This window comes from Nilaparvata lugens, chromosome 3 (genome assembly GCF_014356525.2).
Source record: "Nilaparvata lugens isolate BPH chromosome 3, ASM1435652v1, whole genome shotgun sequence".
In the NCBI taxonomy this organism is placed as follows: domain Eukaryota; kingdom Metazoa; phylum Arthropoda; class Insecta; order Hemiptera; family Delphacidae; genus Nilaparvata; species Nilaparvata lugens.
Genome location: NC_052506.1, coordinates 27,605,117 through 27,708,425, shown reverse-complemented (window position 1 = coordinate 27,708,425; position 103,309 = coordinate 27,605,117). Strand labels below are relative to the sequence as shown.

Below are 103,309 nucleotides of genomic sequence, written 5' to 3'. Positions count from 1 at the left end.
TTGAATGAATTATGAGATTAAATTGAAGGGGGTTAGTCAATTTTTAAATGTCGAATACAGAGTAGTAAAGTGAAAATCATAAACGTAAAGGAACATTTATGAAAAATGATATTATAAATGGATAAAAATTATATGATTGGAGAATGAGAAAGTAAAGAAAATAATTATTTGCCTTTTGGTTTAAAAATACAATGATTTTACTGTAAACTTGCAAGTGCCTTGAGCTCACAACTGCGGTTCGCCTCTTGGGGACGGCGAAGATTTTAACCGCCGATTAAATCTGCTGCACCCGACGCCTTCATACGAATTACAGTGGTTATAGCTCATTACGAGAACTCTATTATTGAGAGTTGATATAAGAACTTCGAATTAAAGCGTGTTTCGGAAGTCGTAGGCACTGTATTAGGTTTATCCTTGTATGAACGAAGAACGGAATTTGAAATAATCACAAGGATTATAAAAATTACATTATTTATTTGGTAACTTTTATAATATAAGATATTCGTTTGTACATAATAATGAATATATTATTTGTAGATTTAAATGGTCCAGTTTATTATTCATTAAATTGTTAATGAATACAATAAATTCAATAATATCCTAGATAAGCTTACACCATCTTCATTTCTACAAAAAATGCTGCTTGTTATTCAGCCAATTATATTTTTGTAACTTTATACTATAAGAACATCATATTATAATCGAAACAAAAATCAACAGGAGAGCCATAGTTCAATGGCCTGCAATGAGATATTGAGATATACCTATATTTTTTTCTACACGGTATATTATTTTAAATGAGTGAAATAATAACTGGAGAAGCCTACGCCGATGGTTCCTTGCCTTGACGTGTAAAGCAATAAGGAATAACAATATTCTCTCGCGCTTTATCTACAACATCTTCGAAAACTGAACAACATTTAACATAAAAGTCTTCATAAAATGAGTATGCGTTTGAAACATACTTCAGAAACTTATATCTTCATGATCGAATTACCCTGTATTATTAGAACTTTTGTTAAGCAGTAATTAGAATAAAATATTGAATACACATTCAAATTTTAAGTGAAGATACCAAAATACGATGGGATTCCTGACAGTCATAGGATTAATTTATGGAAAATTCCTATTTACAATAAAAGATTAGTGTGATAAGTGAACAATATATTTACTTCATCCTCATATCAGCTCTTGAGAATTTGAAATGATGAAGGATTATACTCTCCGCCTCAACATAACATGTACGGTAGCTCCAACAATAAAACAGTGAAATTGAATGTATGTGATTGGACAGATAATGTATGTGATTGGACTATTCTTACAAGCTCACAAATCATACAGAACATAGAATGAATAGATTCTGATATAATTCTCATTGTTTGATTTTAAAAACTCAAATAATTTATGCAGGAGATGAGGATGAACAGCTATAAGTTATTCAACTACTCTGTAAAAATTCTCAACACACAATTCAACAACATTTGGAATTGTGATAATTTTATGTTGGGTTACTTTAGTTTATGAAACTTTTGAGTATTACGAAGCTATTATCCATTGAAAATTAATTAACCACGGAACTTGAAGTTTTATAAGTTTATGATTTTGCATAACAATTAAGGCAAACATGATCTTAAGCATATATATTAGAGAATCAATCCACTGTAAATACATCATTCGCTCATACACTATCAACATCAATAATATGCATAGTTTATTTCTAAACTTTCAGTGACAAAAACAGAATTCTACACTTGAAATTGATTTGATAAAATTGGGAATAGAAAAATATTCCATGAGCTTGAATCCACACTGATTAGCAGTTTACAAAGCATAACCAACTGTACATGCTGGCTAATTGGATGATATATTTGAATAGTATGACAATTGCTTACAAATGAATGCAGAATTGATGTAGAAGAGAACATTGCATACAATTAATGTGATGAAATTGTGGGGGGGTGATATTCAGTGGTCTATTTGTTGGCAGCTCTGTGAGGGATATTTGGTGTTCCAAAACCTCCCAGTTCACTATAGGTAGAAGGTCCATCATTGTAAACTGCACTCGGGCCCTCCATGCTGCAGATTGAGTCTTCAGGAGTCCGAGAAACCTCCCCCTCGCCTCCCTCCTGACCATCCGGACCGTGGGGTCGGCTTGAACACCTTTGTTGTCGGAGAGCCTAAATGAAATATTCTCATTAGAAACAAACTGAATTGTTTCAGTAATATAATATGATAGATAATACAGCATGCCAGTTCATCAAATTTAATAATTATTGAACTAAAGGTTTTACGAGTCTATCTCTCTCAGTTTTTATTAGTCAACTCAACATATTATATTCAGAGTAGTGATCATCAGAGTGCAAAACTTTGTATTTAATTCAAATTGCATCACACTAGAATAAAAGTAAATAATCACGAATAACGAATATAGTAATCATTAAAATTTGTGCTTTCGGGATATGCATAGAAAATACTTAATGAATGATTCTGCCTTCAATTGAAATTTGATTAACAATAAATTGAATTTACTTTTTGTGTAGTTGAGAAGTTGATATTGTGGTAATCATTCATATTAATAAGAAGACTGAGAAACAGACTTTTATTGAAAGTTAGAAAGACCGGTTTCGGTTGTTACACCTTTGTCAATCTCTGATAAACTCAAAACCGAAATTGGTTTCTCCAACTTTCAATAAATCTGTGGTTTTGACAATTTCTTGGTCTTCTTATTTAAAATTGGATTCACATTCATTGAGATATTTCACAGTAAAGACTACAAAATACGTGTTTCAAAAATAGGGCCACAATGTAATGAAAGAATATAACACATTCTCTTGAGAGCTAATTGAAGAGTAAACTAACCGTGATACAATAAAAAAATTATGATTCACTTCAACTAGGGCTTCAATATTATTTTGTTAACTTATGTGATTTAACTAAACTTTTTGACTGGATTTTGCCAGATAAGAGATCTTTTCTTTTACATAACATAGTGAAAATTTAAAAAGAAATGAAATAAAAATAGACTTGCATTGACAAGAGTGAGCATTCTCATAGGGCTAGTGAATATAATCAGTATATTGACATGGATAGAATTTATTACTCGATCTACATTTATATAGATTCTACAGTAGGATAGAAATAATATATTTTAGGAAATATTTGAGAAGAAATATACGTTAATCAATTTATTTACTTTACTGTAATAAGAAGGATATTTGGTGAGAAGCAATTAGCAATTAAATGTGTAGCAAGATGAGCATGCTCATATAAGTTGATATTGATATTGAGAATTTGTGTGATAAGAGTTGAAAAATCACAGAGACTAACCAGAGATGCATCAAAAGACAGTATTAAACATAATGGCTTGGAATCAGAGAGTATAACTGACAATTCAAAGTTATTGGCATTACTTTTTGCAAGTTCATGCACACGAAGAAATTACTTGAATAGAATGCTATAAACATTTAATATGAGGGGATGGGAACATGTGATAAGAATGAGCTGGAACAGACAAATTCAACAGGAATTGATAAATTCAGACGAGAAATGTGAAGAAAATACGAAGATTGCTCAAAAAATTCAATTAAGTGTATCAAACTTTCCAATAATAACATTTTTTCATATATCATTACCTATTTTTTGCTGAACTGTTTATTCCAAAAAATATTATGTAAGTAAGACAGCTTTTAGATTACCTTTTCTCGACTCCCTTTTTTCTGCATGGAAAGAATAAAATAACAAGTTCATTAGACCTAATATACAGCTCACCAACTAATTATTACTCCGAATATGATTATCATATCACTATTTCAAGAACTTTCTAGTTTTGAAAAGTGATTCCAATGAAATATGAATGATACAGTGAGCATACTGTGCATTCATTGATGAAAACTCATGTCTATGCTATTCTACATTATTATTAGTTTATTCAAAAGATAATTCGGGCAAACGAATTCTCGACATATATTGATATTAACAGTGTTTTTAGGACTAAAATGATACAGTTATGAGAGTCTCTTAATGTTTCTATCCTTTGAGAGATTATATTCATACTCTATTGAGTATGTATATCGGTGTATTTACATTGTATTAATTGGTGTGATTATCATAATATAGATATACTATATTATATTAAGTTATATTGGAATATAGAATATCAAATACAGCATATTATAAATTCAATCGTACAAACATACAATAAATTCATAAAAACAGTCCATTATTGAGTTTATTTGTAGTCTGTCAAACATCTTCTTTTTGTTTGACAAAAACTGATCTTTGACAAAAACATCATCTTTCAAAAACTGATAGAATGCTATCAATATACCGTGTGTCATGATTATTATTATTATGTGAAATATATTCAAAGCTCTCATATTCATTTACCCATTCATAGATACAATATACCAGTAATTCTTAATTAATAAAGAATGATTGGGAAAGGAACAACAAGCTTACGATGATTGCTTGTAGATGGTTCAGAAAATTTACCTGTAATGAGAATCTCCTGTGAGCTACTTTACGGCCTCCTCTTCTCTTAGATATGTGAGGGTTATTCTGGCGAATAGTCTTGTTCTTCAGAACCTCCAATTGAGTGTACAGCCGTTTCAACTCAGCCTAGAAGCAACAAAATTATTTTCAGTGTGAGGGATATATACTTCGTCTTCTACTTCTACCTTGCAAACTACTAAGATACCGTAGATACCAGTACTATATAGCTTATAGAAATAATCTTGGAATCAATTATGAAAATTATATTTCATTACAGTGTGAATAACCTGTGATCATATTGACTCCCATTTTTAGCCTATATAGAGAGGAAAATGCATGATAGGATGGAAAATTTGGGTATACCAACATTGAAGCGGTGGGTCATGTAGATAAGAGTGATAATAATGAGATGAAACTTCAAGTACCGTACTTCGAAAAGTAACTTTTAATCATAGCAGATTTTTATGGATATAGGAGAAACATCTTGCTTACACAAAATAATACAGATAGTTCATCCAAGATACCTGTAAAGTTCCAATTATATCACACACGATCTGTTGCCTTAGCTGATGAATTAACTTTACAAATTCAGAGGCAATTGTATATCATTCTGTCTATAATAAAACGTGAACTCACCAACAAAGAAATTCCACTTTTTCCTCTATAACACTTTTCTCCATGTACTTTTTCCTCTTGTGACTTGGAATGAAATGATTCTCATTATCATGTAGGTAGACTGTAGCACTGAATAATAGATCTAAAGAGTTTTTACAATCATACAACCCACTACACGAAACTTGGCCAATTTTAAAACTTTAATGATATGGAATTACAATGTTTTACACCTTCATAACGAAGCTTTTCTGATAATTGTTGTGTCTTCTCTCTTATTTTATTCCAAATATTTTCCCACAAATAACAAAATAGTCCAATCTATAGTTTACTACACAGAAGTATACCGGATTAACTTACTGGCACAGTATTGCTTTGATTATTTTCAGTTTAATTTTGAAATGCGAGACTACTACGTCCCTAAATTTTTCTGCAGGAACTTGATTATTCATTTGAATTGATCGAGTACCTTCTCATTCAACGTATCGTAATAATATAAATATAGATCGTTATGGTAAAATATGAGTTTCATTCATCTCTTACCCTGATATCATCAGGATTCATTTCAGCTAGATTGACCTCTGAAATTTCCATATCGGCGTAGGGCAGGCCATCTTGTGCTTTGTAGGCATCCGATGGCTCATGTGTCAGTTGATGCCTTGAATCTCTAACTTGCTTGTGTTGATACCACAGCTGGAAAAATAAATTCAAATTGATGAAAGTAGAATATCACAAGACCTAGATCATATTCGGAACAAATTGAACAACTTAGGTACATAATGAAGAGGCTACACATGAAGAATTATTTGATTAGTAGGTAGGATACAAACACTAGTGTAGCCTACGTCTGGGGTAGAAGAGGTTACTCGTTTTTTTTCGCTTCAAAGACATTATCTACAAAGCTAAAACTCCATTTAAATTATTTGTATGTAAATTATTACTCTTTTAGGGCGGAATTATTTTTCATAATTCAAATAATATCGTACATCCGTTAGGAGTTATGTGTATTTAAATGTTCTGTCAATTTGAGAATGTAGATTGATTGATTTCATTATATTATTTGCTCAACAGACCTATTGCACAAAAACAGCATTACAAAATACATATTCAGATAAATGATAAATGACATATTAGTAGTATATAGTATAGAGAGATATGTGGTTATTCTAGAGTAAGAAACCTAATTATCTCATCCTTCAGCCACGGAATAAACAATCTATAATTTTATAGATTATTATTTTCATATATTATTCTATATTTTATAGATGTTTTTATAAAATATAGAAGTTTTCTCCATTAAGAAAATGTAGTGTGACAAAATGAAGTGATGGTTAGGCAATTGAAAATCCTTGGCTTATCGTAGGTTTGTAGAGCATTGAATTCTCTTTGAAATGATGTATTATTTCACTATTCCAAGTTTCCCTTCCATTGTTATAGCAGCTTCAAGTGACGGGTAGGTAGGAACTTGAAAAATTGGATGATGATGATGATGATGAGGTAGAGAAGAATTGACTAGGTTGAGGAATGAAAAGATATAAAGAAGAAAAAATTCGTGATATTTCTAGACAACATTCCAGTGTTTCAATAGAAAGCGAACGGTCAATGCCGTTATGGCTCTACACTGTAATTACAGGAAATGGAAGAAGGAATAGGAGAAATTAATTCAATATTCACCTTTGGTGTGAATATGAGCATGAGAACCAGTGTGCTGGTGAGTTGACTGCGTACAAATGTGGCCAGAAACGTGTGGTCCGGGTGGAGGGTTTCCCAGTAGAGAGCTCGTATCGTGTAGAAGCCGCAGCTGACAACCGCCTCAAGTGCCACTGTGCAGCACAGGAATCGCCTCTCCTCGAATTGCACAGTTGCATTGCGCGCAGCCAAGCCCAAGTGGAGACCAAATAACAGGATAACCAGTTCCCCTGTCAATGAAGCACGCTAAGTATAGGTATCATTCCAATAAGCGAAGGATAATAATTAACACTAAATTTTAATAATTATAGAAAGATATAGTATCTCAAAAATAACAGCAATTAATGCATCGATGAGGGAAAAGGGTTTGACGCAGACTGCGTTATTGAAATTCTGCGGGCGGGCGGGGGGGGGGGTTCTCAAAAAAATTTGCGTGATGTTTTAAAAAACATCAGCAGTATTTTAAAAATGACGACTGACGACCTCTTTTTGCGGGGTTACCAATTTCCAATGTATGGGAGGCTGATTCAACTATGGAACAGGACGTCCACGTTCTGGAAAACTCACTAACTACAAAATTGCTCATTTTCAGTTATGTATTTCAATAGGCTTGAGAAATGCAGCTCTTTGAGTAGGCAGAACTCACCAAGTCATATCTTTCATAATTATTTCTCTTTTCGATTTTATTAGATCTCACCAAGTTGTTAGACACATTTTTCTTGTCTGGAAAAATTCTCGAAGTCTTTTAGTTTTCAAGGAATCGAATTATGGCCTAGCAAATTCACTAACCATCTTTAATGAGTTTTTGATCATCATAAACACAGCGCTTCATCAAGCATAATTCACTAATCATCTTTCGTGAGTTTTGCTCCCCAAAAACATAAATATATTATTAATGGACAGTAATAAAATTATATAGGAAATGGTGAGCAACATTTGCTGTTTGGTAGTCAGGCAAAACCAAGTGTGACATTATGATTTTGAATTACATTTTTTAATATTGTAATTTTTGAGTTATTAATTTTAAATGAATATCAGGCAAAAATGTGATTAAGAAATTTGATCATTACATGTTGTAAGTGTTGATCTTTGTAGCATGGTAGTAATCTCCGAAAATCGTTTTTATGCTTATAACTCAAAACTGTAGTTTTTGACTTGATGAGTTTTGTCAGTACGGGTACGAGGAGCTGAATTCTTTCTAAATATTATGAATGGGAGGTGGTCACCAAGGCTTATTCTAATATAAGCCTTCAATTCATTTCAGATTAGTATAGGCCTATAACACAATAAAATTATAATAATCATTGAAGAGTATATATCCCAATTATAATAGTAGAGAAGGCAGGGGTGCACAATGGGGGGGGGGGAGTGAATTTAACTCAATTATATAATATATTACTACGGTAACTGTTGCTATTCCCTAAATCATCCACAATAATCAGAGAATGATTCTGTGTCGAAGTATGTGTAAAATAAATGAATAAACAAATATACTACATTAGAAGAGAAGTGGAATACAATTTTTTTAAATAAAAAATTAGAACAATTTATTCATCGCATCTACTGTATATCCATTGAGCAATGAAATAATGTACCTACCTAATCATCAATTTTTTTTATCCATGACAAATATATGTATGTCAACAATACATGTATATGGTGGCAGAAACAATTGAACCATGTTTGTAAAACTAATGGTAGTCACTCTAATTGTTTATTCATTCGGTATCAAATTATATGCGGTTTGTAGAAAAAACGTTAGTAGCCATAGTAAGAATTGTAAGCACTGTCATGAATAACTCTATCCATTGATCAAATAATGCTGACAGTTCGAAGTGAAGTGAATTTCACTCCAGCTTCAACTGAAATTATAATTATTGTTGTTCTCACATAAAAAGGTTGGAAGATTTGATCCCACAACAGATTCTTATTCTCATTACTTTATAATTTCAGAACAGATTTCTTTGGAAGCGCTCAGTTCAAATTGAATGGTAGCTTGATGTCTAAACTATGCAATAGACCTATTTCATTTTCAAAGGAGCATTCTTAGCCAGCAAAAGTAATTTTGAGTATAAATGGAGATAAATTCAATATTGCACAGTTGACATTCAGAATGTACAATAATCAGTGAACTTTCTGTACCTTCGAAAATATCAGAGATGATCTTGAAGGTGTTTGGATTCCAACAGAGCGTTTTTCTATTTAATTGAAAAACACGATATTTACACTTCCAGTTTGAATTTTGTTCGCTCATTACCTGCTTCTGTTATGTAGTCCCACCAGAGTGTTTTGCAAGCTTGGAAATGCAGGCCAGACTCTGTTTCACCAACCCTGAGAATGGTGAATCCTTCGCTGAGGAAATTCAGAGTGACCGCAGTCCAAGCACTTAGGTAGACGACCATGATGAACACCATTCCTAGCAGGTACTTCAACAGATCTTTGTCTCTCACAACCCAACGATGAGCCTTACGAGTACGAAACTCCATTAATATTCTGAAAATTAGAACAATAATAATCGAATAATTAACTTAATCGAGTATTGTATCATCACGCGCATGAATTGATCATTTATTATACGAAATGTGAATGCTGTCTAATTCATATTAATTTCATTCATTCGATTGCCATAATAACACGATATAATTTAGACGGGATGCACACCGGAAAAACGCATTTCGTGAAGCCCTCTTTCATGAAACTTGTTTCATGCAATCCGTTTCACTCGCGCATGCATACAAAAGAAACGTTCCCTGCTTAATCTTATCAGTCGATTGCGAGCAGCTTTCGTTTCACGTTTCCTGAAACTTTTTTCACGAAACGCGTTTCTCCGGTGTGCATCCCGCCTTAGTCTCCCTGTATTCGGGATCATACCTAGAAACTAATAATAATAATAGTACAGAGTAGTGCAGGAAAACGATACATTTCAAATGTTTCAGATTGTAGTTTTGTGGAGTAGACAGGTGTTTGAAATTATGCACAATTATTGATACAATACATTTCACTTCTTACTTACTTTCATTGGTGCTACAGTCCGATATGGACCTTGGCCTCCTGCACAATTCGCCTCCAATCGTCTCTCTTCTCCGCCACATTCTCCCATCCTCTGATGCCCAAAACACGCAAATCGGCACTCACATCCTCCAGCCATCTCCTCCTGGGCCTTCCTCTTCTACGCGTACCAATCATTTTACTTTTTAACAACTTATGCGGTAGTCTGCAGTGCTCCATTCTCTGGAAATGCCCCAACCATCTCAACCGTTGCGCCTTTGTAACTCGTACAATATCTTCTGGTCCCATGAAACTGGCAATCTCTTCATTATTTCTGATACGCCACCCATATTCTGTCCTGACTGGTCCCATGATACACCTTACAATTTTTCTCTCAAAAACACGCAATGCTTGCTCTTCTCTACTAGTCAGCGTCCACGTCTCAGCACCATAGGTGGCCACTGGTCTGATCAGTGTTTTGTATAGCCGCAGCTTAGACATGCGTGATAAGAGTTTTGACTTCATTAGTTTCATGTGGACAAAGTACGCCTTGTTTGCAGCTAAAATCCTGCTTTCCACGTCCGCTCGTACCTTGTTCTCACTATTGAGAAGCAAACCCAAGTACTTGAACTGCCTCACATTTTGAAGCCAAACTCCTCCCCCACATTCCAGATCACCAACATGTCTTCTTCTCTCGTTTGCTGACATCATAAGATACTTAGATTTTTCTATATTAATCTCAAGACCCAACTTCTTACCTTCATTTTTTAGAGTTTGGAGCATGTCAACCACACCAGCTTTGCTTCTTGATATAAGCACCACATCATCTGCGTACGCATATGCTTGCTTGGACTTAGTTACATTACTGCCGCTTGTCTGCAATGCTTTAAGAATAACATCAAGTGCCAAGTTGAAGATAACTGCCGAGAGTGCATCACCCTGCCTTACGCCTCTATTCACTATATATTCTTCACTTAACTTCTTATCTATTCTGACACAAGCTCTTGCACCTTCCATTGTGAGTAAGGCCATTTTTACCAACTTTCTTGGTAAACTACACCTGGTAAGTACTGTAGGTAACTGCTTCCTGTCTACACTGTCGAACGCCTGCCGGAAGTCAAAAAATACAATGTGCAAGTCTACATTAAACTCATAGCACTACTCCATTGTCTGCCTCATTACAAATATTTGGTCCGTTGTCCCTCTGTTTTTTCCTAACCCACACTGAACTTCACTGAGTTCTTCCTCTGCATATAACGTCACTCGCTTAAAAATAATTGTGGAGAAGATTTTATAGGCTATGTTGAGCAGTGTTATTCCCCTATAATTACTGTACATGAGTTTGTCCCCTTTCTTAAAAATAGGACAAATTATTTTTCTTTTCCATTCATCCGGCATTTCCTCACTTACCCATATTCCAGTTATCAGTTCATGACATAGTTAGTTTTTGTCCCCCACACTTATATTCCTCAGCAGGTATATAATCACTTCCAGGTGCTTTATTACTCTTCAGCTTGTCGATAGCCTCCTGCACTTCCCGCATGGACGGCGGCTCCACTAGAGGCTCAGCAGTCATTATTTCTTCGGCAAACTCTTCATTATCTCTCTCTATACTCAGCTGCTCCTTGAAATATTCCTCCCACGTTTCTAATTCTTTATTCTCTTCTCCAATTATTTGTCCCTCTTGGTCTTTACATAACTTTAATCTGGGTTGATACCCTCTCTTTATTGTATCGACCCTCTGATAGAATCCTCCTACATAATTCCGCAGGTACGCCGTCTCAATGTCTTCTAACGTTTCTTTTGCCACTCTCTCTTTTTCTTCCTGCATATCTTGCTTGCAGCTCCTCTGAGTTCCTTGTATCTCTCTCTTTTAAGCCGCGTTTCCCTACCCATCATATCTCTCCACGCTTCATTCTCTCTTTGCAGTGCCCTACTACATTCTTCATCGAACCATTCTCCATTTCTTTCAATTCTTTTTTCTCCCACAGTGTTTTTAATCACCTCTGTCATGGCGTGCTTCATATCATTCCATGCTCTGTTGCTATTAAATTCTTCAGGGGTTTCCGATAGCTTATTTGGGAGTCGTCTTTCCATTTCTTCCTCAAACCTTGTCCGACACTCCCCCTGCCTCAGTTTTTCCACGTCCCACTTTATCCTTCTCTCTCCCTTAGTAGCTTGTGCAAGCGCCAATCTTTGTCTGAGAACTGCTCGCACCAAATAATGGTCGGAGTCACTCACAGTTTGGGCCTCTTAATGATCTCACATCTGTGATAGATGAAGCATGTCTTGCCGATATTAGCACATGATCTATCTGGTTCACATTTTGTGTTCCAGGTATTCTCCATGTACCTTTATGAATATTTTTATGAGGGAAGCATGTGCTCTTGATTATTAAGTTCTTCTCTACCGCAAATTGAACTACATTTCACTATGCACAGTGAATACATTGCCATATTTTAGTAATCATAGACCATAGGAATGTTATGGAACTTGCAATTGCCGAGAGAGTATGATTCAAAAAATGTTCTTTTGAGCATATTTTCATGGCAAGTGTGGTAAATTTGATTTTGTGAACGTATTTCTGTAAGGATATAAAATATCAGGCAAGGTGCCTCCTACATGTCCTACAACAATGCATGAACTATAGAAAAACATTTTTTTAAATCACTGTCATTCCAGATTTTCCATAACTGACACAATAGGTTGCAAACGCCAATAAACATTCCATTCTTATGTCATCTTAAGAAGTAGAGAGATAATTTTGGACATTCTAAAAGTGTATGATGAATACATGTTATTTCATTAGTAACCTACCAGTTTAATGAATGTATTGGTGAAAATGTCATTATTTCACAATCTCCAGTTTCTTTGTTTCACCCACAACAGTCTGTGAACGTCAAATGTGGACACATCATTCCGATGTCATCTTCAAAAAAACCAGAGGTATCACGCGTAAGCGTACGCATACTTTTGGACCTTCTGATAGTAGAAACATAAATGACATGCTTACTACATGCCGCCATTCCATAAGTATTCTACTATAATTTTTTTTTTGAGAATGAAACTATTTCAAAAGAGTCCTAGTTTCCTGAGCCACTCTGTATTAGTCCGAATGAGTGAAACGTCTTTTCAAATTCATAGGAGAGATTCATCAGAAATCAATTTCCTATTAGAGGTTGGAAAAGTGGGATATCAATTCCAAGGAATGCGCCCAGAAACCAGAAATACGAGGCAAACGTTACGCCTCTCTACATATTCTCATTACAAAAATGTTCTTAATAGTATCAGTGACCTTTAGATGCGTTTCTCTTGGTCCTAGAAATTCTATGAAATGAATATCAGTCTTGTAATAAATGATTCCATTTCTATCATCGTATTACATTCGCTGGGAAAATATATTGATTCAAATACTTACCTGTACAATTTAAGTATAATAGCTCCGTAACAAATAATGAAGCCTAGTTCTCTACACCAAGGCTCCAATAAACATCTTTCAATAGACGGTTTGAAAAAATGAACAACAACCTGCAAACAATGATACATTAGAAATTATACATATATACTGTATATCAGACTCGTAAGTATTGGTTAAGTAGCCTACTTGAATTCAGATCGACGTATATACATCGGTTTTTTTGAAATTTCGCATTTTAAGGATAATACAAATGGAAAAGGAGTCTCCTTCGAAAGCCATTATTACCGTAAAAATCAGACTTTAGAATTATTCATCATAAATCAGCTGTCGAGTGGAGTGCAATGACGCATGCAATTAATATCTCAATGTAGCCTAACTTGGTAAAAAATCAGCTGTCGAGTGGAGTGCAATGACGCATTCAATTAATATCTCAATGTAGCCTAACTTGGTAAAAAATCAGCTGTCGTGTGGACTATTAATTGCTAGCGATGAGGCATGCAATTGATAACTCGAAGTAGCATATTATTTTCTCCCGACTTTTCTCTGCTTTCAACTCGGTAAGCTTTTCATGATAGTAGCATAGTTGTTTACAACAAATTTACTGTCAATACAACAACCCAAACAGCCATTAGTTGTTTACACACCCATATGCCGTCAAGCAGTGCCTCTAATAATTTGGAGATTATTCAAAATAAGTTATTGAGTTATCTTTATTTCAAAAAGTATAATACATTTTGTCCAATAGCTTTTTCCACTGAAACTTCGAGGTCAAATTGTTTTCAAAGTCCAAGAATTGAAAACCAGAAGATCCATTAGGGCATTAATGTTATTATATGAAATTCTAAATAATAATATATTCATGCCGGATTTCATCAATTTGTAAAATTTCCATGTTCCATGCAGTAGACCAAGACTTCTTGGTGAAAAAATCTTGTGAAAAATTATGCTGCTCAATTGATGATTAAATTATTATTTTTGAGCTCTCTACCAACTCTTTCAATTGTTTCTTCATTCTTTGTATAAACATATTCTTCATAGCCCTTCACTCACTTTCCTGAATCTAACTCAAATAACGTTCTCTTCTAATCTTATTAGTTATACTGAATCGTTGTGAGTATTTAATGAAGAGCGATATTATTTTCTTTTGTTTTCCTTTTCAATTGTAAAGCTATATCTAACTTTAAACCGACACCGACACGTCAGGACAGGACATAATTCACTCTGATGATCAGTATTAGAGGAGGCTGTGGTTTTTAACTGCGCGAGGTCTACTGTTCACAGAACTACTAGTCATATTCATTGAACTCCTCCACTGAATATGTACTAAATAGACAGCAGCTCCATTTCTTCCTGATAATTATTTTGAGTGGGATAGCAACAGGTTGCACATTCGAATACCTGAGCTTCATACATACTCCTGTGCGCATCCTCTTGTCAACCTACTCCTGTACCTGGTCGAATATCAGTCTATCAAATACTTCACCTGTGTACAATTCTTGTATAATTATGTTTTTTTATGAAGCAGATTATTTCGAAAATATATTGAGAGTGGATCTAACATCTATGAGAATAATGATAACTTTGAAGATCGAAGTTGAGATCAAATCAATGATTAGTGGTAATACAATTATTACGATAAACGGTTCATATACGGTAATACAAAATAGGAGAAGTAAACTATACAGAGTGTTCCACGAGAGGTGTAACAGCCGAACATCATAGAATCTACATGGAAAATTTGCGATAGAAAATGTATAGTAACATTTTCTTATATCGACCTTAGTTTTCAAGATATATCAATTCTTCGATATCTTTTAAAAACTTCAATAACTATATTAGTCAAAGTCTAATTCTAAAGACATGGTTGGAAAGGGGAAGAAATTTTGAATACAATTCATTACATTTCTTCCTTTGTTTGACGTTTTTGAACTTTTTATGAGCGCTCAAAAGTGAAAAAGTTCATTTGTCGAGTCCAAAGGTAAATTTCAAACAGTTTAAACGCTCATAAAAAGTTCAAAAACGTCAAACAAAGAAAAAATTGTATGAACCTTATTATCAATTTCTTTCTTCTATCAACCATATCCTTGAAATTGGATTTTGACCAATATTTTTCCAATTATTGAAGTTTTGAAAAAAATCGATTTACAGTATCTTGAAAACTGAGGTCGACTCAAGAAAATATGATACTGAACATTTTTGTTGCAAATTTTATGTTGAGTCTTCGGCTGTTACATCTTTCGTTGGACATTCTGTATATAGGTTCATTTGATGTTCCTGTATCACATTTGTGTCTTCTGAATCCAACAATTTTTATGGAATACTTCAAAAGAATTGAATAATAATAAAGTACTATTTATTAGGAACTGCAGTATAATTATCTAACATGATATATTGAATGATTCGAACCGATTGAAATCAGAATATTTCAAGTAACCCAAAATTTGGATTATACATACATGATAATTAGTCAACCAAATGAAGCTTGAAAAACAAAATTAAGACCAGATACGAGTGAAGAAGTGTTCTACATCATTCTTGCAATCCTCTTATGATACACGAGAATCGTAGAATATACTCACAGACAAATAGAGAAGAAGAATTCCTAAAATTATAGTCTCTAATATCGTCCACATTCCAGCTGCAATAGTCTGAAAAATAATAAAAGTGAATTTTCATCGATAATAATTTCTCTTTAATTCCATTCCATGAGAATGTTACTTTGAGTTTTATACTTATAGTGAGATTCAGAAAATAATTTAATAATTTGATGAGTTATTTTCCATAATAAATTTTTAGTTTAGTCATTAGTTTTAAAGTGGAAATTGGACTTTTTGAAGTGAAAGTGAAATCTTAACCTTATTCTTTTTTGAAACTTTTATTTGTAAAAATTTGGGAGAAGACAACAGGCATAGCCCAAAACTGTCTTCTCCCAATCATATTATAATTATGATCTGTAATTGCCAATGAAATAAATAAATAAATACTCATCATCACAATCACACACACAATTCCAATCCTATTCATTTTACTCTCTATAATTCCATTTAAATTCCGAAAGCTCAATATACGAACCTAAAAAAAACTAATCGTTCTTAACAATAATTCTTCATCTTAATTTTTGTTCGGAAATCAAGGCATATATTAGTTATCCGAAGCAAGTTATACTCAAGTCATTAAACAAGGTTTGTACATAAGAAATTCGTCAACCAGTCTGAAATGATAGGTCACTTCTGTGAAGGTAGACTTTCACAAAAATTGTGGTCTGATAGAAAACCATTAAAGTGTGATTTATCATTGAAGCTCACAGTCCCCCTACCCACTCACCACCATTCAAATTGAGCGATTTCCAAAGTTCCGAAAAAGTAACAACAACAGAAGATAAAAAATGTGAATATCCTGTATTTCATATTATAGCCTCATATTCAGATATTAAAGATTTAGAATAGAAAATAAAATGAATAGATGGAGCTTGCTTCTTTCTGACTTTTGGGTGAATTACTCTCTTTTTTAACTAGATGTTAAACTGGATAATGTAATGGCCATTAATACCCAGCTATAACTGGTGTTAATTTTAAAAATGTGAATTATGCTACACTAAAGCCCTGCACACACGCATCGATTTTTGTTCGTACGATATTTCACCATCCTTATAAATTCTATCAGATTAAACGGAACTTGGCAAACATCATCTGCTTGAAATAATTTGTTGAACTCAATAGAATTTATAAGTACCGCAAAATGCCATATGAACAAAAATCGATGTGTGTGTAGCTAGCGTAACTGATTTTTAGGATCGGAAAAAGTAACAACACAGAATCCATTATCTCACTTACCTTACATTTTCGTTTACGGAACACAATCACTCCTAAAACCACAGTTGTTGCAATGCAAAAGAGTTGAGCACCCAAGATAACAGTTCTGACAAAAACATCTGGTGTTGCTGTACATAGTCTACCAGGGCCGCAGCTTGGCACACATCTTCGAAAAGATCAAACAACAAATCATAATATTCATCATATTCAATGATAATATCTTTGTCATTCTCCAGCAAATCGAAGAAATCAACCATGAAAATTAATTGACCTACACATTCTTCTAGATGCAGAATTAGTTGTGAATTGAGAAATACTTTGATGTTCCTTATACGATTTTATTGTAATGATATGCGCAAAATTGTAATAGATTCAAAGAGACCATCAATAAAATTATATTTCTCCCGCAAGTGATTCCACTTACCAAGGGTCCAATATCCATACAAGTAGGTACTGATTGTAACAGAAGCTAAAAACAAGTGTTCCAGTGCTGATTTGTTTTGAACTTGATTTTGATTCTGAACAATTTATTGATTTGAATACATAAGTAATCAAAATCTCATACAGAATGTTTAGAATTATTGTTGAGAGTCATCTTCCTTCCTTGCAAATAACAATGCAAAAGACAATGGATCTATGTTCATATTGTCTATGGTTATATAACCACTGAATTATGATGTTCTTGATTTGATGTTTTGTCGATCTATCAATTACTGACACGGTTATATTATATACTAGCTACAGATATTCGATATTATATATTGGACTTATAGTTCATTCATCTTACTTGTAAATAGTGTTTTCGTAGCTTGGGAAGAACTCATTCTGCAAAGTGAAGTTTTCAGGTGGGGGAGCAATGTATCCTGGAAGACAAGCACATCGGTAGCCTCCACTCTTCGTGCCGTATCCACTCATTGGTACACACTGCAAACAACAACAACATCATCACTATTAATATTCACAATTTATGCATTATTCAACAGGTTTACTTTGAGAATAGATTAGCTTCTTGGTGATTTCAATTTTCATAGAGTACCTTGAAGGCATCACGTGAATTACATTATTAAAGTTCACAATGTAAAGTTCTGATTCCCTCATGGGTCCACATCTTTTTTTTTACCTGCAATAGGCAGGCAGGATTATTGACCGAGCGAAGTGAGGTATAAGATTCAAGTCGACGGTTTGGCATTTCTCTTGATGTTTGAATGTTTAAATGTTTTTATGTTGCGCATTTACGGCGAAACGCGGTAATAGATTTTCATTAAATTTGACAGGTATGTTCCTTTTTTAATTGCGCGTCGACGTATATACAAGGTTTTTAGAAACTTTGCATTACAAGGATAATATAAAAAGAAAAAGGAGCCTCCTTCATACGCCAATATAAGAGTAAAAATCAGACTATATAGAATAAATTATTCATCATAAATCAGCTGAAAAGTGATTACACAGATGTGTGGAGAAGCCAGTCTATTGCTGTATTTCCATGAGGTCTATAGTTTCAATTAGGTACTTGTGGATGAGAATACTGCGTGAGGTCTACTGTTCACAGAACTACTAGTATAAATTAATGATCTTACGAAGGAAGTATCAAATTATATTCAAGCTCAAGAACTTTTCATTTCAATCTTACGTATAGAGTATAGCTATTGGAGAGCATTCTGAATAAGCCACGTCACTGAAATTTGCACCAATTCATTCCAGAAGCCCAGTCAATAAAGGTTTTTTCGATCCGAAAATTAAATAAAAGCTGAATCTTCTACCATCGATAGAACCCTCCCAGAGGGTCATTCTCCCAAAAGTCCCCTTGGAGCTTTCCCCCCTAGCACCCCTCAAAGTTGAAAAATGCAGGTAATCACGGAAAATCAATTACCTCTGTACCCATTGATCGGAAACAGCTTTATTATATGCCATTCGATTTTTTACATTATGGACTACAATATTAGTTATATTAATTTTTTCAATAAAATTAACAGTTTACTTGATAAAATAATATATATGTAAAAGTTTAGGGGGTTTGCGATTTGATTTTTTTGTTTTCTTCGATTAACTTCGAAGCAAGTAGTTTTAAAGAGAAATGAGTCGAATAATTAATGTAGCCACTCTTATTGCAAATCCATTGATGTATATTGTTATGTATTTGAGATTCGATTTGACGCCGTGGAAGGGGAAACAGTCGACGCGGAATGGCGCGGCTGACTCTCTTAGCCATAGTAAACAGCAAAGTGGAAATCAATTATCTCTGTAACAATTAATCGGAAAAAAATCTATCATATGTCATTCGATTCGTTAAATTAAGGACTACAATTTTAGTCGAATTCATTTCTTCAATAAATCGAACAGTTTCCTTAATAAAATAATATAATGTAAAAATTTAGGGGTTTTTCGATTTGATTTTTTTGTTTTCTCTGATTAACTTCGAAGCAAGTAGTTTTAAAGAACAATGTGACGAATAATTATTGTAGCCACATTCATTGCGAATCCATTGATGTATATTTGTTATGTATTTGCTATTCAATTTGACGCTGCGGAAGGGGAAACTGCCGACGCGGCTGACTCCCTTCATCATAGTAAACAGAATAATACTGCTGTCTACATTGCATCTCATCTCTATACTTATAAAAGGCTAAGCCCCGACAGACTGAAATCACACCACAGCCCAAACTACTGAGCCTAAAAACTTGAAATTTTGCACGATTGTTTATGGTAGCCTGAAAACATCCACTAAGAAAGGATTTTCAGAAATTTGCCCCCCTGAGGGAGCTAGGGCCCCCCCAAAAATTTTGTACTTTTTAACCGCTCATTGCACAGCAAAGTCATGAGGAACTTTTTTGTTCAGCTACGAAAAAAAATTAGATCTATGCAGAAAAATTTCGATCAGGAGCTCGGGGGGGTCCAGGAGAGGATATTTTTCGAAAATTTTGATGTAAAATCACACTACAGCTCAAACTAATTGTCCTACAGACTTGAAACTTTGCACAAATATTCTTCAAACATGCTAGACGCGCACTAAGAACGGATTTTGAGATATATTGCCTCTAAGGGTTTTAAAGGATGAAAAAGGATCCTATTAAGTAAGGTTATGAACATGGTAAGGTGAGTGCCATATGGAAATGGAATAATTTATTCATTGACATGTGATATTCTAACATATGTTGTAATCATTGGAAATAACAAAATAATATGATAGAAATTCAAAAAAGAACATCTGTTCTGTTATTGCTTTCTACGTGATTCCACTCAACCTCAATAATAATATTGTTCTGATAATTGATAAATATGTTTAATATTATTATTAATATAATAAAAGTATTGTTTTGATAATCAATATTTTTTCCACAAACTCTGTATAATAATATGGCGAATGTGAAACAGCTGCACCAAAGAAATTATGTCAACAACATATGTTTAGGAAAACCATAGTTTTGAACTTCATTTTCCTGATGCAATGTATAGGCCCAATGTATGGATTATTAATTTTTTAGCTAGAACAGTTTTTTGAGACTGCTAAATAAACGTCTACAGTTTTATCAATGCTGTATCGGCAATACAAAAACGCATGCAGTTAATATGTCTTTAAATAAAGGTGTTGACATTCACATGAATTAATTATTCTCTACCATTTTTATTTTATTACAATTTCAAAATTATTCGAGCCATGATAGAATTATTGACTCACTGTAGAGTCAGTCAAAAATTTTAATATTGAAATGAGGGGTATTTTGGCAAGCTGAACAAAAAATAAGATCCTATGCACCTTTTCGATATTTCCTCAAATGAAAAATGAGTTTTTGTGGGTTGTCAAAACTCCCCCCTGAAAGGGAAACTATTCAACTTATCCTATAGTTTAGTAAATTAACAATGATTTCTGCATGGAATAACATGTTTCTTGCCAACAAGAATCGAACTCTCTAAATGGAGGTAGAATGATAAGGTTGACAACTTTCAGTTCTGTTGTTTTAACATTTTTTTTTAAATCACTTTCAAAAAGTTCATGTAGTACCTACTATTGTATTCGAGAAACTTCTGGGGCTATCATAGTTTCACAACTATTCTGTTCCACACTCCTTTCTCTTGCAGTCGTTAACCATATCTATAATAAAATAAAGAGTTGGCTTATACATGTACGGGATAGGAAAATTATGTTTGACGCATTATCACGTCTGAACTACTGGACTAATCAACTTGGAATTTTGCATATAGGCTAGATTCTTAATTAACCAAGGATGGTTATATGCCTTTTTTCAATTCTTCAATTTCATTACGTCAAGTTTTCAGGTTATCAATTTTGAAAATAGATCCTTGCGAAGCACGGGTTCCTGCTAGTTTACAGTATAGCGCTCGAAACAATCAATTTTGTCTATTGTTTTGACATGCGCTGTATATAGATTTTCACTTTTCAATACTCTTAAAAAATATTACAATTTTCTTGATTTAACCATGCTCATGATAAAAATAAGGATTTCGTTGTTTTCTCACACAATTTATTATATTAATTTGAAGTGTGCCTTCTCCATACGAGTCAGAGGTAACACAATTTGATAACTCTAGTTTCAAATATTGATTTTTTCCAACGAAGTTTCATGATATATTATGTGTCCGACTCCTTCATCTTATCCTTATTTTGTGAAAAATGAAGATTCAAAATTTATTTTCGTAGCTTTTCTTGTGTTTTAACTTGTTTCATCACTCTTTATAATTTAAACACTTGATAATGGAATGAATATCATCAGATCACATGAACAAAAAAATTTTCAAGCTGAAAGTAGATTAATTTGTTGCACATTCGGTTCAAATATTAACAAATGTTACCAAATATTATCACATATAGTGAGAACCAATTATTCTGAAGCTTACTATTCTCACTGAACATGAAGAGGCAATACCAAGCCAGAATCGCAGTTCCGTTCAAATCATTATTATCAGAGCTTTCAAATTGATGCTATGTAACTATGGATGTTATCCCCATCTCACAATTTCCCTATTTATCCTTATCCTGATTCAGAATAAAGTAGTTGATCTCTTTAATCACAAAAATCAATGTACAGTACCTATAATAAATAGTAAAAATAACAAAATTTCTAGTAATAATGCAACTTTTTCTAGGTATGAATTTCAAGGCTCATAAAATGACTTTTTCTCAATCACAGGCAGAAATTCCAATGATCATCATAATAGTAATTTAATGAAAATTGTTTATATTGTACATTGTTCGACGTAAGATAAGCTACATCTTTAAGGTAACCAACGTATTTAGGATTATCATGTTTATGAATGAAAGCGAGACTGTGATAGAAGATTGGTCAAACTGGAATATAAACATTATAGACAATCCATATTCCTGATCAACTATAATTATAAATGATAGTATCAAGCCATAATGAATTGAGCAACTGAATTTCAAAGTTACTATCCACTGTTCAAATCGCACTGTGATTTCCTTTTACTTCCAAATGGATTGAATTGCCTCACTCTTCAACGTAACAATTATTGAAAAAACCAGTGGAATGCGAACGTCATCCAAATAGCATTTGAATTTCAATTTTCAGATCATGAAATTCATAAAAAACAGATTCTTGAGAGAATAATGATGAATTGCAAACAGTGCAAGTAACATTGATACGAAAGTCAACATCGATTAATTTAATATTGGACTTATCAAATTTATATTATTTATAAAGCTTATAAAATGTAAAACCAACATTTTATATTTTCTCTACTGGAGCAGAACATCGATAGAAGATAAAGAAGAGCCCAACATAAGCACAATATACTTGTGTATTTCAATTTCAATTTCAATTTATTTTCCTTTACACACATACATAAAATACAAGTAATATTAAATTACAACAAGAATAAACAACTAGCAAAATTAGTACAAAAAAAACAAAAATGTCCGTACAAGATGCTAATTCAGAATTTGGTGTAAAAAAAAAAAAAAAGTACCAGAATTCACTTGAACTAACTCATCACTTCAACCCTTCAATGATCACAATGAACTAGAATGGTATAAAAACCATGGAATTGATAATCAGGTACATTTTTCAAATAGCTTCACCCAACTAAATCTGTGAATGCTAAGTCATAAGAAATCATGTTCAATAGATTCAATTTGAATGCTCCAAATAGAAAATGATCTATTCTTTTGGTGCCCTAATCAAAATCAATTTCAATCAACATTAATCGACATAAAGAAAAGCTTCTGCCAACCTTGTATAGTGAATGACAAGATGCGAGTGGAGGTGAAAAATCGAAATGTTAACAAAAATAATAGAAGATGATGAATCGTCTTTCAATTAATCTTATACGGTAGGGTACTTTGTGGTAAATGTGAAACACTTTCATGATTTTCCTACCTTTTATGCATGCTTACTCTTCCTTAATTTGTATGTTTGCATGGCTTTCATCTTTAGAATCTACTGAATTTTCATATTGGACTGTCTAAATAATCTAGATTCAACTAGTAAGAACGGAAGATAAGCTAGCTACTTTACAGAGAGAATCATAGAAAGTTTCGACTCAACAAGCCCAATGTATATATTTTTTTTTATGCCTCAGCCGTCATATATATTTGGCTCAACTGAAGGTATATTATCAACCTGGCTTGAAGAATATTAACTGTAGAAAACAGCAAACACTGCACGCTATGATTTTTCAGGAGATTGCCACTGTTAACACTATTGTAATCTATGATTTATCTCAGTTTTTGACATAACTTATGATAAATTTTAGCATAGAATTATGATCATACACACATATTTCAAATATGTAATAGTATGAATATTTTATCGGTTGCAAACAATATCTTTGTCTGTCATAGAATGCTTGATTTAGCACATCTATAACAACAAAATGATTTTAGAGAATTAAAATGTGAAAAATTGGTTTCATCGCATGTCAAAACAATAGACAAAATTGATTGTTTCGAGCGCCATAGTGTGTGAATAAGATGCAACTTAGAAAGCAGTAGGCCTACTACTGTATTTCACTGTTTACTATGGTGAAGAGAGTCAGCCACACCATACCGCGCCGACTGTTTCCCCTTGCACAGCGTCAAATCGAATCGCAAATGAATAACAATATACATCAATGGATTCGCAATGAATGTGGCTACATTAATTATTTGTCTAATTTTCTTTAGATTATTTGCTTCGAAGTTAATCGGAGAAAACAAAAATCAAATCGAAAAACCCCTAAATTTTTACGTATATATTTTTTTATCAAGGAAACTGTTTGATTTATTGAGGAAATGAATACGACTAATATTTTAGTCAATAATGTAACGAATCGAATGACATATGATAGATTTTTTTCCGATTAATGGTTACAGAGATAATTGATTTCCAGTTTGCTGTTTACTATGGCTGAGAGAGTCAGCCGCGCCGTTCCGCGTTGACTGTTTCCCCTTCCACAGCGTCAAATTGAATCGCAAATACATAACAATATACATCAATGGATTTGCAATGAGATTGGCTACATTAATTATTTGGCTCATTTCTCTTTAAAACTACTTGTTTCGAGGTTAATCGGAGAAAACAAAAAAATCAAATCACAAACCCCCTCAATTTTTACATATATATTATTTTATCAAGAAAACTGTTAATTTTATTGAAAAAATGAATATAACTAATATTGTAGTCCATAATGTAACGAATCGAATGGCATATAATAGAACTGTTTCCGATCAATGATTACAGAGATAATTGATTTCCCGTGTTTACCTGCATTTTTCATGTTTTAGGTGGTTGGGGCGGAAAGCTCCAAGGGGATTTTTTGGGACTTTTGGGAGAATGACCCTCTGGGAGGGTTCTATCGATGGTGGGAAATTCAGCTTTTATTTAATTTTCGGATCGAAACTGCTTTTTTGGACCTTCATTGACTGGGCTATACTCTGTGTGAAAGTTAGCTGACCTTAGTGGTGAGTAGATCACATCTATGGCTCTCGCCGAACAGAGGACTGAGTACTTCATCACATTGGTCCAAATCAGCCCTGTCCAGCGAGTAGAAGAGACCAGCAACACTCCTGTATGAATCATAAATTATTCTTATAATAACTGTCTGTTTTAATAACGCATGGATTCACTTATCTTCTATCTATACTTATAAAATTCTTATCTCACTGACTCACTCACTCACTCACTGATCACGATTTCTGGAAAACTACTGGATGGATTGCAACAAAACTTGGAATATAGCTTCCTTATTAATACGTCTTAGGTGCTCACTAAGAAATCTTTTGGCGATATTTCAACTCTAAAGGTGGTTTTTAAGGGCTTAAAGTTCGTCTTCCAGCATGTATATTCTTCTTCTCCCAATCTCTCAATTATAATTGAAATGACCATATCATATGTTACTATAGAACTATAATCTAGAGAGAGTACCTCTTCGAAACAGTTGCTAACTGGCGACTAAATTAATAATTTTGTCAGGTTGGTATTAAGTTGAGATGACTTCATTAGGTTGGCACCAAGTTGAAGAGCTAATTGGAATGCATTTATCGAGAACAAATTGATTGGGCACTGCTGCTTCAATCGGAGCTATAACCTATTCCTCGAGTATAGATAATTTTTATTTTCCATAAAACAAATTTTTATGACTGGAGTTGCTTCAATCAATTCATCCTATTCTATTTAGACTAATTCTGTTTGTATATCCGACATCACGAAAACTGCTTGAACAGTTTCGATTAAATTTTAATAATTCAGTATGATATATGGAGGGTATTTTTAAAACTTCAGAAGTGTCCGTTGTGGAATCTATTTGTAAAGAATGAGGAAATTCGGCCAAAATATATCTTGGGCGAAAGAAAGGGGTTATTTATTAAAACGGCCAAATAGTTGTTGTTGCTTGTCTTAATGTAAAAATATCTTTCATAGAAGTAAGGCGCTTTTCCCATGAATCAATAATTCCCAAACATCGATTGCTTTACCAAAGAAAATAGAAGGTAGCTTTCGATAAAAATATTGGAGAATATGCATAACAGTTCGTTGACTGTCAGTATTCCTCATTAATAGCATCAATGCTCCCCATTCAAACAATGCTGACACATTGATGTGAATCTCACTATAATTTGGTTACTTTAGATCAGATGAAGATAATAATGTTGATGATCGCTACTGTTTCAATTTCAATCATGTTTGACATTTTTGCTTTTGATGCCAGCTGTTATTATTAAGTGAATTAAGCTCTCATTGAATGAAATCATAATCATTGAAGACAATTATACTAAAAAAAACACAATTTCTGTTTGCATAATTATGTGTGTTTGTGGATATGTATGTATGTCGGACGGATCTCGAAAACGGCTCTAACGATTTTGATTGAATCAGGAATATTGTGAGTTTGCGACAAAAAACATTATTTTGGAACAGGTCTCAACTCTGGAAAAATTCGCTGAAGTTCTTTGAGAAAGGATTATTGGTCCCTCAAGTAGCAGCTGATCAGAAAAAAGTTTTCCATAGTCTGTTGAAAACGTGAGAGAGTGTGAGCAAATGAAAAAGATTACAATAGCTGTAGTTGAGTTGACAAATTTGGTGACCTTAATTTAAAACATTGCAGTATTCATGGAACATCTGGAAGAATGGGTTCAGAAAGTGACCGGATTATAGCAAAATAAATGTAAAATCGATCTCTTCAAACATATGGTAGTTGAATGAAATGTTCATTGTGAGGTGATAAAAATGCGACTAATCTCTTCAGCTTCTGTTGTATTGGTTCCCCTGTTGCTTTATGTTTGTACGCAGCCATGGCCTTGAGAGAGCCAGTTGCACTGTCTGTTAATTCATAATCTGGACTAAATACCACGAGAACCAATGAGAGAAGCCTCCTATTGAAAAAAAACCCTGCTCTGATTAATTCTCATGAAATTTAATCCTGATTGAAATTGAACAGGCTTTTGTGCTTCTGGGCCTGATATTTTCATGTTTCAATAACAGTTAATAACTGAATAGAAAAAACATAATTTTCCATCAGCTGCTCCTAATATTCCTCTCATGATGTCATTACATTACACAAGACCTATTGATATTGATAAATCACAAGTTAATACTTAAGTTGTCAATCCTATTATATAAGGTGAGCAGTTTCTGTATATGGTTACATGGTTATGTATGTCCAACGGATCTTGAAAACGGCTCTAACGATTTTCACGAAATTGGAACATAGTAGGTTTATGATATAAAAATTCGATTGCACTAGGTCTCATTCCTGGGAAAACTCGCTGAAGGACATGAAAAGGATAATAATTATTCATCCTTGGAAAAACAGATTATAATTTCGTCATCTGTGTGGGAGAGAGATAGAATTATGTCCAGCTGTTGAATCTATAAATTTTAATCGACTTGATCAAAATAATCTGATTTTTTGACATGACATGGTATATCATTCTAAATTAGAGTATATCATGATTCTTAAAGTTAATCATTATTTTACAGTTTTAAGTTATCCAATTTGGTATGTGTACAATGTAAATTAGAACTTTTCTGCTTTCAAATGTTTGAATTGAAAACTGGAACTGAATTCAAGTGTATGGAGCACAACCTACTTTTTGGACTATTTATAGTGTATAAAACGAAATTCGGGGAAGAAACAGTTTTGGGCTGTGCCTGTTACTCCTTCCCCAATCGTTTGAAAGAATTGTGTTCTGTTTATCAATAAATAATAATAACGAGCGAAGCTCGGTGCCCCGATATTTTAGATGGAAATTAAATTGAGTTATATGTTAATTTACATCCAAATTTTCATCCCTAAGCTTTTCGTTTCGAGCTAAGATCAAAGAAAGAAATCATATAATGGTAGTCAATAATCAAATTGATTGAATAAACTCTATTCAGATTTATGCAATCTCACATTAAAATCATCCCACTTCAATATTCATGATAGTAAAGTTTAGGACATGAGAAATCAGCCACAATAAATATTATGCTCATGAGCATAACTCTCATGTCTCTGATTTCTCATGTCCTAGACTTTACTATCATAAATATTAAAGAGGGATGATTTTAATGTGAACTCACACTTTTGGATGAGTGAAATGAAAAGTAAGCGACAGGCTATGCCAAAAATTCCAGACTAAGCAAGAGATCCATGGATACCAGAGTCATCAAATTCTGAATCAACTTAATTTGGAATTTATTCTTCAATTGCATCAAGCAAAAACAAAAATAACATGATCACTGCTAATTTTATAACTGTCAACAGGAAATATTAATTGTCAATGAATAAAGTCAAGGTTGACTCTTAAGCCCACCCAATGTTCTACAAAATTCGCTGCAATTAGACTACTATTCTACAGAACAGTTCCAACACATCAATCAATTATTCGAATGATTTGACTCAATAATTTTCATGCCAAGTTGTGGTCTAATCTCAAAAATAATTATAACAATTTTGGTAGTATTTAAATTAAAAATGTTTCACAAAAACAATCATATCTTTTAATTCCCGTAGCGGAGCGGTGTCCCGCTAATTGAGTTTATAAAAAAACTAATGGAACATGTGGTATCATAATTGATTTGAAAGCTTTGGTTACGTTCACATGGTTGATAACTGTTGCTGGTATGTAACAATGAGTTACTTTCTTCTGGAAGCTGACCCTTTCTCAATTTTCAATAGTAGAAAATATTACAACTTGCAACTTGTTTGCAAAGGAAGATGTGAAACAGAAGTAAACCGTGTACTCGGGGCCTCATACTACTCGTCTGAATTCCCTCACTGAATACTCTAACACTAAGAAATAGAAAGAATCTCTTATTACACAAAACCAACATTGGTAATAAATTTCATTTAATGTAATTTTATGTAATATTATGAGGGTTTTCTCTAATGAATTGCTTATAGAAATTCTAGAATTCCTGACTGTCCTCCTGACACATTAGTAGATATGAGGTATTATTATTTTTTTATTAAATATAGTTTTGATCAATAGAATCCATCCAAGCTTTAAAATAGTTATTTGTGCAACTAGTGCGCAAAGTGACAGTTTGCTGCACCGAAAGAAACGTTTACTTCATTAAACAAATGGCTTCTTGAGTGCAGCAGAGGAACTTTGCGCACGTATTTCACATTTAATTCTTCCTACAGTTACCATTGAATATGAGAAGTGGTTGATTGAATGATTATGGGTAAAATGATAGCTGAAATCCATCAAATGTTTGTGTGTGTGTGTGATGCTGTTATTAATAGCAACTTTAATTCATTTAAAAATCAATAATCCAATTGAAGTTGAAAATTCTCAGCCAAAATTCTCATTTTTATTCATCCAAGAATCAGAAAAAATACAGATGGAACAAAAACTACACATTCAAAATACACGCCAACAGCTTGTTGGCTGAACCGAGATGCAAGATGGCTGAACACAACAAGATGGCTGAACCGATAAGCGCGCGACCTAGCGGGAAGAATTGTACCTAAGTTTGTTTCATCCAGCTAAAATGTACTGAAACACGATTCAGAAATTTAGACTTTTGCTCAAATTAACGAGAAAAATGCTCAAAGTAAACTGAAAAATATTTATATAAATAACATAGACTTCACTATCAATTCACTTCACTTCACTTCCACACAATTCACAGACTTCAATTCACTTCCAGTAACAACAAGGAAAATAACATCACGTCAGTTATTTAGAAAAGAAATCAAGAAATTCATTTTACAACTAGACAACCCGAATGATTTTTTTACTAAATTAATATAGGTCTAAATTTAGTATAATTTACACATTACACGACATGAACACTGCAACAATCAAAGATCATTGAACTCACAAATCCCGTCCGGTATGCGTAAACAGTAAGACAGTATCAAATTTCAATCACTGTATCTTTCTTCAAAACGCATTCATTTATGGTATAATTACATCAGCACTTTGAAAAAAAAACGAAACGTTAACTATGAATAAAATTGAACTAAATATGAAAAAAAACAGCAACCACTCCGTACATAGTTTTAAGTTTTGTGTAAGTGTGTGTGTGTGTGTGTGTGTGTGTGTGTGTGTGTGTGTGTGTGTGTGTGTGTGTGTGTGTGTGTGTGTGTGTGTGTGTGTGTGTGTGTGTGTGTGTGTGTGTGTGTGTGTGTGTGTGTTTGTGTGTGTGTGTGTGTGTTTGTGCGCATGTGTGTGCGTATGAATGTGTGCGCATATGTGAATGTGTGTGCGTATGAATGTGTGCAAGAATGATTATAAATATTGACATATTGATTTATTTCAATATAATACCATATTCAATTATTATGTTCTTCATGATATAATATTTAAATTTGTATATAAATATTTTATTATATATATTCAAGTGTCCCCACACAGGGTAGCCTATAGGGAACACATATTAGAAATTAGGAAACAATATTGTATTTGATTTTTGGAATGCATTTGATTGTATAATTATTTTTTTTTTTTGAAAGAATAAAGACAACAGAGAATATTTATTGTAGTATTGTTATGCTTTTTATTATTTTCATTTCTATGAATATCGAACGGTAATCATTTAACCTCAAAATTCGAATTTTATAATGTATATTTGCTACTTTTCTCATTTCTTGGAGTTGAAATAATAATTATCAATAGAAAAGAACTATTATTTATTATTTAATGATGAGAATTCGTGAATGATGATTATTTAATTAAGATTTAGATGAACATTATTCTTGTTTTGGATTTCTAGATTGGGATTTTATCATAAATGTAGGGTAGCCATTGAAATGATTCTTTTCTAAATCTAACCACAGTCATTTTTACCAACCTAATTTTTGTTTTCGTGCACTAATCCTCCATATAACCCACCAACTATTTTGTGTTGCCATGTTGCAAATCTGGAGTGCAGAAAAAATTTTTCCCGCACTAGAGCGGAAAAGTGAATCTTTGCGTTCTGTAATCAGTGCAGGAATCGTCACTTTTCAAAGTAACTGTAGGAAAAGGTTTGTTTATTGCAAATATAGAGTTTTTCGAATGTATAGTAATGTTTTTAGTTTTGTAAGTTGCACGTGTATTCGAATCTACATGGATGAATGAAGGCTTTATTTAAGGACACAAGTTTCTAGCATGTGTACAGCCTTAATAACGTCTATTAATTGATAGATTTGAGAGACTGAGTGGAAAACAAATTAAAATGGAGAAATAAGAGTAGAGCAGAGATAAGACCTTACATGGATAAGCTTTATAGATACTGTACAGAATAAAGGGTTTTCATTCAAAATAATGCATGGTCCCTATTTAGGTCACAATCCAGTAGCCTACCTGGTCCTAGAGTAGCATGTAATTATTCAATTAAGCTGGGTGCCCAAAGGGGGCCATCGTTTGGCGCTTGATGATAATGAGAGATGATGAATGGATATCCTAAGATGATTTCCGAATCACGGAGCTCATAATACATTACCATATAGTGAAGATACCTAGCTTATTCGTCTCTGACTATATGATGATGTAATTTGTTGATGTATAATATGATGATAAATATATTCAGTGGTGTTGGCAACTCATCTGATGGGAGTACTTTTCCTAACACTATATACGATACGTATCGCGCTCCAATACGGAGCTGAGCATTCTCCAATTACTTGAATGCAGTTAGTATTCCAACTGTGAGTATCGTTATTCCTCATTTGGAAATATTTATTGTCTCCCATTGACAAAAGTGACTGACTGTTGATAAATAGTCTATGAGACTTGAAAGCGTTCAAATTGTGAATGACGGAACCTCTAATCAAAGCAATGATTAAGTCAGTATGAAAAGAGAAAATAATAAGAATTCGTGGAATCTCTGGCTACTTATCAATTATGAATATAAAGGTATACCATAGAATAGCATACACAAGTAGATTTTTCATGAGATAGCAGTAAGGGCATGTCATGCTCATGCCATTCACGGAATCCCTAGTTACTTATAAATTATGAATGTGAAGGTATACATTAGAAAAAAAATCACTAGTAGATTTCTCATGAGATAGCATATAGGGCATGCCATGACGCTTTTAATTATCATTACAAGCCATTCGTCCACGTAGGTAATCGTGTTACCATTCAGGTAATCTACATACTATAAGGGAATAATGCATAAGAGTCTCGTCGTTCAAACACACATGGACTTTCAAGCGCCAATTCCAGAAGCTCCTCAGAGGTTCAAAAAGAAAACGCTGCCAACGGCTCAAAATTAATTCTATCCTCACTCTTCTTACTACATGGCTTCAAAATTTCTACTCCCATGATAATTATATTTTCATATCCACAATATTAGTTCAATGAATCAGCAATTACAGTATGTGCAACATATCTATCACCTATCTACCAGATACCCACCTGAATCCAGTTGTGGTTGGTATTGGAGCAGAGAAGCCGAACACCCATTTGTTGAGCAGGCAGTCCCAGAAAGGTGGTGACCAGAAGCCGGGAGCCGAGTGGTTGAGAGCCGGCTGCAGCGACTTCCAGTAGGCCGGCGACGTCGTGTTGCTGCCTGTAGCCGACGCACTACCCATGTCGCGCTGGTAGTTGACGAGCACTCCGCCAGGGGTCAGCACTGCCGTCGCCACCACATCCGGCGTCGTGTCAAGCAGCTCATGCGACCACTCCTCCGTACAGCAGCTGGCACTGCTCAGTTTCGATGTACTCGCCAGTAGAGCTACTGGTACCTGCAGTAAACACAGCTATATTAATAAAAATCATAATCCTCAATGATTCAATAAACTAGTCTATATATATATATATTTTCCTGAGGATGATGTCCAAATGAGTTGTGGGCTTTTGCGTGGGTAATGAGGCGGATGATAATGCGAGATAAATGGGCCTACAGTTTTAGGTGGGTTCCGATCCACAGATAAGCGATTTTACAACTCATGAATCATATTATGAAGAAGATTTGGCTCAAGCGGTCACCCTTCCAACGGCAGTAGTAGGCGCATGATTGTTATTTTTTCTGATAGCTAATCAGCGCGACCATTGATAAGGAATTGAAAGCAATTGATTTGGATTCTCGTTCAGCAGTATTCAATAAATAAAATCTTGCATTGAAACATAGAGAGAAGTGAACCAAAAATTCAATAGTATTAATAATTATTGGAACTCTGATGAATGTGATATTCTGATCCGGCCAATCACCAATCAGCGCCCAAGATTACAATACATCTGAATGTAACATTTCCAAGGCATGCAGCTTGGAAGTTTCTTACGTAGATGTATAAATATTATGGGACTGCACTTGGAATAATCGGAAATAGTCCAACAGTCGACATCCACACCAAGCCACTCCTATTTGAAATATTTTATTGGTAGGGTTTTTCCTATAACGTGTAATAGGGTATAAAAGTAGTATATGAATATAGGTAGACCTATGGTATATTTAGGTACAGCACAATATGTTATGTAACCGTGTATTTTGTGAAAATATTAATTTGTCTTGTCTCGAAGTAATGAAGTAAGGAATTAGGCTACAGCATTCACTTTCAGAGGTACTCTGTGAGCTGAGCTTTTTTATAGTATGGGAACATTTGTGGGAATCTAAGTGAAAAATTACGCTAGAAGACTGTATGATAATTTTTGGGCAGCATTCAATACCATTATAATTGCCAGGAAAAAAGATTATTAGAGGAAAAAATATTGCTGAGAGGTGTAAACCTTGTCGGGTGAGATGTGCACCCGGTTGAGAGTGGCCTCCATGCAGTTGCCGCCGCCCCCGCTGTCATTACGGCCGGCCACCGCTGCCCCCACTCCCGCCCCCGCCCCCAGCAGCAGCAGCAGCAGCAGCGGCAGCGTCGGCACCCGTCCTGTCATGACGTCATCACACACCGCCTCTCCTAGCCGTCACCGCTCCACACACTACTGCACCTCCACACGCTATCGGCATGGGCCACCTCACCGCCGCTACTTCTCACCACCAACACCTGCAAAAAACGAGATCAGCTTTAGAATACTCAACTATTATATTTTCGACTCAAAATTGACAGAAATTACCAAGTGATAAGCATAACCTACTTTTTGGACTATTCCTATCAAAATTTGGCAGAGGAACAGTTTTGGGCGAGAAGCCTGTTGTTCCATTCTCAATCATTCATAATCGTTTGAGAATGATATTGCATATATGAATGTATAATTAAATAAAACTGTAGTTCTCAAGTTATGCATAGGTTCAGTATAGGATTCAACAATATAGTTTAAAAGGAACTCCCCACCAATAAAAGCCTTACGAATATTATAATTATTGGCGGTAGCCTACAGTAATTGTCTGAACGCACACGTTACTATCGAAGATAAGTACAAATTTAGTCAAACTAAGGTCATATATTAAGTGTAGCCTACATGATAATACTAAACATTACATAGACATAACATGTTCAGTCTTATATAATTTAGTAGGACTCAAAAAAATCGTATGTTCAATAATTATAAGTGTAAATAGAAGAAAAAATACACTATAATGTAATGTGTAATTCTGGTTCCATTCTCTCACCATGTATTGCATGCAATAGCATATACTGTATAATATGATGATGACATATTACATATCATTATTATTTTAATGTTGTTATTTGTATTCATGATGCAAGGCAAGCTGCACGTGGAAACAGTAAGGAGGTTGCGATGCGATGACAATAGCCATAAAGCGTGCCACTGCCTCCTCTGGCTTGGAGAGATAAGAGACCGGTGTATGGACTTGAGGCGAGTGTCAAGGCATAGATTATGCCGGAAAGCAGACGAGAACAGCAATCTGTTTGATGGACGCTGCAAATGATGTTAGCTCGGACGATGTCATGTGGGTGTGTGTATAGTAGCAAAAGGACGGTGAGGTATCTGTTAAATGCTATATATTATGAGCAGTGGGGTGAATGCTAGTGAGTCTGCAGCCGTTCTGAGTTCTCCCACGCTGGAAAAACGCTCAAACAGGAACGTTTGTGGCTGGGTCAATGTATAACTTGACGGAGCTGCCACCACTTTCACCCACTTCTCAAGTAGGAAAAAGGAGGGCGACAGGAAGAGAACTCCACACACGCACAAGTTCGTGCAATAGAGCGTGGTTTGAAAGCAAGCAAAGGAAATTCTGCTGCTACTCCCCAGTTACGCACCGTTTCCCTCCAACATACGTTCATACAAGTTTGAGGCTGATTTTCAAATGGCTACTATACCCCACATGCCCACACCCACCCTTCCGCCCCACCCCCTCTATGTAACTCGACAACTGCTTGCACCGATACGATAAGCTCTAACTATCTTGCTTATTCAACCTGTATTCACTACTCAGCATTCCTTTGATCATGTGTAAATATGTGTCTGCATGAAAGCTTTTAACAATAGCCTGTTTATATAGATATTCCAGGCTTGAGAAATAGTTTTCTCTCAATGGAGAGGCTGATAGAATTATAAAAGTTCAATCTACAGGCAGCTAGTTCTCTAGAATCTACCCTTCAAGCTCAGCTGAAGAGTGAGAAATGAGAGGGAGAGCAGGTGAGATTCCTTCTTCGTAACATAAACATAATTTTGCATGGAATGACCTGAGAAGAGGTTATGGATAATAGATTTGAATCGAAATGAACAATATTCTATCAGTAAGTTTGTTGTAATGATGTTGAAAATATCAGATGGTTATTACAGGAAGTGGGGTAGCTGCTGGCATCATTCACCAACAATGTTTAATCAGCATAACCGTTGGTTAATTTGATCAATATTTCTGTTGAGGCTGCAGGATCAATGCTCACAAGACCACGCCTGGAGCAAATTAGTGCACTTTGGTTATAGATCGGGTGACAGTTTGAATAATAAGCCAGGATCTACGCTTCCACTAATTAGACAATGTTGGCTATTGGCACATCTGAACGTAAAGGATCTGCAGCCAACTACTGGCAGTAACGTCGTCATTAATTTCCGGATTGACGCTGTACTGTGGAGCGACGTGTTTTGCCGCAGACCGCTAAGTTTGGACGCAATATTTCACTTGCAAAGTTTGGGGTGCGCTAGTCTTGATGCGCTTCAGATTGATCGATACACCATACGGAGAGAATACACTGCACACGGTGAAGACCATCTTCCAGATATCTGAATAAGTTTAAAGCATTATTGAGTTCTTCCAGATTCTTATATTTTTTATATTTCTGACTTAATTTCCATCTACTGTCTTCGAATAGTATGAGAATTTTTTTCAGCAAATATGCTAGAAAGTCTGTCATCTCAGATTTTTCTTGGAAGAATCTCATATTCCAAGGAATGTTCGTGGAATTGTGTCAAGGAAAATACCGTAGTAAGTACAGCTGAATAAGTTTTAGGCTTCACCACTTGTACAGGGTACAGTGATGAAGCACAATAATACGGAGTTCTGTTAAGCTGATTATTTGTTTGCTTTTTGTGGATCAATATCAAACACATACAGTGCTTTCTCATTTCGACTCTGCGTTTGGCTCGGGTCATGTTAATTCCCACGCCGGTCATCAATCATTTTATAAGCTTCCGCATCTTTTGCTTCTCTCCTCTCAGACTCTCGTCTCCTCTATTCGACAATCCATCTTCCATTTTGTCCTGACTGAGACTGCGATCAGTCAACTCACCGACCAACGCTCACATACTCAAAACTATTGCTTAGTATCAGCAAGCTCAACTTAGGATGAAGAATTGGATATGTAATATAGACCTAAGCTCCACTGTAACTACATGAAGAAAATAGAAATAATAATCTTTCCTCTCCTCGACGGGAATCTTTGCCAAAAGTTGGCTGGGAAACTGGACCAATGATATTCGTAATAACTAAAGACGTCTAAAGTGTTACTTATTTTTTCAATTTCCATTTTTACAACACAAATTACAATAGATTTACAATGCTTTACAATATATCTAAGAATTGTTCATGGATGCGGACTAAACAACATGAATAATAGCTACGGCTCTCAAAAAATGTTTCAAAAGTATTCTATGAATTTGAATGAGTTTAGAATATGGCATAATTTTTTTTGTATAAGTATTTAATTGACACAAAATAATCTCAAAAGTCGTATTCATTCAGTATGATTTGAATATTACCACTAAGATAAAAGGAATTGAAATAATTCTCTCCATTTCTTCAAAACGATGTAGAATAATGGAAAGTCTTCAAATTCATTCCAGTTTGTATTATTTTTTCTAACCATTAACATTACAAAAGAACGTTCTTTGTGTTAAGGACCGAGAGACTCTAATCCAATTTCTAGAAGAAAATGGAGAAATAAATTTTTCCGCCTCTCAGAGAATCCTGTCAAAAGTAATAGATGGCTGGCTGGCTTTACGTTGCTGGTCGTTTTCTGCTCTGACAAGAAGTGAACTCAACAAGTGTGAGATTCAATGAGATTCTAGATTTACATGCACAGAGTTCGTGTCACAGCACTAGTGTGGAACACATATCACAGAGAACAATGAAACAGTTCTCTCTTCACATCTCACGAAGTTCATATTATCAAAATTTGATGGAGACTGAATTTATGATGTCAGAGAGTCTTGGATTGAAAGACAGTACTTTTTAGTTAAGTGAAGGGTGGGGTAGTATTTTGGAGAATAAGCCTTCTTGATGAATCTAATAACACACTACTGTTATAGGAAGACTAGCATTTAATTAGATTAGAATTGGATTAAATTTGACAAAAAATGTCAATTTGTTCAGTGTTAACGTTGCATAATGCTGTACTTCCAGCATTAAAAGATTCATCACCACAAAATATTTCATCTAAAATTGAATGATTCTTGTTCGATGAGAACAAAACAGAGACTAGGGGAGAGACTGAGATATAGTAGCAAATGACATTTTCCATATATTATAACTTATTTCGTTATAATTATAATTCTTAATATTTTGGAGAGTAAAAGAAATTTGATGGTAATAAATTGGGAATCGTTCAATCATCAATGAGAGAGTCGGTTAGATTGTTCAGGGTGAGTTGGCTCGGGAGACTCTCAAGTTATACTAGATAGAACATAACGACTGGCCTCTGATTGCGGTGCGTGTTGCGTTGCGGGGAAGTGGGGTGACTCAGTTCTGTACACACTCACCTCCATCACTCCTCTGTGCCATTGGAATTGGTAGCAACTGAGTAAAATCACCGAGAGACTGTTTTTGTGGCCGTCTAAGTGCTTGCACTTGTTGATACCTACTTCGATGCTCGACCCCCATACCACACTGGTCGTAATTCAGTGCTGGACACACGACACACGACGCGGTCAGTCACCCATTCTATTTCCAAACGCCTTCAATATTCTTTGCACGCTCCACCAGCACTCGTTAAAACGTTTTCTTTTATTGACGACCTTATGAATACTTCACTTTCTGTTCTGAGATCAACTTTTGTTCCTTGCACTGATTTTATTCTAGTATGTGGTTGGGAAAAGGTCAATTTTCAGTTTGGATTGAGTTCCAACTATCAAGTGTTCAAATCTTTGGAATCAGAGAGAACTTAGGACATTTTTATAAGACCAATGTGTGTGACATGGACCATTATCCTGATTATCATTTCTAGAATTTCTAAGACAAAACCTCATAATGGTCACTGTGAACATTATACTACGTAATACGACTCGACCGAAAATCGTAATACAAAACATGAAAACGCCCTTCAAATGAAGGCGCCTGGGGTGCTTGATTCGGCCCTGCAATGCCTTGTGAAATAATCAGTGGATGAGAACTGGAGATTTTCTTGAAAATGCATAAATAAAAAATTATAAATTCTTCAACAATAAGAAATCACGTTACATTGAAAGTCTGATCTTTCTTGATAATAATATTCGTATGGCTTTTATTGGTGGGGAGTTCCCGACGTAAATTCCACCTCACCTGAGTATATAATTTGAGCCGTCAATGGGCCTTACAAATATTATACTTCAGTCAGGACCGACAATTTAACGTGCCCTTCCGATAACACGGGAGTGACCTGATCAAGAACTTATGGCTCTGAGAGGGTTTGAGCCGGGATCTCTAGGTTGCTAGGCAAGCACTCTATCCACTAGACCACGGATCACTCCACGGATGTTTCTTGATTAGCTTCGGGAACCCCGATCGATTTCGCAACTAGGACAAAGGCAGAGTGGAAGCAAAAATTTATTACAATTACAATCCTCTTCACCCGTACTTCTTTCTCCTTCTCAAATGGAATTGAACTCCAAACAAATTAGTAGTCGTCAGTAGTTCTCTAGCTAATCAAGCTTTAATTGCTCTCTTTCAGGATCCACCGTTCTTTTGTGTGCCAATCGTGAGCATGAAATTTCAATTTGCAGTAGATACTTCAGCTCTTATATTATAACACATTCTCCCGCATTATCCTTCAATAATAGTTTTAGAATATATTGCTTGTAATATGGGGAATATTGAGAGGTTTGAATAGTAGTTTTTTGTGCCTTTCATTCAGGTTGTTGAACTGATCAAAATTGAACTAAATTTTCCCAATATGAACTCTAGTGAACCTTGTTTTGATTTTAAAGAATTTATTCATGCACAAAGTAAGCACCTAAATTTTGTGTTGCCATAAAAGATTTGCAAACTTGCTTCTTATCCATCCATATTATTGCAGTATTCTAGCATTTCCATAGTACTGGCTTGAATTTCGTAATGAAATTGATGCAAACCTATTTAGAAATGTATTTGAACCGTGTGACCCCACGACGTGTCAACCTGAAATTAGGCCGGGTGCTCCACGTGTTTTCTCGAAAATTGGAAAATTTGAGTGGAAGAGCGGCAGTTCTAATCGAGTAGTCACCGCGAGAAGATGTAGTCATAGAACTTGTCTCGGCCTCTAAACTAGGCTTCGGCCTTTTTAGAAGGAGAATATTAATTTTTTTATTTTGTATAATTTGAAAGCATGTAGTTTGAAAAATAGTATCGTAGTTAAAATGTAAACGTGAGTGATTGTGAGTGCCGATTTATTTGTTAAATTTTCGATTGCATGGTGAGAGCCAAAACTATTTTATTAAGCTCAAATAGATTGACCACATAAATTGACCGAGGCCCTAAATTTATTGTAGAGTGAGTTAGCAAATTCTTGTCTAAATATCAAATTCTTACCTAAATTTTCATAATTATTGAATTGTTTGAATGCAACTAATAAATTAATGTCAGTGGCATTTATACAAAATCTTTTATTTCACGTTCCTGGCTCGTGATAAGTTACTTAGTTGCTAAAACATGTGTTGTTAATAGTGAAGATCTTGGCATTTGCATGAACGAATCCATCCAAAGCTCTTAACCGTGGATTCAAATAATTAAAACAGGTTTAATAGTTGAGTAGAGATCTTAAAAGGAGTTATTATATTTTTCCTTGTTACAAAATAGGGGGCTAACAAAGTACCCCTGCCTCTCACCGTTATAAATGATGTCAAGTGTGGGGTAGTGTTATTAATTCCTCCACCCGTTACAATCATGTCAGGTTTAGGGTAAGTGTTCTAGATACCTCCTCCCGTTACAATGGTTTCAGGTGTGGCGTAGTGTTAGATATCACCACCTACCCATTACATGCTCATGTAAAGAATATTAATATGAACTACTTGTGGATGAATGAATCGATTCAAGTTCATGTACGGTAGAACTTGAATTATCCGAATAAATTGGTACCCGACCAAATTTGATTTATCAAACAATATCGGGGACCGAACTTCGCTCTGGAGTACAAAAGCATAAAAAATTTATCACGAAATAGGAAGTTATAATAACATACATACAGAAATGTTCTATCTAATCACAGTAAATTGAGATTAATTCCCAGAGAAATGCAAAAATTTCCCTCACAAAGGCCCAGTTGCACAAAAGCAGATTAAATTTTAATCCTTATTAACTTCACGTGAACCAAATCAGAGAAGACCATTTCAAAAAGATGGATCTACTGGAATTAATCAGGATTGAAAATAACCCGGCTTTTTTGCAACCGGCACTATGTACCTGAATGAATGATTACAAAAGTTAAACAGCTGAGTCATAATTTTGACACAGTCCCACACACATGAACTCGCTCACTCACTTCCATCACCAACAGACGACGAAATAATATTATTATCAGCTGTTTTTCCAAGGATGAATAATAATATTATCCTTTTAATGTCCTTCAGCGAGTTTTCCCAGGTATGAGACCTAGTGCAATCGAATCTTTATATTATAAACCTACTATGTTCTGAATTTCGTGAGAATCGTTAGAGCCGTTTTCGAGATCCTGTGAAATACAAACATATAAACATCTAAACATCCAAACATCCAAACATCTGAACACATGAATATATAAACAGGAGTTGCTCGTTTAATAGTATAGGATACGTATAAAAATTTATCAAATACGTATAATTGGAAACACAGAAAAGGGAATTTTAGAAAATTCCTCTATCGAATGTATTATTACTTTTAATATTTTCGCTTTTCACTATTACTTTCAGTTTATTTTGATCACAACAGGTTAGAGTACTTTACTATATGATTTAATTTTGCGGAACGAGTGTTGATGCTTTCTGAATAATATCTGAAATACTAAGCTCTACTGTGATCACTGCTTTCATTTTTGACGGCTTTTGATCGTGATCAAAAATCCCATTTCCATGGACATGAGGGAGAGTATAATTATTGGAAATATTATTCCGGAAGACTACAAAAAGCATCAATGTAACACGATGTTGTATGTCTCAGAACTCGTCCTTCTTCTCTAGCCAACGAAAAATATCAAGCAGTGTGTATGATGAGGAAATGAAACGTATCAATTGTGAGAGGAAAAGTGACGTCCATCGTGGAAAAATGTTTTTGTTCCTTTTTCTTGGTTTCTTGTGGGAAAATAAAGCTGCAACAAAACCTGACGGTTGTGAAAAGATGTTTTCGATAGAGTGGTTGAGGGATGCGATGAAAAACGAAGCACTCATCGCACGCTACGTAAATGGTAGATCCCTGTTCTGAACACTGGACTGTAGTGCAGGTGATTACAATTTGCAAGATCACATTAATCTTTTAGATGAAACCTCTTAGCAAATGTTGCGGATTCAAACTCATAGACAGTGAATTTGTTTCTGTCATCAATTTCCAACACCAATGAATACTTTAGGGAAGTCAATGATAGTTGAAGTTTTGCTTATAAATGATTCATGTTAGCATATTAGCGGTCCTGATGACCATCCAAATGGTAACGTTTTCTACAACACCATGTATTTTATGTCAATAAAGGGTTATTGATTGATTGATTGATTGATTATAAATAAATAAATCTCAATGACCTGAGTCTTAAGGTCTTAATAATTTTGTTTAGTGACAGATCAATCCAATAAGTGAGAATACTATTTCAATTTCCAGCAGATCCGTTGCAAAGCACGGATACTTCTATCTGTACTAGATACAGTATCTACCACTCTAGTACCTACATGTCTAGATACTATATAGTAGGCCTACATGTTGCCAGCGCATGTGGCAGTTTGAAGATGATGTGATTCTTGTTCTTTCACTGGGAAGGATAAATTGAATTGTGACTACCTCATAATGACGATCTTAAAATAGGTTACACTTGAATTCCTTTGAGTTTAACTTGGTTTCCCTGTGGGGATAGCTCTTGATCATTTTATTCTGCTGTTAGATGAGAATCCAATGATGACAATGAGTAATGGCAAGATAGCCTGATGATAGCCTTGGACATATCCTGAGTGTGAGGAATTGCGGTTCGGAGGAGGATGACGACAAAGTGATAAAGGAAAAATTAGTGGGAGCAACAGAGGAGAGTAAGATGAATTGATTGGCAGTGGGTTGAAAGCGTCTCAAGCACCCGTCAAGTAGAAGAAAAGTGGCATGTAACTTCGGCAATTACAAGGCAACAGCAACTTTGGAGGGAATCTCGATTAGAGAGAGCGAGAGGTTTGAAAAGAAAAGAGTTTAACATGTGAGAGGCTATCTGAAGAGGCACAGTGGATCGGATCGATAAGCCTTCTCACATAGAAAACCTGCAGTGCCTTACAATCCTGAGCCTGAGCCAAGCACGTAGCCTAAGGAAACGTAGATATAACCAGGATCACTACGTGTCCTGGATGGGAACGACCCAACTCCTAAATCGAGTCATTAGGTTTGTTGTTTTTGCAGCAAAGTTGCCTTCAAATGACATAATGATGCAATATTTGTGTAGTTCACCAAAGTACAGCGTAAAATTGTCGAAATCTTGATTGTCTTATCCCATGTCTACAGTATACGAGCAACGCACTTACATAGATGAATATTCAATAATCTCGTTGAGTACACCATCGAATTAATATAAATTCATCTACTTTAAAATTCCATGTCAACTATACAGTTAAGTGGAAATGAAGTTCTATACACATATTTGATCATTGACAAGTTGATCAGTAAAATTTGTTCAAATGATATGCAATTATGGCTCTCTCTTCTTGATTTGTTGGATTGGAGCTGCGCCACCGGATCAATTCCATGAATGATAATATAATTCGAAGGAAGAGAAGCCGCAACTTGGTGATTAGAATATATTTTTTTAAGAAACCTATTACATTCTGGAAATCTATATAAGTTGTCATCCATCGAATCTAAGTTTCAGAGCATACGGTACCGTTTATGTAGACTATTTCTTTTCTAATAGCCTCTTCAAAATTATTTTATTGATTCCATTTATGATTTATTCATCATGAGAAGCCAAACTTATTTCTACCATGTAGAGAACTTCACGTGATGTGAACTTCACAAAATTAACAGTTATGAAGGTTTCTAGTTGAATAGATATATTAGACCCAGGCATATATTTTTTGCTGTATTGGCACTCATACAATCCATAATTATTATGATCAAGTCATAATTAGTCCACTAACTAATCACCTTCACATAACAGATACTTGTTATAACTCAAAAAGCAATAGCTTATAACTCTGGTTGTTTAAAAATAATAAATACATGGTCAAGCAGGCTAGATTAGCCGAGTGGACACAGGTACTGCACCCTTCAGTCTGTTAGCGCTGCCTGGTCGTGCGTTTGTGTCCCGCCGGTACATAGGCTTGGACGTTTGCGTCCGACATATTACTCGAGGCTCATGTACCTCGAATTACTACAATACTCTATTAGTGAAAGTAAATAATGAATATTCGATAATGTCGATGCTTCTTTGAACAAGTTTTGGAACCAGGTGTATTCTACATGTCAGGAATAATTTTTGAACCTCTTTAGCCCCAAGAAGCAAAAAGATAATTTTGACCACTTACTTTTCATAAATGTAGAGGAAAAATATTGATAGAAATTAAAGGCTTCTATAATAGAGATGAAATAATGGTGTACTTGAGCTGACAAAGAATAATGAATTGGAAGAGCAACACGACAGTTTGGAAAGAAGGAGGTCGGAAGAACATGTTGTAGTGGAAAAGGTGACTGAACAAGAGAAGAGAATGATCGAGGATTGCTTGCACTTGTTCGCTCTTGTACGCTATCAATCAGAAGAGCAGTGCAAATGGGAAGCAAGCTTGTACTGGAGGTTGATGATGTTGAATCAACTCTCACACTTTTTCCAACAACTGCTTTTCTTGGTAGTTCATTAGAGTCGAGAAAATTGGTTTGCTCGAAAAATTTCCACCTGGTTTGTGAGTGGCACGATATGAAGCTCTCGTGAATATTTAGCCTACTTCATTCACACCATTTAGCTAGCCTTTTAAAACGACTTTTTTGATAGATACGAGGGACAGTGTGAACAGCACACATCCATCCATCCATCATTGGACTCTTTTCATGCGGCGACATTTCCATAGTGAATGTCACACAGCAACAGAATCGCCGCCGCCTCTCTGGCTCCGGCTTTCCTATACAGAATTCCATTAAAAACTCGCTGATATCTGCTGCAGTCGACCGCTTTCTGATTTCGGCTGGATTTGTCAGTTCTCGTTTTTAATTTCACTCTTCGCTGTGATTCGCTTGCAATTTGTGTTCAGGCCGGTGGTTAGCCGTTCTCAAATGACGAATGCTTCTTGCTCGAACATAATATCTTAATAATTCCAAAAAAATCAAAATTAATTTGGAAATTGAATTTGGATTCTAGGGCGTTTTAAAAGGATCCTCAACACATAAATATCAATATCATTAATTTTCATAATATATGAATTGCTCAAAATATTAATCTTGTTTAGAAGAAAAAATCATCAATCATTGATGATTTAATCAGTAATAATTTACTCGATTACCAAGTTAAGCCTTTAATTGACTTTTACATGTTATCAGGTCCTTCAACATTCTGTTGGGCCCATGTGTGAGGGGAAAATATTATTATTTTAGTTATTCTATAGAGCAGGATTATATCGGTAGGGTGATATTTTCCAAACCAATGATGGTTTGTAATATTGAGGGAAGTGAATTGAGATTTCTCTGAATCTCAGTTTACTTCATTTTATTTACTTCCTGATTGTTGGAGTACATTGGATTAGCGCATTTTTACGCCCAATATTATTAGGTTTTTGTTATGATGAATTGAAAACTGATTAGAACTATTCCACCACATTTCTTAGACCACATTTGAGGAGGCTGGCCCTGGGTCGAAAAGCGATGATGGTCTAGTTATTAAGGCGATTTCTCGGGGATTTCAGTTTGTGCTGCGATGTGGTATTTCAAAACTTATCAAATTTCATGAGAGAACGTCCAATGAGTTATATTGACATTATAGAAGATGGAAATTTTCACTTTGATGTAAAACTTGAAATAATTTTTCTGAACCCTTAATCACAGAATACAAATACAGCAACTTTGTAATCTGTGCTTTAATCTAATTAGTAAAATTTATTCCTTCACCTCGATTTTGGCGGGATAACCTGATCAACCCTACTGAGTCTGTACACTAATATTATACCTTTATTTTGGAGGTTTAACAATACAGTATTTGACAATAGTTATATTAACCCTTTCTATCCCAATTTATGAAAAAACAAGATGAAAAAATTATTCTGGTGTTTTTATGTTTCAGAACACTCTTAAAAATGAAAAAATAATTTTCCCCAAATTTTTCTCACCCTCCAGGGGCCCCTAGGGGTTTGTTGTTTTAAAACAACATTGGGACATTTGGGTCATTTCAAATATGTATAGTAAAAAATTTTGGTTTTGCATTAGAAAAATCAATGGTACTTTCATCATGCTTTATTCAAGGAAAGGTGAATGATTTCATTATGGAACCATTCCTAATCAATATTTTTTTCTTGATTTCAACATTATAACAATGAAAGTCATATAATAAAATTCTCAAGAGTAGTAAAATGGATTCTCAAAAATGTGATACACAGAACCAGATTTTGGTGACTAACTTATTTATTATATTCATAACTGATACATATTTACATAATATAGAAATGTGAAATTGAAACTGAAAATAAGGTTCTAAATATCATAAATTTCCTACTTTTTTAAAACTATATTTTGGTTACTAACTTATTTATTATGTTCATATCTAACTGATACATACTCACATAATATGAAACAAACTAAAAACTGGAAATTGGGGTTTATCATATTATAAATTTACTACTTTACTACATCTACTACTTTATCATATTTACTATTTTTGTAGAACAAGTTGTTCCTTGTAGCCTATTGGATTTTTTTATTTTATCTATGTTAATCATTGGAACACATTCTGTTCGGGACTGAGCAAAGACGTACTCCACATCTTGTGCAATACACCTTGGTGTACCCAGTCTTACACAGCTTGCAACGTCCTAGTTTTGCAAAATACCCATGTTCGTGCCCAATATTTCTTCCAGTGTCTGGAGAAAAAGGGAATTATGAAGCTAGGTCACACTATGTAGCAGAGCTACATGTAGCTCAGCTATAAAGCTTTGCTACAAGTTCAAAGAGTGACTTTGGAGATATGCTATATAGCAGTTGAGCCTATTTTCTCAGCTATATAGCAGAAAATGAGCTATCCAAAATTTACAAAATTATCCAATATCTTCTCTCTCTTCTCTGTGCTGAAAGCATCACAGTAGCTTCGCCAAAAGCAGTGGCTGCTGCAAGAACTACATTCTTCTTTGGCATCTGGTTGGGATAACTAAGCAGTGAATAGTGGTTTATTCCAAACTATATGTAGCTCTGCTACATGAAATTTGCATAGATCTCCTTATAGCAGAGCTATATGTAGCTCAAATTTCATATAGCTACCCAGCTACATATAGTGTACACTACTATAATGTAATGTATAATGTACTATAGTGTACAACTACATATAGTGTAAATGTAGCTTTAGGCTATTTGCTTTCATACCAATGAGTCCTGTAATACAGGACTGCTGACTCAGGTAATGATTTAGATTGCACAGGTAAAACAGACTTTTGAAAATAAATTGGAGAGAATCTTACCTGTACATTCTCTTGTAGAGGATCAGCAATAATATTACTGTCCGGTATCTTGATTTCTAAAAAACTATTCAACTCATCTTCAGGAAGATTCATGAGTTTGTCTAAATCTTCATTATCCAAGATTTTGTACATTATAACGAAAAACAATCATCCACAATAATTCAATAAACAATAACTCCACGAACGCGTTTGAAAACTGAGAGAAACACAATAACATAACCTCAAAGTCTCCTCACATGTGACTCCTCTAACGGCCCAATGTTGTTCTAAAACAACAGACATAAAATTTTGAATATAAATGATATTTTTGTTCAAGTTTCTATTCCTATGACTGATATTTCATCATGAAATAATAAACAATTATATGGATATTTTTTATTCTTATTTTCAGTTCTTTAGAATTTTATAAAAAATTATAAAAACCGAAGAAAATTGTCACATTGAAGTGTTTGGTACAATTGGATATGACAGCTGCTTTTTCAGAAATTAGACTGCATTTGAGTGCTCTCTAGTGGTATAATACTAAACTAGACTAATGTAGCTTTCAAACAAGGCCAGTAGATGGCAGATTCATTAAATCACTGATCCAATAGACATCATAGAAAGTCATGTTGTTCAGGAACAACAGTGGGATAGAAAGGGTTAATACTAGGTTTGCTAGAAAAAATGAATAAGGTAGATTATTCTTCCATTCCAATGGTAGAAAACTTACATAAAAATATTTCTGAGTTCCGTTTACAAGTGTGAGTTCAGTACCGGAAACTCATCTTGAATAAAAAATGATAGCATGATGGGTGCGTGAATTCAAATGAACATGTTCATTATCCTCTAAGCTGGGTCATTTATCTGCTGAAACGGCGAAATTCATATCAAGAGAAAATATGAAGTGATCTGTTGAATATTATCTGTTTTTCACTAATTCAAATATCTCAAGAACAGAAAACTGCTAATATTTTATTACAAGTTTATAATTTTATTTAGCGTGAGTCAATGAGAGGCGTTTTAATAAAACGTCGTTGACCCTAAAATGCAAGAATTGAAACAAAAAGCTGCACGCTATCGCATCGATTCTTTTAACTGGAAAATTCATGAGTCCTAATCTTCCGCGTTCTACCAGATCGATAGGAGCTATTGTCCATGCTTAATTGAAACTATAGCCCAATTTGAACTCACTTTTTTCGTGTTTAAAAATATCTGGCAGCCGATTGAATAATGATTTTCAGTCTCTTCTTTATTTGAGTTTCTATCTTGTAGAGCTTCATAAAAACGTTTGGAGTCATCAATATAGATATAATAGATATCATAGTTAAATATAGATATAGAAGGTCAATAGCGAGCTTTAATCTACACATTGACCTGACCGTTATGTTCGTACCCTTAGGCACAACTCACACTGATTTATTCATTTATTGATTAATTTTGAGGTATATATGAGAGAGCACAAGGATTATATCCTATAATTTCTCTCTCAACACATAATACAATCAAACTATTGAAAATGTAATATTTTATATACATATTTGAAGAAATAAAAGGTCTTTACGGAAAGTCTCTCTAAAAATATCCAGTACAGAAAATTATAAATATAATCTGTTTATTCGACAGAGGCTGGCTCAAACAGCACTCTGGTTTGTGGACTGTATAAATTACATCGAGAACTTTTTAGGGGTTGTCTGGCGTCGGGTAGCAAGTTGAACAATTTAAATGGTTAAGTGCACAATAACATAGGCCTACCTTCATGCCCAAATCCTCCTTGCTTCTAGGATCCTGGGTCCAGATCACGATACGAGACGAGACGACACTTGTAATAAATCACAATAAATCAATAGATCCCTTTGCAAAAATCGACATTACGAGAAGTGAGCTGTTCGATTGGCTCGCAAACGGCCACTGGCGGCGATTATGCTATGCGCATCACCCTTCAATTGCCCCCTCTACCACACAACGCCAGACAACGAAGCAACATTGATATAACGTCCGAACATTCCGCCCACCTTGAAAGAACTTCCAATAACAAAAAAAAAAAAAAAAAAAACTACCAATAACGAACCCTACTAGGGAAACTAGGAAAAAAAGGAAAATATCTTCACTCCTCAGGGGCCATTGAGGAGACTTATAAAAAAAGGAGTAGGAGGCCCACGGAAAGGAGAGGATGGGTCGAGAAACAATGACTATATGCAACCACTATAGATAAAAACAAGAAACAAAGTAACTTGGGAACCTTTCCCACATGTAAAACGAGAAACAAAAAAAAAAACTAACCACTAAACTTATTGAAGTGCCCTTCAATAAGGCCTAATCTTCATCAATAGGGAGGAGACATACCCTATTGACAGTCCTAGTGAAACTTCCTTTTGCAGTCTGTACCTCCACCACTCTCACAATTCCATCCTTTCCAGGGAATATCTTCGTTATTCGACCAAGCCTCCAGTGAAGAGGGAGTAGGTTACTTTCCTTTAAGAGAGCCATACGTCCAATGTTAACATTACTATGTTTTCTGTACAATTTTGTTCGGGTTTGCAAACTAGATACATACTCCAATTGCCAACGTTTCCAGAATGAGGATACAATTCTTTTGAGTAAACTCCATTGATTTCTCAAGTTCACCGATTGAATTGATTCCTCTGAGTCTTTACTCTGTGTTGCTAGAGTAATTTTTCTTGCTTCCAATTCAATCTGTTTGGAATTTTCATCATCATTACCGTGGGTTTGGTGTGGCCAGTACTCCAGTGGTTTGCCTGATAAATCAGAACCATTCCACCACGGAGAATTACCAATTAATTCATTGAGCAATAGTCCTCGACTAGCACAATCAGCTGGATTACATTCGGTTGACACATATCTGAATTGCTCTGTAGACAGGTGTTCCTGTACTTGACTTACACGATTTGCCACAAACCTAGCCCAACGATGAGGTGAAGACCGAATCCAACTCACTGCCACAGTTGAATAAGTCCAAGCTGCAATATAATCTATGTTTATAATTTTTGAAAGCACTTCTTGAACTTCATGTAATAATCTAGCTACTGGGACAACCACACAAAGCTCCCATCTCTTCACTACCTCCACGGATGCTATATCATCCCAGTCACATCCCGATTGCCATAGACATTGAATTATACTCTTGAAGGTAAGCATGAAAGGTGTCAAATATCCTAATGGATCAAAAATTTGTGCTAAAGTTGATGAAACATTTCGTTTTGTAGCTAGACTGGATGGAACCTTCACTCTGTAGAAGAGGTAGTAACCAATTGGATTCGATTGGTAGCCAAGAATTTTAATGGTTTTATCAGACTCCAAAGTGAAATCTTTTGCATCAATAGCGCAATGCTCTGGAGGGAGATTTGATAGAATGTTAGAATGATTGCTAGTCCAATTTAGCAATTCAAATTTCCCTTTGCTTAACACTTCAGTAAGCTCAGACTGCAGTTGCTTGGCTGCTTCCATTGATGAGACTGATGTAACTATATCATCCATGTAAGTAGAAAACCTTAAGGCTTCAGAAGCCGCAGTGAACATTTTTTCTTCATCTTCAATAAACTGATGCGTAGTACAAATGGCAAGAAATGGCGATGATGATACACCATACGACATAGGTGTTAGAGTATACTCTTCCATTTCTTCTCCTTTTTCGGATTTTGTCCATTTTATTTCAACATTATCCTGTCTATCATCATCTAACTCTTCCAAATTTCGTTTCTCCCTTTCAAAAATATCTTCTCCAATTTCCTTTTTCGGTATGGGTCTTCCCATTGGTTTGATTTCATGTGGACTATGAATCACTTTCAACTCTTTCCCTCAATTACCGTTGATCGGTAAATAACTGTTGAAGGCTATACCTTGTTTACCTGGAACTTCTTTTAACTTATCTCCCAATTCTTCTTCTCGAATCATGGAAACTTTTTCTCCGACATTAGTTTTACCTTCAAGATATCCAGATATCTCACTCGTATTTGTTTCCTTGGATGGTAATTCTACAATGTATCTACCAGTATTCAAACGACAAACAGTTGATTTGTATATCTCTTCACAAGCCATTCCACTTTCCAATAATTTTTTTGTCCTAGGTGGCTCTTCTACGACCAAAATCGCTTCACCAACTCTTCTAAATTAGCATTGGAATACATGCACAGATTATTTGAGATAGAAGAACTCTCCTCTGATACCTTGCCCATCAGGCAGTTGCCACATACAGTTTCTAGGGCAGATGGTGTACCCGCTGGACCAATCACCTTTCTTCCAGTCAGAATGAAGGGGAAGTATTCAACACCCAATAAAATATCAACCTCCTCTGGAAGGAAAAATTCAGAATCTGCTAGCTCCAGTCCTTCAATATGTGCCCAGTACGCATTTTTTTATCTGATTTGTAGCTGCTATTTTGTTGACTCCCAACGCGGAAATTTTTAATGAAGGGGAGTTCGGTGTTTCAAAGTCACAGTTAGTAATTTCATCTATCACTTCCAGTTCAGTATAAGATAATCCATAGATTGGCAAACTGTGTGTTTACTGTACCACTAAACCCAGTTTTTTCATGCATCGCCTTGTAATAAATGACTCGGTGCTTGCACTATCTAATAATACTTTGACCGTATGATAATTGCCTTGATTACCTCAAACTCCCAATTTAACAGTTGGTAACAGTACTAAGGAGCTATTTACATTCGAAAATACTTTCTTAGCTAAGTCAGTAACAAATGTTTGATGGCTTTGATCATCGACGTCGTGCACGTCTACGCTGCTCATTTGTTTATTACCGGCCAATGTGTTGGTGTTTTCAACTGGCGGCTGTCTCGGCTCTAAATGGAGGAACGAATGATGACGCGAATTACAGTGACTGCACGGCTTCCTTCTTCTACAATCTCTAATAAAGTGCCCTGCCAATAAACAGCATACACATAGTTCCCACTCTTTTACACGTTTTAATCTATCAGACGGTTTGAGATTCAAGAACACTTAACAACTTTCCAGTTCATGAGAGTTATTACATTCAATACATTTCAGCTCGTCCGATTTCGATTTAACAATCATAGCTGAAACTTTGTAATTTCCCATAGTGGGTTTCAATTTCCCAAACTGCTTACATGAGGAGGCTTCTGACGATGTAGATGACCCCAATAAATCAGTGGATTTGGTAGCCTCTAAAATAACAGCTTCATCATTCAAAAATATTTGGAAGTTTTTCAAATCGGATACTGTTCTATTTCTTAGCAGTCTCTGCCATTTCTCTCTCAATTTTTCAGTCAGTTTTTTACGTAAGACAAATAATAATGGAATCAACCAGTCAATAACTGAATGACCAATTGGTTTTAGTGCTGCAATATACTCAGCTAAATGAGTGATGAATTTTCATAGTGAGTCTGGTTGCTTATTAACTGCTGGTATATCAAAAATTGCTTGCAAGTATGCGTCAGTCAGCTTGTAAGGCCAGTTTCACACGGCAGAGACCTCGCTCCTGGAATATCATATTACAGAAGATCATATTTCATATTTTGCAGCTCTCCTGTACTTTCACATGGGGATCTTACGAATAAGCCGACAGATCTAACAACTATGCCGACGTTTGCTCAAACCTATGACTCATCACTTTTCCTCAAAGTCTAACTTCCTTAAAAATATAAATAGAAGATTTCTGATTTCGGATTTGGATTCAGCGACCCCAAATTCTTTAAAGCGTAAGTCCCATTTTCAAAATACCCGAAAACAAGGGAGTTATAGCTGTTTTTAATATAGCTTTCCATTATCATATGATTATATAGTACATACTAAGATAATAATACTCCTGCCTCACAAAGGGACAGGCAAAGGTTTTAAGAAGTTTTTGAACACCTGAGAAGTTATACATAAACATTTTTAATTTTTAAAAGTTCTAGTTTTCCAAAAAAATATTGAACTATGAAAAGATGAATCCAAATATGAAATCATAAATCATCTCCACTCATCACCCAATAAAATAGGAGGAAAAGGAATGTTGTACAGTAAAATTCACTGAATTTCAATTGTCATTCAACAATCCAATTTATCAGGTTCAAATCGTTGAATATCACTTTAAATTCTCAGCAATTATTGACTATTTCTTTTTACAATCAGAAAAATCTATTATGAACATACAGTATAAACATTGTGCTGATCTGAATCGATCTATGGTAATAATAGGAATTGAAAGAATAGAAAATGTCATGGCATTCCAAGTAGTGATGTCTGTGTATTAGAACTGCTGAGTTGATAATGCATACTACTGAAAAAAAGTCATGAATAGCTCAGACCAGCCTGGCGACTTTGATGCTTTTGAAACCGGAATCTTGTTTTATTTTTATTAAAGAATGATACAGAATGAAAACCATGTATCATAGTACAAAGCTTTGTATCATGAGTAAGATTGACAATCATGGCTTGTCGATTTTAGTTGCTGACCTAAATCCTCATCCCTCAGTCGTAGAACTATGGACCAAGCGCGAGCATTTGCCTTTTATGTCATATACCGTCGACACAAACTTATGAAATTTATGAAAAGCTTGATAGCTTGAATAGTGATCTGATATTTGTTACACGTTTTTATTCTAAGACATAATATGTCTTGTAGACTAATTTTTAATGTTTCTTCAATCAGCAGGAGAACTTTGGTTTTTCAAAGTTATCTTACTCCCTTATTTTGGGGTATTTCCAGAAATCAAGATAAATAACCTACCAAATTTCCTACACGAATACAGTGTAAGTTGTATTATAATAGCTAGAGTACTTACGTACTGTATAGTACAGTACCTGTTCGTTTTTACCGTATAATTATATGATAATAGAAAGCTTTATTAAAAACAGCCATAACTTCCTTGTTTTCGGATATTTTCGAAAACGGGACTTACGCTTCAAAGAATTTGGGGTGGCTGAATCCAAATCCGAAATCAGAAATCTTCTATCTATATTTTTAAGGAAGTTAGACTTTGAGAAAAAAGTGATGAGTCATACTTTGTGGAAACGGCGGCGTAGTTGTTAGATCTTGCCTCTGCTTGCCTCGAGGGGAAAAGACGTGACAAAACGAGGTTCCTGGATAGGAGTCACCATGTGAAAGACACGATTTGACTCAATGTACTTCGACAAAAAAACGAGAACACTGTTCAGTGTTCAAGTTGCACGTCTCCTATCGTGTGAAAGAGGCCTAAGAGTCATTGTAGCGATTCAATAATATTTTCCATGCCTCAGCATAATGATCACTTGTCAATGTGACTACAGAAATGACTGACAGTGCATCGCCTCTCAGTACAGACCGAAGATACTTATGTTTTTGTATGTCAGCAATTTGACCATTATTATGAACCGTGGCTTCAAGTAAATGTTTAAATTGACTCCAAATTTTCAAATCGCCGTCAAAAGTATTAAAGGAATCTTAGGTAGGGCAACTGACGAGATATTTCCAGTTTTAGGTGAAGAAGCTACATTGGAATAACTAATATTCAAATTTGTTTGAGTGGATGGTAAGGTCTCGAGAATAGCCTTGACATTGAAATAAAACTCATCAAATTGGCTCATCAGATTTTCAAGCTCAGTTGTTTCCAATAGAGGATTTTGATTGTTATAGTAGCTCTGCATCTTATCTATTATATCATTGAACTCCACCTGGTGGTGATCGATATGCTCACCCATAACTTTCAACAAATTCTTCATTTTTTTATTTTTCAGATCCTTTTCGACAGCTTCGGCAATTTCATTAATCCGTTTCATTTTACGAATAAATGCATCTCTCCTTGAAAAACGTCAAGTCTTCGATAACACCCATAGTGTGGCGATAACAGTGAGCGCTCGTCGAGAGAGAGAGTGTTACAAAGAGCCATACAAGAATAAGAGGGAAAACACAAGAGCAGGCGACACAATGAAGTAGTGTAATGAACAATGGCTAGCTTATCTAATCATACAAGCCAAGCCAGCATTTCAACTTATGCTCGGTAGAGAATGATCGGTTACGAGGCTAATAATACTGTATCGATACTCATTGGAACAAACAATATCTAACGATAATAACAACATAATAACGAAGTAACGACAATGATCAATGCAAATAACTGCAAGTATCCTTTGAAGAAAGTAACAGTTCCAGTTACTGTTACAGCTAGATGACGTATAAGTCTTTCTCTACTTATCGACACGAACTTGCCAGTCCAGCCTTGTGGCGCCAATGCAACAATCTTATGCAATAATACTACGACACAATTATTTACAAAAATATTACTTGTTCTACTCAATTTCCAACTTTAATTGATCCCAAATTTCTTAAGAATACCACAAATAAAGCATATATTCATCTACAACGACAAAAACAAGCCATATACACAGAAAAACCAAGAATAAAATAGGCATAAAAAATGACAAACCTATTAGACGATATTTCAAACTTATGTCCTATTCAAATTCGATTAACAAATCAATCCGGACGGTTGGACCATGTTTATTCGACAGAGGCTGGCTCAAACAGCACTCTGGTTTGTGGACTGTATAAATTACATCGAGAACTTTTTGGGGTTGTCTAGCGTCAGGTAGCAAGTTGAACAATTTAAATGGCTAAGTGCACAATAAGATAGGCCTACCTTCATGTCCAAATCCTCCTTGCTTCTAGGATCCGGGTCCAGATCATGATATGAGATGGGACGACACTTGTAATAAATCACAATAGATCACTTTGCAAAAATCGACATTACGAGAAGTGAGCTGTTCGATTGGCTCACAAACGGCCACTGGCGGCGATTATGCTATGCGCATCACCCTTCAATTGCCCCCTCTACCACACAATGCCAGACAACAAAGCAACATTGATATAACGTCCGAACATAATCAAACTCCAACCATCAACGACATCATTGACACCTCTTTCACTCTGATCCAGCAAGCTGAATAATAAAACTCAATTTGTTCATTAATCAATTTCTGCACTCTTATGAATGGATGAGAAAAAACGGTGCATTGTTCTGCACCTTGGAGCTGCAAAGAAGTCAGCATTCCGCCAACTCACGCGATTCAAGTCGAGAAGAGACTGAAATTCCAGTCCCTTCGCGACGCAATATGTGTTTTCAAATTGTGACACTCAGACCAGTCGATTCTAGCTCCTGCAATCTCATAACTGTGAGAATGGGTCGAGCGGCGACTCGACATGCTGGTTGAGAAGCGACATGAGTTGCACAGTAACAGTGTTTTAGAATTTTCAGGTTGAAGCTCAGAGTAGGAACATCTTCTTTGTGGATTCTTCTTTGTTTCATCATTTTCAATAAGACAATAAAAATAATTAGATAAGACATTTATATTCATTTAACAATTATTCAACAATTACAGAGACAAAAATCATTTTATCCTTTTCAATTCTTTTTTTTGTTTAAAGATATCAAATATGATACTTACCTGTCCATTCAAATTGTTGTTGATTACCAATGAAAGAGAAAATTTTATTCAATTTGAATTACTTGAGAATATTCTCCAGTACATGAGAATGTGTAGTTGGCTATATCTGGGACTTTGGATCTTAGGATAGTAAACTTCTTTTCTCCTTTATCTCTTTTCTGTATAGGGCTACTTGTAATATAAATATGAAGAAAAATAAAAATCTCAGTACCCTTTTTAAAATATTCTATCACAATGGGCATAAATGTCCGAAACATGTTGTGATAAAATATTTCGAAAAGGGTACTGAGATTTTTATTTTTCTTTATATTCTTTTCTCCTTCCTGAAATTCACTTCATATTCATTTATAATGTATTTTCTGCTTAGAAGCTAGCGTTCAATGAGATTTTCTGGATGCTGTAATAATGGAAAATGTACATTGCTCATAGTATTATTCATTTAGAATTATACATAGGCCTACTAGTGAAATATATCTGAGATGCTCCGTTTCTCTTACCCGTCCAAGACCATCAGGGTAATCAGATTTGATTAGAACTTCAGTACATCTGTCCTTTATCAACATCTATCAATTATTTCAAATTGATGAAACATCCAGGGAACCCTATAGTCAAAGTAGGCTAAAAACCCTTTCAAAATCAGGTTTATACGAAAGGCAAGAAACCACGTAGGTATCTTTCCAATTTTGAGAAATCAGAGGAAACATCAAGCTAGTACGTCATGGAATGACTTCTTCCGAATAAAAATACAGTATAGAAGAGATAGCAAGAAGTAGAGGCGAGGAAAGCGATGAGAGAATTGATCTGAGGTGTACGTGTGTGTGGGAATCAGACCACCTCCGGTGTGACCTAAGAAAGAATTCAATCTTGTAGAAAGCAAACTGGAGCAAAGGAGTACAATATTACAATCTATGAACATTCCGTACCAAAAGCGCGCTACTCCTCAATAATAATGTATTTCGTTCAATATTTCGCCCCCACGCTCACCGAATTGACGAATATAGAGTAAAGAATATTTGTTACCTAGATGCCACTGCTCAGATACATAGAATCATACTTCAACAATGATGACAATATTCCTAAGATGATAATTGAAGATTGTTTTCTTTGCAGGCTTGAATATCCGATAATGGAATAGAATAAGTCTGTTGAGAAAGAAGTAGAAAGTACAAGATTCAATACACAGCGGTGTCTGTGTATTGCCACTTTTTCCTATGTGCTAAAAATCCGCAAAATATCAAAAAGTAAAGTTTCAAAATAAACGTGCGTCTTCCTTGAAAAACAAAGTACCTAAAAGCTAACCAAATCCACCAGATAATTTTCTCCTCCAAGATCCTCATATTTATTCATCTTTTGAAGTTCAACTATGAACTCGAATAACCTTGCGCTTGATATCATTATCCTTATAATGATGTCACAAAAATAAATTTGCGGTTATGAAAGGTGAGTTTAAGTGATATGTTAGGTTACGAATCATGTCACTGCTGATCCTGTTGGACGGGTGATCACTTCTAGAGCCGACTCAGCTATAAATTATATATAATTATTCATTAGGGCCAAGCCACATGTGGCGAGTCGGCAGACATTTTCAATCTTAGACGAGTCGGCAGGGCAGTAAGCTCTCCGATTGGGTTGGCATTTGGGAATCAGCTGACAGTCAGCCAATCGGAGATCATCCTGACCTGCAAACTATTCTGGAAACGCCTGAGAAAACGCTTTATGTGGCTTGGCTGTTAGTTTAAATATTGCTTCTTGGTTGTTCGGAGCTGCCCCAAAGCCGTAGGCTCACTCATCTTCTACAATAATCATGATCATCATTCTTCCCATCACCCTCGCATTAGCCTAGAGTTTATGTGAGCAACACCCCGAGCTAAAACACTAGCACAATCACGCAAACAAAATAATGATGTACTATTCTCCTAACGTATGAAAAGGAATAGTTGTTGTAAGTTTGGGGAAGGAGTATATTGCTATCCATTCCTTCGAAATGTGGATAGAATCAAGATGGTGAGTCCATTACTTTTCTAACATCACTATAATTCCAATCAAATTAAAAATTATAGTTTCGGAAGCTTGTAATTTGCAAGCAGCCCTTAAACAGATTCATAGATGATAATAAAGCGATAATAACTGTACAATTTGGATCGGATATGAAATAAATTATAATTCATTCTCCAAAAACTACGTTGATAAATCAAAGTCAGTTGATCAGTTCGATTTCTTCTTACAGTATTTCTGTTTCTCATTTAAATTCAATAGAATTATTATAAACTACGAGACTCGTACAATCGAATCTAGTAAACTCTTTGGAACTCACTTGAGATTAGTAATGGAATAACATCCAGAACTAGTGAATCATTATATTGATGAATATCCATGGAGTCCAAATTTAAAGCAGCTTTTGAAATTACCCTCACTAATTTCATTAGCATAAATATCTCTCAAAAATGTCCTTTTCCGGATGCTAATCATTCATGAATCTTCTCCTACAAATCGACTTCTAACAGTGATCAACGTGTTGACATCACGAGACTGAGGATGCTATCAGAGTGCCGTGAAAGCCGTGATTTTGACAGATTACTCCATCTTAGAAGCTTAAAAGCTCAATCAGCCGTATTATTAAGGTTCTAGTAGCCGAAATTTGACGTTGTCAAAAGGCAGAGAGTTATCGCTGTCTCAAGTCTCAGCTGTGCTCATTTCTCATAATCGTTCATTTTCTTCAAGCATAAAACCTTTCCAACAAGTAACAAATATATTTCACTATCAGGTAACTCGTGCTTCGCAAGGGTCTTTTCGAACTGAAAGCTTGACGAATTAAATACTTGACGAACCGGAAAGATATCTATAACCGTCCTCGGTAAACTAAGGGCCGGTTTCCGTGCTCGGGATTTATAGTCCAGTCACTATATACATTGGTGATTCCAAATATTTATATTGTACTTCTGATTTTCTGATAAAGAATCTAGAGAAAAGTCCAGGACCAATTTTTTTATGATGAATTTCCTTGTGCTAGATACAGAGTAGCCCAAAACCCTCGTATTTTCGGTTCATTTTCTAGTTTACTGCTATTTCTGCCAAATCCAGTAATCGGACAGAAAATTTTGCTGTTGCCTTTTTCCATATTATAAAATTCCAAATAAATTGAGATGATTTGGAACTCTATATCTATAATGAGTACTGAGTTATGATTTTTCAAAAATAAGTGAAATTTTAAGAAAAAACTTTGATGAATTTTAGTTTTTGATCAACAATATCCTCGATTCTTACAATTTAGATGTATAATTCAAAATCCCTCTGGGCGGAATTTTATGCTCTTCAATCTGAGATCAGGTGGAGCGCTCTATCTCATACAGATTTCCAGGTACACCTGACAACAATGCTCTCAGTATTGTGAAAAACACCTAATTTTCAGCGTTAACCATTATCACCAACTACATTGCCCTCACATTGATATTTCGCACAATGATATAAGTTCATGAGATTATGCTCTATGAGAATCACCCGTCAGAAGCATTTCATTTCAGTATTTCCTATATAGTGGAGACCGCCTTGACGAGTCCAGAAGAATGAAGTGTAGTACGATAAAATTTGAGGTCAAAAGTTATAAGTGATTTTGATCATTGAGGTGTCCTTATGCGTGCCTCTAAATTAGGAAATCAAAAGAAAAAAGAGAATAAAAAGGTTGTATAAAAAATATATACATAATTTTGATTAACATGATATTTCTTTCAATCCGGTATCAGGGCATGTCCCTTGAAAGGTCCAAGGTATAGGTCGTTCCTTAAAAAGTTCAATTCAACAAAATACTCATAATTTATTCAAAGACGTAACAGACCTTACTCAACCCCTAGGTTATGTCACTGACACTAACTATAACATCAGTAAAGTTGATCAAGCTATGTCGTAATAATGAGGATGAACGAAGTTTGATATGTACTCAAGCTTTTCAGCTTCTTATTATGTATACCCTATTTCCTTAATTTTAACTTCAATAGCTGATGAGACGATGAAAGCTAATAATTGTGAATTAGACGAGATGAGTACAGAATTGGCATTTGTGATGCAATTTGAGGCAGACTGTCGATTAGTGAAGATATAATTGCGGGGTATGGTCACTAATTAATGTTAGTCACAGGTCTTATGAAGAAGCAGCAGGAGTCGTCTTTGAGAGACGTCGAGTCGTGACTGGACGGAACGGCACGACTAATGTCCACAGAGGAGAGCAGAGGTAGTTTGTGGGTTGGGGGGAGGTGGGTGAATCCCCCTCCTGTGCTGCAAGTTGGCCGTTCACCGGATCGATCTGCCCCCGACCACAGCACTCGAACATCTGCCGCCCCTTGCCGCCCCTAGCCGCCCCTGGCCGCCCCTTTTCGTTCGCCGCCCTTAGCGTGAATCACTCCTGTTTGTGCTCGCTCGGACAATGCACTCTGAATAATCGCCACTTTACGGCATTCAGTCTTGCCGATCCACAGGGAGAAAGGCACAGCCAATGATATGACGTGCGTTCTGTCACCACTATTAACTGGCCGACTATCCTATTTACAGCGATAACATTGGAATTGTGCTCAACACCAAACACCGTGACCGGATCCAGGAAGCCACCACACTATTATGTTGTCCACCTTTCACCAACTGTTTGCATCTGACTCTTTTCAGAAAAGATCTTCAAGCTTTTCCTCAAAAGTAGATACCAAATTACACACGATTGAAAAGCTCTTTCAGCTCCATTAATGGACTCGAGTCCTTCCCGTCATGGAAACAAGAAGTCACAGAGGCTATTCTTGAAATTCATGAGACGTAAACCACGTGAACTCTCAATTGCTCTACTCTTGTTGTTATCAAGTCATTGTACTCCCACCATATTTCGTTTAATGTAATTTTATTGCGAATGATGTCCACATGACCTCTCAAATTGTGTTTGGGTAATAGCCCAGAAAAAAGGAAAAAGCTGTGTTCTTTCTTCAGTGTGAAAATACTTTTTTCAATGAATATACAGATACTGTTGTATTCTCTCCTCAGTGGTAATAGGATGAGATGGTCAAATGCATTCGTTTTTCCAATACCATCCATCATTTCACACAAACACAAGGCTAATAGATAGAACTATTTGTCTTCAATTGTTAAATGCAGCTCTATTGTTAAGCTATTTTATTAAACTATAGTTATCATTGATTTTATCTTGATCATCTTTCATGAAGGTTAATTTCTGGTTCTCTCACCATCTCAGGCTAACACTACCTGATAGCCATGGATAATATGAGATATAGATTTTATGCAAATGCTAATTAATTTCGATGTATATATCTGGATTTGATAAAATCGTGTATAATTTAAGGAAGCTATTTCAATAAAATATAAAAATTATTCACTATAGGAGTCACTCGTTCTGACACTAGTTCTTATTACGCGAAAATTTCGCATGAGTACAACCTCATCAAAAATTGATATTGCCACTCACGTTATAACGTCTTTCTGATAACATTGATTCGAGCAGTTTTTTCACTTTTTCTCTCTCTCCCCCTCTCCTTCTCAGAGGTACTGGTGCGAACCGTTATAAACTAGTGACCCCCTGGCTTGGAGAACTCGCTCATGAACTGTTGTATCAATCTCTGAAATCCGCTACTTGTAATTATACAGAGTTGGTGAGAATTATTATCGTAACAGTTAAACTATTCCTCATAAAAGTATGAGTTAGAAAAAACATAATTTTACACTTAATATGTTAAATACTAATGAAATGTAGTAAGTTGTGGAGCCACTGACATGCCTCTTCTCTAGCATCATGAACTTGTGTCAGCCCTCCATGATAGGAGTGTTGTGTACACTCACATATCAGGTGATTCATTCATTGAATTTGTCCACATTGGCACAGAGCATCAGAAGTGTATCCTCATGCTGTCATCAGCTCAGCACACCTTCCCACCTGCGTCTTTAACCGGTTAAGGCCACACCACTCTCTACTTCTCAGCTGGGTGCCAGGGACAATGCTATTAGGGTCATCCACAAGGCCTTTGTTCCTGACCTCTCCCTGCTACCATCTCAGTCTCCATAACTCCCTCGCATTTCTTATTTCCTCCTGCTCATCAAGTCTCAAGTATCTTCTTGACTTGAGGCGCCTTGGTGGAGGGTTAGCCAAGTCTCTAGAGACTGGGAGATCCTCATGAATGTGTTGCAACTGGGAAATGAACTTGTTCTTCTTCTCCAACCTTCTGAGATCTGGAGGCATGATGTTACTAAGCACAGGCAACCACTCAGTCTCTGTTTGTCTCAATGTCCCACTAATCTTCCTCATAGTTTCATTGAAAACTGTATCAATTTTCTCAACATGTCTGCTGCGAGCCCAGACAGAAGAGCAGTACTCCCCTGTGCTGTACAGAAGTGCAAGACTTGATGTTCAAAGGGCATTCATGTCACAACCCCAAGTTGTTCCCGCAAGTTTGCTGATGATATTTAGCCTTGTCTTCAGTTTATCTCTCAATCACTGCATATGTTGTCGATATGTGAGGGATCTATCAAGTCTGCCTCCTAGGTAACGGGGAGCTTCCTGATGATATATTCTTTTACCACATAACCTGAGATCAATTGTCTTTCTTGCATGCTGGTTACTGAGATGGAATATTGTTGAGACAGTTTTGGACGGGTTTGGCTTCAAGAACCACTGCTGGAAGTATTCTGCCATTATCTCTAAATCCTCATTCAACACAATTTTGAGCTGTTCAACATTTCGTCCTTGAGGAACAAGCCCAATGTCATCAGCATAGATAAACTTGCATGATTGAGTAACAGGCAGGTCGGCAGTGTAAACATTGAACAAAATTGGTGGAAGAACCGATCCTTGAGGTAAACCATTCTGTAATCTTCCTTCAGTGCTAAGTTAACCATAACGAGACACTCTGCATGTACGGTCTCTCAATATAGCTCCAAAGAGATTGACGGTTGCCTTGCATTTCAGGATCCTTGCTAACTTCAGAAGGAGACCAGATCTCCACACTGTGTCATATGCTGCACTAAGGTCCAGAAATACGGCTCCTGATTTGAGGTTTCTCTCAAACCCATGCTCAATGTAAGTTGTGAGCCCCAATACTTGTTCCCCACAACTCCTACCCTCCCTGAAACCAGCCTGCACCTCTGGCAAACATTCATCCATTTTGCTCCCGACTCTTGTCAGCAGGACTCGTTGAAAACGTTTGTACACAACTGACAACAGGGCTATTGGTCTATAGCTTTTTGGGTCTCTTTGATCTTTTCCTGGCTTCAATACTGCTACGACCTTTGTTTGTTTCCAGGATTTGGGGAGCTCGGCTCTAATCATTACTTCAGGAAAATACTTTGAGAGCCACGTTATAGCTTTTGGTCCCAAATTCTTGATAAACTGAGGCAGAACTCCATCAACTCCTGGTGCTCTATTGCCTTTTATCTTTCTAATGGCAGCTATAATCTCTTCAGAACTTACCAACTCAGCCAAAAAGGATTGTTGCATGCAGTTTTTCAGCTCCTTCTGTAGTTTCCACTTCATTTGAGCTTTCAGCTTTGGGAGCACATCTATATTACCATTTTCCCGGAAGATGTCAGCAAAATTGATCAGGATTCAGTATGATATTTGATAGTAGGATACTATCTATGGTGAATCCTATTGCAATTGGAGAAAATACTTTCTGTCACTTCAAAACTTTTGTCTGCCATCTTGGATCCGTCACATGGATCCAACTTCATTTCGAATCCAGCTTCATTTTGAATCCAACTTCACTTTTTCAAATGGGAAGGTGGTCATGTGATACATGATTTCGATCCAGAGTTTCAAAAGAGAATTAATAACGAAACCCGCACATAGATATCTCAAACCGTTTCAATGATTTCAACATTCAAAGATACTAGTAAATTGTACTAAAATAAAGTAAATGAGTACCTACATTGAATAATTAATTGTTAGTGAACACTAATAGTAGCTTCTACTCACAAATTTAACATTTTGAACAAAAAAAATTATGTGATGGCAAATTTGTCAACGTCATAGCAACTGCTATCACAAGAGGTATTATCAATTACGTGTATGTTACAGACAGACAGATGTTAACAGAATCGAGTTAATATAAAACTCATAAATTTAATATGTTGTGTATTTTTATATTATTCAGCTGAATTCGCGTGTCGGCGCATAGAGGACAGTCTGTGTGATCCCAAATAGCTTCAACTTTATTTAATTTTTTTTTTTTTTTTTTTTTTTTTTTAAGATTACGTCCTAAAGACTCCAGTCATGGAGTATAAGACAAGTCATGTTATTACATAATAATTCTAACACTAAGTAGTTCAACCTAGTTTAGGTTTGAAAGGAATTCTTGTACACTATAAAAAGCTCTATCAACTAAATATTTTTTAATTTGTTTTTTGAAAATCTTCAAATCATCATTACTTTTCAAGATTTGAGGTAGCTTGTTATAAATTTCCTACCAATATAATCTGGTTTTTGTTCAAATAACCTACTATTGTGACCCATTATATGATAATCTGCTCTGTTTCGCGTATTATACTCATGAACATCTGAATTCTGGATCACACCACTCGTTTTCACATGCATTACAACTTCATATACATACAAAGATGGCACAGTTAATAGACCAAGCTTTTTAAATAAAGGCCTACAAGAGTCTAACCTATTCACTTTCTCTATACATCTGAGTGCCTTCTTTTGAATCTTAAACACCCTGTCCATATTTTGTTGAGATGAATTACCCCATACTAAAATAGCATACCTAATATGAGATAGTATAAGTCCATGGTAAGCAGTTAACAGTAGTTTTTTATCATTCAGCCTAGCAAGCTGCCGCAGGACAAATACCCCAGATGATATCTTATTACATATCCTCTCAATGTAAGGATGCCATGTTAATTTCCTGTCCAATAAAATTCCCAAGAATGCTACTTTCTCTTCTTGGTCTAATTCATTTTCCTCTACAAACACATTTATTTCTCTATCCTCTACTGAATTATATTTACTTTTGAATTGTAGGAATTGACATTTCTTACTATTTATTGTTAATTGCCTTTGCTTCAAGAATTGGACAATTGACTGTACTCCAGTAAAAGCATTTATTTCTAGACTATCTAATAAATAATTGTTAAAGATAAGCGATGTGTCATCAGCAAACAACAGAGCTCTGTGATCTTTTAACTCTTTTGGTAATTGGTTCACATACAACAGAAACAGTAAGGGACCCAGAATTGAGCCTTGAGGTACTCCAGCCTGGACCTCCAGTTTTTGAGATTTAATTTTTACTATTTCATTCCCATGAAATGAAAAAATTCATAATGAATGAAAAAATTACAGAAATAGCATGCTGGTCTGGCCAGAGAATTCAAATTGTAGCGCTAGAATGCCAGACTGCAGTTCTGCCAATAGCAGGCTTGTGTTTGTGCCAGCGCAGACCGTCCTGCTGCTTTGGCCTTCTCAATGTCCTTGTCTAGTCTGTCTTGTTTCGTCAGCCCGTCTTGTTGCAAGACCAAAATTGTGTTTGTCATGTAATTTCGATCGAAAATTTCTTGTAAATAATTGTTTGAGTGTTGTGTGTGTGAATTATGAATATAACAGCGTAAATAGTATTGAATTGAATTAATTTGAATCGGATTTGAATTTATAAAGAATTCAGTTTGAGCTTTGTTCAAAACACAGTGCATAGCCTGCAAGTTTAACGTGAAAAGGCAGCCCGGAAGCCAGAACCTGTCTTTTCCCAGATTTCGTCCCACCCTGAATCTGACCAAAACACCTAATAAAGGCTTAGAAGGGCAAGTAGTCAAGATTGGAATAAATTTGGTGAGTTTTTGCTCTTTTTTATTGTTCATTAATGCAGAGTTTAACTGTACAAATAACCTGGCTCAAATTGAAGATTAAATTTTGCCCTTTGTTTGTATTTGATTATTTAAATAGTAAATTCCTCAATGTTTCTTGTCAATTTGTATTTATCTGAGATTAAATTTATTTCAGTTAAAATTGTAATTTCCTAAAACTAGGCTCATTGTGCTCTTTTTCAGGAATTTGTTTGTTTGTTGGAATTTTGTATTGTCCATTTTTTTATACATGTTAGTGAAGGTTAATCACCAGCATGATTTTGTTAGTTCAATTCAACAAGTTATCGTTCGTTTGTGAGTTGTTGGAAGAACATTATCTAATCATATAGTTTTGTTCTCAGCAATAACTTATCTTGTGAATTGATAATCAAAGTTTAACTTTGATAACTTACTAGTTGTGATTCTTCCTTTCATCTAGTTTTAAACTCATTCTTGTTTTATTGTCTGTTGTTTGTATTGTCAGGGCTGAATTGTTTTGTGTATGAGTTCAAGATGGAGGAAAAATTACAGAAACAAATCAGCGTGCATCGCGCTAAACTGGAACAATTGTATGCCAGATTGCAAAGAATTTATGACCTGTCTAAAAATGTCTCTGATCCAAAAGTTGCTGAGCAATTTTCAATCTTGTATCCTCGGGTGTCTCAGACCATTTTGGATTATGGAAAGACAGAATTAGTGGTTAATGAGTTGGAACTTGAGTTGAATAAAGATCATGTTGTAGCATTCAACGACTCACACCTAGATCTGTTTCAGTATATTGAAGTAGCGGCTAACACTCTCAAACAGAAAGAGGCGACTGTCGCTATTGCTCAATCTTCAGCAGCTACAGCAGCTAGTGCACAGCCGGTCATGTCCAAGTCAGTACTGCCTAAAATCGACCTTCCGAAATTTGATGGGAACCAGACTCAATGGTTGGTGTTTTATGAACTATTTAAGGCATTGGTTCATGACAACAAGAATTTGAATGATCAGCAGAAGGTCCAATATCTTGTAAGTAGACTTACTGGACAAGCAGCAAATATTTGTCGTCATTTGCCACCATTGGCTAACAATTATCATATAATTTGGCAGGCATTATTGACCCGCTATAACAATCCACAGGTGCAAGTCGATGCCTATTTCAAACAAATTTTTAAATTTTGTCCAATAAAATCAGAATCAAAGGCAGGTTGTATTGCGATTTTGGATGGGTTTTGCAGTTCAATCAATGCATTGAAGAGATTGCGACTTATTGATTTGTCAGACTCGATATTCCTCTATCATGGCTTGAGATTGCTGGATCCAAGTTCTCATGGAAATTTTGAATCGGCCGTCCATGACAAGGCTATGCCAACTGATACCAATTATGTCAAGTTCATTGAAAAGCAAATTAAGACTCTTCCTTCTGATGAGAAACAGACTGAATCGTTTAATATGAAGCACAAAAAGGATAATAAATCAAAGGTGTTTGTGGTTCAATCTAATGATTCATCTAACAATGCATCTAGTAAAAAGCCCAATTGTCTGAAGTGCTCAAAACCGGGTCATCGGTTAGTAGATTGTGCAAGTTTCTTGAAAATGACTCCTTGGGATCGCTATTGTTTGATTAAAGGAAAGTTTTGTTGTTTTCGTTGTCTTGATGTGGATCATTTGAGTAGAAATTGTCGTAGTAAAACTCAGTGTGCTCAATGTCGAGAATCTCATCATTCTTTATTGCACTTTTCCAGATCAAGTTCCAATGAAGGTGTTGCATCCTCGTCGAACTCTAAGGCAGGTGGCACATCACCTATTAGTTGTTGTTCTACATCCAACAATGTAGAAAATTCGACCATTGTTTTGTTGACTGTCACTGCACATGTTCGAGATTGTAATGATCAGCTTTGTGATGTTCGTTTCTTGGTTGACACCGGGAGTCAGTGTCATTTTGTTACAGCCAAATTGTGTCGGCGTTTGAGACTACCATTCCAGCCCATGAAAACCGTTGTTTGTGGACTCGGTGGTGGTACTAGTGAAGTTCGAGGTCGTACTTGTGTATCAATTCAGTCGAAGTTGGATCCTACCGTCAAGTTTTCGATGGATGCCACAGTGGTAGATAAAATCATCGACAAGTTGCCTTCTTGTGAAATCGACAGATCCAAACTTCATCATCTTGAAAATCTCACACTGGCTGACGACAAATTCTACCTTCCTAGTAGAATAAGATGGCATCATTGGTGCGGAGTTAGTTTCTCACTTGCTATGTGGGAGTCCTAGTACAGGTGAATCACACGAATTGATGACTGTTAATAGTGTCTTTGGTCACATTCTGATGGGGAGAGCGCCGATTCTCACTTCAACAACAAATGTGTCGAATTGTTTTACAGCCATCTGTAGTTCATTCGTTAGTAGTCCATTGTTGGATAGTTTTGTGGAACGTTTTTGGGAGTTGGAATCGTGCCCTGCACCAAGCTGTCAACTGAAACCGGAAGAGTTGGAGTGTGAGGTAAATTTTCGGAAGTCTGTACATCGTGTGAATTCTGGTCGTTTTGTTGTTGCCTTGTCATTTGCGGAGCCGCCCAGCAGCTTGGGAGATTCGTATGCTGTCGCCGAACGCAGACTGCTGACTTTGGAGAGACGACTAGAGCTTGACAGCAATACTCGTATTTCATATCATGAAATATTGATCGATTACCTACGTCAGGGTCACATGTCGTTTGTAGCAGATCAGACAGACCGAGGTGGTTACTACATACCGCATCACGCCATCGTGAAAGCAAGCAGCACTACCACGCCCATCCGAATTGTATTTGATGCTGGTTCCAGAACATCATCTGGTTTGTCATTGAACCAGGTTCTTCATGCTGGTCCCAAATTGCAGACTGACATTTTTGTTTTGTTAGTTAATTTTCGTTTGTTCCCAATCGCACTAACTGCCGACATTAAACAAATGTATCGACAGATATTAGTGGAGGATTCCTGCCGTCGTTATCAGCGTGTATTGTGGAGATTTTCGCCGGAGGATCCAATCGAAATTTATCAGCTCAATTGTGTTGTTTTTGGTGTTTCAAGCTCTCCATATTTGGCGCTTCGCACCGTCCACCAGCTTGTAGAGGAGGATGGAAATCGTTATCCAGCAGCCAAGGCGAGAATACCAAGAGACATGTTCATGGACGACTTAGTCACATTTGTCGCCACAGAGTCAGAGGCCGTGGAGCTGTATTGTCAGTCCAAGCAGCTGTTTGAGGGAGGAGGTTTCTCGCTCACAAAGTGGACTTCAAATTCACCATCAATGTTGGAGAAATTCTCGGAGGAAGAGAAATCGTTTTCGTACAAGGCTTTCGAAGCAGACAACTCCTTGGCTATCTTGGGATTGAATTGGCAACCTAGTACTGATCTGTTTCAGTTTTCAGTCAAGAGTGGTGAGGTCGTCACTACTAAGCGTTCTATTCTGTCAGTGATGGCTCGTATCTATGATCCACTTGGTCTCTTGTCAACGTTTACATTATTTCTAGAGTGTCTTGTCCAGAAACTGTGGAAATTAGGAGTGGATTGGGACGAGAAGCCGCCTGAGTCTATCTGCACTCTTAGGGAGAATTGTCAAAAAGAGTTGCCTCTATTGTTGAAATTTGCTGTTCCACGTCACGTTGGTTTGTTTCAGGATTCTCACATCAGTTTGATTGGTTTTTGTGACGCATCATTGTCTGGTTATGGTGCAGTTATCTATGTGAAGTCACAGAAGGAGAGCGAGGAGCCAAGAGTTGTATTATTGTGTTCAAAGTCGAAGGTAGCACCATCTAAAGGTGTTTCAATACCTTGTTTGGAGTTGTGTGCGGCACTCTTGTTGGCAGAACTCATGAATTCAGTAGTCACTATTATTAGTGAACGTTGTCATGTGTCTCGTATTGTCGCACTCTCTGATTCTACAGTCACCTTGTGTTGGGTTAATGCTCCATCCGCGAAATGGCAAACTTTTGTTGGTAATCGCATCACAAAGATACAGGATTCTTTTATACAGGAGTGGATGCATGTTGCCGGAATTGAAAATCCTGCTGACTGTTTGTCTAGAGAATTATCACCAGTTGAGCTTGTGAACTTTCCGTTGTGGCTCCCAGGTCCATCATGGATAGCAGAGGACGAATGCGATTGGCCCGTCCAAACTCAAATGGAAGAGATTGTGGATCCACCGGAGGCGAAAAAACCGTCAGTGTTGACAGTCACAAAATCTCCTGATTGTAACAGCAATGTAATATATTCATTGATTGGTCCTTGTTCGGATTATGGTCGTCTTTTGAGAATTGTAATTCTTCTTCTCAAATTCTTACATATCTTACCCCAATCAGAAGAATCAGATTTCGATATTGCTGAGAGGTATCTATGTAAAGTGGTACAGAAGATACATTTTTCATCTGAATTTGTGCAATTAGAGAAGGGAGAAGATTGTTCTATGCGCCTATGTCGCCTGTCTCCATTCATTGATAGAGGTGTGATTCGCGTCGGCGGTCGTTTGTCTCATGCTGGACTTGAATTTGAGACTTGTCATCAGATGATCTTACCAAAATCCGACGCTTTTGTATTGATGTTAATTGATTATCATCACAAAAAGAATTGTCATGCTGGACCTTCATTATTGTTGTCCTTGATCAGACAGAAATTCTGGATACTGTCTGCTCGCTCTATTATTCATATTTGTGTCTTTAAGTGTAACCGTTGTTTCCGTGTTCGACCTAGTAATAATGCAATTATTCCGAAAATGGGTGACCTGCTTGTCGAGTGTCAAAATGCAAACCATTTGAAAATTGTGGTGTGGATTACGCAGGTCCTCTGCGTATTACTATGACGAGACGTCGTAATCCTTGTGGTTTGAAAGCCTACATTTGTCTGTTTATGTGTATGGCAACAAAGGCGGTACATATTGAGTTGGTATCAGATCTATCAACGCCCATGTTTTGAGCTGCGTTTCGTTGTTTTTTGTCACTTTGTGGTCCCTGTTGTGTGATGTATTCCGATTGTGGTACTAATTTTGTAGGTGCCAAGGAACAGTTGCTAAAAATATCTCAACTTTTGAACTCGTCCAAGTTTCAAACCACATTGACTAGTCAACTTGCCAAACACAAAATTGATTGGAAATTCATTCCCCCTGGTTCGCCGCATTTTGGAGGTCTGTGGGAGGCAAATGTCAAATCTGTAAAGTTGCATCTGTTCCGAGTGATTGGCAATCAACTTCTCACCTATGAGGAACTGAACACTGTATTGGTGCAGATTGAAGGTGTCCTGAATTCCCGCCCGCTGTGTGTACTGAGTGAGGATCTGCGTGAACCGCTGGCTCTAACACCAGTGCACTTTTTGACTCTAACACCGTTTCCCATGCGGGACGTGGACAGTGTCCCTGTGAATCGTCTCACCAGGTATGAATTGATCAGTCAACTTATTCAATCGTTCTGGAACCGATGGAGAAGAGAGTACCTGCACGAACTTCAAAGTCATAAAAAATGGTTGAAATCACCCACTTCTATCAGTGTGGGAACGGTTGCGGTAGACCAACCAAACACACCTCCATTGCAGTGGCCACTGGGTGTCATTGAACAAGTGTTTCCGGGAAGTGATGGTGAGGTTCGAGTGGCGAGTGTTTGCCTTAGAACTGGTATTTATAAAAGACCAGTAACAAAATTATATCCACTCCCAACTCAATAGTTGTTGTGATTGTTGCATTTTTTTTCTTTTGTGTTGTTTTTTTGGTGTTGGTGTTTTGTTCTTTCTTGACATGTCTGGATTTTTCCTTTCCTTGGTTTTTTTTTTTCAGTTTTGTAATAGTTTTTTTTAGAGGCGGGGGTATGGTCTGGCCAGAGAATTTGAATTGTAGCACCAGAATGCCAGACTGCAGTTCTGCCAATAGCAGGCTTGTGTTTGTGCCAGCGCAGACCGTCCTGCTGCTTTGGCCTTCTCGATGTCCTTGTCTAGTCTGTCTTGTTTCGTCAGCCCGTCTTGTTGCAAGACCAAAATTGTGTTTGTCATGTAATTTCGATTGGAAATTTCTTGTAAATAATTGTTTGAGTGTCGTGTGTGTGAATTATGAATATAACTAGTATAATAGTATTGAATTGAATTAATTTGAATCGGATTTGAATTTATAAAGAATCCAGTTTGAGCTTTGTTCAAAACACAGTGCATAGCCTGCAAGTTGAACGCGAAAAGGCAGCCCGGAAGCCAGAACCTGTCTTTTCCCAGATTTCGTCCCACCCTGAATCTGACCAAAACACCTAATAAAGGCTTAGAAGGGCAAGTAGTCAAGATTGGAATAAATTTGGTGAGTTTTTGCTCTTTTTTATTGTTCATTAATGCAGAGTTTAACTGTACAAATAACCTGGCTCAAATTGAAGATTAAATTTTGCCCCTTGTTTGTATTTGATTATTTAAATAGTAAATTACAGTCCTCTGGTAGCTCTAGCCTGAGCTTTGTTCAGAACACATGCAATTAACAATAGCTGACTATATATATGATAAATCTCAACAATTTTTTTCTTAAGAACTTTCAATGTTATTTTTCATCCTGAAAAAGGACAAAGGACTGAGTTAATTCTATTGTCCAACGAACTTAACCTGTGAAAAGGTTTGAAGAATACGTGTTCAAAATTTGAAACTGATTGATCAATTCTTTTCAAAGTTATTTTAGAACATACAAACAAACGGACGACTTTGGCCTTGAGTGAGTCAAAAGTAAGAACTCACTAACGCTCGTTCAACTAAACTCTGCATACAGAGTTTTGTGACTAATAGAGTTAATTTGAACAGTTTTATATTCCATTCGACTCCTCTGAACAGAATGTTTAGAACAATAAGTGTCGAATAGAGATGATAGCGAATTTATTATAGGCCTACCCATAATAATATTGTGAACTATAAGATGAATTCCTTCTTTGATTTAAGTTTCACAGTCATATATTCAACATTGTAGAGATGCAATTAGTGATCACCTTCAAGTCAATACAGTTCATTTTTATAATACCATGTAATTTATATGATATGGTTTTGCGAATATGATGCAACCGTTGTATGTGATGAAGGAAAGTTGTAAACTTGTTTGTTGAATGGAACAAGCAATAGACTGCGTAAACAACGATTGTTGGTCCAGTTGCCTAGTCATTTTTTTGGCAACGACTAGAGCGGATGAACATCTCAATACGTTTATTTACGGATGAAAATATCAACACTACATCTCTTCAAAGTTTCTCGACCGTTAGTCAGTAAACGTGAAACCTGCAGTGAATTCACTAACATTCATCTAAAACGTTCAAAAATAGGACTATGAGTGAGGAATAACAGAAAAGATTAGAGCAGTACATTCTGGAACTTCTTGCTGGAACAGGAGGAGTCACAGCAACTATTTTGAGAATTCATAACGCTTGACGTTTATTGCTGGGCGCAGAAAGCTATCAAGATTTTATGGATTTTTGACTGCTCTCAAGAACTGTGCAAGATATTTCCCCTGAGAGGGCAGCTTTATTTCCTTGTAATTGGTTCCGCCTTCCTTGGAAAGAAAGATTATTCTGCAGAAATGTTCCAAAGGGAAGCAAAGTGGAAAATATGGTATACTTACAGAAAGGTTTTGAAAAAATAGGGTTTACCGAAGACTAATATGAATAATACACACTCTCATAGTGAGAACACAAAGTAAGACTGATGCATACACAATGTAAATAATCACTTCTGTAGTATCAATCATTTCCAGGTGATTCAACATAATCCTTATAATCAATCATTGATGGACTCTCAGACTGATTTATCAAAATATTATTGCACTTATCAGTGATTGAAAGCAAAATAATTACCTAATAGATCAAGGAAATTATGGTTTGAATGTTGGAGAATGTGAAATGAGAACTCAGAAATTGAAAAAGTAGAATAGTTGAAGAAAGTCTGTTACTGAAATAGGAAGTAGGGTTGAAGAAAATTTTACATGCTAAGAGAATTCTGTGTGATAAGAAGATTGATTCATTTTCCATGCTCAGACGTCTCTCAAAGCCGAGAGTCTCCACCCAGATTGGTGGTGGTTTCTTATTTGCATTGAACTGTATAATTTATTATATTATTTGCTTTTTAATCTGATCTTACTTTACTATATTATATAATTAATTCACTTTATTACTGTTTGCTTCACTCTTTAATTTTAATCTTTCAAGGTTGTTCGGTACACTTTTTTTATTAAAATTGGATAATCTTTTCCAATATAATTGTTTAAATCATTAGAATGAGAAAAAGTGGCAACTAAAATTTTAAGAGGTCCAATAAGCGAGTTATGGGATGTTGAGAGTGCTAATTTTTCAGATTTCCTTTTCTTTCCAGATCATAAACAGTTTCAACTATATTAACAGAACTTCTCTTAAAAATTCAAAAAATGTATCTTTCCAACATTTTATTCCCCATATCGTTCATAAATAAAAAAGTGATTTTTTGTAAATTCTATAACTTGTTTATTCTGGCTGTGATGTTACAAATTTTCTCCATGAAAAAAATCGAATCTCCGATTCGATATTCAAAATCGATAAAATTCGATAATCAATATCAATGTTTGTATAATCGAGAAGTGTATATGATACTTTTTCATCAGCTGTTCAATGATCTTGGAATACTTGGTTAATTTATTTTTTTTAATTGACAATTAATTATAATCAAGATAAAGGTTAAATAAAATTCGAAGCAGATTAAAAGTAAAGTTTATTGAAAATACTAAAAATATAACTTGATGTTTTAAAGTTTTAATGTTGGTATGGATGATGTCATAGGGCGTTAGCCAGCTTTTTCTTTATGATTTTCTCTTGGCTTTTGAGATGGTGTCGGATAGGTCTTGTGAAATCTAGCTTCGCTTGTTTAGAGATAATGAGTGTTGAATTGTTATAGTTTTTGTGAGATTGAACATTTTATTGAGATGAAAGAAGCCTGTAACCAAGGAATTCGAATTCAAAACATAATATGTACTTACACCTATACTTTTTGTAATACAACTATATTATACAGATGAATACTTTGTTCGTAAGAAAATCATGTTTTGTGTTATGGTTCTATTGAGTGTTTTGCGTTTTCAATGCTTTATAAGAGCATCATAACAGCTTTATAAAACTATAATTTGATATGCTCTTAACTGGAGTATTCAGAAACAGTAAACCCATTCATAATTTCAGTCAAGATATTGATGAAGGGAACCGATAGCTTTTCTTGAGGTAATAGGTGAAAACTATCAAACCATTTTCGAGAAATTTGGTAGGAATGCATGGCATAAATCGCGAAAGACGCATATTGGAACAAAGCCAATGATATACTGAATGTAAAAAAAAACTGCAATGGAAAATTCGAAACCATTTATGATCTGGAAAGAAAACGGAGTTAACACTTTCAACAACCCATGCCATAACTCGCTTATTAGACCACTTAAAAATTTCATTAGCCAATTTTTTTCACTCTTATAGTGATCTTAAGAGTTATATTGAAAAAGATTATCCAATTTAAAAAAAATGTGTACCGAACGGCCTTCATGCGAAACATTAATTGATTTCCTGTTTCTTTGTTCTATTTCAAATACTCAAATATCAAATTTCAAATTTATTTCTCAAGAAATATACACAATTTTTATAATATTATAACATCTAAAAATAATACAAGAAAAGTGCTATTGAATATATAAAATGATTCCAAAACTGCAGTATACTTCTTATACTCTTATACTACTTGTAATACACTTTTGTATGACTCGTCAAGATTGTCATGAGTGCTATTTGGGCTTTTCCTGATGCACTCACCCGAGTAACCTTGAATAAATGAATGGATAGATACGTAAATAGAATAACAACTTTTATTCATGAAGAGTAGAACTATTATCTTAAAGAATATCATTTTATCACAAACTAAGAAATAACACTTTGAAAAGCAATAATAATTTTAATAAATATCAAGTGAATATTTTGAATTTCATATACACAATGACTCTTCCTCTCTATTAAAGAGTCATGATTAACAATAGTTTGTGAAATTCAAAAATTTTTGTTCTAATAAATCAGTTTCATGTATATTCATTCGCTCCAATAACTAAACACTCCACTACAACTGAAGCGAGAAAATGACATCATCACACAGAGTAAGATTCATGTCGATAAGATGTCGATAGTTTATTGGCTGATGAGAAATAAATTAATTGGAAGCTGAAATCAGATTAAATCTACAAGAATGCAGAGTTCAATTAGTTGGACGATACAGCATGATAGCGCGGGCTGCGATTCGATCGGGATTATTTGAGTATCAATTCAACCGGTGAATCGTAATTAATCTCGGAGGCGCAACCAGAAATGGGAAGGAACAGATTATTCGCGTACTTGGGCTCTGGAGCTCCATCTCTCCAATTCACAACTCAACAGTCAGATTTTCGCCTCCATTCGTCTATCATTGAATGGAATACTGGAATATTTCAAAGATGAAATGCGAATCCTCATAGTTAGATTTGCAGAAGTGGAAAGAAAGTGTGCTCTTTAGAGAGGATTTGGAATTATTCAGAGGCCAGATTTATACGGGAATACCAAGACTATTGTTGTGAGTGCATCTGAGATTTCCTGGGAAAATAATAACAGTGCTCAAATTATCGATTCCCTTTCAAAACGTATCCTTGATATCAATACATATCACAATAATGTTGTAGATGAGACAATATTTATTATTGCTGGAAAGCACTGGTATAATACATACATGGCTTTGTTCCAATATGCGTTTTTCGCGATTTATGCCATGCATTGCTACCAAATTTCTCGAAAATGGTTTTAAAAATAATTTCATTGAGCTGATCAGTCAGGTAGAGCATTATAGTAAGTCCTTCACCATACACCTGTACAGTACTCTAAACTAAAGTACAATACAGTAATTGTACACCGAACTTATCCCGACATATTATAAACAGTAGCTATAGTAGCCTACCAATAATAGACTACATAGTAAGTACACTTACAATAATAATATTAATGATATTCATAATATGAAATCACTTCAAAATTCGCCTCACTGCAGACACGATAGCAAGATTCATTGTGTCATGATTATCAGGAGACAATCATCTACAGCAGTTCATGCTCGATTGTCGACTGACTTCTTCAAAGCTGGAGAGTTATTGAGTTTATGAGTAAGGTTTACCTCGTACAAAGATGAATTATTGACTATAGTTGATCGATAAGACGAAAATTGCTTGATTCAATCATAAAGTGCTGCCAAAAATACGATTAACTGTTCGACATGAGCCGAAAATCTATCCAATACCCACATTTCATTAGATTTCTGTACTTGCAGGGAGCTTTTGTACATTATAGAATTGTCAGATTGGTGTTTTTTATGAATAGAAAAGAAAACTTCAAGAACAATTTCTAATTTCGAAATATATATTATTTTGGTTTATTCATCCACCCTCAAACTCCTGCAGATTCAATAGATTGGAAGTTGAAATTTATCCCTACATACCAATCCAATAAATTTTAGAGCTGGAATAACAGTATAAATGACATTATTGTCTCGTTATCACTGTGGATCGCCTCATGTTGACTCAATTCCCACAGACAAGCGACAGACGATCACCTGGCGCAATGCCAGTAAGTTCAGCTCAGTTAATTTGCGCGAAATAAAAATAGTATGAACTTCTTAAACCGTAGCTCCAATTCTCCAAGCAGACAGAGGACCAATATTATCAACAACAGTATTATTCATGGAATTCAATGGTTGGGTTCGAAACCATGTACCAATGAGTTATTATTAAACAACGGTTGAATCGAATTTAAGTAAGATAATGTACGTACTACTGGGCCCTACTTTTCAAATCATCTTTTAAAAAATGGAACTCCAATAAAGGCATTGATGTGTTGCAATTTATTATGTGTTGTCAGCCGTATCACTCATAACAATCCCATATCATTCATTATATCAAATATCATACTCGCAATATAGCAAGCGATTGTAATAAATGGAATCTATAGGTGCGTACAGAATTACGCTTTGCTACGCAAACGAACGTTACGCGAGCAGATCGCAAGATGATCACAGGTCGAGCAAGAGCAGAACGCGAACAGAGCGCGTAACAGAGCAAGAGCTTGCCAAGGGCGAACTCAAGCCCTGAAGTTAGTAGACAGAAAGCTCCTAGGGCAAACTAACAAAATAATAGTTTCGCATGCGCGGTTACGTTTTTGTTGGATCAGTTATGATAGGATATAAAATTATCAAAATTAATAATTGATTATTAAATTATCAAAATTAATAATTAATTATCAAATTATCAAAATTCATTAATATAAAATTATAAATACTGTTAAATTATAAAAAGGTTTATGTTTTAACTCGGATTTTCTTTCGTCTGTTTCTATGTATGTAACGCATTTACAGCCAAACGTATTGATAGAATTCTTTGAAATTTGAAATATTCATTTTTTAACTGCGGTCGATGTGTACACAAGGTTTTTTGAAATTTTGCATTTTAAGGATAATATGAAAGGAAGAGGAATTTCCTCCATACTCCGATATCACTATATTATCATCTACTCTGAAGATAGGATTAATCAGACTTATTAGAATTATTCATAAATCAATCAGCTGACAAGTGGATTATTCATTGCATGCATTACACATCAGATGTGTGGAGAAGCCGCTGAACAGGTGACAACAGATACTTGTGGATGAGAAAACTGCGTGAGGTCTACTGTTCACAGAACTACTAGTTAATAATAGGAACCAGCATATTAGAATTTAGAAGAAAGAAGCCGTACTCCCAACTGAGCAGTTCACCTTTCAAAACATTGACAGGCATAACCTTTTTTGTAATAAAACATCAACATAAATGCAATAAACATATTATTTATTATCAATTTATTATATAAACATTATTTTTTATTATGCTACCTAGCAATCCTGGTCAGAATATTTTATTTAGTTTTCTCACCCGATCAGCAGGGTTGAACATTTCACATTTGTGAGGTTAGTTTTCTGTTGTAGCATATTGAAGTCAACAATAAGACAAGCTCGCGATCATCTTGCGAACCTATTGCGAACCTCTCGCATCGTAACATCGTAACGTTCATGATCGAAGCGTGCTCGTAGCGCGTATATCTGTACGCACCTCTTGAAAGAAATCAAAGATTAAAGTTGAAAACATTTGTAGGGTTTAACGACTCAGTTTGATATGATGGAAATTTAGGAAACAAAATTTTGAAGTATTGAAAATTACAAATTATTTTGATGGTTTTAGTCAGCTCTAGCTCTAGAAACTTCCTGTTGTGATGAAAATATCAATGGGAAAAGATATTATGATATCATCGTAACAATGAATATTTTGCATTTGATAAAACAGCCCTAGTTCAATATTCATGATATAAAACGACAATGGCCTGTTCACACTTTCCAACAAAGCCAATCTGAACTTTTGCAGTGCTTCAACTGTTGAAAAACCATGACAACCCGCTCTGATGTGGTCGCATGCAAATAGAACTGAGGGCTGTTTTTTGTCATCTGTTCAAAGTTCATAACAGGCATTCACAAAAAAACTTTTTGATTATCTCTTTGCTAGCAAATTAAAGAATCGTTTACATTGATAAGTTACGTTCATCCACATGAGCAAGCTCGGTTCAAGGATAATAACTTTTCAACTTTTTGGGCTTATATGAAAAACATTGGATGAAAAAACAAACAGAATACCGGTGGAAAACTGACAGCTTATTGCTTCATGCGACATATAGAGCTACAGTAGCAAACAGAAAGGAGTAGACCCGCTGGATCCATGGAACGTTTTAGCTGACAGTTCAGCTCTCTGTCACCATCGATTACCAATACACATCACTAGCAAAACATGGAACTCGAAATTAATTTTTCCTGCGGCAGACGAGATAGATAGAAAAATTGCAACCGCGCTTCCGTCAACATGGAGCGTTTTCATTTCGAGAGAGAAGCCATCACCGAAGAGTAACGATCGTACTTCTCCAATTCAATAACCAATCACATGGTGAACAGAGTTCGAGTGTGCTGGTGACGGTGGAGTGAAGCGATCATTGCTACTTCTATTATGAATAAGAATGACGTCTAGACATCAATGTATCACTGAAACTGTAATTGGAAAACTATGAACCACATCCATCATAATAAAGAAATATATTAAGTAGTAAAAATCTATATAATTTAGCCAATATTGGCCAATAATTCATTCTCAGCCTACATTAATCTGATCCCTAATGTCGAGAGCCTGGCTGACATTTAGTAAAAACCCATATGGTTAAGATATTTATCCAGTGGTCGACAAATCAAAGGGCTGAGTTAACAGTGACGTGTATCCAGGAAGCTGTCTCTATTATTTTTATCAATATCGAAGGTTAGCTTAAGGTTATTTTAGCTGAAGGTTCTCTCAATGTCCACATCTTGATCAATTTAATTATAGACTACAATGCTACAATTCAAAAACTGATATTTTCCAACTAGGACTTTTCATGATTTCTATTATTGTGACTTTGGGAGCCTGATGATATTAAGTTTATAAGATATTGTCAGGTGTGCTTTTCTGGCTCCAAATTCTGTAAAATTACTCAACCCGTTTTCTGTTTAATGGTGATTTGAGTGCTATATTTTCGTTTGAGAGAAGAAAAAGAACCTTCAAAATTTGAAATATTTAGTATTTGTGTTTTTGAGCGAAAATGGACTGAATTTTATAAAAGTAAAATCTCAACCTCATTTCGGACTTTTATATGTTATTCAAATTTGTAAGAGAAACAGTACAGAATATCCATAGTTTTTCTCACCTCATCTGAGCTTTTTTGTAACTAAATAGATAAATACGTCGAAGGCATAAGGGGCAGATTGGATAATATTCAAAATGTTTCCGACCTAACCAAGAAGACGGCAATGTGAAGGTGGCTAGTCTCTGTGAACAGGATCTGTTGTAGGCTATCGTTTTGGTAATATTCAAATAGTATTACTCATTGAAATCTCAGTCATTTTGGTCGCAGAGTATTTATGTAACAATCTTTTGAGTAAAGCGGCCCTTACACTGCTCGTGCATTGCACATCCTGCCATTTTTTGTATTGGCACGATCAGCTTGGCATGGCACGATGAGCGCCAAACACTGCAAATTCAGTTCGCTCCGTGCCGTGCTAAAAGGCAGTTGTGAAAGTAATTTTTTTGCCTGGCGCGACGAAAATCAAACCGGATTGCCATCGTGCCGTGCAATGCAGGACGTGCTTAGCACATTCACACTGGAAATTAAGGAGCGTCGAGAAAGCATGCTTTCAGTTGTAATACCGACTCAGTCATTAACTGATCATTTATTTATCCGATATGAAAACGGAATCCCTACAACCTCAGTAGCTCGTTTCCTAGAATTTTGGAAACTTACAGCACAAGCAAAACAATTATTGAGCTGACCAAGCTCAGCCCTCGGCACGCTAATTTGGCAAACACGTTACTCGGCTAATTCATGAGAAGCAGCTGGCGTGACCATTTTCAATTATCAAGTGCAACAACTTTATCATGCTAGCAATCACCCTTACTGAATGAAAATTGTGATTCTCCTTTACAAACCATTCCAGGACATGATATTTTCCTTAGTTTTTCACAGTGATCCGATCGCATTGCTGAATCCACATTTCGAGTCCAATTCAATGAACTTGAAACAACTTCAATGATATCAACCCTTCAACTTGGTGTCCAGGGGCCTGTTTCATAAAACCCCTGTAATACAGGGCCTGTATTACAGGACTTAAAAATTAAAATTTACCATCCTGTAAGATAATGTTTCATGAAAATAATTCTACACTTGTAAAATCACCTGTAATATTCACCAACTGTTCAGAACCAACTGATACAAGTGATTCACGCTATCATTTCTCTATGCCAGGTCGGCCCAGAATCGCCTCTGTTCACAAACACTGGAAGGTGCTCCAACATACGGTTATGGCTCGAATTTGTCATGCATTGCCCTGTTGTCAGATCCAGCCGAAAAATCTCCTCTATCAACTCAGTTGCAATATCATGCACACTCCCGAAGCATGCTAGCTCTACAGAGTATTCTGTATCGGAAAAAGGTTGATAAGGCTTACAATTCAGATCTTAGCAGCTCAGATCAAATTGAGTAAAATCTATTTATTATGAAACAAAACTTCCCTAGACTTCAAGACAATAACCTCGAGCAGCGCGAACGGCAGCTTCCTTTGCAAAGTAACTTGTGATCAGTACTTTATATACATATATTTTGGAAATTGATTTCACTTGAAATCTGGGGAAGAAACGGAATACGCCTGTTGCTCTCTCCTAGACATAACTATAATATATGATTTCCGATTGTATCAGAATATGAATGAATTCATTTGATTTGTGTAAATGTTCAATGTAAAAATAAATGTATAAAATTCATGTAATGAATCAATGAATGGATGATAGGCTGGATGAAATAGATCTCTCACTTTGTGTAAAACATAGTTTTAAAAATTATTCAATGCAAATGAAAGTAATTAATTAACAACAAATTTTCTCCCCAACTGAGAATATAATCGATTGTACATTCAACAGAAAATAGATTTTCTCTATACTACTGTAGAATGAATGACCAGCCCAAACCTTATGATTCTCCAACTATTTAACTGCTCCGAATGTTGCAAATAGGATTCAACAATAGTATTATTATTGAATATCCATTCAAACATGCTGATAGTTGAATTGTCTGCTTTGAAAAACAGTATTTTATGATACTTATTCAGTACTTTGTTAGTACTTTGTTCAGTGTATAAAATGTGTTCCAGTTTAGTATTGAGAAACTCATAGATAACGCCAAACAATAATTTTGAGAAATCTTATTCTTATCCAGTTATTCTAGGTGAAGTAACAAATAGAAGCGTATTTTTTAATCCTTCGCTTCTCAATAAGTTGCAGTATTGCAACAGTGGAAAACATATCTACCTACAATCTCTTTAGCAGAAAAATTCATGTAGAAGTGTAATATTTTACAATGTCAAACTACTGAACTTTCTCACAAGCAGCCATGGCACATGAAGATAAAAACTTGATCTCTGAACATTTAACATGAATATGATCAAGTTCTTACATTTGAAAACATATTGCCTGAATTTCAACGATTGTTTAGCAACTACTCAAAGTCCTTCTAGAGATTCTACAGTCTAGAGTATTGGTCCAAGTTATTATTGTACAGGTCCAAGCCTCCCAACAATGTTCTTATAAAATATGTATTTATAATATCAATATACAAAAAATCAAATTGTTCTCTTGTAAAACAAATTATTATTCCTAGTGAGGCTGAATATTATTCTTTGGCCAAAATCATGCAGAGAATGCCAGTCTTCTTGCGAACTAACATGATGGAGCATTTGAAACGTTGGTGTCTGATGGGATCTCTGCCAATTTTCACTTAAGCAGTCAGCTGACACCTGTGACTGTGAGTGTGAATGGAACGAGAATGATCACTTCAATAATATTTTCTTCGTTGAATGAACTATTTTAGAAATAGTCTAAAGAATTAGAATCAAAGAAACCATTGTTCAAATTCATCAGAACGGAATCATACGATTTACCCAGATTATGACCAGGCCTATAAAAATATTGTATCGTTTGTTTATGGAACAAATTAATCACATCACATTTATACCTCCAATTAAAAACAGCTAAAAGTCCAAACTACCCAACAATCATTGCTAAAATATTGATTGTTTTTTCTCACTCATTGACCTTCACTTTGTCCTCCTTGACCTTAAATATAGATTATTATAGAGTTCAAAGGTGAAAAGGATCAACATTATATACAGGAGGTGAAGGATAACTGATTTCACAATCGGTAACGGATAGGCACCAGAGGAGGATGGAGTAGACATAGAGCCAGAGACACAAGACATATTTGTACCTGAATTTTCAGAAGATTGAATAGAATGGGAGGAATAGATGATCAAAAGTCGAATTATTTATTTCTTCGCCTCAAGTATAACTTTTTCCGTACCTTCGAAATTGCGCGGCACGTTTTCCTTCAACTGATTCACACCAAATTATTAGTATGCGTCACACATTTCACTCCGAAGTCAGGAGTTTTTTGAATGCACAAGTCATACTGAACTCTTTATTAGAATAATTGAGTAGGAAGTTCATGGACTGATCGATAATTAACTTTCTTCGCACGATTTAAGTGGGATTATAAGCGGGAAAAAACCTTTCAGAAAACACATAAATTTATGTTTGAATATTTCTGATGATAGGAAATAAGTGACAAATGAGAAATGTCATATTCACCTTGATTCAAAATAAATTAAGATCTATTTCAATGATAATAAATATCTCCAGTACGGTTCAAATGATGATAAGAGAAAGATCAGAGAATGTGATTGATCTCATTTTATAATTAGAGGATTTCCAAGAGCTTCACAATGATGCTCTACAGGGGGGAAGAGCTTACCACAGTTTCTGTACTTCGGCTGCTTTACTCTTCTGTCGATTGTCTGCCAACATCTGTAACACACATTGGATATCACGAATTAGCAATGAATGATAGTGTTTGAAATTACCAAGTTCTTTCCGGACCATAAAATCATATGAATCACAATGAAATATTTCTACTCCTTTATTTTTTATGTTAGCGGTGGCTATTTGGTCGCATGTTTCATTATCATTTTTACGAAGAAAGAAAATCGAGGTTTTTACTTTTCATGCAGCCATTATAGGAAATAATGGATAACATATTATATCAATATTCTCTAGCATCTATTTAGAGCATCAGAAAGCTGTAAGACAGTTTGAGACACAATGCAGTAACCTACACTGTGAATAATTCGTGATAGTTTATGTGACAGATAAAGACCGTGTTCAGATAGAGCCAATGTGACAAACATATAATAGCCTGTATAACACATTCAGATTATATATTGAAACTGATAGACCTAATCACTATGAAATTTCATTCAAGAAGACAGAACACGATCAATTCAATGCTCATAATATATGAATGAGTGAGGAAAATCCGTCCACTAGTAATCTGTGTCTAAATATTGAGCCATTGAACTTGGTTGTTGTGATAAGATTATTAGTAGACCGGAAGCTGCCGTTATTCACAAAAAGTTATCATGACTAAATTTCAAAGCGGTTCAATGTCAATGAAAAACATCCATTATTGACTTTATTATTTTTCAATCAAATAATTTCCTTATTGATATTCAATAACATTTTTTGTCTCTAGTTCTTACAAAATTTACTCTTATACAATATACTATTTATAACTATAACAAAACTTGAGATTTCTATTAGAATATTACTGTACACAACACAACTCCATACTTTCACCGCTTGTTTTATGCACATTATTAGATATTCCCAATGTACCTAGAATACATGTATTCTAGTGATACAATTAATACATGTAATACACTTAATACATGTATTCTAGGTACAAGGGATATTCCAATTTATTATTCCATTAATTAGAAGAAATAAGGTTCATTCTATTATGAATATCGCTTAATAACAACTAATTCATTACAAGAGTGATAACATTGGCCCATATGAATAAAACCAGAGCAAATGCTCATGAGCATGAGTATGGAGCATAAGGTTTTGCTCATGAGCAAAAGGTAGAAGCAAAAGCATTTGCTCATTTTTATATGAATAAGCTTTACCTTATACTCTTACCTTATGCTCCTGAACTCTGGAACAAATGCTCACGTATTTTAGAGATTTTTCATCAGCTGATTCGCTTTTGTAACCTTAGTTTGTTTTTATAGCTCACGGAAGCGCTAAATATGCAAGTAGGGTGCACCGCTTGTGTTTGCGTCGTCTGCTCTGTTTTGTATTAAATAGAAAACAGAGCAGACGACGCATTAATTTTTAATAGACGATTCATAAATTTTATGAATAGAGTTTTAGGTTAGTTGAATTTAGAATTTTGAAATAATAGCGTGAAAAAATGTCATCTCTATAATAATCTTCAGCATATTATTATTTCTTATAATAGCCTTCTTATAATCGTCTACACTCTTATCTTCTTAAATGCCTATTTCTATTTTGTGATGGCTATCTTTATAACAGGTAGCTATCTTTTGTATTTATTCTTTTGTAGGGATAATGGTGATATAATTATATCATGGTTGAATCTAAAAAGAATTTTATAGTTCTCAACTATTGGTTGTGATAGTATCTAGTATAGTTTCCTCTTCCTCATACGAATTAGTTGAGCCATTTTACTATGAGCAAAAGGTGATAAGCAGCTCTAGACTGGACTCACCTTTTTTGAAGCATTTGCTTCAAAAGTTGAGCAAATGCTCTAGTTTATTCATACAATTTTGAGCAAAAGCTTTTACTATTGAGCAAATGCTCAAACTATTTTTTTGATGAGCATGAGCAAAAGGTTTTGCTCACGTTTATTCATAGAAAATGAAACAAATGCTCAATATTTTAGAAGTATAAGCAAATGCTCAACTTTATTCATATGACCCATTGAATTAACATTATTATTCATCTATCCACTCTTTACCTATTTTACATTCTATCTATAAGAAGGAGGTTGAGCTGATGCAAGAGTTGAAACAGCATAAGATACACCTGGCTGTGATAACGGAGACTAAGAAGAAGCTGAAGGGAACAAAAGATTGGGGAGAGTACATTGAAATTTGGAGTGGAGTAGATCAAAATAAGAGAGCTTGCGCTGGAGTGATGGTCTTGGTTGATCAGAGATGGAAAAATAGAATAGAGAGTTACTCCTTTATTAGTGAAAGAATAATAAGGGTCCGATTCAAGATGAACAGAGGTTACTTGACTCTATTTGGCACATATGCCCCTGAAGAAGGAAAGAAAGAGGCTACGATTGAATTCTATGAAGAATTACAGAAACAGTTGACCGCATGCAACAAAGCAGACTATGTGATTGTAGCTGGAGATCTGAATGCTCGAGTAGGAAACCAGCCGATTCCACATGTGGTAGGAACATTTGGGGAATATCACCTGAATGAGAATGGTAGACAGTTGCGAGACTTTTGCACATACAACGAGCTGAAGATCACAAATACTTTCTTTAGAAAAAAGGATATACACAAATATACCTGGACAGGGAGAGGATACAGATCTCTGATTGACTATGTGATTGTGAACAAGAAACTTTCCTGACAGGTCCAGGATACCAGAGTGTATAGAGGTAGTGATGTAGCCAGTGACCATTTCCTCGTGGTTTCCAAAATTAATTTGTGGACAAGATGGTGGAAAGCGAGTAAACCTCAAAACAAAGCGGAGAACAAAGTATTCAAAGTGTATCTTTTGCAAACCGAGAGTATAAGAACTTTATATCAGACAAGACTAACACAAAGGCTCTCTACAAGACCGACAGCATTAACAATTGAAGGCGAATGGAAAAACATCAAAGACACTATCAAAGAAGTAGCCCATGAAACACTTGGCACGAAAAAAAAATTGTTAAACGACGAAAAGGTTTGAACATTTGGAACGACGAGATTTCTCAAGCTATTGCAGACAAGAAAAAAGCATACAAGGAACTCCTTCAGTCACCAACAGACCACACAAAAGAAAATTATCGGCTCAAACGTAATATAGCGAAAACAACTGTTAGGAAAGCACATGAAGATTCATGGGACAGATTCATCTCAGGAATAGAGGATGACCTTCATGGCAGGCAGGAAGTTGCTTACAAACGGATGAGACACCTCAATAGTACGGTCAAAGAAATGGCTGAGATAAAAAATGTGAGCAAACATGAATGGATTGAACACTACAAAGAACTGTGGTATGACCAAAATTTGCCAGTCACGGAAAGTATTGACCAGCGGATGGTTCCAGTGAGTGATGTTGATCTCATAAGCATTGATGAGTTGGAAGAAGCCCTCAATCAAACAAAAAATAGGAAGGCAACTGGGGTAGATCTGCTAAATATGGAGCTTTTAAAATATGGCGGAATATTATTGAAATTTCGACTGCTTCATTTATTCAACATGTGCTGGACATCACGCTATGTGCCTGAGGAGTGGAGAAAAGCTTTAGTAATATCTCTATTCAAGAAGGGAAGCAGAAAAGACCCAAATAATTATAGAGGTATATGCTTGTTGAGCAATGTCTAAATTGCTCAGCAGAGTTCTGAACAATAGACTTCGGAAAATCTCTGATGTACTTCTATTAGAGGAGCAGGCTGGTTTCAGAAAGGGCCGATCATGTATGGACGATGTTTTCTCATTGAAACAGATCATAGCAAAAAGAGTGGAAATCAATTTAGAGACACACCTTGCATTCGTGGACTACGAAAAAGCGTTTGATAAAGTCAATCGTCAATTATTGTTAATCCAAGATAAGTTAATCCAACGAGGTTTCCCAGTTCATTTAGTCGAAGTCGTCAAGAGTTTGTACAGTGAGACAAAAATAATCCTAGACTGCTCAGGCTCCCAAACAGAGGAAATTGTTATCAATGTTGGTTTGAGACAGGGTTGTCCTCTCTCACCAACTCTCTTCAATATTTATGCGGACGACCTTTGTAGGAAGTGGAAGCAAAAAATTCACCCATGTATACAGCTTACACACAATATTGCTGTCAATTCATTATGGTTTGCAGATGATCAAGTGATATTGCAGGAATCAGAGGACGATCTGCAAAGAGCAATATACCAACTCCATCTCCCGAGCTCAGAATATAATATGAAGATTTCCTTGCACAAGACAAAAGTGATGGCATTTCTGGGGAAGTCTTCGATACGTTCTAAAATAGTTCTCAACAACAGAATACTGGAACAGGTATCACATTTCAAATATTTGGGATGTGATATTACATACAAGGAAGACCATGACTTGAATGCAAAAATTAACAGATTCCAGTACATATGCGGAACTATCAACAGAACTCTCAAAAATAAAGCCCGAAAAGAGACGAAGCTCAAATTTTATAAAGTAATGGCCGTCCCTACACTTTTGTATGGCTCTGAAACCTGGGTACCAAAGAGAAGGGAGTGGAGCAGGTTACAGGCGGCCGAAATGAGATTTTTAAGGTCAGTTAAGGGATGCACCAGAGAGGACAGGCTTTATAATATTGATATCCGTAGAGAGCTCAATGTGATCTCTATACCTCAACGAGTTGACGAGAATCGAAAACAGTGGAGAGAACACGTTGAGAGAATGGGAAACGGAAGAATCCCCAAAGCTGTCATCGCTTACAAGCCAGAAGGGAGGAGAAGTATTGGCAGACCAAGAAAAAGGTGGGAGAATGTTTGAAGGCGGAACAGGTATTAATGCCTACCCCTGTAAGAAGACGACGACGACGACGACATTCTATCAATAATTGGAAATGAAAGTTATACAAATCGTAGATACAATAGTGATTGTCCTCAAAAACAATTCATAGATGTCAGGACTCAGGACGATGCGTTTATTACATAATAATAGGTCTATTATTCATGGCACAGAGAGATCGATGATATCGGTGTACATTTTGAAATAGTTTGAGATAACGTGGATTATTATAGATGGTGACTCCTCTCAAAAATATACATTTTGCTGAGGGAGATAAACTTTGAAAGATAATTCATTATTATTCTACTGGCCAGTGAATTTATGGCATTTATTCAATGTTACTCTTCTACATCATTCTCAGATTCACGTTTACGCCTTCTTCAAACTTTCACACCAAGCTCTTCTACATAAAATTGGAGCATCAATGTTTTGATATAATTTTTTCACCACCATCGAAGACTCATCCACCCTTCAACAACAAAAGAGATGGCAGAATTCCAAAAACGTTTTCTCACTAACACTACTCACAACTCATTCAAAAATAAGAGTGGAAATAACAAAGTTATCAAGATAGAAGTGCTTCAGAATAGGGTTTCATTCTCTAAGTTTCATAAATGAGCTTTCATTTTATTCACATAGAAGTGAATTATCTCCTATTATCTTCACTCTAATCCAATATAATATTTCAATGATTATTATTCAATCTTGAACCCATTCAAAGTAAATTCATTTCTTTTGGAATGGGATATTTCAGGCATATTATCCCATTCTATCAAGCTATTTAAAAAATTATTGTACATGTTATGCAAGAGCATGAGCTGTATTAGATAATTTTCTAGATCCCCAAAAATCATTCCTTCCTAATGAATGGAAACTTCCGCTCTCAGGAACCGCGTTAACACCAGAGTTGTCAACTGAGTTTTCGATAAATTACGACTATATGTTTCAATTTCTTGAAAAGCATAGCAACATGTTGTCGTCAACTTGTGGAAATTCTTAATCTCAACAAAATTTTTGTTTCCCACTGAGTTTTCAACGAAATTTCCCCCCTATTGATAGAAGTCCACACTGACTACACTCTCTGGGAAGGAAAATTGATAACTTTTCCGTAGAAAACTATTTCTAGATAACATTTTGTTGATAGCCTTGGTGAAACGTAGCATTACATTCTGAAAAACATGTAAGACCATAATAATTATTGTAATGTTGCAATGGAAGTCACCAATCTAACCGACATCCGAATCTAAAAAACAATTGAAATTTTTATCATGTTTGACTGTTATTCCTTCTATGCGTGAATGTTCACAATTTTGTTTTTTTGTTAATTGGTAGCATTTTTCATTCTTAACTTCTAAAAAGAACTTCTCAAAAGAAAATAATACCAACAGTTACAACGATAGTTTTGCAATCACTGTTCACAACCTTATTTGAGGTTATCATGCGAATCTAGTGCTCTCCAACTATTCAGGTAATTTATAGGCTGAACGAAGTTGTTCTCATGCCTATCCTAGAAAATGGATTATTCGATTCTTGTTTCCAATTTATCATTTCGTTAATAATGAAGATGCGTGATTTTATTTCATACAAAAGAGCTTTCATATTTATTTCACTTCAAGTAAGTTATAACAAACTGAAATTCAATCATGTTCATTAGAATTCATCCCAATATCATAAATTGAAAAAAAAGGAATCCAGTTGTTTTACAAGAGCTGAAGTTTGGCTGTGTCTTAAGATTCGCTTTCTTCACATAGCGAATTCCTGTCCCGTACCCCAAAATTCTCAAGTCGAATAACTTCTAAACAAACTCTTAAAATGTCGGGTACCACGAGTCTATCACTTTAATCATATCAAAGTATCTGGAAATGTATCTGTGCTTAAAATGGGGTTTATCTTTGATTCAATTTCAGTATATTTCTTAAATAATGGAGATGCAACTGGCATGCACTCAATTAAATTTTCGTACCTTGAGAACATATCGCTGGAAGTAAGGTGAATATAACTGAAACTAGTACCAACAGATGCCTGAGTCTCATGAGAGATGGAAGAAACACGGGAAGACAAGCGAAAAGAAGTAGAGTTTCATAAGATGAATAATAGATGAGCAGGAGCAGCGACAACTTCTGCTGGCTCTGTTATCTTCTATTGTTCTGGAATGTTAATTGTCGACGAAAGGAAGGACGAGGAATTGAAAATATGTTTGGAAGAGATTTTCTCTTCAGTATATGTTTCAATATTTTTTAGATCTCAATAATTAGTAGACTCAATCGTCAATCAGCTTTCAGTTCTTATGCTTAGATCACGATTATTGCTCAATTGTCCCTGAAAATTTGTACTGAATGGCAACCACTAGGAAACATTAAGATCGAAGAAACCCAATGCCAAAAAGGATGATACTGGCAACCTGATGATAATCTTCCACACGATAATCTTCGATTGAATATCAAAAAAACTTGACATCGATACATCAAGATAAACTTGGATAAATGGGCTAGAAAAAGTTGATATAATTCCACTTCCCATACTTTCTTTCTAATTTTGCATTGTTCATCGACAAAGTGGAACAAACTAGCTATACAATAACAGTTATCCTATATTCTTGAAATCGACTATTTTGTGTACCACCATAGAGCATTGTGGAGAGGGTCGAAGTTCATAGTTTTAATAATATTGTGTAGTGGCCTTAAATATTATTTTAGTTAGTAGAGATACTGTGAAGTTATGATTGATGATACACGTAGTAACTATTAAACTAAAAGTTCAGATAATATTCAATCGAATTGAGCTCAACTAATAGAGAATAGAACTAGATTTCTATTATATTATCTCTGGCTTAACCCGTTAAGAAGAACAAAGAGTAGCTAAGGTGGAATTTGGAATTCTACAATGAATTGAAAATTTTCTGTCTGTTGTAGTAATGCGTATAATACTGTCGCGCAGGTTTCTTAAGGATATAATTGTTTCAATTCCAATTTTCACGAAATGTAGAATTTGAAAATTCAAAATATGAGTCATAATAGATTGTATGCATCTGCCCACCAACCACATATACAATGAAGCAAATTAATAGGCATTCAACGTCGTCAGGATTAGGGTGTCAGGTGGTGTTGACATCGCCGTAATTAATTGTACTCAAGCAATGAATCCATTACAGCCAACACATTACAAGAGCTGCTCAGACTTGGGATGCTGGGTTTAGAGCTAAGGATGGCAATGCCCAGGTGGGTGCAGCTTATAGTGGGGCGGAGGTGGGACGCTGTACACTTCAGTCCAGGTCAGAGTAGCGCAAGGTGTAGTAAGTGTCGTAATGTACGCAGGGAAGATGAGTTCATTTTGCGTTGCAATACAGGGAATTCTCAGCTATCGCTGCATAATAAGATGGGGTGAGATGAGTCTGTTCTCTCTCTTCCTACTCCACAGTTGCTCTCCATACTGTTACCCTACACACTGAAGCTCTGTTCATTCTCTTTTGTACTGTTTCGCTTGCACTTTAGATTTCCTCGCTATTCTGTCTCATTCTATTTGTGTACTGCAGCACAAGCATTTTCTTAAAATTCAGTAGACTAATCCACTCTCATAATCTTTAATCGTTTTCTTTTTATGATTCTAATTCTGGTAAATTGAAGGTGGATTCAAGCAACCTCATTCCAGCAGCTCTCTGTATTTAAATGGATCGCTAGCATCGACTTTTCCGGTTTTCTACTGCTTGGCTTTTTGTACTAATCAGTAGGATCAACTTGATTTCTCTCTCTTCTAGTACAATTGTGGAATTGAACTGTATTTTTAGGTAGGTCTGCTTACGATTGAGGAAAGAAAAGCTTGAAATTAGGGATAGAAAAATGTCAATTCAGTTGCTGATCCTCTTCTGTAAATAAATAATCCTGATAGCTATGTGTTCCAAAAAGTATAAGAAATAAACCTTCAGCTTGAGATCAATATAAGTCTAATGGATTGAGCTCTATCTAGGTTTACAAGAGCACCATTTCGATAATTATATTCAATTAAACTCTAGTTATGGAATTACCGTTGGGCTTGAAAAAATAAGAGTGTCTTCCATAAAATGTTCGATCAAAATGTTGATATATTCAAGTACTAAATAGCCTACATGGGCTAAAGTTAATCTGATTCCAAAGATAACAAGACGTTATTTTGTGGCGTTCAATGGTTACACTCGGAATTAACAAGTTGGGTAGTTAGACTGGTTTGCCAATAATAAGTTCTATTTTTCTGGCTCTGAATTTTGTAAAATTCCGTGAAAATTTTTCAATTATTAGTGATTTGAGTGTAATATTTTTGTTTTCTATCCAGTTTCTCAACCTTCAAAATTCAAAATTCTCAGTTTCTGTTGTTTTTAAGTGGAAAAGAACTAAATTTCAGAAAAGTGGAATCTTAACCTCATTTCGGACTTTCGAATTATTATCTAAATTTGGGAGAGAAATAGTACAAAGAGTATCCTTAGTTTTTCTCTCCCATTCAGTGTTTCTTGTAAGAATAATAATAATAATAATAAATGAATAGCTCAAGTAATGTACCTAATTTATATGAAAGTGCGAGGATTCACAAGTTTTGTATTAACTGATAGTTGAAAAGACAGTTTAATAGAAGTCAATTCATGGACTGATTGATGGGAATACATGGTATGTAGATGAGAATATACATGTGAATCATTAATTTATTTTTCTATTCTATTGGATGTGGTTCTGTTAAGTTACAGTATTAACCAAATCTCCACAGTGAAATCAGTGATAGCACACTCATACAGTCATTATAGAATTCAAAAGTCATCCCGTTATCGTAAAGAATACTCATACATTTTTGGCCTCTTGAGATAATTTTACATTGGGGTTTCATTGTATCATATATTTTATTTGAATGAAAGTAGTTAAATTAGTGGAAAATGCTAGTACAGTGGATGAAACAGCCTCTTTAGAGGTTACTGAACTGCGTAATTGAAAGATAATCTGTTTACAGTTTACCCCCGTGATTGGTTACTTTTTACAGACTGAACAGTGTTCGATTTTCGAGTGACTGTGAGCTGCAGTAAAACGGATTTGACAGGCTGAGTTTGATCTAATTATATGGAAGCTGATGGAGTTTAGAGAAGTCAGTAATCGGCGTGTTTTTCGGAGGGGCAAATGGGATCGACGGGAACGAGTGTAACACTGGGCTGAGAGTCAATGAACAGGGTTTAGAGAATGGGAGGTGGGGAATGAGGCACTTGGCATGATAACAAACAGAAACAGGAAGAAAGCTGCGGATGGGGTGCGGCGGCCGTGGCTAGCTCAACAATTCCCAACAAGAGTGTCAGGCTAGACCAAATTAATGAAACGACACACATTAAGCGGCACTACTACATTTTAGTGAGAACGCTCTAGTCTATTACTTTTGTAAAAGACGACAGAAAAAGATGTTCTTCCCCGACTTCTCGCGTGGAATATTTATCAAACAGTTGTCCATTTCATTTTAGCACTGAATAGTGATTGAATCATTAGTTTTGAAGCTGACACTAGATAGAGAAGTCATAATACTGAAATGGTATTATGGAATAAATAATGTGGAATATTAATTTAATAATTATTAAAAAAAATGATTATAATCTAATCAAAGAAGCTTTCACTTCTCAATTAGTAAGTAATTTGTGGGATATCCAATCAAGAATCCCTTTCCAGGTAGTTTGAAAATTCAAGTAAAACCTTATGAACTGTATACAAATGATATACCTATACTTGACTAATATTATAATTTATACGAATAATGATGAAGTATAATATTTTTGTTATTCTTGTAGATATATTGAAATGAACAATGTTCTTTGATGAAGGTCTATATTTTGCAAATCAATTGTCTGGATATCCTCTAAGAAAATATGAATCGTTGTGAATTGCTGATATTTCCATTCTTGCCAAACTTCCAACCAGCTATAATAATTTGTTGCTGTTATATTTCTGGAATTCCATTTTGAATCCATTTTTATCCGAATTTTTACTCTAATCCTCGAATGCACCTCAATTTTGTCCGAATTCATCAACATAAATATTGTTAGGTGATGTAAAGAAAATTCTTTTATGTACAGGAACTGAGCAAAAATCTCTCAATGAAAGCAATCTACTTGTTTCAAAACTTGTAAATAACTGCAAAGTGGAAACTTCTTCCACATGGTAGTTTTTGAACCCAATAACATAGTAATTATTGCCTATTGATAGCCTGCTATACAGTATCATCGTAAATGGCTGCTAACACCAAAGTGTAACAGGGAATGTTTTATTCTATCCAGGAACAGTATTTATTTTAATAGTCAAATAGAATATCTGTATACTGTATAACACCTTGTTATGCAAGGCGAAATAACAGGTAGGAGGTCAGTGGGGCGAAGAAGTATATCTTGGTTGCGAAATTTGAGGGAAGTGCACCTCAAATGAACTTTTCATGTCGGCTGTAAACAGGGCAAGAATTGCCATCATGATAGCCAACCTTCGCCATAGAGACGGCACATGTAGAAAAATGTAGAAGAGATACTATAAACTACACATATACAAATACATAAATTTATCAATCTGTAGCTTTTTATCAATCCTACCGTCTATCGATTGGAATTTAATTCTAGAGACTCATTGATTCAGAGTTCGGAAAAAGAGGAGAATTTGATTCCAAGAAAGAAAGTAGCCATAATACTGAAGCGGACAATTATGATACTGTACCCTTGAGCTTAGGCCTATTCATGCATTATAATCTAGAATCTAATTCTAGTCACCAAGTTATCAAGAATACACAGATTCTTTTGATCACTTGAGATTAATAGGGGTTAATTGGGATTCATTTTATCACATTATTATTTCTGCTTAACAACAGAACTCACTATGACTCAATATTATTCATTATTATTGACTTACATCTGGAGTATTTTATACTTGGTTTTTATTCAACATGCAGCTGAGCTTTTTTGGTCATAAACTTCAAATCGAATTTTGCAAAGATTTTCATTATGAACTTCTAACTTGAGACTAACTTTATAGACGCAACTAGTGCAGTCATTTTCTTAGGAGGGTACTTCACCTGGAAGAATTCCACTTGAAGTTGAAATGTATAGGGCATACTGGGAAAAGAGATGTAGGAAGGCCGAGAAAGAGATGGGAACAGGTTGATTGATAAACCTAATCCTTGAAGTGGAGATGATAATGTTGAAGGACTTTTTCACAAATCTTGAACTTTTAGGGGCTTATTATTTATGAGCTAATTTAACAAAACCAGTCGAAGCCAAGCAAGCTTTGTTTTCCTGGCAACCTAAACCACGAATCAATTTGAACAATTATATTATTAGCTGTTCTATCAATTCTAATTGGTTCCCAAATCGTTCTTGGGTAGAGAAGTTCAAGAGAATCGTTAATGAATACGACTCTTAGATGATAATATCCGTTTAATATGAATCAAGATGAGAAAATCAATTTTTACTTGGTAGGTTTATGGAATAGATATTGTTGTAGTGTAGAACCATAGAATATTCAAAAGGACTCGGATGAAAAAACAATTTAATTCACAAAATTCGTAAAATCTGAGGATATTTCCTATCATGTTCTGCCAATCACATTTCAAATACTCATAAATAATATTGTTTCATTTTCGTGCTAGATTATAACCGAAAATCTAACGTGAAATAATTCAATATGAATTGATCTCGAGCCCATTCATTATGAATATTGTTTGCACTTGACAAATCTGTAATCGAAAGAGTTAATGCATTACAATTTTCCAAGTAGGAAGATAAAGACAGAGATAGTTCTATTGATTCTCTCATTCTCCATTATCTTGAATGGCTACATCATTAGATTGCTATCAGATTCCTAATGATATTGAGATTAATAAATGTTTAGTCAATGGAATTTAGTTTCATCAGAGAGGTAAACTATATAATTTATATATGGGAAACAATAATACCATTTACTGCAAAAAATGATTATAATTATGCTATTATGAATCTCAATAAAACCAGCTAGCGTTACATTAAAAAATTCCACAACCAAAAATCTTTAGAATTCACCTCCTGAAAATCTCTCAGTAATAAAGGGTATGTCAAATTATTCAAGTATCAGTATCAGGTGTCCCCTCCCAATGTATATGACTTGTGTTTCTATTATAATATGAAATAAATGAATAAGAGCGAAAAGAAGATAAACTTTATAGATCAGATTAGACTTTTATACAACTAATAATAGTTGGAATTATAGAAAATACAGAATTTGATGCTCAGTTACTATTACAATATACATAGAAATGCATACACTAGTCATCTATGTATGTTAAGCTCAAAAGGGAGAGACATTTTCAACCACGATTGCTGCTTTTTATATTTATTTTTTAATTTGGAATAGTAATAACATTACATCATTTCAGGAGAGACAATTGAGACTATTCAGATAGGAGAAATGCGACTGCACTGTGGGCATGGTGATTAATTCAGATTAGTTTTGCCCCAACTTCTTGATAAACGATTAAACTTAAACTTCATAATGCATTTATTTGTTTGAGCAAAAGAGCTTGACTGCACAAGATTATGGACTACTAGTTAGTACACTGGCCATGTTATTTGAGCTGTCACCAAAAGGTACTCACATGTTCTTCAGAGATGTGTCACAATGTTCCTTCCTTTGATTCCAGATTTAGTTGATACAATTCAGTTGTGTTGATAAGAGAGCGCCTATGAACCCGGGTAACGTAACACCCACGGATGAACGAGAGACGGCCGACGACGGACCGCACCGGATGACGATACGGACTTCGGCGAGCCGAGCCGAGCAGAGATTGCTTTGCGCCACGACCCGACTCGACCGGGCCCCCGCGAATCTGCGGAGTCGCACGAACTCAAACGAAAATAACCGATATGGTTGCCATGACAACGAACCGGCGGCTCGATTACGGGCGAACGCCTACTACCCCTTGGCGCGCCGCACCATCTACTCTTCTTCTATCACTCTCGTGTCTCGTCGTACATTGCATTCCTTGTATGCTACTCATAATATACGAAACTCTGTTTAGAGCACTGCTGCTTTTCGGTGATGATAATGACCTTCACACTGGTAGCATCAAAAAAACATCCTCTGAATTCCTGCTTGTGAAACTATTATAATATTCATAGGCCTACTAATATAACAAATCGAATACGTTTAGATCTGACAAGACATGTTTATGTTTGCAGTTGAACTTATCATTCTACATAACTATTTGAAATAACTATTTGTGCATTTCAAAAAATATATCTTTCTGTGGCAAATACCTGTCAGAGCTGAAATTATTCAGGAAGTCGCATTAGGCCTACCTGAACAAGTATCTCACTTTAAATATCTGGGTGTTGAAATCACATATAAATATGGTCTTGAAAATGATTTAGATCTGAAACTGAATTCATTTCTACACATATGTGATACAATTAAACGCCAATTCAAAAACTGGACAACGAAGAAAACACAATTGAAATTTTATAAAGTGATAGTGATACCAACATTATTATATGAAGCATTATCGTGAAATTTTATAAAGTGATTACGGTACCAATATTATTATATGGAGCAGAAACCTGGGTTACCAAGAAAAGAACATTGAGCAGAGATCTAGCAGATGAGATCCGTTTTCTTTGAAGTGTAAATGTGAGCAGACATAATGTGCAGACACACGGACACGTGTGTGCGTTGCAGCATTCGACATTAATTGGGGAGGGAGTTGTCCTCCGTCTGTTGCTGTGTTTGCCATAATATGTTCTACTCCGGTTCATCCGATTCAGGATTCAGGCTGCTCAGAACATCTCAACACCGCGACCGATCACTTGTTAATAATTATTATTGCTTTTGTAAAACCACACTTTTAAGAATTTATCCTTCTCTTCATCTATTCTATGTGTATTATATCATAGGTCATTTTCAACTTCAGATCACATTATTATTTTGAGATGTTACAGTTTCTGATGAACATTGTATTCATAAATAAGTAATATCGGGGCATCGAGCTTCGCTCGTTATTTATTTATTGATAAACAGAATACAATTCTTTAAAATGATTGGGAAAGGACTAACAGACAAAGCCTAAAACTCTTTCTTCCCCGAATTTCGATTTAAACACTTTAAATTCAACTACATCACGCATTCCGATACGACTGTTGCACCAGTTTTTAGTTTTGAGTGTCAAATCTCAAGATTTGCAACAAGTGACTCTCTTTGAATATCACACTATTCTGTCATCATAAATTGGCAGTGTGCTCCAGTATGAACATTCATATTGAGTACCTATTGGAACGTCTGCGAAACTAAACACAGGGGGTGTTTATAAACTTCATACCAAACAAAGACACTCAAAATTAGAACTGGTGAAACAGTCGTATGGGAATGCGTGATATAGTTGAATTATATCTGAAATGGAAGATTTAATGATCTACAAGCTCGGAATTAGCACATTCTTGTTTCATCAATTGTTGAAAAGTTATAATAAGACTTGAAAGAGCAAAAAAATGAAAGAAAAACTAGTTTTTCGAAAATGCATCACTTTAGAACATAAATATCTCGAAAAGTATCAGATTTATCGAAATCCTCTACTGGAGAAAACTTGTAGGGAATTTATTAAGCGTTATTTTTACGTAGTTGATTATGTCAATAGAACACATTGTTTCCAAGATATAAGCATGTAAGTAATAAGTGGAAAATGCAACTTTCAAACCACCCTCATCCCTTTGATGTAGGGGTTGGGAATTTTCATACGCTCACCTCCAAACTAGTTTCAACAAAGCTGCAAAGTCAAAAATTGTGTTCCAATCATTCCCTCCAAATTTCATTGTCAACTGATCTATTGTTCCTGAACAGAAAATTTCACTCTTAACATTAAAACTGCTGCAACAGTCGTAGGGAAATGCGTAAAATAGTGAAAATATACATCAAATTGAAGATAATTTAATGCTCTATCAGCTCATAATCAGCACGGATTTTTTTCATCAATCGTTAACAAATTAAAAGGCCGAAAAGATTAAAAAACTGGAGGCAGAAGGGTTTTTTCAAAAAATTCTCACCTTCTAGAGCGGATATCTCAGAAACTATGAGAGATATAGAAAAAATGTAGGGGATAAAACTTGTTGGTAAGTTTGTAAGCTTCAATTTTGCACAGAATACGCATGTTCATGAGATGCATCGTTTCCGAGATATATGCAAAAAATGAAATAATGGTACTTTCATACCACCCCCACCCCTCAAGCACAAGGGGTAGTGGTGAGGACTTTTGCTATGTTAATGCTCTTACTATCCTTAAAAGAGCTGTGGAGTTGAAAATTGTGTTCCAAACTTTTCCCTCTATAATCTTTCGTTGACTGGACTAATGATTAACTTTGAAAGTTCTGATATACTCTAATTTAGAATGATATTCCATGTCATGTCAACAAATAAAATTATTTTGATCAAGTCAATTAAAATTTCTAGATCATTTTTCTCGTGAGATAAGCTGATTGATTGCAAATAGTTTAACAGCTGAAGATAATTCTCTCTCTCTTCCACACAGGCACTCGCATCTTCTGTTATATCGACAGACGACGAAATTATCATCTGTTTTTCCAAGGATGAATAATACCTCATCATGTCCTTCAGCTAGTTTCCCCAGGGATGAGACCTAGTGCAATTGAATTTTTATATCATTTTCCAAATTTTGTGAAAATCGTTAGAGCCGTTTTCGAGATCCGTTGGACATACATAATCAGACAACCAGATAAATATAAAAATATATACAGAAATTGCTCGCTTAATATAATGGGATATGACATACCTACGATAAGAGGTTTCCTATGTATATGTTAAGGTCCTTAGGGAAAGTCTCAAGGATAATGTTAATTTTTCAAAAATATGCTGAATGGCAAACCAGTTGCCCAATGCTGTTTGCAGAATCTGAGTTTAACGCTAACTCGAGTAGCTGATGGAATAGCTCGAGCTATGGTCCCATTTATCATAGTGTTCCACATTTTCAGTTTGAACCGAAAGCTGATACGCTTCAGTTTAGACTGATGATACGGCCCTAAGGCTAGTTTCACACTCATTCGGTTCGTTTCGTTTTCGGTTTGTTTTCGGCAAATTCCGATAAGTGTGAAACGGTAATTCGGTTTGAATTCGGTACCGAATAGAAACCGCATAGAACCGAACGCCCATTTGACTCTAATAAATTCCATCAGGTTTCAATTCGTTGCTAGCGAGAGGCTACTTTCACACACTTTCGGTTCGGTTCGTTTCGTTTTCGGTTCGTTTTCGGCAAATTCCGATAAGTGTGAAACGATAATTCGGTTTGAATTCGGTACCGAATAGCAACCGCATAGCAGCGAACGCCCCCTCGACACGAATAGGTTTCATCATATTCGAATTCGTTGCTAGGGAACAGGAAAAACCAAAGTCTTTCATACACGCTTGCCTATTTTGTTTTTATTTTAACCTGATATCGTGATTATCTGTTTCAAAATTTTCCAAGTCAAAATCATATATGGTCAATTCATTTCTGTTAGTTCACAGGAACTTTTTTTTCTCAATGAATAGTTTCCTAAGAAAATATGAGAGATATAAATCAAAACTCAGGGAGAATTTTTATTTTTTTTCCACGAATATTACATGATTTTTCATCAATAGAGAGGAAAAATAATCTCTCTGAACATCCAAAATTAACATAATCAAATAGAAACTATTCAAATAATTCACAATTTTTAATTAAATTTCAAATTTTGTTGTTCAAGAAATAACATCTTACAATTTAACACCAGCTGTTATATTTAAATATATCAGCATGAACTGTGAAAATCCAAACACAGCTGTGTTTGAGAAGAAAATACCTAATTGAAACCGTACGAATTAAAACCTGACATGTATGATAGCCTCATTCGTTTTCGGTAACGAACCGAACCGAACCGAAAACGAACCGAACCGAATGAAACCGAATGCGTGTGAAGCTAGCCTACAGTTGACCCAATTCAGTTCAAGCTTGGAACAAACTTGGGCCGTCAGCTCATTCTATCCTCTATTTTCATGAAATAATATGTAGATCACCAAAATCTTTTTAAATTTGTATTTACAGACTCCTCTTGGTCCCAAACTATCAGCATCATCATCATCATCATCATCAGATTTAACAGAGTTCGGTATCGTCAATAAATCGATATGAAACCTCAGAAATTACATTACCAATTTAAAATATTGATTCAGATCTGGAGTTCAGAGATATTACATCAATATTACAATTCAAATTCAATTACAATGAATTACATCAATTCAATATTACATCTGGCATCTGTAATATTTTGAGGAAAATAACCCACTGAATTAACTGGCAAAGGTCGTGACGAGAGCGAAATAAGCACATTAGGTTGATAAGTGGTGATAACACTTCACCACCCTACTTCATCGGCTATAGCCTTGGAAAACATATTCAATTTTCTCAATATTTTTGGAGTGCAGCAAACATATTCAATTTTCTCAATATTTTTGGAGTGCAGCAAACTACCATTGAGGAGGGATAATGAAATTCTCTCAGACTAGGGGAAATTATCGGAAAACCTGACTCACCTTGTTCAATATCGTTTTCATTTCCTCTCTTCCAGTTACTGAATGCTT

At 35.4% G+C, this 103,309-nt stretch overlaps 1 protein-coding gene across 3 annotated transcripts; it reads right to left on the bottom strand.

Annotated features, from left to right (window-relative positions):
* Positions 1 to 454: 454 nt before the first annotated feature.
* On the bottom strand, positions 455 to 98,534 carry LOC111061426 (probable G-protein coupled receptor 158). 3 transcript variants are annotated; one of them, XM_039423453.1, is made up of 15 exons: positions 98,307 to 98,534; positions 84,889 to 84,941; positions 33,608 to 33,873; positions 32,297 to 32,625; positions 24,919 to 25,030; positions 17,798 to 17,934; positions 17,032 to 17,176; positions 15,778 to 15,846; positions 13,199 to 13,308; positions 9,050 to 9,285; positions 6,778 to 7,022; positions 5,647 to 5,796; positions 4,492 to 4,617; positions 3,696 to 3,716; positions 455 to 2,177 (listed from the first exon to the last, which is right to left on the bottom strand). In XM_039423453.1, the coding sequence occupies exons 3-15, from the start codon at positions 33,761 to 33,763 to the stop codon at positions 1,974 to 1,976; spliced, it is 2,040 nt and encodes a 679-aa protein (XP_039279387.1). In that variant the 5' UTR covers positions 33,764 to 33,873; positions 84,889 to 84,941; positions 98,307 to 98,534; the 3' UTR covers positions 455 to 1,973. The 3 variants fall into 3 exon arrangements, 2 of the variants coding, with proteins under 2 accessions (XP_039279387.1, XP_039279388.1); XR_005570726.1 differs by having other exon boundaries at positions 2,044 to 2,177; positions 3,633 to 3,716; XM_039423454.1 differs by lacking the exon at positions 3,696 to 3,716.
* Positions 98,535 to 103,309: the final 4,775 nt, after the last annotated feature.

Excerpts from the sequence above, each read along its gene's own strand:
- LOC111061426 (XM_039423453.1), bottom strand. The coding sequence starts at position 33,763 with ATGACAGGACGGGTGCCGACGCTGCCGCTGCTGCTGCTGCTGCTGCTG. Across the intron at positions 25,031-32,296 it reads CCAACCACAACTGGATTCAG|GAGTGTTGCTGGTCTCTTCT; the intron begins GTGGGTATCTGG and ends TGATTCATACAG. Across the intron at positions 15,847-17,031 it reads TCCGTAAACGAAAATGTAAG|ACTATTGCAGCTGGAATGTG; the intron begins GTAAGTGAGATA and ends ATTATTTTTCAG.